The sequence below is a fragment of the Takifugu rubripes genome, chromosome 19 (assembly GCF_901000725.2).
Source record: "Takifugu rubripes chromosome 19, fTakRub1.2, whole genome shotgun sequence".
Taxonomy (NCBI): domain Eukaryota; kingdom Metazoa; phylum Chordata; class Actinopteri; order Tetraodontiformes; family Tetraodontidae; genus Takifugu; species Takifugu rubripes.
Window position 1 is genome coordinate 18,355,844 of NC_042303.1, and position 135,357 is coordinate 18,491,200.

At 50.5% G+C, this 135,357-nt stretch overlaps 12 protein-coding genes, 2 long non-coding RNA genes and 6 other non-coding genes across 34 annotated transcripts in view; 11 read left to right on the forward strand and 9 right to left on the reverse strand.

Moving 5' to 3' along the window:
- Nucleotides 1-5,984: 5,984 nt before the first annotated feature.
- Nucleotides 5,985-13,347, reverse strand: cldn19 (claudin 19). Of its 2 annotated transcripts, none has more exons than XM_011617073.2 (5): nt 12,719-13,347; nt 9,720-9,884; nt 9,366-9,450; nt 9,046-9,189; nt 5,985-6,787 (listed from the first exon to the last, which is right to left on the reverse strand). In XM_011617073.2, the coding sequence occupies exons 1-5, from the start codon at nt 12,939-12,941 to the stop codon at nt 6,739-6,741; spliced, it is 666 nt and encodes a 221-aa protein (XP_011615375.1). In that variant the 5' UTR covers nt 12,942-13,347; the 3' UTR covers nt 5,985-6,738. The 2 variants fall into 2 exon arrangements, with proteins under 2 accessions (XP_011615375.1, XP_029682990.1); XM_029827130.1 differs by having other exon boundaries at nt 5,985-7,225; nt 12,719-13,346.
- Nucleotides 13,348-20,932: 7,585 nt separating this feature from the next.
- On the reverse strand, nt 20,933-25,985 carry p3h1 (prolyl 3-hydroxylase 1). The gene is made up of 15 exons (XM_003976165.3): nt 25,438-25,985; nt 24,647-24,799; nt 24,251-24,440; nt 24,037-24,162; nt 23,822-23,961; nt 23,600-23,689; nt 23,449-23,501; nt 23,221-23,348; nt 23,008-23,138; nt 22,819-22,914; nt 22,593-22,743; nt 22,271-22,388; nt 22,107-22,182; nt 21,876-22,016; nt 20,933-21,723 (listed from the first exon to the last, which is right to left on the reverse strand). Exons 1-15 carry the CDS (start codon nt 25,894-25,896, stop codon nt 21,301-21,303), a joined length of 2,475 nt encoding a protein of 824 aa, XP_003976214.2. The 5' UTR covers nt 25,897-25,985; the 3' UTR covers nt 20,933-21,300.
- An 860-nt stretch (nt 25,986-26,845) lies between these two features.
- On the forward strand, nt 26,846-28,719 carry c19h1orf50 (chromosome 19 C1orf50 homolog). The gene is made up of 5 exons (XM_003976166.3): nt 26,846-27,017; nt 27,427-27,542; nt 27,616-27,702; nt 27,905-28,036; nt 28,300-28,719. Exons 1-5 carry the CDS (start codon nt 26,969-26,971, stop codon nt 28,483-28,485), a joined length of 570 nt encoding a protein of 189 aa, XP_003976215.2. The 5' UTR covers nt 26,846-26,968; the 3' UTR covers nt 28,486-28,719.
- An 87-nt stretch (nt 28,720-28,806) lies between these two features.
- Nucleotides 28,807-32,231, reverse strand: ap5b1 (adaptor related protein complex 5 subunit beta 1). Its single transcript, XM_003976167.3, has 3 exons — nt 31,869-32,231; nt 30,930-31,724; nt 28,807-30,847 (listed from the first exon to the last, which is right to left on the reverse strand). Exons 1-3 carry the CDS (start codon nt 32,004-32,006, stop codon nt 28,940-28,942), a joined length of 2,841 nt encoding a protein of 946 aa, XP_003976216.2. The 5' UTR covers nt 32,007-32,231; the 3' UTR covers nt 28,807-28,939.
- A 155-nt stretch (nt 32,232-32,386) lies between these two features.
- Nucleotides 32,387-35,581, forward strand: nuf2 (UF2 component of NDC80 kinetochore complex). Its single transcript, XM_003976162.3, has 13 exons — nt 32,387-32,617; nt 33,072-33,146; nt 33,271-33,347; nt 33,422-33,483; nt 33,573-33,670; nt 33,795-33,868; nt 34,000-34,093; nt 34,173-34,235; nt 34,319-34,456; nt 34,544-34,684; nt 34,757-34,932; nt 35,011-35,146; nt 35,221-35,581. The coding sequence occupies exons 1-13, from the start codon at nt 32,495-32,497 to the stop codon at nt 35,326-35,328; spliced, it is 1,365 nt and encodes a 454-aa protein (XP_003976211.2). The 5' UTR covers nt 32,387-32,494; the 3' UTR covers nt 35,329-35,581.
- Nucleotides 35,582-35,760: 179 nt separating this feature from the next.
- Nucleotides 35,761-41,765, reverse strand: cfap57 (cilia and flagella associated protein 57). Of its 2 annotated transcripts, none has more exons than XM_029827472.1 (21): nt 41,541-41,765; nt 40,893-41,206; nt 40,557-40,816; nt 40,299-40,473; nt 40,056-40,208; nt 39,787-39,926; nt 39,465-39,630; nt 39,200-39,313; nt 38,917-39,129; nt 38,672-38,845; nt 38,419-38,580; nt 38,068-38,223; nt 37,878-37,971; nt 37,616-37,806; nt 37,352-37,525; nt 37,027-37,185; nt 36,792-36,935; nt 36,601-36,708; nt 36,352-36,486; nt 36,111-36,254; nt 35,761-36,033 (listed from the first exon to the last, which is right to left on the reverse strand). In XM_029827472.1, the coding sequence occupies exons 1-21, from the start codon at nt 41,698-41,700 to the stop codon at nt 35,899-35,901; spliced, it is 3,471 nt and encodes a 1,156-aa protein (XP_029683332.1). In that variant the 5' UTR covers nt 41,701-41,765; the 3' UTR covers nt 35,761-35,898. The 2 variants fall into 2 exon arrangements, with proteins under 2 accessions (XP_029683332.1, XP_011615376.2); XM_011617074.2 differs by having other exon boundaries at nt 36,592-36,708; nt 41,541-41,764.
- On the forward strand, nt 40,756-41,508 carry LOC115247023 (uncharacterized). The gene is made up of 3 exons (XR_003886112.1): nt 40,756-40,840; nt 40,963-41,050; nt 41,151-41,508. It is a non-coding gene; the product is annotated as an uncharacterized lncRNA (long non-coding RNA).
- A 1,297-nt stretch (nt 41,766-43,062) lies between the features above and the next one.
- Nucleotides 43,063-44,703, forward strand: LOC115246873 (golgin subfamily A member 6-like protein 6). Of its 2 annotated transcripts, none has more exons than XM_029826754.1 (6): nt 43,063-43,163; nt 43,410-43,529; nt 43,752-43,814; nt 43,909-44,052; nt 44,246-44,299; nt 44,391-44,703. In XM_029826754.1, exons 1-6 carry the CDS (start codon nt 43,113-43,115, stop codon nt 44,556-44,558), a joined length of 600 nt encoding a protein of 199 aa, XP_029682614.1. In that variant the 5' UTR covers nt 43,063-43,112; the 3' UTR covers nt 44,559-44,703. The 2 variants fall into 2 exon arrangements, with proteins under 2 accessions (XP_029682614.1, XP_029682615.1); XM_029826755.1 differs by having other exon boundaries at nt 43,410-43,511.
- A 394-nt stretch (nt 44,704-45,097) lies between these two features.
- LOC115246981 (serine/threonine-protein kinase OSR1-like) lies at nt 45,098-47,308 on the reverse strand. Its single transcript, XM_029827183.1, is given in 4 exon segments — nt 45,098-46,024; nt 46,026-46,829; nt 46,921-46,974; nt 47,169-47,308. Coding segments are annotated over 4 exon segments (1,806 nt in total). The 5' UTR covers nt 47,238-47,308; the 3' UTR covers nt 45,098-45,145.
- Nucleotides 47,309-47,472: 164 nt separating this feature from the next.
- Nucleotides 47,473-48,398, reverse strand: LOC115246982 (uncharacterized). Its single transcript, XR_003886083.1, has 3 exons — nt 48,284-48,398; nt 47,966-48,048; nt 47,473-47,718 (listed from the first exon to the last, which is right to left on the reverse strand). It is a non-coding gene; the product is annotated as an uncharacterized lncRNA (long non-coding RNA).
- Nucleotides 48,399-48,889: 491 nt separating this feature from the next.
- On the reverse strand, nt 48,890-57,571 carry efcc1 (EF-hand and coiled-coil domain containing 1). Of its 2 annotated transcripts, XM_029827181.1 has the most exons (8): nt 56,110-57,571; nt 55,074-55,462; nt 51,876-52,024; nt 51,540-51,675; nt 51,277-51,433; nt 50,387-50,545; nt 49,919-49,988; nt 48,890-49,808 (listed from the first exon to the last, which is right to left on the reverse strand). In XM_029827181.1, exons 1-8 carry the CDS (start codon nt 56,779-56,781, stop codon nt 49,675-49,677), a joined length of 1,866 nt encoding a protein of 621 aa, XP_029683041.1. In that variant the 5' UTR covers nt 56,782-57,571; the 3' UTR covers nt 48,890-49,674. The 2 variants fall into 2 exon arrangements, with proteins under 2 accessions (XP_029683041.1, XP_029683042.1); XM_029827182.1 differs by lacking the exons at nt 48,890-49,808; nt 49,919-49,988; nt 50,387-50,545 and adding an exon at nt 50,597-51,133.
- On the forward strand, nt 55,717-55,788 carry trnae-cuc (transfer RNA glutamic acid (anticodon CUC)). Its single transcript has one exon. It is a non-coding gene; the product is annotated as a tRNA-Glu (tRNA).
- On the forward strand, nt 57,323-57,394 carry trnae-cuc (transfer RNA glutamic acid (anticodon CUC)). The gene has a single exon. It is a non-coding gene; the product is annotated as a tRNA-Glu (tRNA).
- Nucleotides 57,572-57,816: 245 nt separating the features above from the next.
- On the forward strand, nt 57,817-57,888 carry trnae-cuc (transfer RNA glutamic acid (anticodon CUC)). The gene has a single exon. It is a non-coding gene; the product is annotated as a tRNA-Glu (tRNA).
- Nucleotides 57,889-58,787: 899 nt separating this feature from the next.
- trnae-cuc (transfer RNA glutamic acid (anticodon CUC)) lies at nt 58,788-58,859 on the forward strand. Its single transcript has one exon. It is a non-coding gene; the product is annotated as a tRNA-Glu (tRNA).
- Nucleotides 58,860-59,975: 1,116 nt separating this feature from the next.
- Nucleotides 59,976-60,047, forward strand: trnae-cuc (transfer RNA glutamic acid (anticodon CUC)). The gene has a single exon. It is a non-coding gene; the product is annotated as a tRNA-Glu (tRNA).
- Nucleotides 60,048-60,788: 741 nt separating this feature from the next.
- On the forward strand, nt 60,789-60,860 carry trnae-cuc (transfer RNA glutamic acid (anticodon CUC)). Its single transcript has one exon. It is a non-coding gene; the product is annotated as a tRNA-Glu (tRNA).
- Nucleotides 60,861-61,404: 544 nt separating this feature from the next.
- cfap92 (cilia and flagella associated protein 92 (putative)) lies at nt 61,405-65,847 on the forward strand. Of its 2 annotated transcripts, XM_029827518.1 has the most exons (14): nt 61,405-61,549; nt 61,628-61,812; nt 61,912-62,131; nt 62,228-62,311; nt 62,485-62,580; nt 62,651-62,823; nt 62,902-63,704; nt 63,775-63,969; nt 64,057-64,303; nt 64,378-64,542; nt 64,618-64,809; nt 64,888-65,038; nt 65,386-65,588; nt 65,827-65,847. In XM_029827518.1, the coding sequence occupies exons 1-14, from the start codon at nt 61,519-61,521 to the stop codon at nt 65,830-65,832; spliced, it is 2,751 nt and encodes a 916-aa protein (XP_029683378.1). In that variant the 5' UTR covers nt 61,405-61,518; the 3' UTR covers nt 65,833-65,847. The 2 variants fall into 2 exon arrangements, with proteins under 2 accessions (XP_029683378.1, XP_029683379.1); XM_029827519.1 differs by lacking the exons at nt 65,386-65,588; nt 65,827-65,847 and adding an exon at nt 65,208-65,287 and having other exon boundaries at nt 61,406-61,549.
- A 1,847-nt stretch (nt 65,848-67,694) lies between these two features.
- On the reverse strand, nt 67,695-73,453 carry acad9 (acyl-CoA dehydrogenase family, member 9). The gene is made up of 18 exons (XM_029826102.1): nt 73,182-73,453; nt 72,889-72,982; nt 72,710-72,811; nt 72,061-72,167; nt 71,788-71,888; nt 71,245-71,323; nt 70,988-71,159; nt 70,837-70,910; nt 70,692-70,767; nt 70,543-70,613; nt 70,346-70,465; nt 70,141-70,269; nt 69,974-70,053; nt 69,680-69,806; nt 69,520-69,597; nt 68,847-68,975; nt 68,085-68,157; nt 67,695-67,910 (listed from the first exon to the last, which is right to left on the reverse strand). Exons 1-18 carry the CDS (start codon nt 73,359-73,361, stop codon nt 67,810-67,812), a joined length of 1,893 nt encoding a protein of 630 aa, XP_029681962.1. The 5' UTR covers nt 73,362-73,453; the 3' UTR covers nt 67,695-67,809.
- A 3,384-nt stretch (nt 73,454-76,837) lies between these two features.
- iqsec1b (IQ motif and Sec7 domain ArfGEF 1b) overlaps nt 76,838-135,357 on the reverse strand; it is a 71,127-nt gene continuing 12,607 nt past the window's right edge. Inside the window, exons 2-16 of one of the 10 annotated variants that reach the window (XM_029826092.1) lie at nt 133,237-133,266; nt 128,932-129,039; nt 85,869-86,148; nt 83,676-84,937; nt 83,383-83,544; nt 82,818-82,940; nt 81,917-82,083; nt 81,657-81,796; nt 81,419-81,448; nt 81,209-81,334; nt 81,037-81,136; nt 80,792-80,953; nt 80,529-80,705; nt 79,983-80,032; nt 76,838-79,107 (exon numbers count right to left, since the gene is read on the reverse strand). In XM_029826092.1, the coding sequence (XP_029681952.1) occupies nt 78,592-79,107; nt 79,983-80,032; nt 80,529-80,705; nt 80,792-80,953; nt 81,037-81,136; nt 81,209-81,334; nt 81,419-81,448; nt 81,657-81,796; nt 81,917-82,083; nt 82,818-82,940; nt 83,383-83,544; nt 83,676-84,937; nt 85,869-86,148; nt 128,932-129,039; nt 133,237-133,266 (3,433 nt within the window). In that variant the 3' untranslated portion in view covers nt 76,838-78,591. The other 9 variants (XM_029826093.1, XM_029826094.1, XM_029826095.1 and 6 more) reach the window with 9 other exon arrangements.

Sequence of the window (135,357 nt, forward strand, 5' to 3'; positions counted from 1 at the left end):
GTCCTGGAATGTGTCATGAAAGAGGCTGTGACATCTGGACCCACCAGATTTGGCCTCACGGAGACGCTGTTGATCAGGTTTAATTCACAGCTCCTCTGTCTCACCGGCCGTGAGGCCCAAAGCTGCTGTTTTGAAGAGCGTCCAGAAGGTTGGTGGTTTCATGCCCCTTCCTCCCTTTATCCGTCTTCCACAATGAGAGGATTCCTAGTGAGGAAGGTGGATGCTGGTGGTCTTTCTGCTGTCTTCTCTCCACAGACACTGTCCCTCAGGGTCCGGAGCACAACACCCACCAAAGTTACAGACGATATTAGAAACATCATCTCCTGGTTGTCAGCAGATAACCTGATAACAGTCACTCAGCATCCTGTGTTGTTGTGCTGATTGAAGGTTATCAGATGCTTTAAAAGCCTGACAAAGTGTCCTGGGAAAGAGAGAAATCCGGAATGGTTTTAACAACAGACGGGCAGTGGGAGGAGAGCAAAGGAGGCATCGAAAGTGGTGCAGTGGAGGGAACACAACGATGAAGGGATGATGAGATATCCCAAACCGTGGAGGGAAATCGTCTTTAGAGAGACGTGCAGCATGATGACATCTGTAACCACCATCTTGTCTGTGTCCCAGCAGGGGGCCAAGTTCAGCCGCTTCCCTCAATAAACGGTTTAATCTGCAGAAAAAGAGGTGAAACGGTGGATCTTTCCATCACGGGCCGCACAGCCGACGCCACGCACCAACCACACCTTCAACCTCCGCTCCGCCCGCCTCCACGCCATCTGCTGTCTCGCCCGCCCGCCGGCGGGGGTCAGGACCGGGTCACCGGAGTCATCAGCACTTTAGCACGGCTGCAACAGCCCTCATCACACTCAGGTAACTGGAGACAGCTAATCACCACATCAGAGGACGTCTGTCAGCCGCAGCGAGGACACGCTTGTGTGGAGATGACACAGCCATTCCTCCCGTGCTTTTTCCCAGCAGCCACTGGGACTGAAGGCCTCACCCAGCCTCCTCTGAGCACTCATTTTACATTCTGGTGTGTTAGCATGGCTGTTGTATGAAACATGAACACATCAAAGCTCCTCTCTCCCGTGTGTGTGTGTGTGTGTGTGTGTGTGTGTGTGTGTGTGTGTACATGCTGCCCCCAGGGCTCAGACCTGATCAAAGAGGAGTCTGTCAGTGTGCAGGTACACAAATGAACAGCCGGCACACACACAACTGAGTGTGTGTGTGTGTGGGGGGGGGGGGGGGGGGGGCAGGTTGGGGGTCGAGCTGCAACCATCAGACAGCATCTTTGTGTCTTATAGCAGGGTTATCTGGAGGTCAGGTAACCTTCTGCTTCACACTGACCTCAGCATGAAAGAGCAAGTGAAGAGCAAAGAGGACGTCCAACTCTGAGGACCTGCTGTTGTTTGGAGAACATTGAAGGTTCTTGATGCACTGGCCTCCAGGGGAACGAGTTTCTCTAAGCCGCCTTTTACCGAAAGCTGTAACTTTCCAGCTCCTCACCCACATGATCCATGTGGTCCTCAGGACCGCTTCTCTCTATGTGGCCTAGATTCCACAGAAGGTTACAGTAGATCCACATTGGGTGTGTCACCACGTCTGCTTAGTGTGGTAACCTGACAAAACAGCAGTGATGATGGCTTATAGCGCGCACACACACACACACACACACGCACGCACGCACACACACACACACACACACACAGCTGCAGGACGCGCAGCTGCACAGATTTACTGGTCACACTTTGAACTGCATCTGTATCTGTAACTTTGGGTTTAACTCCGTTAAACTGCTGCATGTTTTGATGCTGCAGCTGGCGGTAATCGTGTGTGTGTGTGTGTGTGTGTGTGTGTGTGTGTGTGTGTGTGTGTGTGTGTGTGTGTGTGTGTGTGTGTGTGTGTGTGCCACTAACACAATCATGATGTGGGACAGCAGAGCTCATGTCTCAGAATCTGGCAGCAAACGCTGGACTCATTGTGTTTCATACGAGGACAACTCAGTCCGAGGCCGCAGCTGGAGGCCAATTTAGATAATTATTTCCAAATCCTCGGGCTGTTTCAGATTGTGCTGATTCTAGTCAAGCGTGATGTAGCAGGAGCAGCCTGTAGCCGTCAGGAAGGTCGGAGGATCTCAGGAATGTCCCTGGGTTAGTGCGATAAAAGACGATCTGACGCTGCTCGTGAGGGTGCTGAAGGTGGCAGGAAGAGCCTGAGTAAGAGCGGCCACGTTTGAAGACCTGAGAGGCGCTGGTGAATGTTTATAATGCTGTAATAACTGGGAACTACAACTGGAGTTAAATAATAATAATACCAATGACGACAACAACAATTATAGTACTACTACTACTACTAATAATAATAATAATAACAATAATAATAATAAAGAGGAGTCATAATGGTGTGTTTAAGTGTAACGATGTGTTTAAGGGTAACGGTGTGTTTTAGGGTAACGGTGTGTTTAAGGGTAACGGTGTGTTTAAGTGTAACGTGTGTTTGAGGGTAACGGTGTGTTTAAGGGTAACGGTGTGTTTTAGGGTAACGGTGTGTTTAAGTGTAACGGTGTATTTAAGTGTAACGGTGTATTTAAGTGTAACGGTGTGTTTAAGTGTAACGATGTGTTTAAGGGTAACGGTGTGTTTAAGTGTAACGGTGTGTTTAAGGGTAACGGTGTATTTAAGTGTAACGGTGTGTTTAAGGGTAACGGTGTATTTAAGTGTAACGGTGTGTTTAAGGGTAACGGTGTATTTAAGTGTAACGGTGTGTTTAAGGGTAACGATGTGTTTAAGGGTAACGGTGTGTTTTAGGGTAACGGTGTGTTTAAGTGTAACGGTGTATTTAAGTGTAACGGTGTGTTTAAGGGTAACGGTGTGTTTAAGGGTAACGGTGTGTTTAAGTGTAACGGTGTGTTTAAGGGTAACGGTGTATTTAAGTGTAACGGTGTGTTTAAGGGTAACGGTGTATTTAAGTGTAACGGTGTGTTTAAGGGTAACGATGTGTTTAAGGGTAACGGTGTGTTTTAGGGTAACGGTGTGTTTAAGTGTAACGGTGTATTTAAGTGTAACGGTGTGTTTAAGTGTAACGATGTGTTTAAGGGTAACGGTGTGTTTTAAGGTAACGGTCTGTTTAAGTGTAACGGTGTGTTTGAGGGTAACAGTGTGTTTAAGTGTAACGGTGTGTTTAAGGGTAACAGTGTATTTAAGTGTAACGGTGTGTTTAAGGGTAACGGTGTATTTGAGGGTAACAGTGTGTTTAAGTGTAACGGTGTGTTTAAGGGTAACAGTGTATTTAAGTGTAACGGTGTGTTTAAGGGTAACGGTGTATTTAAGTGTAACGGTGTGTTTAAGGTTAACGGTGTGTTTAAGTGTAACGGTGTGTTTAAGTGTAACGGTGTGTTTAAGGGTAACGATGTGTTTGAGGGTAACGGTGTGTTTAAGGGTAACGGTGTGTTTGAGGGTAACGGTGTGTTTAAGGGTAACAGTGTGTTTGAGGGTAACGGTGTGTTTGAGGGTAACGGTGTGTTTAAGGGTAACGGTGTGTTTGAGGGTAACGGTGTGTTTGGTAGCGTGAACATTTCATCCCAGCGGGAAGGTCATTGGTTTGTTTCTCATTTAGCTTTTCTGTGTCTCTAAAATTCTTTAATTTTAAAATCCCACCAATTTTTTAACAAATAGTTTCATTGTTTAATTTCATGTCTTGATTTTTGTGTTCTGATCCACTCAAGATTCTGAAGTATTTACAGGATTAAAAAGGCTTGATAGAGACTTGGAGCGGGAAGAACGACGACAGGCTGATGAATGTTTCCAGTTTCACCTCTGAGGGTTGAAGACGACGTGTAGAATCTCCCAGAATCTCTGGATCCAGACTGGATCCAGAGACTGGATTGGATTCTGATCAAGGGGGAATCGATTCTTCTGACCTTGTTCATATCAAAGGGTGTGACGGACGCCTGAGGTTCAGCCTCAGACTCCCACCGTCTCAGGAGGGTGCGGACATCCTGATCCTGATCCCGATCCCGATCCCGATCCTGATCCTGATCCTGATCCTGATCCTGATCCTGATCCATCGATGACGGAGGATCAGTCAGTGATTCTGAGACTTTAGGCCATATTGGTCAGAGACAGATCAGAGATCTGGCGGCGATCATCCACGTGGACAGAACTCACACACACACACACACACACACACGCACGCACGCACGCACGCACACACACACACACACACACACACACACACACATCTGCTGGTCTCAACTCCATTGCTAATGACAAATCAAATCCTCCCTTTTATTAAAGCACATTTATCCAAAAGACCTGAACTAATCTTTGCAAAGTCTAAATGATTTTTTTTAAAACTTTTAATCATTGTGAAACCTATTATTAGTTCGTTTGCAGAGAGGTTGCTGCATTCGGTTCATCACAAGAAGTAATTATCGATAAGAGCTTTTTTACTGCTGAGAAAGTGTAAATGTCCCAGATAAACTCAGACCAACACCGCCCCCTACAGGCCGCGCGCTGCAGCGCCCCAGCACTCACTCCGATATCAAAACAAAAAAAACTCCAAATTAATCAGTTTCATCACGACTAAAGTTTGTGTGTGTGTATGTGTGTGTGTGTGTGTGTGTGTGTGTGTGTGTGTGTGTGTGTGTGTGTGTGTGTGTGTGTGTGTGTGTGTGAATGGTATATTTGGTATATTTTACAAAACCGAAACTACTACTACTACTACTACTACTACTAATAATAATAATAATAATAATAATAATAATAATAATAATAATAACGATGATGATGATGATGATGATGATGATGATAATAATAATAATAAGGGGGACAGAGGACGCTACGGTTTTATGAGGGTGAAGACAGCTCCGATGTCCTGGGGCTGCTGCTGTTATTCACACGTGCGCGAGCACGCGCACACAGAGTCACCACCAGGCTGCACTCCTGCACCGTTTATCCACGATGACTCCATGTTGTGTAGCTGCAGCACCAGCTGCGGTCGTCCATGTGTAGCAGGGCAGCGATGTGCACGTACATGTGAGGAACCTTCAGCGAACAGAACTTTTTATGGGTGTTTCAAACTGGGATGATGTCTGCTGAGTCGCTCGTGCTCGTATCGGGAAAATCTTTGTCTGATCAGACACGAGCTCGTTTCCCCGAGCTTGACGGGGAAAGGCAGGAGGCGGAGGTTCGGTTGAGCCTGTCGGACTCAGATATGATGTTGTGTGAATCGATACTGTTGTGAGATGTTCTGTGCACGCCGTAGGAGCCGGCGTGGGAACCCGCAGCAGTCGGCGGTGCACGTTACCACGGGCATTGTGGAGATCCATAAATGTCAAGTGTGCGTGAGATCTCACACTCGCTCCCACCACCAGGCTCTCCAGTTTGTCTTATTTTACCCAGTTTCTTCAGAAACACACTGACACCATCACACACCAGTTTAGATCTGAAACCCTTACTGGTTGATGTGGTGAAGCAGTGTGTTGCCCCCTGAAACTGGGCCGTGTTGGCTGGTGGCAGGAAGCAAAGGTTGGGCAGCAGCACCAGCGGGGTCGGGTCCACCCACGGACCCACTGCCCCCCCACAGGGACCGAAACCACCTGGAGCTTCTTACTGGTGTGACCTTGGCAGAATAAAGGTCTTCCTGCTACACAGTTCTCTTCTCCTTGTGTATGAGCAGAGGTTGGAACTGATCATGATTAGGGTCAAAGGTCAGAGGTCAGGTGGTGCTGTACAGGTGACTGAAGCCTCTGCCTTTGGTTCTGTTTTCCCCAGGACGGATCTGCAGCCTCGGTTCTGACCTCAGTCACACTCGAAGCTTTGAGAGTCCACCTTGAGAGAGTTGGAGGCTACTGGAGCAGAAGTGGAATTCCACGCCTGCAATTACGGAGCAACAGGGTGCACGAGAACTATTTGAGCTGGGAGGGAGAATCAGGTGGGGGCAAAAAGAGCGAACAAACAGCTTATGAAAGAGTTCCAGCGGGAGCCACATTAATGTCTCTGTTTGCTTTATTCTAAAAGAAACAGTCACGGCTACACTGAATGAGATGATACACAACAGGGAGGAGGTAAATATTAGAGTGAGAAGGTAAATAAAAGCAGGCGGTAACACTCAGGTAACAGGCGCTCAATAATACAGGCGACAAACACAGGGCAGGATGGAAGGACTCAGGGCAATAACAGTGCTCTGGCTCTGATTTACACCATCAGACGTGGGGTTGGAGCTCTGTCTCACACAACATTTGTCTTTTTTTATTGTTTCAGAAGTGGAACTGCACACAGACGCTTCACATTCATGTTCAAAAATCCAAAAATCAAACGAAAAAAACCGACATGCGGAGCAGTTGGCCGAGGAGCAGCAGCCGCGCGTCCCTCAGGTGTGAGCAGGAGTCCAGAAACATGCGGAAACGTGTTACACAGGCACTGGTGAGATTTTATAGATGTAGTACAAAAAAATAGAGGTGGTATTTCCACACAGGCACTTTAACATGTTATAGAAAACATACCCTGAAAGACTGTCTCTCCCAATGGTGACAAAAACAGACGAGACGGGGACATGAGCTCTGCCAAATGGTTCTTAAATCTTCCCCAGACACCTTCTCGTGTTTCCAGAAGGGCTCTTAATTATCAAACGAGGCTGCTTATTCTCTCTTTAATGGTGACTGTCTGTTCTGAATCTCTCGGTGAGAGCCGTTAGCCTGTCGGCAGAAATTAAACCAAGGGAACGCCAGCAGACTCTCCCCAACTACAAGTACTGCTCCCTTTTCTCTGGTGGGGTACTTTTAACATTTGGTCTGCAATTCAAAAGGGAAAGAAAGAGATGTTTCAGTTACACAGCAAATTAAATAAAGCGAAAAGACGCACGTGAACAAAAGCCAAACGGATTTGTTATAAACGAACTCCAGAAATCTGAGACGCTTTCATCTCATTGTTAAACTTCAATAGAATTAGAAACACAGTCTTTTGAAGGGTCAACAGACCACCGGAACTATTATGGACTGATCACGGATAGTTTGGAGATATTCGGCTTTAAAGGAAAGAAACAGGAGACGTTTGAGGGTCTCAGGTCTCGTTAACGCCGCTAACGTGCAGATGTAGCGATGGAGGGATAATAAAGGAGTCCAAATTTAAAAGGGGGGAAAGGACAGAAGGCAGTTGAACAGGCGGACAGTCGTCGGTAAAAAGGCAGGGCTGATCAGTCAGGGAAACTAGTTTCACTCAACAAGTCTGCCCTGAATTAAAGGAGAGAAGAAAAGAGTCAGAGAACACGATTAGACGACAGGAGGGGGAAAAGAGACACATAAGGCGCATTCTCATAACAGCCAGGGAGACAATGGGATGAGAGATGATGAAGACGACGCCAAGAAGAGTGTAAAATCAGCCGGAGAGATGGATGAGGGATGGCATTCACCGGGATTAGCAGGATTAGCGTTAGCGTTGCGCTTGTCTCAATGATGCTGATGGATTTTACGTTTGCCATCCTAACATTTTAATTTGACAGCACTGAAGGTCATCATGAGGAAAAAAAATCTAGATGAATGTCAGAAACAATGTTTTAAATGAAGCATCATCTCGACCAGATCAGAGAAGAATAATGAAACAGAGTTTTGAGCCACGCTAGCTTTTATCTGCTGCTCTCAGTAGCTGCGTTACGCTAAACCGACCTTTAGCTTCCGCTTTAACAGCCCATTAAATAGGCTGTCTAAAGGTGTCGAACCCTGACCGCTGTTTATTCCTGTTCAAGGCACAGCGGCTTCATCTAAAGGCCAAAGGAAGGTTTCCCGAGACCTTCACACCCATAATCTGGGAGTAACAGCACACAAACGCCGACACAGCAGAGACGACTGTAAGATGGGAGGCTGGAGAATTACTGTTAGCTGATACACAGGTGACGCACAGCCAGGGATCATAAATCAGAGCTCGTTAGTAGATGAAGCAGTGGGATGTGTGAGGAGGAGGAGGAGGAGGAAGAGGAGACCTGCATATCTGATTGTTGCTTTTGGAACATTTGACTCCCCCAACAAAACAAGGAAGGCACTTTTTTAACTCTTCTCCTCCGTTTCTGTTCTGTTTCAGTTCAGATTGTGTCACATGTGTTGAGATCTGAGATGGTTTAGCAACCCTGTAGTCATGCGTTAGAAACCATCACGTGAAGGCTTCGGCGTTGTTATCGGAGCCCTACGTCTCCCCCAGCAGCAGGAGAGCTGCACCAGTGGAGTGAAAATACACGAGAAAATAGGAAGCAAACTGTAAGTGCAGCCCCAACAGGAAGCATAGGACATGCTGATAATAGTTTACTGTCCATCCTCTCTGGGATCTGTGGGGACACAGCCTGTAGTTTGGGCACCAGACAGATTGTTTGGGCTGATCTCTGAGTGTGGCTGTGATTGCTGGGGCTCTATCTCAGCCCAAAGCTGCCCCTGCCACAGCTCTGCTATCACAGACATCATTTTAGCCCCAGCGGATCCATCTGTGCAGGCAGCAGGAGCAGCTTCGGTGCTGCGGGCCGGTGCCGCGCAGCTAACACGCTGCGTTAGGAAGCCCGCTTTCCTTTAGTGGGCGTCAACAATCGTTCTCTATCAATCTCAAATGTACTGATTTGGTTTGTGTGTTTATTGCATCCAGAAACATTAAATCATTCTGATATATGTCACACAAAACCAGGCTGACGTGGGAGCAAAACTGGATTTCTTGGTGAAGCTATGAGAGGTCAGACAGCGGAGGTGTCCACACACGATGGCAGAACGGACCCTCGTGGTCAGCAGCGCCACTCATCACCTCCTAAATCCACCGGCTTTTTTAGGGGCTTTTTGGTTTCAATTACATAAACGACCTGGAAACTGGCCACATCAGTGCTGGAGCCTGCGCAGCAGCATCGATGCTCCCTATCCTCCACCCACAGGTCAGGTGACTACATCTGAGCACTCACAGTCTTCAGCTTCATTCTAGCAGGTTCAATTTGGAAATCAAACTATGGGATGGTGTTGCCAAACGTGTCCGATGCTCTCTGTTTGAGTGGCTGCCTGAAAGGGGGGGTGGGGTTTAGACGTACTCCCTGGATGTGGAAGGCTGTGATTGACGGTAGTATTGCTGCCCTCGTATGTCTTTGGAGCAGGAGCAGCACAGCAGGGAGCCGCCCAGAACCGTCAGGCTGGCCGCCGCCCAGCCCACAAACAGGGCGGAGCCAAATTCATACCTGCACACGCAGAGAGAGTTTGTTCATTGTCAGATCATAAAACCTCCAAGCATGTGACTGAAGCTGGTGCTGTTTGGCTGAATTGGTCCCAAACCCATGAAACAAGCGTCTCATTGATTTAAGCTGCTGAGAAGGTGGGAAATTAAAGCTGGACATGTAGTAACACCTGTACTTACCTGGCGTTGGGGGGGGTGTTGGGGTTGAAGAACTGATAGGACACCTGTGTGGCGTACCAAGACACAGACACCAGCGTGCACAGGCCTGTGGGAGGAAAAGAGGGGCAAAGAAGCTGAAGCAAGCTAAAAACAATGGGGGAGGGGGTCATTTTTTAACCCACAGAATTGTGGTTGATATCTTAGTTTAGTGGTTGCTCCCAAAATGACCACTTCCTGTTTACAGGCGGGAGCTGTAATTGGCCCCTTTAAGCCTGGTGAATTTAGCCAGAAAAAAAAAAAGCTGCAGCGTGAAAGGTTCTAGTGAGGTGACGGTCGTTGGTGCACGGAAGCGAAGCCCGTGTGCTGAAGCCCCACCTGCGAGCAGGAAGAGCGCCCCCCCAGACACGGCGATGCGGCCCTTGGTGGCCGGGTTGTTGTCGCCGACCTTAGTGCACTTCATCCCCACGACGCTGACGATGATGCCGATAAATCCAAGCAGCACCGACACCACCATGAGGGCGCGACATGTCTGGATGTGGACTGGAAACAGGAGAAGATGGCGGTGGGGGGGGGGCAGACAGGACAGACGGGTCAGAGAGGGAACGCTCCAGGCAACAACTCCTGCTGACTGTGATGTTTTCCTGTCGCGGGACCTGGAACACCGACCAGATTCCGAATAACGTGAGATCATGACTATTGATGTGTTGCTGTTGACATGTTCTCCATCCCATAGTTGCATCCGTTCTCATCCCTGTGGAGCCACTCACAGCTCTGGCGTCACCATCCAAACTCCCAGAAATGTTCCCAAAGCTCCTTTTTCTCAGCTCAAAGACCTTGAAAAGGTCTGCAGCTCTAATCTCGCTCATGCTGCTGCACTTTCCTCTCCTCATATTAATGTTCTTCCCACACAGGCTTCAGCACACACATAACTTAGTGGGAGGAACATATTTACACATATTTACACATATTTACACATATTTACACTCGCACGTATGTGCAAACACACACAATATCTGCACACAGGCAAAAGGCTGTAGGTGGAACAGATGAAGCACACAAGTGTGTCTTCCTCCGGCTGTAGGAGGGCCTCCGTTACGGGCTCCAAACACTGGGATTAGTGTGACTTTGTCACAAAGCAAGATTGTTTTCCCGGGGCTGTCGCCACGGCGATCAGACGCGACAAACACAGCCGCTCGCGAGCGCCGACGCAGGATGGTTACGCGGCCGTCGGCCACACGTTTACCGTCTCATTCAGTGGTTGAAGCCCAACAGCTGCAGTCAACGAAGATCTGATCTGATCTGATCTGATCTGATCTGATCTGATCTGATCTGATCTGATCTGATAAGAGGAGTATTTGAACGTCCCTGGATTCATGTGCTGTTGCAACATAAATCCTGCAGGTGGTCCAACTGTGTGGACCAAAAGATGTTCCCAGAACTTTCCCTCCTATCTCGACCCAGTTGGTTCTGAATCAGGATAGAATACAAAGAAGGTGACATCAGAAGAGGGAGGGAGTGACGCCAGGGCTGGGGGTCACACCACTGCACCGTCAGTGAGGCAACATCTCTGAAGTTCTGAGAGGAGGAGGCAAACTTTGAAGAGTGATTTATGGCTCCGGACCATCAAAGCCTCCAACAAAGACCAGAGGGATTTCTGAGAAGACCCAAATGACTCTGACCAGGTTCATTCAGTCACAACCCAGAAGGGCACTCGGGGCCACTGGGACGAGAGCCAGAGTGAGTGTGTGTGTGTGTGCGTGTGTGTGTGTGTGTGTGTGTGTGTGTGTGTGTGTTGGGGGGGGCTGGAGACCATCTATCTCACCCATTCACTCCTCTCCCTCCACGACCACGGTTGGCTGTGCCAGCCACAAGTTTTCACTGACTCTGTGTGTGTGTGTGCGTGTGTGTGTGTGTGTGTGTGTGTGTGTGTGTGTGTGTGTGTGTGGACGCTGTAAGGTCTCTTTGTGAGGTCACTGATGACTCTGTCACACGTAACATCTGTCAGCACCCTCAAAGACAGTCTGGATACCACAGAGATCATAAATCTTTGCCGTTATGAGGTTATTACACGTGTTATTACGCACGGCTGGTTTTCCTTTGTGGTTTTCACTGGTGTAATTGCGTATCTTCTGCCTGGGGCTGTGTGTGTTTCCCAGAGGAGAGCTGCCCACCTCCGCCCTGCCGTCTCCCGGCTGTGAATAATCCTGCTCATCACCTGCAGGAGCTCGGAACGCTTCCTCCCACCACCGGAACGCTGCACAGTCTGGTGGACAATTACACCTCCGCCTCCTGCTGCTCCTGGGAGACGCTCCTGGCGGAGGCAGCGTCGAGCGTGGCGTGACTTTTCTGAGCGCAGACACATGACTGACTCCTGTTCTCCTCGTTTCATGGGTTCGGGGGGGTTCTGAGTGCACCTGCTATCGATCGGGAAGGTTCGCTCCCATCAGGACGGATCCTCTCCTCCAAAAGGCTCTTTGGATCGTGTGCGCCTTCAGTACTGACTGGGCGCATTAATGGAACACTATGCGCGTGTGGGGAAGACAGAGTGCATTCTGGGAATATCTGGAGAGTGTGGCTCAACACTGGCCTTTTCTTCTCCTCACAGCCACTATTCATCAGCAGGACAATACGCTGCTCTTATTGTGGCCACTGACCAAATCAGATGGAAGATAAAGGCAGCACGGAGCAAAACGTTCTGGTCCCACCCAAACACCAGCGCGGTTGGGCATCGTTGAGGGCAGGTTTGCTTCAGCGGGACACAACAACAGTCTCACAGTTATTAGGCCGACCCCCCATCTGGAAACTCTGATAAGACGACTTAAGCAGACAGCGGACGAGGGATTCGTATAATCTGTCTGCCATTAATTATCAGCCTCCAGATCCTTCCTACAGATTGGAGATGGCAGGAGTTGGATTCTTAGATCATTTATGTGTGATTTACACATTCCTGACCCCTGACCCCCCCCCCCCCCCCCCCACACACACACACACACACACACTCCTCACGTTCCTCTATCATACGTTGTATGTGGCGTCGTATCTCCATTAAAATCAACTTTATCACTCATTTAAGTCACTTATATCCTCTGAAGCTCTGGGGGGGTTCTGTCCCATCAGGTTCTGCTGCTCACGGGTCCTAATAATTGCTGGCAGTGATTCACACGTTTCCAGAACTCTTTGACACGTGATTTACATATTTCACGTTAACCTCAGCTCTATTTTCAGAACACTCACAATAGCAAATATCATCACATTTGCTATTTAAGATGTTTTTTTCTTTTAAGAAATCAACTGTTAAACTTTCCGCGTAGTTAGAGTAAGCAAAAAAAAATGGAGACGGGCTCCAAGTGGAAGTGTTGGGAGGCTGTACTCACTGTCCAGCGAGAGCATGGAATCAAAGATCTTGCACTGCACCTGCCCGGTGCTCTGAGAGGCGCAGCTCATCCACAGCCCCTCGTACAGACCCACGGCCGTGATGATGGCGTCCCCCGCGTACGACGACTGCTTCCACTGGGGCAGGGCGGTGGTGGAGATGATGCCGATCCAGCCGCCAAGTGCCAAGAAGTAACCCAAGAGCTGGAGACCTGAGTTGGCCATCCTGGTCTAATCGAGTCCCTTCTTTACTCTTCCAACAGCTTGTGTTCAGGTAACTCTGACCCTCCGCAGGTCTCTGGATACTCTTTTCTTACTCTTGTTTCACTATCTGGACCCTCTGAGCATCTCCTTCTGCCTCCCTGATTTATCTATCATCTGCGGGACTCTACCCCTGGACGCTGACACTTTCCTTTGTCTCTTCTTCTTCTCTTCCTTCTTTGTCTCTCCGGCTCCTCTGTGGGGTTTGGAGACTTTCTGGTTTTCACCGGTTCAGCTCATCAAGCATCTCTGCTTGGCTCCTTCCACATCACGCTCTCTGCTGCTCACTTTCTTTCTCCCCGCTACAATCTGTCCATCTGTTCAAGGCTAAAGTGGCTCCATGAAGGGCAGCAGAAAAAAGAAAAAAACAAAAACCTGCACACAAAACAGCCCTTAACAGGCTGAGCAGAGAGGGATGGGATAGAGTGCTGAGCTGTGATTGGACCCGTCCCTGTTGGTGGAACGCCCAGCGGAGCCGAAGAGAGATGGGCCGCTTGGAAAAATACTCACTGTTGCAACAAAGCAGCAGTGGGAAAAGGGATAATTTCATTCATGAAAAATAGCGCAGCGATCCTCTGAGCAGATGCCCTCCGCTCTCGGCTTGATGGATGTTGAGCTTCCTTCTGTTGGTGACACTTTAAAAGTTTGCCGGCCCTGCTGGAGCTGTGGAGGTGGCGGTGGCGAAGCCACAAACACGTAAATCAGCATCTAAACAATGCCCGGAGTGAAAAGGACGTGTCACCTCCAGGCAGGCCCTCTCGAAGTTATGAGCAAGCTTCCCCGTCACCATGGCAACCCCGGCTACTGAAGGGAGGGAAAGAGGGTGACCTGGCGAGAGTTCGCCCAACTGTACGCCCTTACGAGCCGTAAATGCAGACGCACTCCAGGCTTTTGTCCGTGTGTGGAGTGCGGAAATCAGTTTTCCCACAGTTGCACATCCAGCCGGCCTCATTAAAGCACCGTCAGCTAAATAAATCAATAATCCCATTAAAGCGTGCACACTCACACACACGATTGGCTGTTTTCTCACATCTGTAAGAGAAATGTCTCACCCCCCCCACACACACACACACACACACACACACTCCTACTTTGGTACAATTGTCTTTTCCGTCTCCTCTTTACTTCACCTCCAGACTGGAACTGCTTGACTCTTCCAACCACCAGAACATGTGAACAAGCATGTGACCTCACTCAGCTCATATCAAGCATGAACGTCCTGCTGAGGGAAGAACCGACCATACATGGCTGCGGATCAAACCGATCCTGCTTTTACCGTCTTCTGAGCCGAGCCACACATGTGACGGCGAGATACGTGTTCACATTTTTCACGTTTCTGGTGTTTAATGAGGGGTTTCACATGTGTGTTGAGCTGCGGGCAGAGGTCAGCTGAGCAGGAGGGGCAGAGACGAAGGAAGAGATGGTAAACAAGTGGTTAGTTCCAGTGAGGAGTCGGGCGGAGGCTTCCATCAGGTCTGTCTGGGTTTGAATCACAACAACAAACTCCCACCGGGGGGAAAATGGCAGCAGGTTTCAGAGAAAGTGTCATCATTCGAGCCGTAAAGGAGGGAGGAGACGCAGCCGTCTCAGCCGTCTGTGGTCACCTTTCAGGTCTCTTTATGCTTAAAGACGTCATGTATCCAAAGAGAGAGGGAAAGTTTCCTGGGCTGAACGTGCAGCGTGTTGATTGGGCTGGTGAGTGTTGGTGCAGGGTGATTAGAGAGGCTCAGAGGAACTGGGAGGTGGGCTTTGTTTCTTCCTGTCGGCCCTCGTGTTCAGCAGCTGGAGCTTCAGATTGAACTGGCACTTTAAACCTTTCAGCAAACGTCTCAGATAATGTTGTTATTCCCTTTATTATCGTTATTATTTATCAGCTGATGCCAAATCTGATGGCTGGAGAACGAAATACCAGGATCCGTTTCCTGTCACATTAAGGATCAACCTGACAGGAAGTGAAGCGTCTCTCAGCTCGTCTCTTGGACCAGACTCATCCCTCTCTTCTTCCAGCTCTTATCTGTGATGAGACTTTCCCCCAACAGGAAACTAACAAATGTGCTGTGGACACTCTCATACCCACGTGCAGGCAATTAAGAAACAGGGGCTGATGAGATTAGCTGCTGTTGTCAAGGTAACCGTGAGAAACATGTGGACATGTAAACAGTAGTGGACAATTATGTAACCGGCAGGTTTTGGCAGAGACTTCTGTCCCAACAGCAGAGACACGTATGGACGTAAACACGCAGGAGTCACTCTCACATGTGAAGGTTGATGAACGTCAACTCTGGAGCTCCTCCTGAGCAGCTCCTCCTGAGCAGCTCCTCCTGAGCAGCTCCTCCTGAGCAGCTCCTCCTGAGCAGCTCCTCCTGAGCAGCTCTAGAGCTCCTCCTGAGCAGCTCCTCCTGAGCAGCTCCTCCTGGGCAGCTCCTCCTGAGCAGCTCTAGAGCTCCTCCTGAGCGGCTCCTCCTGAGCAGCTCCTCCTGAGCAGCTCCTCCTGGGCAGCTCCTCCTGAGCAGCTCCTCCTGAGCAGCTCCTCCTGAGCAGCTCTACAGCTCCTCCTGAGCAGCTCCTCCTGAGCAGCTCCTCCTGGGCAGCTCCTCCTGGGCAGCTCCTCCTGGGCAGCTCCTCCTGAGCAGCTCCTCCTGAGCAGCTCCTCCTGAGCAGCTCCTCCTGAGCAGCTCTACAGCTCCTCCTGAGCAGCTCCTCCTGGGCAGCTCCTCCTGGGCAGCTCCTCCTGGGCAGCTCTAGAGCTCTCAGCTCTGCTCTCCATGGGGCTGAACATGGCCTTTGTCCTAAAGTGGACAGCAGCAACAGATGCTGTGGACCTGTGGAATCTGCATGGTGGCTGTGGAGGAGCAAGAACGCAGAACGTCTGCTGAGCCTGTCGTGTGCTGGTTTAATGCTCTGGTTTCTCCACTGGAACCATGGACGGGACTTTCCAGGAAGCCCCCAGCATCTAATCCAGCCATCCAAGTTCTCAGAATTCCTTTTTCATCCGCTGTTGCCTAAACTCGGCGTGCTCGACCTGGTTATTGTAACGTGTTTCAGTTCACTTGTTCGTTTCATTCTGATGGTGGTCGGCATCACACATGACCACCAGAGGGTCACCCTCCCTCACCCCCCCCCCCCCACCCCCTCCTTCATCGAGGGTCCCGTCCATGCATCAGTGCGCGCCGCCGCTCAGCCTACACCCTCTTTGCATCTTCCCTCCCCACCTCTTCTTTCTCCCCCTCCCGAGATTTTCCAGACCCCTGTTGCACTAAGCTGAGCTTAAGAGTCAGCTGAGCTGATCAAAGACCGTAGCGATGTGGTGGCTAACGAGAGACGAGAGTTCCCAACGACACAGGACCTCCCAGAGTTCCCACTGCCACAGACCTACTGTTGCTGGAACTGATGGCAGGAGCCGAGCTGCTTGAACCTTCAGCCATGAGGAGCTGCGTGCTGGGTGTTGGCGGGACGCTGCCTGATCTCCCCAGGAAGCCTTGTTCACCTGCGTGATCTCCTGTGCACGTGGAGCCTTGCAGCCATGTTCAGCTATGAACAGCTCTGTTCCCAACTCTTCTCCTCCCACTCCCCCCACCGCTCCCTCCCACATCTCCATCTACAATTCTCCCTGTCACATCGACCACATTTGCCCTAATTAGCCCCCGTGCCCCCCTCCTCTTATTTCCCACCACTTCTTTTGTCCTTCATGACCTTTTCCAGTGTTGTTTTTTTTCCTTCACATCATATTTGCAGTGACCTGCTGCTGGAGGAAGTCAGTAGAAATACGACATTATGGATCAAACTCCGGATTTATGTATTGGTTTAGTTATATTATGGCAGCTTCAAGTATTGATCAGCGCTTATTAATCAGTTGTTTAATGAGTGATGAAGAATGATTCTGGCTTCTCGGTCCGACCAGGCTGGCAGTGAAGAGGCAGCATGATTAAACATTAACTGTCTGAAAGTCCCTGTTGCACCATGGGGGGGGGGGGCACTGCAGGTCAAAAAGAAAGCAAAGTCTCTGGAATTTTGTTTTTTGTCCCCGTTCTATTCATCTTTTTACCCTTCTGGGAGAAAAAGAGTAAAAAACAGTGTTGAGTGGGGGGCGACTATTTTACGGTTGCATGTATCTGGAGCCGGAAGGAACCTTTAACTTAAGGTTCTAAAAGGTGGGTACTTTTAACACACACACACACACACACACACACACACACACACACACACACACACACACACACACACACACACACACAAAGTCTCTTACTGTAGAGTGGGGCCTCTGAGCAGCATCAAGAGCTCCTCTGACCCTGGAGTAGACCCACCTGGGGTCACACTGCAGCAACGTTTCATAGCTTGAGCACAAATGTGGGATTTGAATCAACATTCTGGGTTTTAAAGCTGATTTCACGGGTACCAAATGATCAAATTTATGATTTTCCACAGGTTAATGATAAATGAAAATCTCTCTCGTTTCCATGCTGAGATGTGATCCCGAAAGGATCCGGCAGGATGGAGCAGCGGCCTAAATCCCTATCAGCTGAAGGTTTTGGTTCAAAGCAGCTGGTGTGTTTGAGTCTTTACCAGCATTAAATGTCTCCGAGACGTCAGAGTCGCCTTCTTCATGCAGACGATCTGGAAACGTTAATGTTCGTGTTGCCACTGCAGCCGTCCAGGATCATCACGGAGCAGCCTCGGCCGGGGGGGTCGGGGGGGGGTTAACAGATGAGGGCCACTGCAGAGAGATTTGAAAGGGAATGTGGGACTTAATCCACCTTATACGAGTCTCCGACCGGTGAAAGAAAGCAGAAGAAAAGAGGAGCATTCCTCTGCGCCCTCAGCGCAGCAGAGCTGCCGGCACCATTCTCCTGCCATCTGGCCTTAACCAAACACAGCGGGGCCGACCCACTCCAGCCCCTCCACCACTCAACCCCGGCCGTCCGGGTCCAGTTTGCAGCAGTGGGACGAGTGGAAGTTTCATTTTTGAGGTTTCATTTTAAAGAGGTTATTACTCTGCTACTGTAAAATCCCACAGGCAGCTTTGGTGGACGCCCCTCACCTGGTTGTGCTCCCAGAATGAGTGCTCAGGTGCTTCCTCCTCTCGGCTCTCCTTCCTTCTCATACAACCCACCTTCTCCATGAAACATACAAACTTGCCAGAACTGATAACCTCTTCAGAAGGCTGCTTTGTATGAAGAAGAATGTGTAAAATGGCTCCAGCCCTGTTTGGACTGAGCCCAGGGTCCAGCAGACCTTTCTCACACCCTTTGGCCCTTTTCTGTTGGCCTTCATTCCAGGAATTTGTCGCTGTCTCGTGAAGATCTCCCCGCCTCCGGCTCCTTCACCTCCTCCTTCACCGTCTCCCCACTGATTTATGTGTCTCTCTGACTCGTTTCCGTTTCATTGACACCAACTTTATGTCCCCACTTGTCTCTCTGAGCGACAGTTATTGAAGCATCATCGAGTCCGTCTTCGTCCCAGCAAGCAGAGGAACCAGCTGTAATGGGACCAAACGGCCTTCAGGAATCAATGATGTTCCTCTCGGGGGTTTATGGGTCACGGCTGGCTGAGGATCGAGAAGGTTTATCATGAAGGCGTATAGACCTCGGGACAGCACCTAGATGCACACACACGCACACACACACACACTCAAATCCAAACTTGTGTGAGAACGTGGAGCACGAGGAATTCCTGAGGTTTCATCTTTTTTACGAGGCACAATGAAAATGGCATTGACCTGTTGGTGCTGGGGTCTGTTCATCTGAAAGGTTCTTCAGAAGCAAACGGACTCGTTCCTTATCATGAACGTGACTTTAAGCAGACGCTTTAGCTGAGGGGGAAGCAGAGCCTCCACCAGCTTTACGAGGTTATAAATAATAACCCACAGCTTTAGATCCAAGTCTTTGGTTTAAAATAAAGAGCTCGTCATTCACTGAAGGGTTGTGACCGCGTAAAGACTCCAGACCTTGAGGGTTTACCCTCATCCCAGCCAGGACCCCTCTTCAGGGGTCTCCGCTGCCCTCTCAGCTGTGGTCCCAGGCCCAGACCGGCACAACTGTGATCCCAGTTCGATGGAAGAATAAGGAGGCAGTTCATGCTGGAGCTGAAGTCACTGGTCAGGCATCCGTCCCAACAATGTGGCCTCTGTGCCGTTAACACAAGGTTGGTTTTAGACCAGCGTCCTCCAGCAGCCGAGGACGGACAGATATGGGATCTCGTCTTGTGATGTACTCTTCATCAAATTTGGACTTTTCTGGACCCCCCCACCCACAGGTGTGAGTCCTCAGTCCTGCACCGGTGCTACACAGGTGTCCCACAGCGCTGAACAAGGCTTCATCCAGATCAGCCAAACCACTGAGCTCAGTGGAAAAGTTTCCTCCGGAGCAGCCGAGAGGTCGCCTCAGACCTCAGCAGCCTCCAACCAAAATCCCTCTCACGCTTAATCTGAGGGCTCTGTCCTGCTGCGTGTGACCCCAGCCCGCCACCGCTGTCTCCATGGTGCTGCTGCGTCCCCATGGAAACGCGGACCGAGCCCGGGCCGCAAACATGGGCTGCAGGAACTTCCCCCAGGAACCACTGAGCTTCAGCTCTGGCCTCAGACTCACATTAGACGTTGAGGACTTCATCATGTGCTAAAACTCTGGATTAGAGCTGAAGGTCCAGTGTGAATTTGATTAATTTAGGAATGAATATTAACATCTGTGTCAACAAACAGACTTCACACCTGTGAAAATCCCACATTTAAGGATAAAACTAACCTCCACTTGCTGTCTACACCAACATCTCCTGACAAAGGGGTTTATTTGATCCAGCCGCAACAATCAGGGACCCACCACAGCACCAGGACCAGGCTACAGCAGTAAAACCCCAAAACGTCTCAGGCCACTCGGCAAACATCAGCTGACAGCAGCACCTCCAGCTTCAGTCATTTAATTCAAAAAATGTCATTTATGAAAGACAAAAGCTGAAACTTGCCATTGTAGCTAAACGTGGTGCCTGTGATGAGGGAACAGTCAGAGACTGCTGTACCAACCACAGACGTGGCCTGTTCTCTACTGTACACCCCCCAGAGACACAAATACACTGAACACAAAGTAGCCTGTGTGTCAACACCAGCACACAAAGACAGCACTGACACACACACACGCACACACACACATTCAGTGCTGTAGGTGGTTGACAGTTGGCTTCTCAAGCATCCCCGTGAGCTTTATGAAATGAGAAGAAGTTATTCGGATAGTTCTGACATCTTCGCGCTGACAGAGTCCGGTTGTCTTGTTGCCGTGTGACTTTCATGTGTGCGCGGGTGTGTAGTTGTGCTACGCACGTGCGCTGCAGCTACAGCAGACTGCTGTGTTTGAATAGACATGCAGGAATTTTTCACTAAATATCCGAGTCAAACAGGAGGAACCATGTTCCACATGTGGGTCAGCAGCGACTGTCTCTGCTGGCACGCGTGAACGCCGCTCGTGCACGATCAACGTTGAAACTCCCATCAGGTTATTACACTGGTTATAATGTCGGTGCGACATTTAACTGACTCTCCCACTGGTCTGAATTCCCAGATTATAACAGCTCCGCAGAGCAGGAACAGGCTGATCCCTCAAATCAACGTTCAAATCCAAGCTGGTATTTTAAACGTGAGCTTTCCCAAAAACAAATTATTTTTTTAACAGATAACTCACTGTTGTGTTTTTGGAACAAATGCACTTATTAGTGTCAGCACTAATTAATAGTAATTTTGGTGAGTTATATAAAATGAAAAAGTGCTGATAAAAGGCCAGAATGAGCTGGGAAAATGCTGAATGTCAAACTCTGTTTTTACATTTACATTGCATTATGATTCCAAATGGACCCGGCTTTGTATTTTAAACTAAATATTTGTATTTGATGTATTGAAATTTATGTGCGTGGGGAAGAAAATGCTCAAATGGCGCCACCTACCGTCAGAATGGCAGTACTGCACAATCACTCCCGATATTTCAAAACGTCCTTTTAATTTCTATCATTTCAGCGTTGACACAGGTTTTTCTGAAAAGCTGCTGACAGCAGATGATTCAGGAAGCAATGCTTTGTGCATGCTCTGACCTTTACTGCAGGACTTCACAAATATAATTCCAAAATATATAAATCCGCATTTCCCACCTATTTAAGATCATTGAGGCTCACAAGTTTCAGTCATGTCAACAGCAGTCCTTTGGTATCGCCCACTTAAGTCTGACTTAAATACACTACTAAAATCAGATTTTAAAGCTTACTATAAACTTAAGACTCATTTTTCATTCAACCACCCACAGAGAAACAGTGGAAAAACACAGCACGCCCAGTCGTGAGGGCCGTCACATCAGAGCTCCTCTTTGCCGTCCTGAGAGCCTGAAACTGTTCCACTTCCTGCTTTGCTACTCTTGGTGGCAACTTTAACTGTCTTTTTAGCAGCTGACTTTGAGTCTTTTTTGTCTGTCTTCTTGGTTTTTGTCTTGGCCTTTGCTGAAGCTTGGCCCTTGGATTTTGCTTTGGGAGCAGCTTTGGCTGTTGATTTCTCTCCTGCTTTGACCTTTGACGACTTGTCTTCCTGGACAGCTGCTGCTGCTGCATCTGGTTGCTTTTCCTCTGGTTTTTCTTCTTGTTTCTCCTCTGTTCTCGCTTGTCCAGCGGACTCTGATGTTGCAGAGTGAGTCTCTGAGGTCTCAGCCACTTCATTTTTAATGAACTCCTGATTGACAGGAGCAGAAAACATCTTCAGCATCTCCTGAGCTTGGATCCTCTCCTGCAGAATAAAAGAGGATGCAGATTCTCATCAGCTCGTTCTTGGACGGGTAGAAGCAGAGACGTCCAGAATAGGAGAGCAGCTTGACGTAACCAAAGCATGAAGGCAGCGCTGGAGCTCCCAGCCGTGGGAGTAGTGCTGATCATTCCTACCTTTTCCTCGTGTGCAGGATCCAGAGTGAACCAGAGCGCCACGGCGCACCTCTGACCTTTGGTCACAGCTCTGACGCCGTGGGGGTTTTCCTTCCCTGCTCCAAACCCAACCATGCGGCCACACTGAGGACGGATCTCGGCCTACAGGCGTGTAAACAAAGTGACCCCCCCCACGTTTAGCACTGGGTTCACTTCACGCTCACGCTTGGATTAAATGAGGCGAAACTTTACCGTCACTGTTTTTGCATCCAGCTTGGTGAAGATGAAGTCGCCTCCTTCAAAGTCATCGTTTAGATAAAGGATGGCACTGCAGGGACACGGGGGGGGGGGGGGGGGGGACGTGAGGATGGAACATGGCTGTATGAAGATGTACGGACTCTTCAGCCCGTGCTCACCTGTAGTCCCTGTGCGTGTACGCCGGAGGCTCTTTTATACACTCGTTCATCTCCGACACCAACAGACAGTTGTCTGCATGGACGGGGTGACTCAGGTCTGTACGAGCTTCCTGTTTCTCTGAACCGAGGACAGCAGACATCGACCATTCATGAAAAACACCGTGGAAAGGTGGGAATTGGGTTTGAAAAGGAAGGACAGCAAGAGGGTGTCGGGTTGCCGTGTCCATGCACGTGCACGTGTGTGTGTGTGTGTGTGTGTGTGTGTGTGTGTGTTCAGGCAGCGGACGGAGCTACGAGTGCTGTGTGACGTCTTGGCTCGTACCGTCGATGGCGGAGCGACACACCAGGTGGGAGTAGGAGAAGTAGAGCGGAGTCTTCAGCTGGAAGTACAACTCCAGGATCCTTCTCGCCTTCTCGCTGACGTCGAAAAACGCACGAGCGCTTTTCAACGGAACTTTTCCCTCTTGCCCGAGCTGCAAAAGGTCAAAAGGGCATGACAAGAGTGGAGCTGTACGAAAAGCCGTGGAGTGAAGATGTCAGGCGCAGACCTTCAAGGCCTTGAGGACCGTCACTCCCTGGAACATCTCACCAGGAGAGTGAGGAGAGGGCGTCCCTCTGTAGCCGTCCCCTTTCAGAGCAGCTGCCTGAACATAGCGAGAACATCGTCATAGAAGAGCAGCTGAGCCGATACAGCAGAAGAACCCAAGTGAAGCTCCGATTGCTGTATTATTACTCACGTTGGAGAGGCGCTGAAGCTCCCTGCACTCGTCCTCAGAGATCACCTTGTCCAGCAGCACGCGCTGGGAGCCGTTCAGCTGCTTGTCCGTCATGCTCACCCTGATATCGTCCTCCTGCACCTGAGGGACACCTGCAGGACCAGCACCAGGACCCCTCCATGAAAGGATCCTCTGTGGTCCGTTTGCTCAGAGATCAGCGGGGGTTGAACGTACCTGGCTGCGGCGCCACCATCTTGGCCACGTCTGAGGAATCCTTCTTCTTTTCTTCCACCAGAGTTTCAATCTCCTTCATCAGGTTTCCGATTTCCTCCGTGATCCTTGCTGCCGTCTCTCTGTCGGCTCTGAGACGCACAGAGAAAACGAACCGTTTCACCCTCACGTCTGCGTTCATGCACACACACACACACACACACACACACGTGAGCTGCTGTCTCGTCTTACTTCTGCTTGTCTCTCAGTTTCTTTGGCATGATTTCCTCTGGTGTCCACTTGTCCTGAACACAAGGTCAGAGGTCAAACAACCAGCGTGAAAACACTCCAGCATGACGACGCTCCATAAAGTAAGAAGAATAGCAGCGATTTATCAACACACCGGATCCACAAACGTAATCCCAAAAGCTTCATATCCAAAGTAGAGCAGCTCTTTTTCCAGCATCGACTGCTGGATGTAGCGTTTCACCACCTGAAAGATCAGTTCAGTCTTGATTTCATCTAAAAGCATCGAACATCTCGCTCAACCCATCGACCACATCCCAACACCGCCCCCTTGTGGTGCAGATGAGGTTCGACCCGAGTTGAAATGACCCCACTTTACCTGTCGAGGCGATATGGTTTGAGCCTTGTCTTCCCCCAGCATCACAGAATAATAAGCCAGGTTGTCCTTCATCACTTCGTCATCAGGATAGAAGAGCAGGAAGGTCTTCGCACACTCGATGGCCTGTTCCAGGTTCTCACCTGGTCCCAGAAATACAGAAGGCGTGTGATTTTCTCCAGCAGGGGGTCCAAACACTGAAGTTGCATCAGTCTTACTGTTGTAATAGGAGAACTGCAGGTAGTTAAAGTGAGAGGGGAGGAAGTCGTCGAAGGGCTGGTCGGTGTTGGTGGCCAGCTCCAGCGCACAGCGCTGCTTACAGCTCAGCACCTGCATGTAGTGATCTGACACACAGAGGATCCCGAGTGATCACCACCAACAGGTTCACCTTGTTCACGTCTGCACACCCCCCCCAGAGACGCCCTGTCTTACCGGTGATGGTCTGGAACAGGTCGGCGCTGTACTCCATGTAGTTGTAGCCGTCGTAGTTGTAGGCGCCCTCGCAGAGCACTCGGCACTCCTGGTTGGAGGTGAAGAACTCCCTCACGGCCACCTCGAAGTGTTCGGCCGCCTGCTCGAAGGAGTCGTTGCTGTAGAACCTCTTCCCGAGCAGGAACTCGGCCTGTGGACAAGAGCGGGCAGGCGTCAGCAGAGGGGCGGAGGTGAGGTTGGAGGACAGTCGCGGCGCTTCTGTCGCTGCAGGTTCTAGACTAGAAAATCAACTTAAACTCTCATTTAGGTTTTTATGTGATGATTCAGCTGCAACCCTGAGATGGGTCCACGTAGGTTCCTCCGTGTTCCACCTAAACCACAGCGTATCCTAATCACCATGTGCTCTCTGGCCTCCAAATCCTTGAAGTGCCCTTCCTCAACTCCTGCCATCATCTTGTAGTAGTCCAGGTTCTGCCTCATCTCCACGTGATCCGGGTTGGCCTGGAAGAAGGTGTGGGCGGCGGCCACCGCTTTGTCCAGCTTGTTGATCTACAAACCATTTAAAATACAGAGAGATGATCAGCTGTAGCTGCGTTCACCAGCGCTGGGGGAGAAAAGTCCTGATTAAGTCTGGAAGGAAGGAGGACGCCAGTCTCAAGGTGGCTCAGCAGAGGGGAATGAACCTGCAGCTCCTGGCTCATTCGTGCTGCTGTGATCTCTTTAGATCACCACGGAGCTACACGGAGCTTTTTCTGGGGTGCTGAAGAAGCTCTGGGATGAAATCCCACGTAAATCCAAACATAAAGCAGTAAAGTTTATTGTAAATGTTCATCAGACTCCAAACTGTAGAGCCGTGTTCCTCCCTCACGGTGGCTTTAGAGAGCCCTGGAATTATTCTAAACCTTTTCATAGTGGGACCAAACAACGGCTGCAACGATCCTTTTTCTGGGCAGAATTCTCGCGTGGAGTGAATTCGGGCCTTTAAGAGACGCTGACTCCACCTTGAGACGTGGCATCGCTGTCTGGATTTGGGGGTTGGGGCTTCAGTCCCCGGCATGAGTGACATTACAAATCCAAAGTGCGGGGATCTTTCTGCTTTAGTCCGGTTCGGTCTGAGGGTTCGCGGAACTCTGGACTACCTTACATTTGTGGGGGTTTTGCAGTAATTCTGGCCTCCAGACATTTACCTTAAAATAGGCAACTTGTAAATAATTATAGGGGGTCCTCTTGCGAAATTCGAGCTCCACATCCTCGGTAACTTCATGCAGAGTCGGCGAACCCAGTTTTTCAGATTCGCAGGTTTTTACACAGTCGGCCCGTCTGAGGATTTTCTGGAAGAAGCCCAGATCCGCGAGAGATCCGCTCCCAGGGACCGGGTCTCCGGTTCCGGCCAGCTGATCGCCGAACGCGGTCTGGTTGGCGCAGCCCAGGCGGCACTGAGTCTTCACCTTCCGGACCGTGGCTTTATTCCGGAGCGCTTTCTCCATGTTGAGGATGACCGACAACCAGTCCCCTTTATAATAAGCCTCCACGGCCGAGTCAAACAGGAAGTCATAGGGTTCCAACACAAAGTGGGAACTCAGGTCGGAGAAGCACGGAGGGAAAATGAAGCAGAAGCAAAATATAAGCGGGTTACGGAGCTCCATGATGATGGAATATGCGGCTCTGCACAAGAGTCTCCACCAGCGAGGAAGGCTGAAAGTTTTTCCCTTCTGGGGGTGGAGTTTGGAGAGTAAAGCCTCCAGGAACCACCGCAAAGGGCCCTGGTGCCCGCCCACCCTTTAGAAATAAATGATGTGATTCTCTTATGAATATTATTAAATACAAACATTATAAACAGCTCTCCCTAAACCTGCGGTGCTGCTCTGATGGACTCAGCCATGCTGTGATCCTTTGCTGCTCTGCACTGATGTCAAGCTGCTCCCACAGGTCTAAACTAAACTAGTTTAAACTAAACTAGTGTGCTGCACACCAGTTAGGTCAGGGTCAAAGGTCTTCTCACTCACACTGATGCTTCCAAGCAGGTTCCATTTTTAGTCCTGTTTGCATCTCCAGCTTCTTGGCGACTCCCAGTTGTGAAGCCTAACTAACCTAACTAACCCAACACCTTGGATTACAAAATTCAACTCACTTCAATTCAAGACAAGTCTCTACCTCCTGGATTACTGACCACATTCATCATGTCTACCACCTGAACTATATATAAACATATACACACATATCTGCTATTTATTCCTTACTTTCAGAATTATTTTTAATAATTTAAACGAGGTGCTTATATAGGTGAAGAAACTTACAACGACACTACCCTAATTACTATCCATAATTAGTGTAATAATGTATTGTAACTAATGTATGTTATGACACCCCCCCCCCCCCCCGCGCGCGCTGTGCCGCACTGAAGGGGTTAATGGGCGCCTGTAAACAAATCCAATTGAAAAGGGAAACGTTTTCTAATCTATTATGATTGTTGATTTTTCTTGTATGAGGGGTAATAGTAATATTTTTTTAAAGTATAATAAAGCATTTAACGAAGCTTTTAATGCGAGTACAAATTATTTATACAGGCATAAGAAGGACTCCTATTACTACCGGGTGGACATGTAGGACCCCGGTAGAAGCTCTTTAGTTGAGTTTTATCGCGTTACAAAAGTCGCAGGTGGCGACAGAGACGTTAGTTCTAAAAGTTGCTCATTCTAGAAAAATAAACACACCAAGATGGACAGAACAGTCTCTCTACCCAATCAGCCCGATAAAACTACAACAGGTAATAGCACGTCACTCTTTTACACTCGTCTTGGGCATTTATGTAGGGATTTGTGTTCGTTTTTATACAGTCTGACTGAGTCATTTGTTGCAGGTTTCAGATCATTTGGTCTGAAATTTCACGATGTCAGTAATTTCAGGTTAAATCGATGGTTACGTCGTTGAACACTCAAAAGATATCGTGCTAAATTCGGCATATCTCAGTTATTGTATAAGCTGTTGTGAGTGCCTGGATCATTTCATTGACTTGTCCTATATGAATTGTTTGTTTACAGCAGTAATTATTGATGACAACAGTCAAATATAAGTAATCTTCCTAGCAGCCCTGACATTTTTACAACCTGCATAAGAACATATGCAACGTTTGATGAAACGTGACATAAGCGGTGACATAACTGTGTGGTTCGTAGTGACGCTGGTTGAGAGCAGCAGCGCCCCCGGGGGGCTGGAACTGGTCAGTGCCTACCAGACCAACCGGGCGGGCGACCCTCTGGACCTGGTAGCCCTGGCATCACAAGTGCAGAAGGTGTGGCCCCCGATACACGCTTGGGCTGTCACTGAGCCGGGCGGCTTAAAATAAGGAGCTTTTCTTCTTTTAGGGAGATGATTTCATCAAAGCCAATGCGTGCAATAAGCTGACAGTCATTGCTGACCAGATCAGATATTTACAAGAACAGGCCAGAAAGGTAAGAGCTAACCTGTCATTCTTGCATACAAAGGAGGTCTGTTCTGTCACCACCTCAGTTTGAGACCTTTTCTAAATGTCCTGCCAGTTTCTTTGTGGTTGCCGTAGCGATTAATAAGCTGATAAACGGAGCTCCTGGAACAGTCATGTTTATTTGTATTCTAAGATGACATCTAATAAATAAATGTCATCTTGTTTTGCAGGTTTTACAAGATGCTAAAAGAGATGCTGATCTCCACCACGCTGCCTGTAATATAGTGAAAAAGGCAGGCAACATTTACTACCTGTACCAGAGGCCATCGGGGCAGAAATACTTCTCCATTATCTCACCGAAGGTCAGTGTTGGTAGCAAAAGCTTGTGTGCATTTGGTGTCCAAAGGTCATTTAAGCTGGCTGAGAGTGTGATGGTCCTAGAAAGAAGCAGTTTAGGTTGGAACTGACCGGTTTTTACTGATAGTGGCAGCTAAAGGGACGGATTTTAAGACTTCTGCTTGATAGACGTGTTGAACTTGGAAATGATCTCAAATAATGTTTTTATTTCAGTTCTGTGGATCATTTCTTTGTATTTTAATATCTTTATTTCCTGTCCTTTTTTAAGGAATGGGGTCCAAGCTGCCCTCACCCTTTTATTAATGCTTTTAAACTTCAACACGACATGTCCTGGACTCCTTTGGAGCAGGTGGAGAAACGGGACGCCGAGCTGGCCATCATGGACAAACTGGTCAGTCAGCAGGCCTCCTTGCCTCCTGTTACCGGACCCAACTTTAACGGCCTCTCTGATTAGAGAGGTTGAGTTAAGGACTCATTTATTTATGTCCATCTGGATGAATATAAAGTGGAGCTGAAGCATAAATGGATTATTTCAGTCACCAATACCTGCTCATCTGTCATGTTTTTCTTCATTGCTGCTAGAAGTCACATTTGGTGCCTTTTTAATCCGTTTGCTTCAGAGTCTTCTGTGAAACCTCCTACTTTAGGGATTTGAATATTAAACTCTCAATTGTGGCGGGAAAAAAAACCGGGAAATATCTTTATTACATTTATGGGCTGTGATTTTCCTTGTCTTTGTAAATGTTTGATTTTGAAAAAGCTTTGATGAAGGCACTTTTAATTTTAAAGAAGAACACTTTATTTTAACCAACTGGCGTCAGTCTTAATGCGATGTCAGTACCGGTGCTGTCGTGGAGGTTCTGAAAAAATAAAACTCAAACTGAGAAAGTGGCCGTGAGATCGCTCCGTCAGCTGAAAGCGTCTCCCTGCGAGGACGTGACCGTCAGCAGGTAAGAATTAACGTGGGGCAGAAGGCGCCAATCATCTGTGGCGATGCTGAAGAGCACGGCATCTTCCTCAGACCTGACCTTCAGCAGCACGTGAGCCTGTGGTGGCAGGAAGAGGAGCACCTTGAGCTCCTCTCCAGGACACGGATCGGACACGAGGAAGGGGAGGAAGTGTTTGTTGGCCAGGGCGAGCAGAGCTGCCTCCTGCAGCTGGCAGCAGAACAGGCTCGTGGCACAGTCTGAGGGGTTCTGCTGGGAGCTGACGTCCTCCCACAGGCTGTCAAACAAGCTCAGCTTCCTGCCTCGTCCCCAGGATGATGGTGCAGGCAGGGGCCGGAAAATCCGGTGGAAAGCCACGGGGACATCTGGGAGGAGAGTGAACCAAGAGAGCCCATCCTGGGTAGTGAAGATGGCGCTGACACGCAGGGTGGTGGGTTGGGGCTGTCTGGGCTTCAGCTTCAGCTTCACCTCAGGCAACAAACGCTCTCGGATCAAACAGGGGACAGTAACGTCACTCAGCTCTTCATAGTTGCTGTCAGTGAGTCTGAAGTGAAGGCAGATGGTGAAGAGCTGGTCAAAGCCAGAGTCGCCTGCTTCAGCGTGCATTAACTGGTAGTTCAGAGTAATCTGTGAGGCAAAGCTACAGTCGGTGAACTGAGCTCTGTAGGCCGCTAACACGGCGTCGGCCTCCCCCGGACAATCCTCCATTATACTGGTGTTGGGGCTGGCTGGGGCGTCCTCTGCTGCCTCAGAAGGGACTTCCACCAGCCTTATTATTGCTCTCTCTGTCTGGTGAATTGTTAGCATGTTTGTGAGCCCCTCACCTTCAGCCATGATGCAGGACAGCAGCCTCTTCTTGACCTGCTGCCCCCCCTTAGTGAAACCACGCGCCAATATTCCAGACAGCTTTTCCCGAGATAATGTTGTCAGGAGCGTGTAGTAGAGGCGGGCGTGGTCCTGGATGTCCGTCTCCCCGTAGCGGCAGGCGAGCTGCTGCAGGACGTCAGCCAGAGGGATGAGCAGCGAGTCCAGACTGGGGTGAACCATGAGGCGCCGGCAGACACCCAGCAGGTTGTTGCCAAGCCGCCAATCTCTGCTCGGGGAGGATGGCGAGATGAACTTTGAGAGACATGCGAGCGTGCTGTCCTGCAGGATCTGTCCCTCCTCTGCTATGCGCGCCAGCACCTTGAGGTGCCAGCTGAGGTCTTTTAGAGGGATCTGGTGTGACGAGGCCTCGGCGATGACTCCTTGGAGGTCTTTCAGCAGTCGCGCTGCCCAGTCAGAATCTGGGAGCTTGTCCTGGGTCTGGTCAGTCAGGTTGATAAAGTGTGGAGCCAGACAGCAGTGATGGAGGTAGAGGTTGCACAGCTTCTCCACCAGGCTCTTGGTGTACCGTTCTACGTGCCAGAAGTGGACGAGAAAGAGGAAGGTGGCTCTGAAGAAAGTGACAATTATCTCTCGGCTGCCACCATTTTCCACGATATCCAGCAGCGTGCAGAGGTGTTCATAGAGGTAGGCGATTCCCTTCCCATCCTCTCCCTCTCCCTCCTCAATGCAGACCAAAGAGAGCAGTTTGAATCGGGTCAGCATGGTGGCGCTGTCATTCAACACCGTGGGCGCTAGGGCCGAGGCGAGCTGCGGCGTTAGCAGCACGGGCAGCGTCTCGTCGCCATCGCTGCTGCTGCTGATTGGCCGGTTCTCGGGAAAGTGCAGGATACAGTCCGTGTAGAAGAGCTTCTCGGCGGTGCTCAGCAGCGGGTGCTGGGAGAGCATGACCAGACGTTTCAGGATGAAAGCTTCATCCTCCGCGCTAAACAGGCTGTCGGTGAAGGCCCACTTCATCAGCAGAGCGGAGTGAAGGAGACAAACCTGGAGGGAAGTAAATGTACCAAAGACGTTTAGCAATTTATCGCATTTGACAGGAAAAAAACAAATATGTTGTAATACAAACCTCACTTGTGCCCAGGAGCCGCAACAGCTGCGCTCTGAATACAGCTGGAGGAACAGCCGGCACCATGGAGACCACCTCTGTCAGCCTATGTAACAGTGCAGCCTGGCACAAAGGAGTGAGGAGATAGGACTCTTCTAGAAAGGTGGACAGGACTGAACGCAGCTCTTTAAAATCAGCTCCGGTCTGAAGGGTTGGAACCCTACCCATGGGACCCAAGATAAGAGAGAAGAGTGCGGTGGCGTCCTTACTTTTAGCAGGGACGGGGTCCTGCTCCGCCTCCCATGCGACTGATGTATTTCCCCCTAGGAGAGCCTTAAGGTGCTCGGCACCAGCGTTCGTTTCCCGGGTGAGTTGATATACAGCATTTCTTAGCACTAGAGTATAAAGTATTGTGTAGGACTGGTGGAGACACGAGGGCTCCCGCTGTCGGAGTCCGCTCAAGAGCTCCAAGCGCTGGGAGAGGAGCCCTGGGCCGCAGGCCTCCAGTTCCCGCAGACAGTCGCAAGCTGTGAACCGTAAAGCACGAGCAGCACTCTCGGCGTGGAGGTCACTGGTGTCCTGGGCGATCTCAAGAAGCAGCTCCAGGAAGTCCAGAGATGCACGGGAGTCGCTGCTTGTGCAGAAGGTGCAGACCAGAACAGAAGTGAGGGCCAGTAGAAGGTGACACCGGAACTGGACAGCTTTGGGGGGACACTGTGCAAATATAGACATGAGCTCCATGGCCGTCTCCTCTCCAACAGAGTCTGATGGACACAGCAGAGCCGAGTGCTCACATAGCGGGGCCACCAGGAGGACCTAGGAGGGAGGAAAAGGCATCCGTTTGGAAAACTCCTTTAATAGGATATTGTAAATCTTGCTTTATGTTTTAAAGCGTATTGATGTGCCAATAGTAAATCTAAACGCATAGGTTTCTGTTCCCACCCTGATATTAAAGCCTACCTTATCATTATAAGAGAGTCTGTCATCTCGGAGCTCTCGGAGCAGATCTGCGAGGAAAGCTTCAGCTGTGTTCCCAGAGAGGAACTGGGACGGGCTGCGGGAGAAAGCACAGATCCTCTCTGGCCAGTTCAACGCCATACCTCCAAAGGTAGAAAATTATGAGCTAGGTACCGTCACTGCAGACAAAACACCTTTAAATGACCCAGACACCCGCCAACAAAAACAGCAATAGAAGCACGACGGATTTCCGTGTTGTGTCACGTGCTAATATTTCGCTGACACTGCACCTTGTGTTTGACTTTTTTGTTTTCCTGTTAAAATTCACTTGATTCACCATTTGTTGGTAGAAATGTGTCGATGACTTTTTTTTTAAGAGGACAAACTAAAATTCAGTATCATTTCGTGATGACAGGTAAACATCAAGCGTCTCCCAGTTTGAACGCCAGGGGGCGAAAGTGGTCACTGTTAACTACTAAATTCAAAGAAGAAGAAATAGACCAATCGGATGTGCCGTGTGAAAACCAAACCGGAAGGGGCGTTGAAGCGCCAATTTTGTATTGTGGACAAAACTGAATTAGCTTTTCTTTGCTTTGCTAACTTCTGGCTTTAGCTCTTCAGTTTCTACAATGACTGAAAACACCTTCCCAGTCTACAGTGTCGATGTGATAGTCAACTTTTATCGAACAGAAATTCTGACTAGTCAAGAAGCGAAACACCTCAGTAAGAGCGATCTGACTCCTGTTCCAAAGGTAAAGCTCCTTTACTACATTATGACGTTCCTTTCAATCCGTTGTCATAAAGTAGCAGAACTTCCACATTATGATCTGTAAAAGCTGTTTTTATTCTGACTTAGAGTCTGGATTAAATTTCCCTTTAAGGCGATTTCGATTAAATATCTTAAAGCTTTATTGTGTTTTGATTCTAGTCTTTACCGAAAAGAGACAGAAATGAGTTTTCTAATATGTCACTTTTATCTTTAATCAGACAGTATATGGGTTGTGGTATGTATTAGATCGTCATTATTATCATTAGTCATACGCTAAAATGATAGGAATTAGGAAGGACGCTGATATAACAGTGACAGCACCTTTTTTAGTAATCACGTGAATTTAGCTGCAGCCTTTAATGGCCAACTACCATTAAATGAAATTAATGTTTGCTGCCCCCCCTTTGCTAATTAAATGTTTCTCTTCTCTTTTGCAGCCAGAGGCAGTTCAAACCCTGTACATGAGAGTGTTGCACCTCCTGTACCGGTTCCGACCCGAGTGTCACTCCATGGTCAGTACTGGTGGACCTCGTCCATACAAATTCAGTTTCCACTTGTCTGTCTTCCGTTCATATGGGCTTTGAAGCATCAAGAGAGCGACAATATTCATGTTTAAGTTTGGATTCTGCTGCCCAGGTTCCACTGTTGGAGAACATTCAGTATCCACAGTATCATGAGGGTGCGACCGCCATCACCAGCGTCTACATCCGCATGTGAGTCCTCTTTATCTTAAGTGGGGAGAAAAAAAGGATTATTTGGTGTTTTATACATTGTGCTCTTTCTTCAGGTTGCAGTTTCTGCCCATGTGTCTGGTGTATGATTTTTCACTCAATGACCTTCTAGCGCCAAGTAAGAAATGAAACTTTAACCAAACTTGAACTTTGTTTTCAACTCACTGTTGGGTGATGGTTGTTGCTCTTCTGGCTCCACATTTCCAGAGAAACAGAGGACTCTGACTATCCTGAGTGCCATCATGAACTTCTTTCACTTCAGGAAGCAGAGGATGGAGCTGATGTTAGAGAAGCAGGCCAAATATGTATGTTTTAAAGGGGGGTGAAAGCATCACTATTGCAGACATCACTTTCTCTTATACGCTGTCCCAGCCCTGGTCGTGGTGAGTGCAGACAAGTATGAAACTGCCACCTTCTCTCTGTTGTTAGAGGGCAGACATGGACCGGCTGCAGGCTTACACCAAAAGCAATTTAGACATGGAGAAGAAGATTGAGATAATGATGTAAGTCTCCGATGGTATATACGGACCATTTGATTGATTTTATTATCACGGACAAGTTCAACGCTGCCTTGTTTCCGTGTAATTGTGGTAGCCAGCCTCTGATGTCAGCCTGATGCCTCTCTCTTGTTCAGGGTGATTCCTCCAGAGCAGCAGGCCGAGGCCGATGAGCTGGCAGCAGCGCTGGCGGAGCTGCAGACCGCCACCATGCACGAATGCCAGGAAGTGGTACGTTAGAGGGGAGGGGATGTTTGAAACCTTGGATTTACGGGAGCTCTCGGGTGAAAAAGAATCTGTCTCCTCACAGAATGCTAGGAATGACAGCATCGCAGAGCGGAAAACCATCATTGCAGAGAAGACCCAAAAGCTGGTATGTAAGAGGTGTTGGGCCTGAAACTGGGGGAGATGTCTGGCAGAAGCATCCACAGCACTGATGACACTTGATTGACACAGGCTCAGGTGAAGGTGGACGTCAGCAACCTGAAGGAGGACATCGGCAGATTTAAGTCCCAGATTGTGGAGTCTCCAGAAGAGCTGAAGAGTCAGATGGAGAAGATGAGGGAGAATGTCAAGAATATCAAGATCTCAATTGTACGTGTAAAGACTGATGGAGCATTTCTCCAGAAAAGGTTACAGATCCAGAAATGACAGGTTTTTTTGTATCCTCCCTGATTACAGGAAGACTCCGATGAGCGCGTGGTGGAGCTGCAGAACATGGTCCAGAGCGTGACCCACACCGAGGCTGAGATCCAGCAGATGTACAACCTGCTGCAGGATCTAGAGAGCAGCATGAACGGCACCAAGCACAGACAGGAGGAGGTGTGGTCAGAGTCTGCTGATGGTCACCTGTCAGGCAGGAAACACACGACTGATCTTCTGCTGCATGTTTAGCAACTGGAGCTGACGGCACAGTATGAGAAGAAGCAGAAGGAGCTGAAGAACCTTTGTGTGGAGGAAGGCCAGCTAAGGCGAGCTCTGGCCATGAGGCTGGACAAAGAGTCCAAGCAGAACATCCGCAGGCAGAAGAAGAAAGACATGAAGGAGCAGCACGTCCAAGACGTGTTGGGGTATTTATTCTTTTCCTTCCTGATCTTTCACCGCCAGAAACATCGAGGTGTGTTTTCAAAGCCAGACTTGGTCTCCAGGCAGTGTAACCAGATCCATCAGAAGCGTGAGGAGATGGCCGAGAGGATCCAGGAGATCACCGGGGAGACGCAGCAGCTGAAGGCCAAGATCCAGAGTCTGAGAGACGTCTGCAGCAAGGAGACGGAGCGAGCGCAGGTAGGACTGCTGCACGTGCACGTGCACGTGCCCGTGCCCGCCCAGCACGGTAACACTGCTGTCCGTCTGCACAGGCTCTCTACGACACTCTGTCCACCTCCATGGACGAGCTGCACAGGAGAATCCAGGCGCACGTCGTCGACCTGAAACGTGACGTCACCAAGATGTCAGAACATTTTTAGGTGTTATTCCATCCCCGTGTGTTGTTGCTCTTATTTCACCCTTCTGTCTTTTTTTCCTGTGCTACTTTTTTAGAACACGTGTTTATCATTTATGATGTTGCATATTTGTCAGTGTAGCTCAAAGGTTTCGGAATGAGCAAACGTAGACTCGTTCGACCACGTTCAGCCGCGTCAACTTCGTAGTTCAGCTGTGTACAAACGCACATTACGACTTTGTGGACTGATTTCAAATAAATAAAACTTTCATAAAACAGCTGGTGATTTATGAATTATTCCTGCTGTCATGTTTATCGTGGACGTTCCTGAGAACAAAATAATTTAGGCCTAAATTCTGAATCGCATGTGAACTCTAGTGCAATCGTGTTTGGGACGGTTTCTTCCTACATCAAAGCATCATCAGCACATTAAAGGAAAGTGAGGAAGTCATCAATGTTACTTACACACCCCCGCCACAGGGGGCGCCTTTGTCACGCAGGAAACATTTATTACATGATAAGTTTTCTCTTACATTTTAAGTGTTTACATAAATGAATTTGCTTTCATCTCTTAAGGCTTCATATTTAGGTTTTTTCAGTGAACGTCTGCTGATTTAGGACGTCGTTTGTTGCTCTTCTTCGTGGTCCCCGGTGGAGGTTTGAGCGAAGTCCTCAGTGAGAGCAGCTCCTTCCTCAGCTCATTGATCTCAGTGATCAGCGTCACGTTCTCCTGCAGAGACGATGATGAATCGACAGACACTTGAACCAGAACGGGCTGCACAGAGGAACCCCCCCCCCCCAGCTCACCTTCATGAGCTTCACGTAAACCTTGTCGTGCTCCTCAGCAGATTTTGCCAGCTTCATCTTCAGGCTGCTCACTGTTTTCTCCAGGTGTTCCCGGTGGCGACAGAGGATCTGCTTGACGTCTTCATCCATGCTGCTTTTCTCCACCTTTCAAACAACACACACCACATTATTGCTTTGATCGTGAGGAGGGTGGAAACAAACACTGACACAATAACCTGAAGCCTGACTAGCTCATCCTCACCCTGCCGGCCTGAGGCACACGGCGGCTGAAGATCGTCTGCACGCTCTCCTTCAGCTTCTTGGGCTCCTGGATGAAGCTGACGCAGGTATGAAGGTCTGACTGGAGCCGCTGAAGATGTGTTTCTAAATCTTTCACCTGTCCACAGGAAAGATTCCATCATCAAGCGTCTGATGGAGACGAGCCAACGATGACGTCAGCCGTGAGACATTGTTCAACCACCCCTGGGGTGCATGTGCTCACTTTCTGCACCTCCTTCCGTATCTCCTCCTCTTTCGCTCTCAGTTTGAGCCTCAGGTCAGACGCACTGAGCTGCAGCTGAGTGTTGATCTTGTCAACTTGCACCAGTTCCTCCTCCAGCTGTGAAAGAGCAGAAACACGACAGCCGTGTGGAGCGCTGCTCTCTGCTGAGGGAAGACTCAGGCTGTTAGAGGTGCACGCACCTGCTGGATGTGCTCTTTTTTCTTTCTGACGTCTTCCTGTTGAGGCTCAATCTGTTTCCTCAAGTCTTCTAATTGACAGTCGAGAACAAACCTCAACTTCTCCAGGTCCTGGTTCTTCTTCTTCAGGTTGGAGATGGTGTTATCCTGGGTGTGGAGAGAAGCTGCTTTCATATTTCTCATAACCTACTAACACATGGCATCAGCAGAAGGAGGAGGAAGCTCTGGTCTCCAGCACCTTGTCCTGGTTGGTCTTTTCGTGTCCGGAGATCTGTCTCCTCAGATCCTCGATGTCACTCTTGAGGGAGCGGACCAGCCCCAGCAGGCTCTGCCGCTCCTGCTTCAGGTTGTTGACGTCGCTGCGTCTGTCGTCCAACTGTCTCTGCAGACTGTACAGCTGTTGTCACACAGACGACCCACACAAGACGAGACAGAGGACGTCACCTCACAGGACCAAGGACAGAAGACGCAGCCCCACATAGACGTTTCCATCAACGTTTCACGTAACAGTTCACCACGTAAATTCATCTCATACGTAGAAGATCTAACAATTCTTAGCTCACATTTTGGGTAATGACACCAACTTCTCCTTTCAGGTTCTTGTTGGTCTCTTTCTCAGCGTGCAGTTTGTTCTCAAACTCGGTTCCGATCATGTGGATCTTTCGTTGCTCCTCCTGCTCCACTGCCTTGACGATCTGCTTGAACCAGCGGCTGTGCCGGTGGGATTCCTCCTGACACTGAACACAATTAGAGATCACAGAAACCACGTCACAAATGGATCCAGCTCAAGGATTTAAGTGAAAACCTTCACGTCCCTCTTGATCTACCTCCGTCAGCTGCTGAGATTTCTCCTCGAGTTGGGCCTCATAGACTTGTTTTAGCTCTTCTAGTGACTGGAGCCTTCCTGCCTCTGCAGCTTTAAGCTGGTTCCCATAATCCTCCTCCATTCTTTGGTATTTCTGCTGTAGATCCTGGTACCTCGTGTGCTCTACAACGAGCTTCTGGCTGTAGGACACCTCTGAGGATGGTTGATAATGGACTACATTGATTGATTGATTCAGGTTGCACAGTCACAGATCCTCTTCTTACCTAGGTCCTTCAACTCCTTGGAGTGCTTCACAGCAACTTCTGCAGAACTCTGCTGGTGCTCCCGTTCCCGTTTCTCCATCTGTGTTGTCGTGGTCTACAGGTTCAGAGAGTATCTTTGTTTATCTGGGGTAAGTGATAAGATAATGGTGAAGATGATGTTCCTCGTCTGTTTGGTAGGTGAGCGGCAGACCTGCTTCAGTGTTTCCATTGTTTCTGTTTGTTGCGTTAACTTGTCTGAAAGCTCCCTTATCTTCTCGTTGTAGCTCATGACCTTCAGACGGAGCTGGTACTCGTGCTCCATGTGCAGCTCCTCCAGGCGCAGCTTCATTTCCATCATGTTCTGGTTCTGCATCACAGATCAAATTTGAGTTGGACTGACCCCTTCTAACACAAAGTGCTGTGTCACCACTGTCTGTTTCCACGGTTTTAGATCCACAACAAATCAAACTTTCTCCTTAAATCTACTTTTTTAGATGTACCAAAGCCTCCTTAAGGCAAAGCACAGATAAAATCATCACCAATGGTGGCTACCCGTACGCACCGTCTCCTCTAGATCTGCTTTGGTCACGAGGATCTCTTCAGCGTGGACAATCTGCCTGGTCACCTTCAGTCCTCGGCCGTCCTTATCAAGCAGCTTCCACATCAATAAACAACCATCTTCAGACACCGTCAGCAGGAACTGCTCGTCAAACGTGACCATCATCTGAGGCCACACAATGTGATGATTTCCTTTTCTTATTATTAAAATAAAAGCTAATTCAATGAAAAGTCCTTTAGTGCTCTTTTAGATGAACCTTGGTAAGAGGGCCCCCGTGAGCCTGGTACGTTATCCATTCCTTCTGGATGGGAAGAGGGTATTTAATGGCGCTGATGGTTCCGTTGGCGTTCCCGGTGAAGACGACCCTCCCAGAGTGAGACACTGCTACAGAGGTGAATGTTCCCTCATCAGCAGAGACCTCTCTCAAGACCTGTGGAGGCAAACTCCGAGACCTTTAGAGATCCTGTATACTGATGTAGTCCCTGTGTTTCTGTCCCTCACCTGACAGTCCTGGATTTCCTTCAGAGTCCTGTCTGTTCCCACAGCCAGAATGGTCTTAAGGTCTGAAGAGAAGACAACATCCGTGTAGCTGCAGGACTTCAGCACACACTCCGACACACGTTTGCCCGTGTGTGTGTTCCACTCATAAACTGCACCGTCCAACCCACAGGACACCAGCCGGCCGTCGTCCGGGCTCCACTCGACACCGCGCACCTGCAGAAAGGGAGGCTGCACCCAACATTTGGGCTGAACACGCTGAAGAACACTCTGGAGCCTAACTTACCTTCCCACTGTGGCCCTTCAGGTTGAGAACGTTCTCAAAAGATGTGAAGGAGTAGATGTGGATGATGTTTCCATCGACGGCTGCAAACATGTGGCCCCCATTGCTGAAAGCACACTGGCGTGTAGAGAGAAGAACCTGCTGGGTCACGTGATCCAACCCCTGTTGCGCTGCTTGTCACGGCTCATGTTTCGGGTCACAGTATGAAGGTTGCATATTTGTGTCTGCTGAGGACACGTGCACACGCGCACGCGCGGGCGCAGCTCACCTGTCTGCAGCCGCGCACCGTGAACTCCTTGAAGATGCGAATGTCGTTGACGAGGATGTTCATCAGCCTGAGTTTGTCTGAAAAGCCCACGAGGACGAAGAGCGCAGTGGGGTGCAGAGCCACGCTGTGGGCCTCCTCCTGGAACTCCTTGCACAGGTCCACGGTTCTAATGAAGATTCAAAGAGATCTGAGCTACAACTATTAGGCTTTTCCGAAGCATTTGCATCCAGTTTCCTGTTTCATTGCCCAGGATTCATTTCCTGTCGTGCACAGATGAACTGGCCTCACTCTTGTGTCTGACCCAGGTGTGACTTCCTCTTACTTTGTTTCATAGTTCCAGATGCGAACGCAGCGGTCCAGAGAGCTGGTGGCTACGATGGGCTTTCGGATACAGATGGACAAACCAGTGATGGCCTTAGAGTGGAAGGACTGGGACAGAAGGTCAAAATATGCTGATTCCTCCTGAGGGGCGAAAAGATCAAATGCAGCTTCTTTTATCTTTAGCTTTCCTTTATAAAACAGTTGCAATTATGTGGCATGTGATCACCACAACCGTGAGCACATGTGCACGAGCTCAGGTGAGAGTTGTACCTGCTTTACATCCACAGCAGAGAGGCTGATGCTGTACAACTGCCCCCGGTCTGTGCTGACGGCCAGAGTCTCCTCAGATGGACTCATGCACATGGTCTCAATGTCCTGACTGTCAGATGGGCCCAGTTCCTTGCTGGAAGGGTCTGAAGGGATCTGACCCCCCAAAAGAAATGCCTGCATTACTTCTCCATATTTAGTAGCACTATTTAACATAAAGCCTGTTCAAAGTCCTGGTTTCTTTACCCATATCTCTCTGCTCCTGGTGAAACTGTCATCTTCATTCTTTACAAAGAGGCAAACTCTGCCTGATCCCAAAGAGCAGACCAAGCCTCTGGAGTAGGACAGCACGGATGTGACGCGACGTGCGAGGGGGTTTTCACCGGCATCGCTGGCTTTGATTCTCTTCATCTCCGCCTGCCTGTGACGCACTCACACTTTTAGTGATTAAAGACACCTGGAACAGTTCATTTGAAGATCCGTGGAGATGTAGCTCATGCTGACCTGCCAGCCCGCCCCGGGTGGGCAGGAGCGCTCATGACCATCTCTCTCCGCAGCTCTCCACTCTCAAACACCAGCAGCCGTCCCGTGTCCGTGCCTGCGACCACGCGCTCTGGGGCCATCCAGCAGTGACTCAGGAAGTTGATGGATTCCACCTTGGAGGCGCTGCTCTGTTTCAGGAATCCCTCCGTGTAGCGGAACAGCTTGAAGACGCCAGTTCCGCTCACGCAGAGCTGCGTGTTGTTGAAAGGGTTGAAGCTCACCTGCCAGAAGGCCAGAAGATGAAAGTGTGCGTCCACCAAGCACCCCAGCTGTGATGGTAGACCATGCATGGCTTACCTGGTTCACAGGGTTATTGGAGCTGCTTGTTTTAACTGTTGCCAATACTTTGTGTTTTTCCCATAACCAGAAGATCAGCGTCCACTCTGGAGGACCTGTTTGGCCGATCAGATACTTGGAATCCGGGGAAAAGGCCATGCAGACAAACTCCTGGGCAGGTAGGTCTCCTGCAGTCAGAACTTTTCTTTTTCTTCCCTGTTCATGGTGCAGATCCAACACAGTGATGGTGGATCTCTCTCCACGCTCCGACACCGCCAGGTACCGCCGGTTGGCACTGAGGGCCAGAGCACACATGCCCTGGCTTTTCTCGGAACCTGCAGAAACACTACAAATGATCTGACCTGTGTGTTCAAGTATCCTGTGAACCTCCACAAAGGCCTTCAAACAAAACCCCAGTGTCTTTTATTTCAAGAAAAGCAGTTGCTTCCAATTTTGGCCCTTAAGGTGAATGAGAACCAATGAAGATCTGCAGCTGGGACGTTGTTCCGAAGTGTGAAACTATAATTAGATGAATGTATAATGAACTGCTCCACATGGGTTTGAAATGAAGAATGTCTATAGTGACAAAACAATAAATCCTCCAAAAAAAACGTCATTAATTTGCCCTTATATATGGGAAGGTGGTGAAACGTGAACTTTTCGGCCTACCTGGCAGGAACCTCTGGCTGGCCTGGATGGTGTTGTGGCACACGCAGTTGTTTCCGGAGGGGAAAACAAGCGTTTGTTCATCGCAGAAGCCCAGATTGTTCCTCACACCGGCCCTCAGGCCAAAGATAAAATGCGGCTGCGCCACTACATTCGCCATCATCAGCAGAACTCTTTTGTTTTGCAAGTTCTCCACACACTCAAGCGTTACTCCGGCGACTCGGTCGCTAAGCAACCCACACGAGAATCACGCGAGAAACAAAAGATCTCGCGATATCTTGCTTCCGGTAAGGTCCGAGTTTTCCGCTCTTCTCCATCCTTAATTACTTAATAATCGATCTTTTGCATACATATTTTCATAATGCACAGTTTTACAACAGCTCTACTTTTTTAGTGTCGTATCCTCAGTAATTACAACAACAGTTACCATCTTAGGTCTGAAGCTCGAGTAACGTTTTAAAAAAAGAAAAAATACTAAGTAAAAGTATTTTTAAAGTCTAAATATGAAGATGTCAGTATGAGCGAGCAAAAAAAAGTTCAGTTTTATTGAATATGGCATCTGGATGGTCAGACAGGCTCATTATCACCGATCGGAACTGAAAAACTGCTGGAATTTCTGATTTCCCCAAGTTCTGTGCGACGCCGTCAGCGTCTGACGCACAAACACAAGCTCGTCAACACCTGTTTTGTTTGTTTGTTTGTTTAAAACACAAACAAGAACAACACACTCTTCCGCCAGCTGCGCTGCACCAAATAACACCGTAAAATAACGATCCTCACATGCAACACAGGCCCGTCCAGCCCAAAAGCATCTAAACAAGCCAATTCCGCCGTATCAGGCTGCTGTTTCTGCTGCACAGCTTCACAAATTTGACCTATTCTGATGTACACAATAAAATAAATTGGTTTGCTGTTTTCTTTAGTGCGTTGCAGTGTCCAGCGTGCAGACGCAGGTGGTTGAAAACAACAATATATTTGTTTTGGGAGTTAATCCTGTATAAATTCATATTCCACATTTGCATAGAAAAAGCTGTAGTGTTAGTCTAGTTGGTTTTATTTCAAAGATCACATGCAAACTGTGAAGACCTTCAGTGTTAGGATTAGTAGGCTAGAAAAGAGTATCGAATACAGCAGAAATAAGGCCTACTGGGTAGAGATATGATCGTACCATAGCATCAGTCTTTGAGCGACTTACTTGATCCTAAACACCAGAGAGGGCTTTGAAGTCTCCTCAGAGTTTCAAAAAAAAACAAAGGTTAGGGTTTGAAGCCTGTCATCAAAGACAAAGGAGTTAATATTTAACTATGCATTTACAAGTTATTTACATATTCAGACGTTAGGGGATAGAGTTAAATACAGGTACTTCTATTGTATTGATAAACTCATTGGTTATCAGGTAAGTCACAGATGAAAAACTTTCTGATTACGTTATTGGTATTATTACCAACAGAAGCTGTCCAACCAACCACACAAATAAGCAGAAGTGACCCAGGATCTTGAGTTTATGGTTGTTTTATGGTTGTTTTTGCAGAAATTGAGACGACAGCAGGACGACTCCTCAGGACGCTCCAAGAGATGGACCGGCCTCCACAGGAAGCTGTGGAAACGCCCGTAGTAGAGGGCCTGGTAGCTGCGTTCCACCCTCATTCTCATGGCAAACTATGGCCCTGAACAGTGATCTATACATTATCTCATGGTCCAGGCCCACTTTAGGGTGTCCTGGTTCAGAGGCCTGGGACATCTACATGCCCTATCCTTTAGAACAGTTTCAGACTTTTATCATATTCACGAGCGTCATCTACACATAAATCATTCTAGAAACACACTACAAGAAAGTCTGCTAGAAAATAAACCTTTTTCTACCTTTACCAGCTGCAGAACAACAGGGAGCTCCAGGACCAAAAGAGCCCAGTGGAGAAGCTGATGGAGAAGCTGGATGAAAATCAAAAAATCATTCAAGATGTGCAGCAGCAGGTTAACGATGATCTAGAGGTGCACATCAGCACACCTGTTTAGGGCCTGGCAGGATGTCCTCTTTGATATGAACTTAGACTCTTGGCATTGTCCAAAACTGACAATTACATTGCAAAGAATGAATTCACATTAAAAGTGACATTTGGATTATTCTGAAAGTCCAAATAGTCTTTCATTAGATTTGCTACATCAAACCTGAACCATTTTACAAGTTCCTACTTTTTCTCTGGCATTTTTCAGGTGCTACTGGAACTGCAAGAGGAGACAGAATTCTTTAATGGGACCTATTCTCCATTAACGCAGGTTAACATGGTCCCTTGATGTCTAAATTAAATGTTGGTACCATGCAAATGAGGCTGCTGGATCCTGATTTGATGGTTTTTACCTCCCTGTTTAGAGTGAGCAGACGAGTGAGCAGTCTTCTGAAGACATCTACATCAAGACAGATGAGACATTGGAAGAAGAAAATGAGATGCTGTGGAAGGAGCTAGAAGATCTGCTGAGAGAAAGGAAACAATTCGGGCTGTTTCTGAAGCAGCAGGTTAAAACATCTGCCTGTTAAACATCTGGAGAACTGAGATTCATTCCAGACTTTGATATCTACGAGGGGCTGTGAGGGCCATGGTTCAGAAATGCTTCCTGGGTTTTAAACACTGCTTAAACTTTCTACACCCACCATGAGAATTTAGTCATTTTGGGGGGAAATGTTGATTTATTCTGTTTCTTTTTTACAGGTTGCTCTTTGGGAGACAAGACTGAGCTTACTTCAGTCTTGTGATGAAGTCGAGGTGCGTAATTATTCTGTTCTTTAATTAATAAGAGAAAAATCAAGTAGTTCCTTCCAGAAATGAGCCTGACTCTCTTCTTCTCATCCACCAGCTGAGAAAGAATCTGGAGCTCTTTGTGGCCATGGACAAGAGTGAGTTCACTGAAGTGATGAAGCACCAATGCAAACAGCACACAATGGAAGAAGAAGAAGAAGATGAACTGACAGAAGAAGAAGATACAAAAGATCAACTCACAGAAGAAAAAGAAGGCTCAGATTAAGATTGATTAAGATGCTCAGTGGAAAGGGCACAAAACCAATAACAGGCTACAACATGTCAAATAAAATGTCATGTTTTGTTCTGTGACTTTAGTCGATGGAACATGTAAAGATGTTCAACAGAAATACATTTTAGGTTGAATTTTATTTATGAACACAGTATGAGCTCCTGCACAGATAATGGAGAAAATTCAAAGCACTGCTGAGCTCAGGTGCTAGAGCTGTAAAGGGCGTTTACATGCCCGTCTCCATCAGAATTCATCATTTATACAACCGGACTTCCTGTCTACAGTCTGAGTAGCCTGATTACAGGAGGCTCTATATTCTATACATTCAACATAGAGCCATGTAGAACATACGTTCAATAGACAAACGGTAATATATGGACACACTCTATGGTAGAGACGATGTCCTTGCTGTTTTTTAGTTGCAGCACTTTGTTTCTTGCTGTCTATAATTGATCCATGAATATAAAAACTAGAAAAGCAAAAAAAAGCCAAACAGACGTAGACGTCGGCAAATAAACCAAACAGAAGGCAGCATGATGAGTCAGAACAATGCGATCAACAAGGTTTTGGCTTGATAACTCTTATGGTAGACATGGTCCAAGGCAGAAGAGCTTAGCAGAACCCATCAGCTTGACATTGTCTGCTTTTTCTGATCCAGAATACAGTTTGAACGTCAGCTTTGTGTTTGCTTGAGGCGCCTCGACCATCTTCTGTATATTTGCAGCAACTATTACTCGATCTCTGCCCTCCACCAGGCCTGCAGACACCAGCTCCTGGGCCAGGCTCGCTGCTGTGTCTGTCCCTGGCAAGAACCTGAAGCGAACATCATTGAGCTCCTTTGAATTTCTGATCCTCAGCACCAAGCTGATGGGGGCTTTGGAATATCCTGGCACCACTGAAGCCTGTGATGTTCCCTGGGAAGGGCCTTGCGTGGTGGCTGACGCCGGCTCCAGTGAAGCCTCGTCTGCAGCCTGAGGAACCTCTGGCTGTCGTGCAGCCACCAGCTGGAGCTGACTGCAGAGAAGATCTGGAGTCAGGAAAACCTCGGAATTCTGCGATCCCACCTTCTCCCTCGGAGCCTCATCACTGTCTTCATCCAGCCAATAATCACTCCATTCCCACTGGACAGCCTCGGGTTCATGCAGCTGACAGCTGGGCCCTGGTTCTTGACATACCGGCTTTGATCTCTCTGGTATCGTGGGTCCTCTAGGAAGCAACGTCTCGTGTAAATATTCACGAGTCTTTGCTTTCTGGAAGAAATTATGCTTCAACAACTCTGAAGATGTTGGTCTCTTCGCCGGGTCCTTCTGTAGACACAGTGCGATCATCTTCCGGAAGGATTTGCTGTATTTCTTCACCATCTTCTCATCTGTGATCCCAGTCTCCAAGACCGGGGGATCATTGTGCAGCATCAGCATCAAGACCTTCATCGCTGGGTATTTGTGATAGGGTGCCGTCCCCTGTAGCCAGCTCAATGGCTGTGATCCCAAAACTCCAAATATCAGCTTTGAAGTCATATCCCTTCCCCTTCTCCATGACCTCTGGGGCCATCCAGCATGGTGTTCCTACCAATGTTGTGCAGACTTTTTTCTGATTGATGAAAGCACTGACGCCAAAGTCTGCAATCTGCACTGAGCCGTCCTCTCCAAGCAGGACGTTTCCAGCCTTGATGTCCCTGTGAATCTGCCCATTCTTGTGGAGGTACTCAAGGCCTTCAAGCACACCTTTCAACACAGTAGCGATGGTGGCCTCGTCCAGGACGCCGGACTTGTGTTCCCCTCGAGAGATGATGCTTTTGATGATGTCCAGCATGGAGCCGCCACTCAGCAGCTTCATGACCAGCCACACCTCATGCTGGACCACAAAGGAAGTGTGGTAGGTCACAATGCTGGGATGGTGGCACTGGCTCATGGCCTGGACCTCTTTCAGAGTTTCATGAATACTTGTTTGGCTTTTCTCTAGATTGGTGCGTTTGATGGCCACCTTCTCCTGGCGTGGTATACAACGGGCGACCTGAACCACCACCGTTGCCCCGCTCCAAATGACCTCGAGTAGCTCATAATCATCCCTGTTGGTGGACCAAGGCTGGGAGCTCTTGTCCTCTGGGCCTTCTTTTTCTTCTGTGAGTTGATCTGTTATATTTTCTTCTTCTGTCAGTTCATCTTCTTCTTCTTCTTCCATTGTGTGCTGTTTGCATTGGTGCTTCATCACTTCAGTGAACTCACTCTTGTCCATGGCAACAAAGAGCTCCAGATTCTTTCTCAGCTGGTGGATGAGAAGAAGAGAGTCAGGCTCATTTCTGGAAGGAACTACTTGATTTTTGTCTTATTAATTAAAGAACAGAATGATTACGCACCTCAACTTCATCACAAGACTGAAGTAAGCTCAGTCTTGTCTCCCAAAGAGCAACCTGTAAAAAAGAAACAGAATAAATCAACATTTTCCCCCCAAAATGACTAAATTCTCATGGTGGGTGTAGAAAGTTTAAGCAGTGTTTAAAAACCAAGAAGCATTTCTGAACCATGGCCCTCACAGCCCCTCGTAGATATCAAAGTCTGGAATGAATCTCAGTTCTCCAGATGTTTAACAGGCAGATGTTTTAACCTGCTGCTTCAGAAACAGCCCAAATTGTTTCCTTTCTCTCAGCAGATCTTCTAGCTCCTTCCACAGCATCTCATTTTGCTCTTCCAATGTCTCATCTGTCTTGATGTTGATGTCTTCAGAAGACTGCTCACTCGTCTGCTCACTCTAAACAGGGAGGTAAAAACCATCAAATCATGAACCAGCAGCCTCATTTCTGTTGTATTATGTTGAAGTTACTTATAGATCCACACTTGTAACTTGTAAAATGGTTCAGGTTTGATGTTGCAAATCTAATGAAAGACTATTTGGACTTTCAGAATAATCCAAATGTCACTTTTAATGTGAATTCATTCTTTGCAATGTAATTGTCAGTTTTGGACAATGCCAAGAGTCTAAGTTCATATCAAAGAGGACATCCTGCCAGGCCCTAAACAGGTGTGCTGATGTGCACCTCTAGATCATCGTTAACCTGCTGCTGTACATCTTGAATGATTTTTTGATTTTCATCCAGCTTCTCCATCAGCTTCTCCACTGGGCTCTTTTGGTCCTGGAGCTCCATGTTGTTCTTCAGCTGGTAGAAGATAGAAAAAGGTTTATTTTCTAGCAGACTTTCTTGTAGTGTGTTTCTAGAATGATTTATGTGTAGATGACGCTCGTGAATATGATAAAAGTCTGAAACTGTTCTAAAGGATATGGCATGTAGATGTCCCAGGCCTCTGAACCAGGACACCCTAAAGTGGGCCTGGACCATGAGATAATGTATAGATCACTGTTCAGGGCCAGAAGTTGCCATGAGAATGAGGGTGGAACGCAGCTACCAGGCCCTTTGTTACAGCTTCCTGTGGAGGCCGGTCCATCTCTCGGAGCGTCCTGAGGAGTCGTCCTGCTGTCGTCTCAGTTTCTGCAAAAACAACCATAAAGCAACCATAAACTCAGTACATTACATACATACAGGATATTAAGATCTGATTAGTCTGGTTTGTTTGGTTATTAGGAAAAGAAAAAGAACTCGGATAGTGCAGAGGTCATTCCTGCACATTTTGATAATATACATAGTATATCAAAGCTCGTCTTTAGAAAGTCTTTAAAAGACTTTTAAAGTCTTTTAAAGCCTTTTAAAGCCCATAATACTGTACTTCAACTTGGTTCTGCCTTTGATGTCTTAATCTGCATGTACTGAAAACCTGAAATGAATATTTCTTCCCACACTAAATACAGGTTTGCATAAGAATGGTGGCAGGTTTCCTTTGCTGAGCCTGACAATGTGTCAGCAACATCTGTTATTACCTGATTACTGAGAGTTGGCAGTGCTCAAATTTAGCTTTAGGTTTTTGATGTCAGACATTAAAGCAGGGCCTTTCATTTTTAATCTCGGTTTGTTTTATGTTTGAGACGAGGCTCGGCTTCCTTTATTACCTCTGAGGCCTTGATAGTAATGCTCCTATCTTGTTCTTCCATTGTGCTGTAACAGCCAGGGAGCATCGCCAGTTTATGCCAAGTGGCGCCTCTTGTGTTACTGCTTGGTACTGCAGCTATCACTCTTGCATCTTTCTCTTTGATTTCCTTCCATTCCATGCTAGCCTGCCTGTCCTTCCCTCCCGCCCTTTTCATCCTGGTGCCAGCAGAGCCTCACACAGCCTCAGTCCTGGTGAACCACTGTGCACCACATCACTCAAGCACCGTATTCAGCAGTGAGGGGGAGGATGGAATTTACATTCATCAGAATGATCCAGCGTTACGTTGTTTTCAACTTATCTTTTTTATTTTGGAGCCTTTTCTTTGGCCATGAAATCTTTATACATTATGGATGAAAGAGAGTAAAACAGACACTGTTTACATATGAAAAAAATTGCAAAAGTACAAAAAAAATACACATTTTTTACAGATTCACCGGAGAACAACAGAGTCTTTTATTCACTGGTGGGGGAGCGTTTAAGATGTAGATGCTGCCTGATCTTTGTCCAGTAAATAATCATATTTATTGAGTCCCAGCGACCAGAGTGATGTTTCGGATGTCCGTTAGTTATGACTGGTGTCAAAAGAAGCTCCACATGACAGACCAGGAGATTGTTAAAGGGTTTGGAAATAAAATCCTGAAAGTTGGTATTTACAACTAACTGGAAGTTTGGAGTAGTGATGGAACATAGTTGGCTGGATGGAAACGGTCCTTGTGTTTCCATCACATTTCACATCATCATTACTGAACCACTGATCCTCATGGAGGTCACAGAGCCACTTTCCTTTAAGCTGCTTGGACCCTGGCTTATCATAAAAAGACCAGTGGAAATCAATTATATCCTGCAGGTTTAGGTTTTAGCTTATTCAGCATTTTCACATTCAAACAAAAGAAACATTAAATGAACAAGGTTTAAGTGCAATTACAGGTCTCAAAAACACAGATGTCTCTATATTAAGGCTGCTGGTTAATATTGCTCTATGTTAATGTCAGAGCTACATCACTATACACTTCCACAAGCTTGTGTTCAAATCTGCTGCTGCCTGCCTGGTCCAGCAGGGGGAGCCCTCATCAGCAGGAAATGAAAAGGGTGTTGAGAGACTGCTGACTTGGTGGTCGGTCCAAAGGTCCCCCAGCAGACAGAATCTCACAGGCGGCCAGTTCATGATAGAGAGCATTGAGCACCTCCAGGATGTGGGCTTTTCCTGTGCAACAACAGGACAGATGTGAGCACCAAAGGAAGCCAGACACACACGCTCTGAGCTGGGAGACAGTAAGAGCCTCAGCTTTTACTCTTTATTTGAGATCAACAGACCGTGATGAGGGTCACTGCACGACTCCAAAGTGCTGAGCAACATTTTCCCGAGAGACCTCCGTGAGACATTCTGTCATGTGGAAAAGACATTTTTAATCCTAACATTTGTGAAGGGTTCCTGTTAATGCATCAGCTCCTGGGGCTAATTTCCACCTCTCTGGCGTCACTATTCTCCAAAGTGAAAACAATGGAGAGACAGTGGTGCTCAAAGCTGACTCCAGAGATTCTGGGACGGGTGTCCTCAAACAATGTGAAGGAACATTTTTCATTAGCGTGTCTTTTTCATGTGTGGCCAGAGGAAGTCATTGTGAGGGTGGATTACTCTCAAATGACAACCAGGCGGAAGATTCCCTTTGAAACTCAGCAGACTTTGATTTGACGGGACAGTTGTTACTACGACGTTTTGAGCGGCGCTGCAGCTAAACCTGTTTCTGAATGAAGCGGGATTTGCTTCAGCTTGCTGCTCACCAGGTCTCTGAGCTGCTGCAGGAGCTGCAGGATGTCCACCAGCTTCTCCTCCACCAGCGACAGGCGAACTCGCTCCGTCTCCAACATCTGCAGCTCCAGCTGCAGCAGCTCCGTCTTCTCTGCTTTCTGCTGCAGCTCCTGAACCAGAGAGTCCTTCATCTGCAAGACACAGCAGATTCCTCATATTTTCATGGATCTTTAGAAGGATCCCTCACTCAGCCTGGGAAATTCGATGGGTATTAGAAAACACGTCACTCATTCATTACTCCCAACATGAATGAGTAGTGTGTTGATGTTTATTAAAACATCCTTTATATGAGTGGTTTAAATCAAAATAGGAGCCGTTACAGTTCTGCCAGAGGGTTGAAGTGGCTTCTCAGCCCACGTGTTGGCGTCCCTGCCAACACTGAAGGAAATCTCTGCTGTGGAGCTTCATGTGATGGTGAAATGAAGGCCAAAGGTCACATCCTGCACATCCACAAAGCCTCACTGTCACGACGCTGTTTGGTTTGTCTTCTCCAGCGCAGAGATGTTCTGGAAACATTACGTCACCCACCCCCTTCTGCTTGTTTTCCCGTGTTGTAAAAATACAGCTTGACTCCAACAAGAGAGCTTTAATTCATGTTGCTGGCGTGGGGATTAGGGCGGAGTGTTCCTGTGGTCGGGCCCGGCGAGACGCAGCTGCAAACACACACAGGGAGGTTCTGCTGCTCGTGGTGCTGGTGTGGTCGGCTGCATGCGGTTTACCTTCGGAAGACCTCCACTTTCACAACAACTTCAACAAACAGCTCACAGCCACAAAACGAACATAATGTAAAGAAAAGGTTGTCCAGAGAAAACAGCTTCCAGGAGCCCACCCTGGAGCGATGGAGGCCAGGCAGCATTCATACCTGCTCCACGTCGAGTTCCTCTTGGCTCTCCCTCAGCTCCAGCTCCTTCTGTAGCCTGGTCACCCTCTCCAGGAGCTCCACCACAGCGCTGCAGCTCTCCTCACTCCTCAAGCTCCCAAAGTTAGACATCAGCTTTTTGAAAGCCTTGTTGTCGCACCTGAGCCACAAGCAGAGGTCACACGTTGACACACACCTGCACCGCTTTGCCAGGAGCTGGCGAGGACGTGGAGGTGGAGGTGGAGGTGGAGGTGGAGGTGCTGTACCGTTCTCCGCAGCAGGACAGCCTGCTCAGGATCCTCTTGACCTCAGTGATCTGCCTCTGCTGCTCTCCGGTCCACTTTTCCTCCTCTTCATCAGAGGCTGCCTGGCCCTCCACTGACCGAAGAAGCTGCTCCTCCACTAGACGCCACAGAAAGCCCTCATTGTTACTCTGACCTCGATTGTGTGCTCGTCCTTCACCTTCATCGCAGAATGAACCTCAGTGGATGTTAGAAGGGTTGAATACTTCACATCACGGTGCAACACTAATGCTAGGTTAGCTTTCCTGCTTAATTAAGCTGGTTATTTTTCACATGTTCACCAGGAGGATCAGGTCTTACTGGTATCTGGTGTGGCCACAGCTCGGCCCGTGGGGGAGCAGCGGCCATGTTGCGACTCTGACCAACACCCCTGGCTTTGCCTGCAGCCAGCGTTCAACTGCCCCTCGACCCTGCTGCTGCCTGGGAGGGGCACTTTGGGCACCTCCGACCTGAAACAGCACAGTAACACACAGATGGAGCAAAAACTGCGGACAAGTATCGAGCCACGTCTACAGGCGCCATAATGATTTTATAGAGGCCTGTGATGGTGCAGAGCGACCCTGGGTGGGGTAATTGAAGCCAGACTTTCTATCTGAAAGGCATTTTTACAGTAAAGTGGCTCGATGACACAACGCTGCTGTTTCCCTGCAGAAAAAAAACACATTTGTGAAAGTTGGAAAGATTTCTAATAGGTGTCCAACATCTGTTTTGTCTTTAATCATCAGTACATGAAAATACGAGCTTTCTTCCATTTCAGTATCTTGTTCAAGGATTATTGAATCCACACAATCAGTTGCTTCAGGGAAGAAAAGGGAGATGTTGTTTGAGCCGTTCAATTGCTATATAATAGCTTGGATTTTCGAGCTCTCTCCTGCTGTTTGCTCTTTTGTGTTGAGGAAATCCGATAGGGGGCCTTTGTAAATCACAGCCTAAGTGTTTCCAGATGATAACGTCTGGCTGGGGAAAAGGGCAAAATCTCAAAAAATGCTTTTAACAGCCCGATTCTGAAAAAAGAGAACAAAAACAAAGTTGCTCGTGCGTGTTTCCTGTCGACATGAGCAGGTTACGTTTCCCTGCATCTGTGCAACGCTCCGGTCCCTCCGCAGAAACAACTGGCTTCACCCACAGTCAATAATTGCAGCGCGATTTCAGGCAATCAATCAGAGAGTAATGTTTACGTTAGTGGGGGCCACACTGCAGGAAAAAGTGAGTTCACAGGGGCCAGCAGCTGCAGTCGGGCCAACATGGAGCTGCAGCATGAATGTGAACACACATGCAGCTTTGCTGGTTGCTGTGGTGATGCTCAGACTCTGGAATGAACCGGCGGAGGGCTTTCTTCAGCGTGACTAATGGCATTTTAATTGTAAGTCGTTGGGGGGAACGCCGCGGCTAGTGCCCAGTGAATACTGTAGCCGGGCCACGGCTACTGGGTCAGACCTTTGAGGAGCAATAAAGTTTAACTGTGCTTGTGTCGGGACTGAGGGCACTTTGCTACATCGCCTAGCAGAAAATAGCGCTGGGGCAGTGTATTTAAAGAAGGCTTATGTAGCCTCTGGAAGGCTAATTTTGCTGTGGGCCCGGGGGCTCTCACTAGAGTAAAACTACACATGAAGAGCTCAGCTGTGTCAGAGCGTTTCTAATTATAGGAACCTCCACCTTAACCAAAAAAATCTTGCAATTCTTTCGGCCTGTCAGAGCTGGTTGGAGCTGGAGCAGGACCCCTAGAGTCCTCCAAGCGCTACTTCCAGTGTGTCGCTGAAGCAAGAGAAGGTTCATCAGGCCTCTTTTCTTCGAAGGCGTAAAAAATGTGAGTTGGAAGTTGTGTTTACATAGCTAACAAATGAAATCAAGGCCTCTCGAGGTAACTGGTGCAAGACTTTTATGACACAAAACTTCTCGACACCTCTGCTAGTGGGAGGCACAACGTTGGGCTCGTAGACCTAAAAAGAAGAGGAAGCAGTCCAAAATGCCTGGGTGGCATGAGTTATGATGCCTGGTATTTCTGCTGAGGCAAGCATCCCTTCCAGCCAGAGAGAGGCAGCGCGGCACGTTTAAGAGCTGCTCAACCGGGAGGCTGCACACTATCACACTTCCTGGAGCATGTCCCCCCACATTAGTGAGAGGGGGACATGCTTGGGGCACCACCTGCTCCTCACACTCCGCCTTGGCGGATAAATAGTTTGCTAGACCCTCCTCTCCCCACAACCACCATCCAGCCGGTGAAAAGGCTGGAGGCTTACAGCTCCCCTGGGGCTCCCTGGCTGCCCCCAGAGGTCCCGGCTTTTGGGACGCGCACAGCAAAGGTCTGCAGGCTTGTCCACAGAAAGAAAAGTGAGATTTGAGCTTTCAGTCTTGACTAAACAATGCCTCCTTAGGTGCCCTCAAAAACAAGAGTGACATTATTGCGCAATCCACATTGCTACACGGCCCTGTGGGACCCAGCAGCCTCGTGCTAATCTTATTACTGATCGCAGCAGTTTAGAGGTAAGCCACAGGATAAAGTTATGGTGGACGCAGCCTTTAACACGGGGCGGCCTCTCTGAGCCCTCCGCACCTAAACGTGCACCCGGACACTCGCACACTGAGCACTGAAAGTGGACCGGCTGGTTTCTAAAGTTGGACAATGTAAAGAGCCTCAACTGCCAGCGGTCCCTCTGTCACTACCCCTGGGTACCGAGGGGCTCTCTGGGATTATTCATGGTTGCTAAGAACCCCGGGACGGGGGTGCTTGTGTGGTATTGTTCGTCTGGGTGCAGAGTGGAAGAGCTCAGGCTGATTGATGAACAGCCGAGGGTCTCCATGAACAGAGCTTTCCTTGACAAGTCGAAGCCTTTGTGGAGTTGAATTATTTGAAATTAGAAAATCAATGGAGGGGCAGCAAAAGGACTTTGGAACGCAGCCCGTCTGGGTTCGAGAGGAGACAGATATTGTGTTTAAATGTGCTGTTTAGAAGCATCTAAAGGCAGATCATAGTAATGCCTTCAATCATAGGTCTGGGTGTGTTCAGCCTCAGGTTAATAATAACATCACTGACGGATGATGTTATGACCTTTCACAGACATCTGGTACCTTAGAAGTCCAGACATGCCGACAGTAATTATATGGTTGGAATAGAAAGAACAGACAGAGAGAAACTCTGAACCAAAGGGTTGTACTGTTTGGAGCAGCACAATTACAACCCAAATGAGGTGTTCCCCTCAGGAGCCACACACGATGCCGCTTTAATAAGCTACAACAATAGTAAACCACATCCAGTCTTCGGATTTTCCGGACAGGACGCAGATAAACACAGTCATCTTCGCTCTATTGGATGATGTTTCATCACGTTCCCCCCTGACCCTGGAAACATGATGGCAGCCCCATGCCCTTTTTTGATCTGGTCCAGCGTTCCGGGCTGTGGAACCCAGAGGTTGGTTCTTTCACCTGCCGACCTGCCACACTGGGCTGGACCGGGTCACCTCACAGGTACTGGACTCAGTAAAGATGCAGCCCTCTTACCTGCCATAGCGCAGCTCTGATTCCAGCTGGAGGATGTGTCTCTGCAGCGCTGGCACCTGCCCGGCCTTGGCCTCCAGCTCCTTCACCTTCTTCATGCTGCTGAGGATGGCCTGCCTGGCCTCCTCCACCTTCCTCCTCATGTCCACCTGCTCCCTCTTCAGCGTCTGGTTACACTCCTCCAAGGCAGCCACAGCCTCGTTAGACCGCCACAGTTCCTGCTCCAGCCTCTTGTTATGGAGCAGGGCTTCTTCTGCCTGTCGCTCCCTGGAGCTCCGCAGCAACTCCACCTCTTTGAGAAAGTTTTGCAGGCTCTTCAGGTTGCTCTGGTTGCTGCTCGCACTCGTCTGAGCCTCTGCTCTGTGGTTGGAGTGGCTTTTCAAAAGTCCAACCTAAGAAATGTGAACGTGGGAAAAAACAAACAAACAAACCGCTTTTAAAATGTCTTTCCTGTATTTTAAATCAACCAATAAGTTGTTTCTATATTCTGTATTGATTAATCGTTCCCTAATCTCCACCGAGGTGACAAAGGTTCTATTCCCTGCTTCACTGCTGGTTTGAGGACGTATCCTGATCAAAGACACCCGTTGATCCTGTATTTGAACTTTTACTGGACATGTGTGGTCATGGTGACCACACAAACCCGTCCCTGGTGGTCTAGTGGTCAGGATTCGACGCTCTCACCGTCGCGGCCCGGGTTTGATTCCCGGTCAGGGAAGCAGTTTTACTTCTGTAGTTTGAACTGTGTCTGCCTACCCGCCCCTGGTGGTCCTGTTATAGCCAATAATAGCCAATAATGTTAAACAGAACATTCAATAAGTTTGTAACTCCGTCTTCGCTTGTGGAACACTAACTATTGATGATATTACAGCGGGATGTGTCAGAGGGCTGCAGCAGCTGACTGGAGCTGTGTGTTCAAGGCTCCTGGAGAGGAAAAGGATCTGCAACTCCCCAACACTCAGTTAGAACTGATCTAGCGGATCCTCTAGATGGTGGTGGTTCACGGACCGAGTCCGAGTCCGATCTTCAGGTCTCTCACCTGCAGAGCCAGACAGCGGGCGTCGCTGCTCTGGAGCGCGGCTCGCATATCCTCTATCAGTTCCCTCAGACTTGCGTTTTCATCCTCCAGTTTCGAGATTCGATCCTCTGCCTCCTCCAGCGCCACGATCTCCTCGTAACACTCCTTGGAGCAGGAGCCGACCCTGCAGCCGGTGGCGTGTCGTCCCACCGCGGAGGCGCAGGAGCTCGCCCCTGCGCACAGCGGCTTTTCACGCCGCCTCAGGGGGCTCCTCAAGCGGATCTGAGTCTCTATGTGCTCGCTGTCCCTCTGGACCAGCAGCCGCCCGTTCTCATATTGACAGCCCGCCTTGCTGCTGAAGTACCCACACAGCTTAGCGTGGAAATGCCTGAAGGTGAGCTCGTCAGGTAAATGGTCGAACCCCCCCGGAGACTCGGCGTCATCCGCGTCTTTGTTCAGTCCCAGAACTTCACACAAAGCGCTAAAATCCTCAACGGGAATTTTCCCTCCACCCTGATAGTCCATATGATGGAAAATCTCCTGCAGATATTGGTCCAGCCCGGTCGCCAGAACTATAATTTCGTTCTCCACCCCCCGGTCCAGTCCGTAATGGTAGGCTAAAGTACTGACTATCCATTGAGTCCTGCGCGCTGGTCTTCTGTATGGATCAAAAAAGTCGACAGCATCCATCATGGTTACTGCGCAACATCATAGTTCCTCAGAGAGCTCTGGTCCCGTGTCCATCCTCTGTGCAGAACCTCTGTGCAGAACCTCTGAGGAACCTCTGAGGCCTGACGGACGAAGGCGTGTGTTAAAACAGCGGATTTGAATCTAGCACAGCCCCCCAACCAGGGGAGTCGGTTACAGGCGCAGAACGCGCCCATACAAACGGTGCCGTCAGTTGTAATTGAGACCAGGTGTGTAAACTCTTTTTTTTTTTCAACCATAAGATTTTTGTTTTTACATCGTGAATATTCGGCTGTTGTGGAGCACGTGACCCTGGGTCGGCGCACCAAAGCCACCGTTCTGCGTTACTTGTTACTTTGTTCCGATTAGTCTCCTTCTGCAGCCGGCTGATGCGCGTGCTCGTTGTATCGCTCCAGGTTTAAAACGAGCAAAATTAACCTGTGAATGAAATAAACCAAAATAATTGTTTTTGATCCAAGGGAAGTGATTTAGCCACTAAAACTACCTGTTACGGTCCTTTTCTGTCCGTAGTTTCCGAGCTTTGAAGTCCCTGGTGGTCTAGTGGTCAGGATTCGGCGCTCTCACCGCCGCGGCCCGGGTTCGATTCCCGGTCAGGGAACTCGTTTTATGTTGTCGAATCCCTCTGAGGCAACAATAATATATGAAATTGTGTTAAAGCTGTTTGTGGCTCGACAGGTACGATCTATTATATAAAAAACAGATGTTTAAAAAAAGAAAAAGAAAAAAGAACTGTAATGTATAAGTGACACTGACGATATAGATCAGGCCTGGCCAACCCGCGGCTCTTTGCCTGGTTTCATGCGGCTCTAACGTTCATATCGAAGTTTGGGATTGTGTTTTTTTAATGTGCGTATTCGCTTCGCTTGAGTTCAATACGGTACTTTCGCCAAAAGCGCATGCGCGTTAGATGAAAATACCGGTTGGCCACCCCGGATATAGATGATGTGTGTGTATATATATATATATATATATAGATGTGCGTACTGGATACACACGCGCACACACGAGTACACGCACATCTCCCTGGTGGTCTAGTGGTCAGGATTCGGCGCTCTCACCGCCGCGGCCCGGGTTCGATTCCCGGTCAGGGAACGCGTTTTATGTTGTCGAATCCCTTTGAGGCAACAATAATATATCCAGTAAAACAAAGATTTCCTCTCACAGCTTTTCTCTGCCTGTAGTTACGTTCTTCTCAATAAATGGACACGATCACAAGTTGTGTTCTTCCATTTCTTATCGCACAGACCTACTTAAATGTCATTTATCTCAGCTTTTCAATCAGGAAATGATTTGTCTGGAAGGAAGGAAGGAAGGAAGGAAGGAAGGAAGGAAGGAAGGAAGGAAATATAGGTTAGCTGAACCTGTACTGAACCGATAGCTCAAAGCAATTTTGGGAAAAGAGAATTGATTTTGAGTATCACGACAACACAGAATAGTTTGTTGAAAGAGGTCGGTTAAGTTCTAAAGTTTGACGGTTGTCGGACAGCAAATTAAAATTTCCAGACTGCACCGAAAGGCCACACCCTACGTCATTCACCACAGCGGTTGCTATGGTGACGCAGAGACGCAAATCACAGGTAAGACGACTCCGCTCTTCAAACTCTTCTCTGGATTGAAATGGTGTTAAAGCGGTTTGTGGCTCGACAGATTCGATCTATTATATAAAAAACAGATGTTTAAAAAAAAAGAAAAGAAAAAAGAACTGCAACGTCTAAGTGACATTGACGATATAGATCAGGCCTGGCCAACCCGCGGCTCTTTGCCTGATTTCATGCGGCTCTAACGTTCATATCGAAGTTTGGGATTGTGTTTTTTTAATGTGCGTATTCGCTTCGCTTGAGTTCAATACGGTACTTTCGCCAAAAGCGCATGCGCGTTAGATGAAAATACCGGTTGGCCACCCCGGATATAGATGATGTGTGTGTATATATATATATATATATAGATGTGCGTACTGGATACACACGCGCACACACGAGTACACGCACATCTCCCTGGTGGTCTAGTGGTCAGGATTCGGCGCTCTCACCGCCGCGGCCCGGGTTCGATTCCCGGTCAGGGAACGCGTTTTATGTTGTCGAATCCCTTTGAGGCAACAATAATATATCCAGTAAAACAAAGATTTCCTCTCACAGCTTTTCTCTGCCTGTAGTTACGTTCTTCTCAATAAATGGACACGATCACAAGTTGTGTTCTTCCATTTCTTATCGCACAGACCTACTTAAATGTCATTTATCTCAGCTTTTCAATCAGGAAATGATTTGTCTGGAAGGAAGGAAGGAAGGAAGGAAGGAAGGAAGGAAGGAAGGAAGGAAATATAGGTTAGCTGAACCTGTACTGAACCGATAGCTCAAAGCAATTTTGGGAAAAGAGAATTGATTTTGAGTATCACGACAACACAGAATAGTTTGTTGAAAGAGGTCGGTTAAGTTCTAAAGTTTGACGGTTGTCGGACAGCAAATTAAAATTTCCAGACTGCACCGAAAGGCCACACCCTACGTCATTCACCACAGCGGTTGCTATGGTGACGCAGAGACGCAAATCACAGGTAAGACGACTCCGCTCTTCAAACTCTTCTCTGGATTGAAATGGTGTTAAAGCGGTTTGTGGCTCGACAGATTCGATCTATTATATAAAAAACAGATGTTTAAAAAAAAAGAAAAGAAAAAAGAACTGCAACGTCTAAGTGACATTGACGATATAGATCAGGCCTGGCCAACCCGCGGCTCTTTGCCTGATTTCATGCGGCTCTAACGTTCATATCGAAGTTTGGGATTGTGTTTTTTTAATGTGCGTATTCGCTTCGCTTGAGTTCAATACGGTACTTTCGCCAAAAGCGCATGCGCGTTACATGAAAATACCGGTTGGCCACCCCGGATATAGATGATGTGTGTGTATATATATATGTGCGTACAGGACACACACACACACACACACACACACACACACACACACACACACACACACACACACACACACACACACACACACACACACACACACACACACACACACACACACACACACACACACACACACACCACACACACACACACACACACACACACACACACACACACACACACACACACACACACACACACACACACACACACACACACACACACACACACACACACACACACACACACACACACACACACGAGCGTATGCACATCTCCCTGGTGGTCTAGTGGTCAGGATTCGGCGCTCTCACCGCCGCGGCCCGGGTTCGATTCCCGGTCAGGGAACTTGTTTTATGTTGTCGAATCCCTTTGAGGCAACGATAATATATCCAGTAAAACAAAGATTTCCTCTCACAGCTCTTCTCTGCCTGTAGTTACGTTCATCTCAATAAAGGGAAAAGATCAAAAGTTGTGTTCTTCCATTTCTTATCGCACAGCCCGACGTACTTAAATGTCATTTATCTCTAAAGGGATCAATAAAGTACCCTGATTTTTCAATCAGGAAATGATTTGTCTGGAAGGAAGGAAGGAAGGAAGGAAGGAAGGAAGGAAGGAAGGAAATATGGGTTAGCTGAACCTGTACTGAACCGATAGCTCAAAGCAATTTTGGGAAAAGAGAATTGATTTTGAGTATCACGACAACACAGAATAGTTTGTTGAAAGAGGTCGTTTTGTTAATCACGTTAGTCTCGCGGTAAAGTTTGACGGTTGTCGGACAGCAAATTAAAATTTCCAGACTGCACCGAAAGGCCACACCCTACGTCATTCACCACAGCGGTTGCTATGGTAACGCAGAGAAGCAAATCACAGGTAAGACGACTCCGCTCTTCAAACTCTTCTCTGGATTGAAATTGTGTTAAAGCGGTTTGTGGCTCGACAGATTCGATCTATTATATAAAGAACAGATGAATTTAAAAAAAAAAAAAAGAACTGTAATGTGTAAGTGACATTGACAATATAGATGGTGTGTGTATCTTCGCATACAGGATACACACGGAGACACACGCGTACATGCACACGCACATCTCCCTGGTGGTCTAGTGGTCAGGATTCGGCGCTCTCACCGCCGCGGCCCGGGTTCGATTCCCGGTCAGGGAACGCGTTTTACTGACCTTAGGTCCGTGTCTAAAAAAGGATCATGAGAACATTAATTAATAACCCAATATTTACCTTCCCTTAAATCAATGAAGCCCTTGATATTCTAAACATCAAAGCCAAAGGGCTTTGAGTATAAAGCAACCAACTGTTATATAACCTTGAGTTACTACTGCTTATATAGTGCACATAGCAACAATAGTGCACGTCACAAGTCACAATATGTGTGAAAATGAGCTGCTTGCCGGAGGTCTGCGCTCTCTGTGTACTCTCCTTTATTTAAAGCTGTTATCTCTGTATCCTCCTACACTAGTCCGTGGAGGACTGCAGTGGACACATATTTCAAAATAAAACCTTTTTTTCCCCCCTTTTTTCAGTATTCTAATTACCTTGTGTGTGTGTGGGGGGGGGGGGGGGGGGGGGGGGTATTTTTCCCCCCAGTAGTCAGGAGGCTCTAGGCTACCATTAGGTTTAGTACAAATGCTAATCTTAATTTACCGTTTTTTTTCCAGGTCCAATGAGCAAAACGTCAGAAACAAATCTTTGTGACTCAGATAAAGGCCTGGAACGAGACTCTGAGGCCGACCTGTTGGCCTCAGATCATGGCCCAGTTCCTACACACACAGAGGACGGCTCCTATTTTGTCACATGGACATTTCAAATGGCCATGGCTGTCCCAAGAAGCAGTTCTGGTACCAGTAGAAGGGAATTTTAAAGAGAGTGAGATCGTCTATTCAGTTTCTGATTTATTTGTTGTCTTCTGTTTTCAGGAAAAGATGCTGAATTCCCCAAAGCCCCAGAAAAACCCACCAAAAAAGTTCCAACCTCTGTTTGTGTGAAAGCTGAAAGCTGCTATCATGTTGAAGTGAAGCTACCAGCTGATGCGGAGACGGCCGGCGTGGACCTGATCGCGTTCGGCGCCGTTGCGAAAATCCTCAAAGACGACAAGTTCGAGGTGACTGTGATGCTTGTGGCCTCATCGCGGTGCAAAAAAAAAACGACAAAAAAGCAGCTTTCCACGACCTTCACGCATAAATCTGATGTGTAAAAACAGATTCTAAGGACGTGGCAGGAAGGAGATCGGACGTGGTTGGTTTGGAGCCAGGATTTCAGGCTCAGAGTCGACAGGGACAGAGTGATCCGTTTTAGTCAGGCTAAGATCAGGCTCCAGATATGGAACAGCAAAGACCAGCTGTCTGGCCTGGCCCGCCTCGAGAGGCTGAAAACCCTGAGGCTGCCACAGGGGCCGTGTGAAGATGCAGCAGACCTGTGTGGTGAGTTCCAGTCAGGTCCAGTTATGCCAGTGGTTTGTCACCATGACGACAGACGCACCGCGTCTGTGCTCTTAGTAATGGTCATGTGATTCTAAGGTGGCGTCAGGACTCTGGTTCAGAACTTGAGAACCACGTGTATGAGAAAGCCTGAGAAATTCACCCTGGTGGCATCTGAAGCAGGTAAATCTGACACCTGATCCCATGAACTGAAGTCCTAATGTCTGAAGTGACTGAAACTAGCCAGTTATTCTATCAGAACCACCAGAAGTCTCAGGCTCCTGGTCCCGGAACAGGTGTTCGGGGCTCCAACTTGAGCTTCTGTTTATGCACACATCTTTGTTGTCACATGACAGGAGTTGGCCACGCCCCCCCTGAAGCTTTCGACCTGAAGGAGGTGATGAAGAGCGGCGCTGTGTCAGCTGAAATCAACCCTGTGTGTCTGCTGGCAGGGAAGTGACCTTTGACTCACACGGCCGTCTGACCGCGTCAGCTCTGTGACCAGCTCCTTCTGACCCACAGGTGAGACCTCACTGACCCAGTCCTTCAGCCTTTACTCCAGCGGTGTGTTTGAGGTCATGTGCGACATTTCTCTGGACCGGCCGTTAATATCTGACCAACTGAAGGCTGAACTCAACCCACTGGCCATCACCATTCTGTCCGCTAAATCACTGCCCCCGTCACATGACCTGCAGGTATAACCTCAACGCATGGAGTCCTTACACAGGTGACATACATGATCCTCCCTGACCTATTATTTGTCTCTTTCCCAGGACACGTGTGCACCTGTGTATTGCCAGTACAAGTTCCTTAACTCCAACGTGCACCGCACAAACTATCATAAACACGCCACCAATATTCACTTTGAGGACACAAATGTGGTCCTGACTGGCCTGATGAACAAGGACGAGCTCAGAGAGTTCCTGTCCGGTCCCCCTCTGGAGATAGAGGTTCACGATCGGGACAGAAAAGGTCCAGAACCAGCTGGAGCGTTTGGACCTGACGGCGGTCATTTAAAGCCCAAACCGACAGGAACCAGCTCCTTTGGGGTTGCACACCTGAGTCTCTGTGAGCTGCTGAACAGTCAGAGGAGAATGGAGGTGCATCTGCCCATCAGATGTTGCCCCCCACCTCAGCGTAGACCCGCCCATAGAGGCGTGCCGGGGGCAGCATCCCCGTGGGACGTCCCACGAGGAGATTATGTGGGCGCGAACGCTGGACTCAAGGTGAAGATTGAGATAACGTGGCCCTTCACCGGGGACACAGGCTGTTTGGAGTCCGGTGGTGCGTTTGGACGCATCATCTACCTCCTCCATCACAACCACCTGCCAGTGATGAGCAAACTCAGGTCGCAGATCCTCGGGATTAACGCGGCGGCCCTTCAGCTGGGCTCCGTCCCGCCGGAACACGCAGAGGAAGTCCTGTTCAATTACGGAATCAATTTCAGACACACGAAGACCGACAATCTGGATTTTGTTTCGGGGTTCCATGTGATGGACAACCGGAGGCACATCTTCGTTCTTGAGGGGCTGAAAGACAAAGCAGTGAGGAGACTGTGGGAGTCCGTTCCGATGACGTAAGACCAGAAACCACCGAAACAGCTGAGAGTCCGATAAAAACGCTCAAACCCGTGTGACACGTTGCAGGGTGAACGCCAGAGAGGAGGAGCAGATGAGAATCTTCTACAACTCCAACCTCAGCTTCAACAGGCGCATTTATGGCGCGCTGGATGTGGCTCTGAGCCCGATCCACCTGTCACAGCCGCTGGAGGACTTCATGAAGCAGCCGCTCCTCTACACCAGAGGACTGATCCCCCACGCCTGCTTCCAGTCCTTCACAAGGTTCCCCAAATGTCTCACAGCCAGGTTTTAGTTGTAGGATCAATCCCAAATCCTCCAAATGACGTCACCTGCTCGTTTCCTGCTTAGGTTGAGTCAGCTTTGTCAAGCAGAGCAACTGAAAGAGGTGGTGCAGAGAAACCTCTTTCCTTCAGACCGGATGATCGTCAGCCTGAGGAAGATGTTTCACACTGAGCGGCGTGAGGAAAAGGTCCACGTGGACAGTGAGGACGATGTCCCTCAACCGTCCGGCAGGGAAAGAAAACGCCCTCCGCTGGACACTCGTAACAGAGAGTACACCACCAAGAAGGTCACGCCGTACAAGAACCTAATTCAGGTTTGGAGTTCAGAATGATTTTTGAAGGACTCGGACTTGTTAGAGCTGCTTTTATTTGAGGATCCTTTTTGCAGGAGAACATCAGAAAGGTTGGAGAGCCAAGCGAGCGGTCAGAGACGACAAAGGCAGCGGTTCTGAGGACGGACCCGTCCGACTGCAGGCGAGACTTCATCTACAGCGTCCAGACATTCAGCTCCAAAGAACAAGCCAAGGAGCTGCTTCGCCAGCACATGGCTCAGGTCTGGTGGACGCGCACTGAATGGTGCCGTTTTTGTGAGTTGTGATGGACTTCGTGGCGTTCCCTCTGCTCTCAGACGCCAGGGCGGAGGTTCACCTACAGTCAGCACTATCACAGTGCAACCGTGGAGCCGGAGGTCCGGGCGCCCAGAGGTCGCTGCCAGTCGGCTCCCGCGAGTGTCCGCGAGTGGTCGATGAGTACGAGAGGCGACGCGTCCAGGAGGCACCCTAAACAACCTGACGAGGGCCGTGTGGAGGAGCTGAGGGAGGTGCCTCCACTCTTCCTCCCTCTGGATCGCTCAGTGATCCGTCGTAATCTGAAAGTGTTTCTGTTTGTTGCCACTCAGCCTTGGACGGAGAACATTCTTCACGCAAACCTGCTGAAGCCCACACTTTCCCGGGATATCTGGCCCTGGGATCAGCACCATCTGGACTTTCAGCTCTACCGGAAACCTCCTCCATTCTTCAGTCAACCTGTTGTTGCTCCTCACCTGTCTGGTAGGTTGGGCTGGGCCACCTGTAGAGGCTAAAAATGAGGATCCTCCTCAACACATCAGGCTCAGTTAGCATATTCAGCCAAGCTTCCCTCTTCTGTAGCTATAATTTAACAATCCTATCCTCCCTCTCTCTCTCTCTCTCTATGTCTCTCTCTCCTGTTCTCTAATAGTCAGGATGTCAAGAACGACTCCTAAACCAGTGTAAAAATACAAAGATGAAGTACTGTAGTGCTGCTGTCAATATTTAGGCGTTAAAGTCTCTCAGTTTGAGCCAGACACATTTTTGGATTCACTCTGAGAGCAACTATTTTGGTTATGAATTCTACATCCTGGATTTTCACTGTGCAGGAGAGGTTCTGCAGCAGGAGCGGCTGAAGGCAGCCAAAGCTCAGAACCCTCGCTGGCTTCAGAAACTCCCCCCCGACAGCAGCTGCAAGCCTCCAGGCAACGCATCCGTCCCACACTTGGGTGGAAACTCAGACCAAAATCAAGATATTCTCAAGGACGAGCACAAGAAGGATTCAGTGAGGAAAGCAGGCCCGATGCTGAAGGTAGAGTCAGTGGTTTAGAGGATCTGGGGCAGAGCTGCTATGATGAGGACCACCAGAGATGTGTAGAAACAGCCGAGGGTGGGGGAGAACGAGCGTTAAGGCTGTGTGGGCTGCAGACTAAATTCAACAGATTCAAACCAGATGCCCGCAGCATAAATGACATCATAAATGACAATATTGGAGCAATAGAAGTGAAGCCACAGCAGTAGAGTTATAAACCCAAGCTCCAACTTTACAGCTGTAACTCGAGGAACGTCTGTCTGCACAGCTCTTCGTGGGTTCAACGCTGACGCCGGATAAGTGATAAAATGATCACAGTTACTCTAAAGTCCAGTTTTGGGGTGGTGGGGTGTTGGGGGGGGGGGGTTCAGCTCAGCGTTAAGGGGAAAAATCCCTTAGTCAGACTCCTCCCAAGGTTCTTTGCCCAACTGCTGAGTTATCCAAATATTTCTGCCCAGTCGACAACTGAAGCCTTTACAATGTGGCACAAAGAGGCCCAGAGGTGGTAGAGATGCAGAGTTCCACCGTGAGAGGGAAGCTAATGCACAACTGGGTCCATACGGTGGGAGGAGCTTATTCCAGCAGCGAGCCTGGGGCCCGACACGTGCACAGGGCTGCTGGGGATTACTCAAAGGACTCACTGTTGACGTGAAACTCTGTGTCTGAAGAAAGCAACATGTCCATCATGCCTTTCCTGGGGCCAAACCCAAACGCTCCGCTTCGCCCTCGCTTGATGGGACCTTTTTCATAACAACTTGCAGGTCGAGATTTTTTTTCCATGGTCCCATTCGCAGATGGATGTAATAAATGGCAGAATGCGAGTCAGAATTCGCCCCGTCTGTTGCGGCCTTCGCCCCGTCTGTTGCCCCCTTCGCCCCGTCTGTTGCGGCCTTCGCCCGTCTGTTGCCCCCTTCGCCCCGTCTGTTGCCCCCTTCGCCCGTCTGTTGCCCCCTTCGCCCCGTCTGTTGCCCCCTTCGCCCCGTCTGTTGCGGCCTTCGCCCGTCTGTTGCGGCCTTCGCCCGTCTGTTGCGGCCTTCGCCCATCTGTTGCCCCCTTCGCCCGTCTGTTGCGGCCTTCGCCGTCTGTTGCGGCCCGCCCGTCTGTTGCGGCCCTCGCCCGTCTGTTGCGGCCCTCGCCCGTCTGTTGCGGCCCTCGCCCCGTCTGTTGCCCCCTTCGCCCCGTCTGTTGCGGCCCTCGCCCCGTCTGCTGCGGCCTTCGCCCCGTCTGTTGCGGCCCTCGCCCCGTCTGTTGCGGCCTTCGCCCCGTCTGTTGCGGCCCTCGCCCCGTCTGTTGCGGCCCTCGCCCCGTCTGTTGCCCCCTTCGCCCCGTCTGTTGCGGCCCTCGCCCCGTCTGTTGCGGCCCTCGCCCCGTCTGTTGCGGCCCTCGCCCCGTCTGTTGCGGCCCTCGCCCCGTCTGTTGCGGCCCTCGCCCCGTCTGTTGCCCCCTTCGCCCCGTCTGTTGCGGCCCTCGCCCCGTCTGTTGCGGCCTTCGCCCCGTCTGTTGCATCCTCCGCCCGTCTGTTGCAGCCTTCGCCCCGTCTGTTGCCCCCTTCGCCCCGTCTGTTGCGGCCCTCGCCCCGTCTGTTGCGGCCTTCGCCCCGTCTGTTGCGGCCCTCGCCCCGTCTGTTGCGGCCTTCGCCCCGTCTGCTGCGGCCTTCGCCCCGTCTGTTGCGGCCCTCGCCCCGTCTGTTGCGGCCCTCGCCCCGTCTGTTGCCCCCTTCGCCCCGTCTGTTGCGGCCTTGGCCCCGTCTGTTGCCCCCTTCGCCCCGTCTGTTGCGGCCTTCGCCCCGTCTGTTGCCCCCTTCGCCCCGTCTGTTGCGGCCTTGGCCAGGTCTGTTGCGGCCTCAGCCTCACACACACGGCTAAACGGAGCAGGTCCAGCTGCACCTCAGGTTGGTTTCACAGTGAAAACGTACTCAGGTATCAGAGAAACGAGGAGGAATTTGCACTAATGAGGCGGATCCGATTGGTTTTTCAGTGGATCCATTGAGCAGCGCCGCCCGACAGACGGGGGAGGGTCTGGACCCACCGCTGACACACACCACAGAAACACACATCAAGGTGTTCAGGGGACAGCTGGAGCATCAGCTTTAACAAGACACTAGAAAGCAACTAGAATCTCTGGTTTATTATTCAAGAGTGCAACAGAAGCAGCAAAAGTCCAAACACAGTGGAAAGAGGGGCGGTCGTGGCTGAATGGCGCCGCCGCTGCCTGGGACAGCTCAGAATGTCCTCTCCAGGGGGTGGGAGCAGATGTACGCCCGTTTCTCCAACACCTCCTTGGCGATCTTCTTGATGTTGGCGTCGTTGTTCTCTGGGGCGTCTGGTGAGAATCCAGATGAGCGTTAGCAAACAAGCCTCTGGGGGGGTTTGTGTGTGTTGGGGGCGTGGCCACGCCGGTTTCTATGGGAAATTCTGCTCCACATGCAAGTGTTTTGTTCCTGAAATGCAGTTGAGGTGGGGGCTGTTCTCAATCACCAGTTTGTGCTGTACTTACGCTTCTGCAACTGAGTCAACCAGAAGTTGTTCTTAAAGAAGGCCTCGCTGCAGAACGTGTTGGTGAGCAGCACCTACACGAAGAAGCAGGACAAGTTTAGAGGCCTGAAGAGTGGTTCACCGCTCCGGAGAAGGTTCTGTTATGGCTGTAGGGCAATAAAAATGGAGAACGGTCCTAAATCACATGCACACCATTTGGCCCCTGGTCTGTTTGATGGTTCCAAACAACAGCAAACGTCAGGCTTCACTTGCTTTTCTGCTCCAAATGAACCTTTTCAACATGTGAATACATTAAAATCCCCAGAGCATTTAAATACGACCTACAACACTGGAACCAGGAGCCAAACAAAGAACTGCCTGTACAACCTAATGAAAGTGAAAACCTGCCACATTTACAGCTTCTTCTCCCGTTAAAAAGCCACAACTGGTCGGATTAAACATCACTGCAGCACAAACAAGCATGTTTTATTACACGCAACCGCTGCTTTATTTAGCTGTCACACACACGGCGTCGTCAGGCGACAGCGTGTGTGTTTGACGACAGCGTGTGCGTTGGATCCTCAGTCTTCACCTGCACAGCAGAGGGACAAATGCAGATGTTTGGGTCTGTGAACGCGCCCTCGTTAGCTGAAGCCCTTTTAATGGCTGCCTGAAATAATGCTGATGTGGTAACAGATCCAGATCAGATGGATGGAAAACTGCTTGGATCAAACCGCTGCGGCTTTGGGCAGCAGAATGTTCCATTAATGCGGATTTGTCGAACCTCATGGTCATGATTCCTGAGACCGATGCTAATGGAACGGCTGGTTCTGGAGAGGACCGCTGTCATGGCGTAGAGATGGATCATCACATCTGCAACCTTCTTCAGTACGAGCTGCTCCTCCACTATAGTCTGGAAGCATCAGGAAACAGAACTTACTGCTGGGATCTAAAGCGGGACACACACACTCACGCCAGATTTAGCTGAATCTGTTCCTGTCGGGATTCCAACACCCAGGAACATCAGGAATATCAGGAATATCAGGCACATCTGCACCGACACGCTGCCTCAGAGATGAAACGGGTTCATTTGTGCAGAGATTTTCCCAACTACTCCTCCAGATTACTCCCATCCAGGAGGATGACGCAGCAGTTTCAGCATTAATGGGTCAAACTCTGATGAATGTGTTCCAGCTCTTCTCAGGATTCAGGAAACGGGGATTTGGAAAGCTATTCCTGACGGGTAGTTTTGGTTTCTTTGGAAAATTGAGATGACAGCAGCACAAAGGAAACATGGAGCGCCTCGGAATCCGTGACTGGAAAATGTGAGCGCTTCATCACCACGGACACAACGTCCACCCTGCAGCTTCAGGAAGGGTTGATTTCAAAGGAAATGGAATTCCTCAAGCAGCAAACTCCCACTGAGGTTCTTTTCCAGAACGTAAAACAATCATTACCTTTCCATATCTGTACAGCAGGCCCTCCACGGTGGATCCAAAATATTGGACATTCTCCTCCAGCTTCTTTGCACTTTCCTGTAAAGAGAGAAGAACCAGAGCTTCTAACGAGCACTAAAGATCTCCCAAGCTTACAGACGGTGTCTCCGAAGGGTCTCACAGTCAGACTGGGATGCACCACTCCGTCTTTCCCAGTCAGGCCGAGGTCCACTGAGGAACGCAGTGAGGTTTTGATCTTCTTGCCCACCATGCCCAGAGCCAGACCGATGTTTCCTCTCTTCAGCTCCCTGCAGGCGACAGGAGGACTGAGGTTAGAGGCGGATTAGACTCCGGCAAAGATCTTCTAATGCTGGGTTCTTTAGCTGTGTAGCTATAGCAAACGGTTCTACGCCACCCTAAACGGAACCAGCCTGCCTTTACGTGAAGGTGTGCACATGTTTAAGGAGCGATATACTTTATTCTCCCCGTTAGGACTTTTCCAGCGTGCTGCATTCCGGTGAGAGCGATATACATCCTCAGGATCTCATTGGTGCCCTAAAAGGAGCCAAGAGGAGAATAACAAACTCTGGCTTTCACCAGTGGTCACAGCTTTGTTGGCCGCCTCCATAAGAAGGGTCTCACCTCAAAGATGGGCAGGATGCGGCAGTCTCTGAGGTAGCGCTCATACGGGTAGTTCTTGGTGTATCCCAAGCCTCCGAGGACCTGAAGAGCCTCGCTGACACAAATCCAGCCTCCCTCGGAGCTGAACACCTGGAGAGCAAAGAGTCAGACTCCCGCTTCCGTTCTGGGACTCTGCAGCCCGGGAGTGGGGACGGCACGTCCTCACCTTCACCATGGCAGCCTCCAGGGAACAGTCCGGGATTCCTGGTCTGTCCATCATCCCCGCCGTCAGGTAGGCCATGCTCTCCATCACAAAGGCATTGAGAGCCATCCCAGCGAACTTCTCCTGCAGCAGCACACCCACAGACAGGTTGGAGGGTTGGGAGGAGACGCTAAAGGAAAACGGGCTGGACGGCGCCCTACCTGGATCATACCGAACTCAGACAGGCTTTTGGTGAACTGCTTCCTGGTGGCAGCGTATTCAGAGGACAACTCTACAGAACACACGGTGGAAATGGGTCAAACGGAAGCCTGACCATGGTATAGAGCTCCTCTGTGTTTGATCATTGTACCGATCAGTTTCTTGATCATTCCAGACGCACTGCTGCCCATACTGAACCTGCCGGAGTTCAGGATGTTCATGGCAATCTGTCCAACATAAAGAACAACGCCTGTAAAAACACCTCACATAGGAGACACAACCTATTTAAAGCGTACCTTGAAACCACCTCCTACTTCTCCAATTACATTCTCCACAGGGACTGGGACGTTATCAAAGGACACCTCACAGGCTGAAGAGAGAACAGACAAATTCCTCAGTGAGAAGAGAGCCGAGAGGTCAGAGGGCAGCTGAACTACGGCTCCGTACTGTTGGAGCCCCGGATGCCCAGTTTGTCCTCGGCCTTCCCGCTGGTGATGCCTCCAAAAGCCCTCTCCACGATAAAGGCAGTGATCTTCTCTTTCTTCACGCCGTCTACAACCACCTCGGTCTTGGCAAACACTGTCATGACATCTGCCAGGCCTCCATTTGAGATCCAGATCTGAGCACAGAGCAAAAGAGGGGAGGACTGCTGAGGAGCTACGGCGTCAAAGATCCGCCGATCACACGGAAGGTTTGGCTCCCACCTTGGAGCCATTGAGCAGGTAATGTTTCCCATCTTCTGACAGGGTAGCGCGGGTCGTCATGGAGGCGACGTCGCTCCCACTGAAACGATTTATTAAGCTCAAAAGAGGCAAAGCCAACGATCTCCAGACCAGGTTTCAGTCCCCTCCTGATTTACTGCTTAAATGTTTACAACTGCAGCCGAGAATTGAGTGGGAGCGCAGAGATGATTCTTATCAAGTGGAGCCTCCAGGTTTCTCACCACCGGTTACCGTTAACCAGCCGTGAGAAGAGGTGAAAGCAAACGTCAGGAGAAAATAGATTTGGATGGAAACTGAGTTATTTATAGACGCCACCTGGTGGTCAAAGATAATAAGAATTATAATAATTAGAATCTCTCATTTGGTGGCAAAATTTGATGTAAAGATTGAAAAAATTGATTTTTTTCCTGATTTAAATATAGTAAATACACGTTTTGCTAGCGGTTCACATGTTGGGTTCTTCATGCAGGACACGACAACATGAAGCTGAAACCCTCCTTGATCACCACGAATGGAGCTTTTTACCTTCCGGGTTCCGTCAGGCAGAAAGCTGCAACATGTTCTCCTGACGCCAACTTGGGGAGATACTTCTGTTTCTGGGCCTCATTTCCTGCGATCAGGATCCCCTGAAGCATCAAACGGGCGTTAGCGGGTCACACACATGCCTTCTTCTACGTGTGTGTGTGTGAGGATGTGCACTATCATCACCCCAACCTGGTTGATTTCAGACACACATAAATAATGAGGCTCTTTTCTCCCGCCCAACGAGACGAGGAGCTTTTGACTCCGGACGCTTACCTTCAGTCCAATAGCCTGATGAGCAGCCAGGGTCACAGCAATGGAGCCGTCTAAAGAGATTATCTCTGCCAGACGAGCATACATGGTGTTGGACAACCCGAGGCCCCCTGATAGAAAGAAGAAAGACTTGTAATCGGTGGTACCAGTCAGAGAAGCACGGTACCGTGTGCACCAGTGCCATGGAAGTGGAAGTTAGGATGAACCAGCGGTTGGCTAAACTCTAAATCTGCACTTGAGACCTGACAACATCCAGATTAGGTCCAACATCATCCTGTTTTCATAGCTGTGGCCTATTGTGTTGCACGCCATCAGGGCTCGCTGCCTCACGTTTGTATGTTTCTCTTCAGGTGACACCTGATAAAACAGCCTGGAGGCTCCTCTAAGGGTAACCTGGCCAATCCTTAGAAGACTCGCTACTGTGGAAAACTAGCTGCCTTTGTTTGCTGTTTGGCTAATCATGCAAACACTGATGTAACATCGTTACAGAAGGGTTGTGCACAGGAAAATAAGGACCAGGTCGTTTACACACACCAGGAGATGATTTTAATGAACCTATTTGCTGCCCCTCGCTGGTCACCCAAGAGAGACTTGTGACTTCCTTGTGAAAATAAAAAGCTAACAGGGACAAAGTGGTTCCACAGTCCATTACCATATTCCTCCGGAACCATGATTCCAAAGAGGCCAAGCTCCTTCAGACCTTTCATGGTCTCAGGAGGAATCTTGCCTTCTTGGTCAATTTTGGCCGAATCCACTAGAGATCATAAAGAAGAAAGGCTTATTATTAAACGTGATTTAACATGAATCAAAGAGTGAGTGCCTCTCTTTCACCTTCTTCACTGAAGAATCTTTCCACGGGTGCAACGAGCTGCTTGATCTCCTCCAGCTCCTCGTTTCCAATTTGTGGGTAAGGAAAGACTTCATCCTGAAGGGGAAACATGCAATCTTCTGGTCAACCCTCATTATTGTGTCGTTTCACAGTATAAATTCGAAATAGTGACCTTAATCGACAAAAGAAAGAGAGCATTTATCGGGGATAGATGAACAACAAATGCAGAAATATCACTAGAACATTTCACCTCCAATGACTTTGCCAAGAATTGCTCCATAAGTCATTAAATTACCTTGTTCAGCTGACCGAGGAACAAATCTTTAGCATATGCGAGATTTCTGGAGTGAGTTTTAAAAGTCCTCCGATGATGCAGCGGCGTCGTACATTTTCCAGCATTCCTCAAATTACAAACGAGTGGATCCCCGAATTTAGCAAATTTAGACAAGACGGATAATCTGCATATATTCATCATTTCTCCTGCATTTAGTTGTTGTTGCCTCTTCAAAATGCATCCAATCCTGGACACAGCGGCCGGTTACCTTTCCCCCGATTATGTCGCATAATGATGACGCAGCAACGGGCGACAGAACATTTTCGGACACCTTCGTTAAACAACGGATTTGTCGCAACTCGCTTTTGTTGCACGTCATATTGACAAAACAGTTGAATAAATGGTAAAATATCAATCACAACGAAAATATTTAAGTCTGAAATTGAAAGAATTGCGTCGGCTGTGATCCTATTTCCTTAGGTATCACGCTAAAAACCACCTATTGTGATATTTCCGATAGCCATGAATACAACATAGAAACACAGTTGTATTATAAAGACGCCACTGGATGGCGGTATACACCAACAACTGGTGAGTGAGTGAGTGAGTGAGTGAGTGAGTGAGTGAGTGAGTGAGTGAGTGAGTGAGTGAGTGAGTGAGTGAGTGAGTGAGTGAGTGAGTGAGTGACTACAGGAAACAGCTGATGGCAAAATGCGCAAAGGCCTTTTTTTTTTTAATCAAAACTGTGACACGTCTATAATAAAGTTTGAACTGTGTGGATCCAGAGGTCAAAGGTCCATGAATAAACTCAACCACTCCAAGAGAACTTGTTTGACTTCCAGATGGTAAAAACCACAGCAGGAGCGACTCACGTTTCCATTATATCGCTTTATTTTGCGTAGTCAACATGGTCACAGTACAGGTTTAACACCATTGTGGTTTCGTCTACGTAGAAACAAAAATGCATAAAATAAGACACCCTAACCCCCCCCCCCCCCCCCCAGCGGTGAGTGAGAGGACGGGGGCCTCAGAATTAAGTCAGAAGCAGCGTTACCTGTGCAACAGGTGAGTGAGAGTCTCGAGATTCTATGATCGTTCAACACGTCAGAGGCAGAAAAAGCAGCCGATGATGATGGAAATAATAATAATAATCCTGGTAATAACCATAGTGATAGTAATAACAATGGTAATAATGGTAGTAATAATAATAACCAGGATAATAGCAATAATAATAGCAATAATAATAGCAATAATAATATTACTAATGATAATAATAATAACGATGACAGAATAATAATAATAATAATAATAATAATAATAATAATAATAATATATACATATGTCTTCTGCAGAGCTTCTCTCTCCACATGATCAAGCTACATTCTAATTTTCCACATGGGTTTATTATTATTATTATTTACACTGAACGTGCGGCTCTACCTGCACGTGTGTGTCCGGCCTGGAGATTTTACAGATGCCAGAGAGAAGAAAAACCAAACAGCTTTGAATGGAAAAAACAAAGAAAACAGCCCAGAAGTCGTCTCAATGTAAACAAGCATCCGTCAGACGGACCACATGGAGGTCCGAAGTTCTGGTGGAGGTTTGGTGGAGAAGCAGAGCAGGATGGAGATAGAAGGTCAGCATGGAAGCACAGACACACACGGCACATCTGGAGGACTGGAACCAACAACCCAGGCTCTGGAACATGGAAGTGGTTAAACTGGAGCGAGCTCAGATGAGGAGGATGAGGATGATGATGATGATGATGGTGGTGGTGGTGGTGATGGTGGTGGTGATGATGGTGGTGGTGGTGATGGTGGTGGTGGTGATGATGATGGTGGTGATGATGGTGGTGATGATGGTGGTGGTGGTGGTGATGATGATGGTGGTGATGATGGTGGTGGTGGTGGTGATGATGGTGGTGATGATGGTGGTGATGATGGTGATGATGGTGATGATGGTGGTGGTGGTGGTGATGATGGTGGTGATGATGGTGGTGATGATGGTGATGATGGTGATGGTGGTGGTGATGATGGTGGTGGTGGTGGTGATGATGGTGGTGATGATGGTGGTGATGATGGTGATGGTGGTGATGATGGTGATGGTGGTGGTGATGATGGTGGTGGTGGTGGTGATGATGGTGATGGTGGTGATGGTGATGATGATGGTGGTGATGATGGTGATGATGGTGATGATGGTGGTGATGATGGTGATGGTGGTGGTGATGATGGTGGTGGTGGTGGTGATGATGGTGGTGATGGTGATGATGATGGTGGTGATGATGGTGGTGGTGGTGATGGTGGTGGTGATGATGATGGTGATGGTGGTGGTGATGATGATGATGATGGTGGTGATGATGATGGTGGTGATGATGGTGGTGGTGGTGATGGTGGTGGTGGTGATGATGGTGATGGTGGTGGTGATGATAGTGGTGGTGGTGATGGTGGTGGTGGTGATGATGGTGATGATGATGGTGGTGGTGATGATGGTGGTGGTGATGGTGGTGATGGTGGTGATGATGATGGTGGTGATGATGGTGGTGATGATGGTGATGATGATGGTGGTGGTGATGGTGGTGGTGATGGTGATGATGGTGATGGTGATGATGGTGGTGGTGGTGGTGGTGATGATGGTGGTGGTGGTGATGATGGTGATGGTGGTGGTAATGATGGTGGTGGTGATGGTGGTGGTAATGATGGTGGTGGTGGTGGTGGTGGTGATGATGGTGGTGGTAATGATGGTGGTGATGGTGGTGGTGATGATGGTGGTGATGATGGTGGTGATGATGGTGATGGTGGTGGTAATGATGGTGGTGGTGATGGTGGTGGTGATGATGATGGTGTCACAGATGATGAAGCACGACGCTGTCTCATAAGGCACCCTTGAGCAAGGGGTTTGAACTACCTCAGTAAATGACTCATCTAAACTTTCTAAATTTCTTTAGCGATCAGTCAGTGGCTAAAAGTTCTGCTGTTAAATTCATTTAATGGATTAAAGGTCCAAATCAGAGAGAAAACTCAGCTAAATCTCCTGGAGGAGCAGCGACGTGCACGAGACCCAAAACGTGTCCTTGGAAACGAGAGGAGAACATTCTAGCAGTTACTAAGGTGGAGAGCTTTTATTGAATCCGCCTCCAGATGTTTTCTACAGGAGAATAGAACCTCAGAAGTTTAGAGTATAGAAGTATTTAAAGTACTGACCTAGAGCACCACAGTAGCCTGGGAGCCTTGAACACTAGGACGCGACACAACAGTCGTACAGGAAGAGCTCGTATTTTCTGTCTAATTTGCGCTCAATCGGCTGCATTTCCACAAACGGGACAGTTCAGAACCGGGTGGATTTGAGCTGCTACAGATGTGAAACTGAGCTAAAATCCTGTCGAATGCAGCTTTGAAGCCGTCGTGGGTCCGAACATCCTTCGTTATTGTGCTGCTTTTGTATTCATGTAGAACGGACGCGCCCCCCACCCCCCCCCCCCCCCCCCCACTGGTGCTGGTGCACATTCACGCATCTACGAGGATCTGGGACGGAGCCAAATTGATATTTCAGCTGCAACCTTTGCTCAGGGGAAGCGCAGCTTCAAATTCTGCAGCTAATCTGCAACAATAAACTTCTGGAACGGAAACACGCGTCCAATTCCTGCAATCTGTATTCTCACCACAAGATGCTGCCAAATCTTACACACTGAAGCTTTAATGACAAATAGAGCAACAATTTTAACAAATACAGAGGATACAAACTGAACTGGCGGCTAGTTAGCTAGGTAGCGTCCTGCTAATTAGCATTAGCCTAATGGCGTTGTTGCACAGAGGTGACAGCTTGATGAATGATCATAATGAACACATGAAATGACCTGAACCAAAGCTGTTCTGTTTGAGGAAATGCAGATCCCGTCGCCATGACAACATCAGGCGTCAGCGACTGTTGCACACTTTGGATCAACACTACAGTGTGTGGGTAGAGTAAAGAGCGGTTAGCTCCAGTAGATTGAAACTATTCTACCATTCATGTTGACAAATTTAGACTGTAACACTGATATAGTTTGGGAATATGCAAGTTAGAAAATAACCTTTTAATACATTGTTTCATGCAATTACAGTTCTTTTCTTTGACAACCGTGTTTGTGTGCAAGTTGCCGTCCCTCAAATCCACGTGGACTCACAATACACAGAAACACTGAGGGAGAAATGAAGAGGGACAAGACACACACACACACACACGCGCACACACACACACACACACACACACACACAGCTAACACAACTGTCACAATGGAAAAACCACCAGATTGCAAATGCATATAGTAAAAAAGTAAATCCATATTGCACATCCGCTTAAAAAAATCCACCTCGTAGTCTTAAAGCAGATATCGACTGACCTCTGAAACTGATATTAACTAAGAAGGACGAGTGCTTGTCTGTCATCGTCAACAGAAAAATATGCCCACACCCGCCGCCGTGGACGCCGCACACAGGACGACCGTGTGGTGCAGCCACACATCCCATAATATGTCAAACGCGTGGTTGATATAAGTGATAATTAGGGACTTTTGCACAGTGATGTCCGTGTGTGGCTGCTGGAGAGACGCACAGTGGACCCGGAGGGGGACAGGGGACGCTCAGCCAGCTGAGAGGTTCCAGGCCCGGAACGGTCCCGCCAGGAACAGTCCCCCCGGCACGTGTTCAACAGACAGAACCTCCACTGGACCTTACAAACTAGAGACGGCAGCCGAGCAGCCGGTACCGAAGGTGGGACATTCAGACGTTCCCCGGTTCCCTGCGGAGGTTCCGTATTCCAGAGGAGAGCGTCCGCGGGCTGCTGCCCGTGGCCTCCAGCAGGGGGCGCCTCCTCGAAGGCAACCAGGAGGTTCCATCTTCTTCGGATTGCTCCGGTAAAACACCGAGCATCCGAAACGCCGTCAATACTTCTAACGATTGGAATAGTAATTAGAGTGTAATAACAGTTGATATTATTTTATAAACACTATGCACAAAGTACACAAAGGATTTTGTGACTAAGTCAGTAACTGCTTGCGTTATTGGCACGTTTGTCACTGCTAACAGAGGGATCACGGAGAGCTGCGAGCTACTTCTACAGTCCACACCTGTACAACCACCGAGTGTCCCACAGTGTCCCGGATCCTCCTCCTGCGGACACAAACGTTCTAACGTTCTACACGTTCTACACGTTCTAAAATAAAAGCATGTTTCATCCCGTCGCCTTGACCCGCTGAGGAGGAACAGTCGTCGTGGTCGTTGTGCACCGAGCAGGCAAAAGGTGACGGAACCGGCGAAGAAAAGTGTTGATGACGAGAAGGAGCCGTCCACCGTGGACAGAAGGGGGACGGATCAAGCTGAAGGAGGCCCAGGATCCGTCTCCCGTGAGCCGGAGCCACCGTCCGGGAGCGACGTGAGTCCAGTTCCGGAGGCGCTCAGACCACCGTGCTGATGCCGCTGTGCTTGGATTTGGTGCTGCTGCTGGTCTGAGAGGGCGCTGGTGGCGGCCCGTGGTGGTGGGAGGGGTGGGAGGGGTGGCCCCCGTGGCCGTGGGCGGCGTGAGGTGGGTACGGCTGCTGCTGGCCTTGAGGTGGGGGAGGGTGATACTGGTGAGGGGGGTGCTGCAAGTGGGCCGGCGGGTGATAGTGGTGGTGGTGGTGGTACGGTGGGGGGTTCTGGGTCATGTGGCAGAACTGGGCGTGGTGAACGGGCGCCGGCGTGTCTGTCTCCCCTCGGGCGGTGTGGTGCAGGTTGGCAGGGTGGGGGGTGTGGGAGATCAGGGTGGGGTGCAGGGTCTGAGGGGTGGGGCTGGGGGACTTCAGCCGCCTGGTTCCGAACAGAGACCCGAGCAGCGAGGACGAGCTGGGCAGGGATTGGCCGCTGTGGCGGGACGGGCAGTCCCGGCTGGAGGGGGGCCTCCGCCTCATGTGGGGGCTGCTAATGATGGAGCCCTGCAGGAGAGAAGACAGTCGGATCAAAGGCACACGGCAGCGGGACGCGCACGCACACACACACACACACACACACACACACACACACAGTGTGTGCACGTGAGCAGCCACAGCCGATCTTACAAGATTGCCTGTGTAGCCTTGTGGAAATCTTCCATTTCCTGTTCCAACTGACTGCTTTTGTGTGTGTGTGTCCCTGCTGACGTCCTGTAGTCGGTGGACACAGTGTGGACGGCTCAGTGTGCACGGCTCAGTGTGCACGGCTCAGTGTGCACGGCTCAGTGTGCACGGCTCAGTGTGCACGGCTCAGTGTGCACGGCTCATCAGGCCGCGACATCGGCCGCTCCCTCACACTGCTGAGGCTCACGTCACTCATGGAGATATGTGCCCAAGTTTGGCATCTGTGTGTGTGTGTGTGTGTGTGTGTGTGTGCGTGCACGGGACTCGTAACAGAGGGTCAAATCAAAAGGGGGCCGTGGGGGGCGGAGCCATGCAAAACATGCAACTATTGACGGTTCGTGTTAAACGGTTAAACCAGTTTCTTGCAGCCGGTTTGAAGCGATGATGAAGCGACAAAAGAATCGAGTCGAACAACTCAGGAACGAATCAGCCAAACGTGCAACAGCGACGCGGCGGCAGCGGGGACGCCAGGTGGGCGGAGCCGCGCGCAACGACCGCCTGCGTCGCGGCGCGAGAACCTGCAGGAAGCGTCTGAGGTCGGAGGCCGGAGGGCGAAAGGTCACAACCATGCTGACGTCGTGCACGTGCATCAGCCGGCGGGAACGCGCCCCCGGCAACACGACACAACCGGAGAGAAACGGGAGATGAAAGGAGATGAAAGCGCCGCGGCGCCGCGGCGGCGGCTGCCTACTTACTTCCATATTGCTGTCTAGTGATCCTGCACTGCTGCGTCTTCCACGCTTGCCTGCCCAGAACATGTAACACCACAGATTAGAGATGCCCAGAACAAGGGAGAGGAACAGGGGGGGGGCACATTCCTACTGTCTAACTGCGTCTGAGGCAGAGGAGGCACACGAAGACCACATGGAAAGAGGAAGAAGCGAGTCGGCGCTACACGGCCTCTGGGATTCCAGGAATTCTGGCCGCACTATTCTGGGCCCGGACACATCTAAGCCTGAGCAGCACCTCCAGCCCAGGAGCCACAAACACCTCCTGGTGACTGGGAGCAGGAGCTTCATTCTTGGAGTGTGTGTCCGTTTGTGACCCTCTACACTCACAACCTAACGCTGGTCCCCCCCAGCGACACCACCGGGTCACGTCCTGGTCCCAGGTACCAGCTTTACCCCTGATGCTGTTGCCACAGGCAGCTAAACCTGCACAGGAACGTGACCCTCAGCCGTGTCTCCAGGCGACTGGACCTCCAGCCAGCATGCAGCTCCGCTCCTTCTACTGTGTCCTACCTGCTTCAGACAGGTCCCGCAGGGAGCTGCTCAGGGCGCTCCTCTTCAAGCCTTCGCCGATGGCGTAGCTGTCGTCCAGGCTCGCCCGGCTCAGGTTGCCATTCCCCGTTTCCTTCTTCAAGCCTGAACTCTGGGACATGCTGGGCCTCACCAGCCCCTTCTGCTTCTCCAGCTCAGCTGTGGAGGACATGGACCAACACCCTGAGTGAGTGAAACCTGCTGATCCCCTTCGTCCCCGGGACAACCCTGACGTCCGCACTCACACTCTATCCTGTACTTCTCCATTTCTTGGACTTCCGCGATAGATTCACGCAAATCGTCGGTGAACTTTTTGCGGTCCTGAGGATTGGGGGCGTTGAAGTTGATGAGCACCTTCGTGTCGGCTCCAGGGATGGCTGAGGTCAGACGGATTCCGTTGGGATAATCTAAAACCAGACAGCAGAGCTCACTGGGGATGTTGGCGGACAGACGATAACGATAATTATTCACCTCATCGGCACAAACTTACACTGATTCTCAAAGAGCAACACTTGCATGCCGTAAAGCGAGAAGGACTGCCGGAAGCTGTACGTCACAGAGTTCTTCTTCTTTTGGAAAATCTTTGTAACCTACAAACAAAAGGCAGAAGTTTAGGCTGCTGGAGCAGATCTCCGAGGATCCAGGACAAACGTCTGCTGTACCACTAGCAGGTCGTTGAAGAGAAAGATCTCCCTCTGGTGGAGGCCCAACTTCTGGGGTTTGTTGGGGTCAGGAACCTCAAAGAGTCTGCAGTAACAGACCAGCCTCCTGTGGGGTAACGACAGCACCTGCACACACAACACCAGAAGGTCCGCTTGGGCCACACTGCAAACATTCATGTGGCTCGACAGGAAGCGAGGAGTAATACTTACACAGCCCAGCCCGTGATGTAAGGAGCCGATCTATGAGACGGACACACACACACACACACACACACACACACACAGGTTATTTTATGGATTAATTATGGATTAAAGCTCCAGCTTCTGCTCATTTTGTGACACAAAGTGGGTTTAAACTGAGGAAATTGATGGTTGATGGTATTGGTTCTGACCCGCTGGTGCTGAGATGTTCCTCATCAACATCCGCAGCACAGCGACTCAAACTTACGGGCTTTTTTCCAACGATGAGTTTCTCCACCTTCTGAACCTGGGACACGTGGTCTTCGTTAGTCTTGAGCTCCCGTTTGCGGATCCGCTCGTAAATGCCTACGAGCATCTCTCGGGGGATGTCCTCCCCATCATCCACTCCTGGGAGAGGGCGAGAGGAAAAGAGAGGGGAGGATTCAGGCGCCATGGTGAGGAGCCTCCCAGTTAGCTTCTGGAAGGCGCCACCACACGTGTTTGTGACTCACGCGTCCGATCACGTACCTCGGAGGTTCTTCACAAAGTCCTCCAGCTTCATCTTCCTCTCAGGCTTTACGTTGGGACTGTACATGTCGGTGTTGAGGAGGATGATGGCGAAGGCCAGGATGAAGATGGTGTCAGGGTTCCGGAACTGCCGCACCACCCCGGGGTTGCAGATGCAGTAGCGTTGGCTGTAGAGGCAACGTCAGACAGGATCACACCAACATGAACACAAGCATCCTGGGAGTGTTCTCTTTGGACGCAGAACCTCAGCTCTCATATCAGTTTCCAGCTGGACGGCTCGACTGGCGGCCGCTGCGCAGTTGCTTAGATACAATGACCACACAGACGGGCGTGATGGCTGCCCGCGGATACCCGGGGCACGACAAACATCCGCAACTTTAACGAGAACGTGGCACTTGAGATTGCATGCAAATTTCACCCAGCACTGTTTCCTAGCAACAACAAGGTGGACAAGCTCCAGCAGCATCAGGGCGGCTTTTCTGAGCTTCCCAAAGGTTTTGGTATCAAAAGTGTCCTATCTGACCATCTGAGCAGGTTCACTCCCGCTCCTGCTCCTCTACTCCCCCCTCTAGTGTTTGATGTTTGGCAGGAACATTAGCAGCAGAGCTGCTATTGATCGTTCCACTATCTGATCTGCAGATGTGTGCCGCTCGCCCAGGCCGCAGCACTGAAACCTGCCAATAGAGCCTTCAGCCCCGAGGCTGGTCATTAGCTTCAGATTCACCATAAAGTGACTTCACCATCATATCTGTGGTGTCTGCAGGCCAGCTCCAATAATCAGCCGTGCTATCGCTGCCATGGCGATGAGATGGGCCTGAAATGTCAGAGGTCGCGACTGGCTGACGGAACAGGGAAGCTGTGGGGCAGATAGTGTGGGGCAAACAGCAGATTCTGCTCCGACCTGTAGGCCTCGATCAGCCGCTCCACCTTCTGCGCCTCCCCCTGAACGCGGATGTGAGCCTGGAATTTCCTGAGCGCCTCATCCAGCTCCATGGCCGTGAAGTCCATTTCATCCACCACGCAGCTGAAGAGGAATAAAATGAAAGTTTCATTCCTTCACATTTAAAACATCTGAACAATGTTTAGGAACCAGATCCTTCTGCTCAGGGTGTCAGCAGGCTGATCTTATCTGAGGGACGGATTGTGACGCAGGACTCTGTCCAAGTTTACGCTGCTTTGATGAGCATTTTACAAAACAGAGGCCTCCTCTTAAAGACGATGATGAATCTGCGTTTATCTGAGCATCACAGCTGATCCCCCAGTGGATTCCACTCTGTTTATTTCCTGGATGTAACTCATTACGCAGCCCCGGAATCTCAGCATAGACTCGAATACGTGCAGATTACTGACGCTCAGCTCATTCTGCAACCGAATGATGGTTTATGCTCGTTAGGCAGATACAATTAAAGACGTAGAAACATCCAAAGCGAAAGCAGGCTGTGAGATTCCTGCTGCGGGGAACTCACTCAAGGACGTCCCGATTAAACTGCTTCTGTCTGTTTCCCAGGAACTCGCCAATCATCTGCCTGCTCAGGCCTTTCCTCTGGAGCAGGAAGTGAGCCACGCCCACAGGAGTGTCTGGAACAAAGCTTCGCTCTATCAGATACTGGATGCCTTTCTCTGGTTTTCTGGGGAGGGAGAGAGAGAATCAGAGATTACCCCCCTACTCCGAGCGTGAGCCACACGAGGGACAGGATTGAGGCAGGAAGGGAGGCGGCAGCGTTGGGAGGAGGTGTCCGACGCGTGGCGTGACACCTACTTGTTGAAGAGGTTTAGGCCGATGCGGTAATGGCGCTTGCGTATGATGTCGTTGCTGAAGGCGGGCGAGTCCCAGCTGTTGCGCGTCTCTTTGTGGTACGTCTGCTTGCTGAGCGTCTGCTCCCTCAGGCTGTCTCTGGACGAGGACTCGGAGCTGCAGTTGATGGTGTCGTTGGAGTTGGAAGTGCTGTTGATGCTGTCGTTGTCCCCGTCGGAGAAGTCCGACTCCGACTTGCTCTGGCGGTTGGCGGTGCCGTTGATGGCGAGGTGAGCCTCCAGCTGGCGCGGCCGATGGAGGGAGGCGTCGTCGTCCCTGGGGGGCCCTCGGGGCGGGAGGCTGTGGCTGACGTGTTTGGGGCTGCTCTGCTGGTTGACCAGGCTCCGCTCGTAAGCGCTCTGCCTCTTCAACGAGCTGCGATCGGAGCGGTCGCTCAGCTCCACGGAGCTGTCGCTGGGAGGCTCGATGGTGAGCAAAGGGAGGTGGTCCACGCGCAGACGCTGCTCCTGACACTCCAAAGACGGAGTGCTGCGGCAGCTGGTGTCCGTGTCCCCCTTCTCCTCCTTGTGAGCCAGGGACCAGTAGTCCTGGGAAGCGCTGAGCGAACGCTGGCGCAGGTCCGACTCGGTGCTGGAGTGCTGGTCCACGGACTGAGACAGAGGCAGAGGTGGTGACAGTTCTTCTTCGTCGATGTAAAGGGTGACGTCGCTGTAGGACGCCGTCATCTCGTCCAGCTTTCGATGGTCCGCGACGCTGTGGGAGGGCTTGACCGGGCAGCACACCTCTCTGTCCAGGTCCTGGTGGAGCCTCCTGGGCTCCGTCGGGCCGTCGTCGCCGTGGAGACTGCGACAGTTCAGAGCGTCGTCGATGGACTCGGCCAGAGATTTGACCTGCCTGGAGAAGGCGTCCTCCAGCTCGGTGATGGCGTCGCTGAAGTCGCTCTGTGTCGCAGGAGCCTTGGCCTGTAGGCACATCTCCCCCCCAGGCTCCGTCTGCACCCGCGGTCCCAGTTTGGTTCTGTCGTCCGTCAGCGACACTTGCTTTCCCTCGAAGTAAGAGCTGTGGACTTTTTCAGGTCCTTCGAAGGAAAACTGCATTCTCATATTGGACAAGACGATTCTTCTGGACATACGGTTCTCAGACATAGAACTTCTGAGACGCTCAAAGTTCTTGTTCATCTGGTACTGACGGAAGGCTGTCTGGATGGTGCGGGCTGCGTGCCGGGTTATGAAACGCCCACCATATTTACGCTCTAGCATCTCCACCTGCAGGAAGAGAAGGAAGAGAGTCAGAACTGAGCCTGGAGGAGACCTGTCCACTCCATCCACTGATGGACACACTCATCACTGACCCACTGAGTTCTCCTCAGTATTAAATGGTTGTACTTTGTGGTTTTTAATGGTCTGCTGTTCTCCAGAATATTCATTGTAAAAGAGCAGACGCCATCTTGCACGGGGACCCTTTTCCAATCTTCTCCATCCCAGAAGAAGCTCGGAGACACCATTCCGAACAAACCAGAAGTTGTGTTTTCCCACCAGACTCCCTCCTGGGTGACAGCTGGGACCCGCCGAGTCTCGTGGCCTCAAGGGCTCTCGGCGAGGACAGATGGCTGCTGGTGCGCAGCGAGCACGGAAGCATGAAAGTGTGAAATCCACATCAGACAACAGCGGGAAAAGGAAAGCAAAAAGGAAAATTTCTCCTCCGACCTCCAGGATCACTTTTCTGTCCGACTGATCTGCTGTCAGGTCTGAAGAGTGTGGAGCCACAAGACTGCTGAGGATTCACTTTTGACGGATCTCTTTTTGACCCAGAAACGGAAACGTTTCATCGAAGCGTGAGCACAAAAAGCAGGAAATGTTGTATTTGGTGACCGAAAGGCTTTTAGAAAAGAGAAGTTACGGAGGAAATGAGAAAAAAGAGGCTCCAAATCTCCCTCTCGTACTTGAACTAATGTCTGATGTAGAAAGCTTTGTAGGGAAGTGCCTGTACCTATCTGAGATCTGAGGGAAACGAATAAAGAGATGAAAGATTTGCACACCTTGAGGAACTCTACAGGCTAGAGTAGAGACACCACAACCAGCTAAAATCAGACCTTTAATCTTTAATCTCTCTGTGTGAGAGACCAGAGTCAGAGCCAAAGCCTCCCCAGGTCTCTTTACAAAGATGTTCAACAGGGTTGTTATTATCCAGACCCACCTGCTTGTCCTGTAGGTCCGATGAGAGCTCGTAGCTCTCCGACAGGGAGCGGGAACGCTTGATGGCCTCTTCCTCTGCCTGTTTACGGAGGATGGACTGGGAGTGCTGGAGCTTCGGGCGCCGAGGCCGCTGGTGACCAGGCAGGAAAAGGTGTCCGTAAAGTTGGCTGTCGAAGTGGTCGGGCCCCAGGCCTCCGCTGTGGGTCACTGGGACACAACTGTAGCCAGCGCTGGGGTCCACAGAGGCGCCCACCTCACTGCCGGGGGCATCTCCTTCCACACTGAAACACACACGCAGCGCCGGCTTAGGTTGGATGAGTCATTTTCCTGAGGACATGCACTGTGCACGGCTGTGTGCTTGAGCAAGAGTCATGTGACAGGAAAAGTGAACTTTGCTTCTGCTGTCGGGGTATAAATAGGAGTGAGAGAATTTATAGCAATAGTGTTGGTGTGATCAGCAGCTCCGTCACAGCTCTGACCTGCTCCTCTACAACGCTCACATGACCACAGCCACACCCAAAACTCTGCAGGGTCCCAGGGCGGCAGGCAGACAGACAGGCAGGCAGGCAGACAGGCAGACAGGCAGGGAGACAGACAGGCAGGCAGGGAGACAGGCAGGCAGACAGACAGGCAGACAGACAGACAGGCAGGCAGGCAGGCAGGCAGACAGACAGACAGACAGGCAGGCAGGCAGGCAGGCAGGCAGACAGACAGACAGACAGGCAGACAGGCAGGCAGGCAGGCAGACAGGCAGGCAGGGAGACAGACAGACAGACAGGCAGGTAGACAGGCAGGCAGACAGACAGACAGACAGGCAGGCAGGCAGGCAGACAGACAGGCAGGCAGGCAGGCAGGCAGACAGGTAGACAGACAGGTAGACAGACAGACAGGCAGACAGGCAGGGAGACAGACAGGGAGACAGACAGGCAGGCAGACAGACAGACAGACAGGCAGACAGACAGACAGACAGATCCTTCTCCATTAGCCATGACAGCAGCAACAGCTGAATGTGATTCCTGCCCACAGCTTTGATCCCTCTGCAGATTTAATCATTCCTTTCATCAACATCACATCAGTCCGTCTCATCACATGTGCCCGACCTTCCGACGAGACCAAAACCGAACCAGCATCCGTCAGCTCTGAAAATGGGAATCTTCAGGAATGTTCCGAGCGAGCAGCGCGACTCTTAAGCAGCCGGTCGGAGTAACGAACATGCTCACCGGCCGTCTGAGTCCAGCTCCAGCTCCAGATCAGAGGAGCAGCCTAAACACCACATCCTGCCCCTACAGGTCCCTCAACATCCTGGTCCCTGTCCCACCGCCCCCAGAGGAGCGAGCAGCTCTACATCCCAGTTACCAGCGTGTCTGTCTGACCCTTCTCCGGCTCTCCTTCCTTCACGGCCCAACCAGGAGGGGCAGTCACAGGAAGAGGGGGGAAATTCCTCCCAAGGAAATTGGGTCGCGCAGCAGCAGGAGCAACTGTGCCCCACAGATGAGGGGAGGGCAAAAACAGGAAGGGGCAATAAGTACGATGTAAAAATGGACGCGAGCCTGAGCTCAACTTAGTAGCGGAAGAACGTGGGAGGCAGGGATGAGGCTGAGGGAACCGCCTGGGTCACTGCCCTGCTGCAGCTGTGGAGGGGTCAGCTTCTACCAGCACAACTGGGAGGAGCTTCACCTGGATTAGATTAGATCTTTAAACACAGCAAGATGGGCCAGGGTCTTTACAAATGCCCTTTAAGAGGCACAACTCAAGTCTGGCCATAAAAATAGGACACAGCTGCCGTCCACCTCGTCAGGAGAGACTTTCTGGTCCAGCCCATCACTTCGCCGTTTCCTCCGAGGTCCTTCATAGTCCCGAGGACCCGTCTCTTCCGTGTAATGACATCATTACGCCGTCAACCGAAGAGAAGCGGAACTGAAACAGCCGAGTCACCACGAGCAGCTTTGCTCTGATGTGATCAACCCTCAATGGAAGCGAGGTTCTTAAAGTGTCCTCACAGCTTCTGCAGGTTGGTAGATGTTTGCTGCTTCATGAAACAACCCACTCGATGTGTACAATCATCCTAATTGTGGGTAGTTAGTAAGAATAAGGAAGAGGTGGCTGGAAGTGTCAGAAATGTGAGCAGCTACAATGCAAAATTAAAACAATTATCACTAAAATCAACTAAGAAGTGCTCATTTTTTGCTTTTGAATTACAAAGCTGAGGACATCATTTTAGAGCTCACTCTTCTTGGACTTGAAGTGTAGGGGCACTTATCGGCCACTAGGGGTCGCGCAATGCTGGTGAACGTTGAAAAATACTTGTGGAAAAGGTGTCAGTTCACTTGACTGGATAGTCCATGACAGGCATAGAAAAAAGATTCCATATGGATTAGCGTGGTAGCTTTGTTAGGGTTGACATGCTACATCTGGATGCTCATTGGCCTTCAGATTAGACACAACCAAAATGTTATAACACAGTACTAAGATGAGGTCACTAATGTTCACTTTCATTCATTGCTCTTCACTCTGATTGCTCCACATGGAGGTTCCAGAACACAACAGGCCTCTTCCAAGGCCGGGGACAAACCCACCACTCAGAACCCGTAGAGACACCGAAGTGAAACAACACAAACTACCAACCTTCAACTAATCTGGAGAAGTTAACTAAACATCAGCTGCAGCTTCTGCAGTTGGTTGGACAGGATGGGACAGCTCCAGTCCAGGTCCAGTCCAGCTCTAGTCCAGGTCTAGTCCAGCTCCAGTCCAGCTCTAGTCCAGCTCTAGTCCAGCTCCAGTCCAGCTCCAGTCCAGCTGTAGTCCAGCTCTAGTCCAGCTCTAGTCCAGCTCCAGTCCAGGTCCAGTCCAGCTCTAGTCCAGCTCCAGTCCAGCTAAGTCCAGCTCCAGTCCAGCTCCAGTCCAGGTCCAGTCCAGCTCTAGTCCAGCTCCAGTCCAGCTCTAGTCCAGCTCCAGTCCAGCTCTAGTCCAGGTCCAGTTCAGCTCCAGTCCAGCTCCAGTTCAGCTCTAGTCCAGGTCCAGTTCAGCTCCAGTCCAGCTCTAGTCCAGGTCCAGTCCAGCTCTAGTCCAGCTCCAGTCCAGCTCTAGTCCAGGTCTAGTCCAGCTCCAGTCCAGCTCTAGTCCAGCTCTAGTCCAGCTCCAGTCCAGCTCTAGTCCAGCTCTAGTCCAGCTCCAGTCCAGCTCCAGTCCAGCTCTAGTCCAGCTCCAGTCCAGCTCCAGTCCAGCTCCAGTCCAGCTCCAGTCCAGCTCTATCCACTATGCACTAGTCCAGGTCCAGTCCAGCTGTAGTTGAGGTCGAGTCCAGGTCCAGTCCAGCTCCAGTCCAGCTGTAGTCCAGCTCCAGTTCAGCTCCAGTCCAGGTCCAGTCCAGCTCCATTCCAGCTGTAGTCCAGCTCCAGTCCAGGTCCAGTCCAGCTCCAGTCCAGCTCTAGTCCAGCTCCAGTCCAGGTCCAGTCCAGCTCCAGTCCAGGTCCAGTCCACCCCAGCTGAAGCCAGAACTGCTCCTCCTCCATGGCTCTACCACGCTGCCTATAGGCCCCCTGGGCTGGAGATGAGGCCCCTCCCACTGTGGTGATCCATTTCACATATTGAATGGAACAGGTTTCACCCAGCGGAGCCAAAAATAGCATCATTGACAGAGGCGTTATTTTCTGCTCTGCTTGCTAAGTAAATTGAGTGAGCGGGACAGTTGGAGACAAACACGTCTGCGGCTGCAGCATCACTGATTAATAAAACATGGAGATTGATAACGGAGAGCACCGCGGAACCAGGGACAGGGATTTTCAATGGGCAGCTACCTGATTTAATCACACTCTGAGTTAAGGTAAATTTAAGGCCACACACATGATTTAAAATCTGCAAAAATGGGAGATTCCCGAACAAAAGATTCTAATTTAATAGCTGGACTGCTAGCTGTTGCTGCTATATGTGGAACAGAGGGGTCATGGCGGCTCCTTTTGTGCTAGGTTGTGGTATTAATTACATCTCATTGTCAGATTTGACAGCCCAATTCACCCTCATCAGGAAGCAAATCTAACGGCACAGATGCCCCCAGAACAGCTGTAATGCAGCTGTGGATCCTCTTGATGCTACAGTGACCCGAGCGGGCGCCAGCGGCTCGCTAACACTGTTGGATAACCGTGCAGAAAAGGTTCAGATGGTACAGCAAAGATGGTCTCCAGCTGCACGCAGGCCTGGAAGAGAGCGCGCGTGGCCCAACCAAGGGCCCCAGTTCCAGCCCCAGGCCCAGGCCCAGGCCCAGGCCCCGGCCCAGGTCCCCGGCCCAGGTCCCCGGCCCAGGTCCCCGGCCCAGGCCTGGCGGGCCGGTGGTAAAGCTGTTTGGCTCTACTTCAACCCTGTAATCCCACAGCTCAGAACACACCCACGTGTGGCCTTCAGAGGGGGGAGGAGGAGGGGGGGGGGGGGGGGGGGGGGTGAGGGGGAGGCTCTGCTCAGCCTCCAACACACAAACACTCAGGGACAGATTAACGTGCCGTGACGCACGTGTCCGTCTCTCCTGGTCACTTCTGAATCCACACGGTGATTAATGACAGACCGAGGCGGAGACCAGGTCTGCAGAGTCAGCCTGGAGGCTGCGACCTGCCTGACTGGCTGCTCCTGAGCGCTGTGGTGGCCTCATCCTCCCGCTGAAACTCTTCCTCTGGCCCGTCCCCGAGGCTCTGCTGCCAACACCGTTAAACCACAGATGTAGGGTGAGACGTAAATATTGAGCAATGAGGCTGAGGTTGCTTTAATGGATAGTTTGGCTCATTGTATCGGCAGGGGGAGAAATACGAGCAGTCAGAACGCCAGGCAGTAAACAAGGAGCTATTACTGTAACATCAGTCAAAATGAGCTACGGGCTGGTCCTCATAAAACTAGTAAAGACAAAATTCACCATGTTCCAAATCTAGATGTGCTTATTTGGGGAATACATTTTTCATTTTGCTGGATTTTTACTTGGAAAAGCAGAAAATAAAGCAAGAAATAACACCAACCCTTGGAATCAGTCTTGCTCGCGACCCTGTGTGTTTTTTAATATTCCTGCGGAAAAGCTGGGAGCTTTTAGAATCTAATCTTCAGCATTTGGAAATGTTTGCGCAGACAGCGGGACTATCACATTATCTGATGATTCACCTCGGGGTGCATTTTAAAGACGCCCCGCACGCATGCGGAACAAGACGCAACATTCCTCGCGCCGCTCCCTCAAGCATCTGGATTTTTCGCAGCCTGTGAAAGGAGCTGAAAGTCAGAGGAAAAAGCCGGCACCATTATGAGCAGTCGAGGCATGACTGGCTCTCAGGGGCCGAGCAGCAGCTCCTGACATGTTTGGTTTGCTCTGCAAAGACGGAGGAGCCGTGCAGCAACGTGCACCCCGGGGCGATGGTGGACGAGCGGCCGATCATTAGTATTCATAAACCTTTTTCTATTCCAGCAGGAGCAGCAGAGCCGAGCGTGCTCAGACTGTCCCTGAGAACCACTGGACTCTGACAACGTGGGGATGAGGAAACAGATGCGGAGGCAGCTCCAGCGTCGGCATGGCTGGAGATAAGACGGCATTAAAGGAGGCCAACTGGAAGCAGCAGCAGGAAAGGACCACGTTAGCGCCCACGTTAGCGCCCACGTTAGCGCAGCACGCTAGGGGTTTTCGAGCTTCTCGTCACTAGTTCATGTGTGAGATGAGAACATTCCCAGCACATCCATTGGTCCGTCTGTAACAGACTGTTCAATCACATCTTGATTAATTGTATCTTCACACACGTGAAGCTCAGAAGAGCTTCCTTCCTGCCTGTCCTCCTCCTCTGCTCCCCTCTGTGGGAAGCGTTGCTCAGCCCTGGCAGTGATGGATCCACCCTCGCGTCTCCTGTCTGTGCTGGACCTGAGCAGGACCTCAGGGTGGGAGCACGCACCTTTGCAAGGACACATTATCCAAGTGCTGCAGGGAGGAGGGAGCAGGTCTACACTACATCACCCTCTATGAGGCACAGGGGACAGACAGAATATGGAGTAACCAGCATAAACCTCCTGGGGACGGTTCAAAATTAGATCTGAAATCAACGCTAGCATGAAGGCTAACTCTGAAGTCTGCTAAAAGACGGCGGCGAGGACTCAATCCTACCTTCACATCACAAGTTAAGACGACGCGGGCCCACCGGCACACGTCCGAGCCTGATCAGAGACATGTCCAAACAGCAGAAGCTGCCACTGATGGGCTCCCGGAGGAGCGGCGATAACGTCCTGTCACAGACTCCCTGCTGAGCTTGTGGCCACTCGCTGTCTCTGGATGCCGACCAGCCACAGGCAGCGTTCTACCGCCGTCCTGCGCGTCCCCCCGCCGTCCTCGGAGGAGTTCACCTCTACCAAGGAGAGCCGAGAGGCTGGAATGTGCGACGCTTCTCCGCGGCTGCCGCTCGTGGAAGGGAGTGGCTGCCTGGTGTGACACAGCTGATCACACGTGCTGATTGGGGATTCTTTTTGGCTTCCACATGGCACCTTCCCCAAACTGAAACTGGATTTTTCCCCCTGTAATTATCTGTTCTAGCATCAGATCACTTCCAACAACAAATTCTTCTTCATGTGCTGGAAAACTACGAGCTGGAGTCGTCTTGCTGTCACCACTGACACCATTTAAGGAACGTGCACGTAGACACGCCCGCTGAGCTCGGCACTACCCAGACCTGTGTGTTCCTGTAAGGACCAGGTGGGAGGGTCATTTACAGCGTGAACACGCTGAGCAGAATCCTAAAGACAACAATCACACTGGAACCACAGAGGAACCTCACTGTGGTTTCTCTAAGAACTTAAACGCATTCCATCTAAAGTCGTTTTCTGTTCCATTGACAAATAGGAAGTTGAGAAAAGTTGAATCCTGAAACAGCTGAGACTGAATAAAAAGACAGAGCAGGCTGGAATGTTGTGCGTCGTTGAGAGGAAATAGTTGAAGGGGCTTGAACCTTTCAAAGCTGGTGGAACCCACGTTTCTGAGGGTCTCTCAGCTCAACACAACTGAGCAGAGATGCCATTATATTACTGCACTACATTTGTCCTGAGAGGTCTGCAGCGTTCCCGTTAGCCCGTTAGCCCGTTAGCCTGTTAGCTCCACCTGCCACACACGTGAGTCAACGTTATAAATAAAACAATAAGCATGTTGACGCCATGTAGGCAACACCCCGAGGAACCTGCAGCCAGAGATCTTTCAGCCTTTAAACACAGAACATTAGCAACCAGATGCCTCCCTGGAACGTCCTCCTCAGATGTGACCTCTGCTGACCTTGTGAAGCAGCAACTTCTTCACCAGAATCCTTTTCAATACAGAACCACTTCGTCAACCCTTCAGAATAGCGATCGAGCAGACGCGAGCAGGGCTGCAGCGGTCCAGCGCGACGTCCCAGAGACGAGGCAATGAACCCAAGACAGGAGGTCAAAGATCTCAGCGACCTTTTATTCATGAGGAACGACGTCGACACTCAACAGACGGTAGAAAAGGAAGGTTGTGGAGGGATGATCAGGCTGTCGGCATGGAAACCATAATTACTACAGTCACGTTGTCTGTGGACACCCCCAGGTTACTGCTGAAGGCAACGACACCGTCTCCATGGAAGAAGCTGCCAACAGGATGAAATAAAGGCATGACATTTATCACACAACTCCAGACTGGTCTTCATCTTCAGAAGCTTCAGGAGAAGAACAGAGAGAAGAACGAATCAAAGAAAAGTTCCCATCAGCCCCTCTGGTCCTCAGATACACCTTTGTCCCCAACCGCATCTTCCGTTTTCATGGAAAAGGATCATTTTCCGAGAGTCTCCACTCTTTTCCTCTGGTAAGCACACACGGAAAAGCCTGTGGCCAAGCCTCAAATGGCAGGAAGCATCTGGCTGCACATTCAGACCTTCACCACAAGTGGAAAACATGCAGAGTTTGATTCTAATAACACGCAGGCTTCGTCTTTAAGACTTCCTTTGCATTTTCCTCATTCTATGGAAGCCAAAGGTTGATGGATGGTGGAACACACTCTGCATCTTCTCCACTTCTAAAGCTCCATTTCACTCATTCCCAAGTGGAAAAGTGAGTTTTATTTGGCACTGAGAATCAAGGAGAAACGACCTGAGCGGCTCATTTCTCAGGGAGCAAAAATGAGCCAGCGGGTCTCCTGACAACGACGTTGTGACGCAGTCAGCACCGGCACAATAATCCCCTGCGGATCTTCTCTGCACCATCACAACCTGTTGACACCCATCAGCGTCCTCACGCTCTCCTCACGCTGCCTCAGGCTGGCAGGAGAACCTCATGAACATCAGTGAGGCTCATGAATCCAGGAGGATGAGAAGAACTTTGTCTGTTCTGACTGGAAAACGTGTCCGTCTGAGGCCCAGCGTGTGGAACTGCGGCTGGTTCTGATGTTCACGACGTTACGACTGTGAGAAAACAGCCGGTAACGCTGCTCCCGGGCTGACCACTAATCCAGGAGCTGAAATCGGAACATTTGCCGGTTGAATGGGGCACGAAGGCCTCCGGCAGCTGCTGGCTGAGCCACAGGAACACGAGCCTGTTTCTGAGCTGAAGGTCAAGCAGTGAGGAGTCGATGTCCTCTCAGTGTCCTCCTGTGTTCCTGGCTGTGGTGGGATGAGCTGCTGGCCGGCCAACTGGGCCTTTTACACCGGACCAAATGTTTTCCCTCGGCCGATCCGGAGCACGGGTGACCGACCCGACCCTCCCATCACGCTCCTGCACAACACTGACTGGACAGGAAACATAAAGACCCAAGAGGAACCCAGAGATCCAGAGATGATGAGTCCGGCTCGTAGGTCTAAAAGGCTACGGACCCCCAAAACAGCAGCTAACCTCAGCAGCCCACTTTAGTTCGTACCCACGCAGGATTTGATGGTTGTGGAATTATCAGATACCATCAGCTTAATGCTGCAGCAGCGAGCCAACCGGGAAAGATTTGGCCTTGGAGATGGAATTCTACTCACCAAGAACATAGAGCCACACATAATCCTGAGCCATGGGCCACAGCCCCAAACTCATTATCGATGCACTCCAGCAAACTCATTAAAGTGTATTAAGATATTGGTGATGAAGGGAAGTGTTACGCAGCAGGGGGCGACTGTTAGTGACCCTCCGCCTCATCGGCAGTAATGAGAACCTGCTGCAGGAGGAGACGTCCCGGGGCTCAGCACGCGGCAGCCCGGCGTGGCCGACAGCGCCGGGCCCGTTCCGGAGATCAGGAGCAGTTCATCAAATACAGGCGGCTCAGCAAAACAGCAACAATGATGCAGCAAAGTGAGTCAGCGCAGCGGCACCGCTCCCAGCCTGCAGAGCGGCGCGAGGACGGAGGACGGGGGACGGTCCAGCCGCTGCCTGGGAACCTGAAGTGCCCCCCCCTGTCCAGCACCCCCCAGACATGGAAGCACAGCAGAGCCACACACACACACACACACACACACACACAGACGCAGCAGCAGCAGCAGCAGCAGCAGCAGCAGCAGCAGCAGCACGACACCAGCGTGGATGTCAAATGAAGAGCAGAGATCAGTGTGAGCAGCAGGCCTACCAGCAGACAGAGACCCAGAGCAGCTCCAGACACGGGCGCCATGAGCAGCAGGAGGAAGAGGAGGAGGAAGGAGAGGAGGAGGAGGAGGAGGAGGAGGAGGGGGAGGAGGAGAAGCAGGGAGCATCCTGATAAATTCACCTCCAACGGCAGAGACGCGGGCCCTCTCCACCCATCTGCCTCCTGTGCTCCCAGCCTTCTGCTCCCCCTCCTGTCACTCTCCTCATGGCCCCGCCCTCCCGACGCTCCCCCTCCCCCCCCCCCCCCCCCCCCCCCCCCCCCCCCTCTGAGCCCAGTTGTGACCGGTCTGATTAGGCCGTCCTGTAAGCCCTCGCTTCTGCTGCCAATGTTGCAAGATTTGTTTTTGCTGCGAGAGAAAGCCCCCCCCCCCCCCCCACCCTCCCCCCATCATTAGGACTTTAATGATGCAGAAGACTGTAACACAAGTGTGTTTTCCCTCGTGTGAGAAACATCCCAGTGAATAATAAAACAGCCTCTTTGGATGGAGAACGTGACACAAGTCCGGACTCGGAGCACAAGAGTCAGAGCAACAATTCCCAGGTTGCTAAATCTGGAATCTTCAGCTAGCTGGCTAATGATGCTAAAACAGCATTCCACACCTCCTACAGCACAAGATAGTGGAACCTTCCAAGGACACACGGCGGCGTTTGTAGAGGATCAGACTTACTGTTGCGCCTGTAACCTGCAGCTGGCACGGAGCGGCATTAATGTCCTCAGCCGTCCACTCTGTCCACCTGGGAGGAAGTCTGCCAGGGGCCGTGCCCCCTTCTAACCTCGGCACTCACGGCCGCTCGCCACCGCGACCCGAGTGGCAACAGTCGGAGGCGTCGGTGTCAACAAACAAAGAGGGCGAGAGTGAGACAAGGCGCAGAGCTGCACGCCAGCGGGCCGATAGGATTACTGCTAATGGGATTTCACCCTAATGGCTGCTGCTGCTAACAGGTGGCGTCCCAGTTTAGCTCAAGTTCAGCTTTGGCTCTAAAAACATTTTTAAAGCGAACCTGCTGCCATAAATACACCCACCGTCCCCTCGGCTGAGCTGAGCAGCACCGCCGGACTCACTCTCACTCCTTCACCCCCAAACGCCACCCTGCCTTCACCAGGACTTCCTGTTGTGAACAATCCTGCCTGCTGATTGGTCACGCCTCAGTGGGGCCAGATTAAACACGCCACTGAATGCTAAAAGCTAAAAGGAATGCGACGCTCATCTGCACACCGCAGCTGTTTCCAGCTTCCACTGCAGTTGCCTTTTACAACAGAAAGCATCAGTTATGGGCAGAACTCCCATAATGCAATTCATCTTCTCTCAAAGCACCATCAGTCTGTTTCTAGTGAATAAAACATTAAAGTGGAAAGAGACTTTCTTTTTTTTTTTTTCAATAAAAACCTTTTGATTGCAGTGGTGTTTTAATGCTTTTATGTTAAACCTGGATTTTTAGGCCTATTTGCATGAGAATATGGATGAGAATTCTATAAATAGTGATTGGGAAGAGTGGGAAGAAGGGCAGAAAAACAAGGTGGAGGAGCAGACGGGCAGAAAGACAACAATATCTGGAGGCACGTCATAACATAATGATGCTAATGAGGATAAAGCAGCTTGTTACCTGTTCTCAATAAGCCCCTGAAAAGCAGGACAGCTTGTGACTTCACGAGGATCAGCAGCAGTTTCGCACGCTGCGCAGCTCCGTGTGGAGCACAGATGGACTCGCACAGCAAACGCCAGAGGAAAAACACCCCCCCTCAATGTGGCCGAGTCCCTCTTATGTCCACGAAGATGCTGCTTTTAAGAACCAGATCAGCACTTTTGGCAAACCGTGCGGTTTTAAAATTAAAGCCCCGAGTCAGCTACAAACATTTGGATTTGTGTTTGAGTGATACCATGTAAAAAGGTGACGTAAGCTAGTTTGGAATTAGGCCTCACACTAGGCAGGCAGCTCCTCTCAGGCTGATGCTTTGTGCACGTACGTTCGCATCCCGGCAACATCAATGCCGAACTCTTCTTTTGTCTTCAAGGACTAATGTCCCACATGAATTCCCTCTCAAATAAAAAACTCAAATAATACGACACATAATATGTCCTGCTCAGATTAAACTAAAAAGATAATTTTAGAATTGTGCTTTTATTCCTGCCCAAAAGCCATTTGTCCAACATATTTTTATACTTGAGGTGAGAAAACCATGTTTTAAATGCGTGTAGCTTGATGTTCTCAGCTTGGCCAGTAGAGGGCATCGTGACTTCAGGATTTGAGCCTCTGGGGCTCAGGAACATGAGCAGAACTTGGACTTCCAGATCCGGGGAAATGATCAATATTGAGTGAGAGAGCAGCAGATATTTGCCACGCTAGATCCTCTCATCTCTCAATAAGAACACCTGAAAAGCTCCAGTTCTCACGCGATGTCGTCCTCAGGGTGGGACAGCTGGGCTGATGTTGTCCTCGGGCCAGAGCAGCAAACCATCAATGAGGTGAACACGCTCGAATTCAAATGAGGTTGGAAGACAAACTTTTTAACTATTGTCTCCTGTAATTGTGCAGCCTCTCTTTCTTCTGCCACCAATTAGAGCCTGGCATGCTGAGTGAGGGAGGGGAGAGGCCGGGCATCTCCATCAGCCTGCTAACCACTCAGGGGAGCTCATTAGAGCAGCGAGCAGCCCACAGCCTTGGTGTCGTCTTGGCACCACTTCTGACACAACATCAGCACCATCGCCTTCAACACCATGAAGGGAAAGAGCCTTCGTGAGGAGCGTGGAAGCTTTCAAGTGCTTCTCCTGACAGTCAGACTCAGGTGTCCACACGTGGAGTTTCATCTTCTCCTCCGGAACATCGTGAAAACCTTTTTTATTTCTCCAGCATCCTGAACCATCTGACTCACACAAGCCTTTTCATCCAGAAGATAAAGCTCCCGTTTCGGCGTCGCGGGTTATTGGCTCAGCGTGTTCTCGGATCGGTCTCAGCAGCAGGAGCAGGAGACGACCCGGAACCGTGAAACCGCCCCCCCGCCCTCGCCACCCGACCCGAGGCCTCCCACGAAGGACAAGTTTTCCGAGCAGACCTTTTTCTGGGGGAGGTTTGGTTTTGACAGTGGCTGTCAGACACGACTTCACTCTACATTTGTCTTCAGCTTCTTATTTTTATGAAAGCTTATCAAGCGAACACTGCAGACGTCGTGTAGACAGCTGAAGGCAGGAGATAAGCTCAGACGCTCGCTCTTAAAGCCAGGAGCTCCCATGCTGTCCCAGACTTTAGTGGAGCTGCAGATCTTTGCTCACTTGCTGCTCCGTTCAGTCACATTTATGATAAATCTGTCAGGTGAAACCTGGAGACGCAAACCCATCAGCAGCCTAGTCAAATCAATAAAAACGCTCTTCAGTGGGAACACGGCTTCTGAGAGCTCATCTCTTCTGAGCATCTCTGGCCGCGGTGACATGATCGACGTGATCAGATGAAAGCTGCCGGCAAAAAGGAGCAAAACCATCGTGTTTGTTGTTCGGGGAAAACGAGCCGTGGGCTTCAGAAGAAAGATGATGATGGGCATTATGGCCATTACGTCCATAAAGGATAATCCAGAATAAAGTGGCGCTGAGGCTGGGCGGGCTGCAGGGGAGCCACCCTCTCATCCACGTCTGAGTACGTCTGCCTCCGCAGAAACAGGAGGCAACAGAAGCTAAGAAACCTTTTCACTGGCACCTTTGGATCCAGATGTGGGTTCTGGGTCCTGACTGGAGTCCAACACTCCCGTAGAATCACGCTTTTGTTGCTTCCTTCAGCCGATTAACAGATGAAAAAGCTCCATTTTCAACCGCATCACATCAATACGGAACAGTTCCTCTGTTTGTTATTATCCACGTATAACATCGTAATTACAGCTTGCATCTGTGAACCGTTGTAGTAGCGGAGCCACGCCCACACAGGCCACTCAGGCATTAAAAGGCTTTTCATTAGAGGCAGCAGGGGAGGATAAATCAGTAAGTGGGGACCACTGAGAGCACAGCCCATAATTACCACTGGTCCGCCAGCTGCCTCCCCGTCACACCAGCATCTCAGGCGTAAAGCAGCCGTTCAATGACCCAACTCAGAGCCACGACACCTTTCACGCTGTTTACAGACGCGCTGGAGTCCCGTTGGGGGGGAGGGGGGAGCATTTCCATGTTTGTGTTAACCTGGATGGGATTTTAAAGCTGTCAGAATATCCGTAGTTTGTTGTTGGGCGACTCAAAGCAGCGTCTCCTTCTGTGACAGTCATGGTGCTGCTCGCCAACCTCCAGACGACTCCTCGGCATTAATTATGACGTTCATAATAAAAGCAAGTGTTTAACGGAGAGGAATTGCAAATGAGCAGGAATTGATTAGGTCTTCTCTCATACTAATTGATTGGAGACTTGAGCCACGGATAACAAAGGCAGGAGGGGAGGAAGAGATGCTGGCGACGGGCTGAAGAGCGTCCATCAAACGGCAGGATGGGAAATTAAAAACAGATGGAACATCTGTTCATAAATAACGAACTATGAACACCGTGGTAAACACCTCAGACGTAATATCCATTTGGCTTCACCTTATTGTGCCCTCTAACAACTAAAGTCCGAAGGAAACACAGGCAGGGAACTGTTCCCAGAACGCTCGGCCAAAGGCTGAGGCCAATTCCCAGCAGGTGCTTCAGAAACCAGAAGCCTCCCATGGATTATCTGCAAGCCAGTAATTATTTAGGACACGGCCGGCCTCACATTCCTGCTCAAACATGGAACATTTAGCAGATACATTAGAAATCAGAGTCTAGCTGCTGACATTCTTAATGTAAGGAGGTGTTGGGCGCCCTCTGATGGTGGGGGGAGACATAACGCGGCATGAGCTGGGACCCCAGGTGGCGACTGCCCACCGTTCAGGCAGTATCGACCCAATCAGAGGTCACGGTGACGCCAGAGGAGGGGTCAATGCTAACAGCTGAGGGCCAGAGCAGCAGCTGCCAACAGCAGAATCAGCTTCTTGTTCTAATATCTATTAATCCTCATGTCAATTTCAGTCCATTACTGATCCAGTCAAGCACCAGATGATGGAAGCAAAACATTCATGCTGCACATTAACCCTGGACAAACAGCAGTGGTAAAAAAAACGACACGAATAAACATGAGGAATTGAGACGCCACGGTGCACAAATCAGTGTGACCGATGGAGTCAAAAACCGAGCAACATGAAACGAGAGCAGACCCAGAACGAGCCGCTCTTCTGAACCGCCTGGTGGCCGGTCCTGCTGCGACCGCACAGACACAGCCGGGGTAAATTAGCACGTACGCGACACATCTGCCATCCCGAGTCAGGATCAAAGGGATTCCGTCCGTATGTAACAGCAAGCGTGTGAAATTGCCGAGGAAAGTGCGACCGAAGTCAGGTTGTAATCAATTCAACACAGACGCCCAAACCACCGATACGAAGCCACGAGGGGACGCAGCCAACAGATTTAGCAGCAGTCAGAAAGCAGCCAATGAGAGGCGAGCTCACCCTGCTGCGGCTCCTCCGGGAGACGCGCTGCCACAGCCGATCCGCGGCGTTCGCTGGCCACACTGGGAACTGTGGGGCCGCGGATCCGGAGACACATGGGCTGTTTACTCTCTGACATCCGGAGGCCGATGACACGAGATGGGGAGGGAATCTCACCCAGGTCACCTGGTGGCTTTAATTCTGCTCCCGGACTTAAATAAATAATACCCTCTGCCCCTTCGGCCGGCAGCTGAAACACCCAGATCAGGTTCCCTGGCCTCTACTGTTTCAATGGCAAATCTTTTTAAAGGGCCTGCAGGCAGAGTGGGACCTTTAAAAATTACAGTCTGCTAACATTTGAAGGGGAGCAGCTTCTGCTGTAAAGCCGAGCTCTTTAAACACAATTTATTGGAATACAGCTTGAGAAAAGCAGCTCAAAGCCATAGCAGATAAAGTTCTCTCTCCCTGTCTCACTCTCTCTCTCTCACACACACACACACACACAGGAAACAGGGTCCCAGAGAGTGAGACCTGCGTGTAAGGAGACTGGTGAACGTATGAATCCCGTCTCCTCCCGCTCACACAGTGGCTGCTATCAAAGGCAGATTATGACAATTCCAACAAAAACACCATGAAAGGCCTGGGGGAGCAACAGAGACCAGTAGCCTCGTTCCCGGCTGCTATGTGGCTAATGCTTTCTGTCTGTTCCTGTTTCTGTAGAAGCATTTAAAGGAAAAGCTGCAGACGCTTCGGCGTTGGCTTCTCCCGTCAGCGAGACAGCGGTGACACTCTTAACTGATCAAAGCGCCACAGTGAGCCCGGAGGAAAGAGCCGAGCTGCAGCTATGTTGTACGCTTCAAGCTAGCCGGCTATCACGATAACAAACACCAGCCAGTCTCACAGCACAAGCCTGAGTTTTCTCCTGGCAAACTGCACATCGTCATCAGGAATCCAACGCTAGCCACCTGCAGGAGGCTGGCGAGGAAAATCTAATAACAGTAAAACGCCCCCAGGCGGCTGGCGGCTTTTTCAGGTGTGACTGACGGGTCGATTGTTGCTTTTTGAGGCGTTTCACACTCAATAGCTGCGTAACACGCAAAGAGTTTGTTGTTACGCTCCAAACTCAGCTCAGTATCGAGTCCTGAAAAGATTCTTTTAGGATGTTGAGTTCTGAGGAAATTGGATCGATGTGACCTTTGACCTCCAAACAGAAACCAGCTCATCCTCAAGTCCGTGTCGATGGACAAAGTACCCACGAAGACTTTAAGGACTTTCAAGAGTTCATCCCTGATTGCACATTTACGCAGCGCTGGAGGAGACAACAGGAAGTGACATTGCCTTCGGCGGAGGCTCTCGCTGCTGTGGGGGCGTGACGGTCACGTGGCGGCGGCGTCCAGGAGGGCGAGCGAGCGCGCGCTGCAGCGGACTGGAGTCAGTAATTGAATAGAATGGCTGTGAGCTGTGGCTGGCTGGCCCACACAGCCTGGAATTATAGAGCAGAGACGTTCACGGATGTGATTGGCTGCTGCTGACTCTGCTGCTCTGGCCACTAATTTTAGCCCGGCTGTGGTCAAATCTCCGCGTGCGGCCATTAACGCTTTAACCCGTCCCCTACCTGTCCTCCCCACAGCCCGTTTCAGCCGCTTCTCCGTAACATAGCGTGTGATTAACGTGACACGGCGGAAGCGCCGGTTCAATTAGTCCGCTGATGAAAACACGACTTCCTCACAAAGCCGCACACGTTCGTGGCGCCTTCCGCTTCCAGACGTCCCACTTTCAGACCAAACGCGTCGACTCCGACGAAGAATTTCGTGTGTAGCTGCAGCCTGATGGCGCGTGCGCGCGCCCACACGTGCACACGCGCGCGCACGGCAGTGGAACAGGGGCCACTCACCTTATCGTCCGCACTGAAATGCAGAACTTCCACATTAGATTCCACATGCCCTCCTCATGGCCGGGCTGGAGGCTCCACACACGGATCCTTCACCTCCGGTTCTGAGAGACCCGAACGAGCTGAGAGAAGAGAGGACGAGCAGCAGTCCTCCTCCCAACATCCACCCCGGCCGCTCCTCCCCTCCCTTTGACCCCAACACATCTACTAGTGTTTTGTGGCTCTGTGGGATAGATGACTAATTCCCCCTCCTGGCGGTCGGGTTACCACTGTCGCTGCGCCCGATTCCCCATTTTTCCTTTCACTCAGACGTAAAAGTAGACCCAACACGCTGGGAGCAACACAGCAGAGCCTGGTCCGGCATGACCAAGTAAGGCCAGCTGGCTCCCACCAGACCCGGGGAGCAGAATCCCTGCTAGCTTTGGTGCGCAGCCTTCGCGCACGCTCACATTCCAGCAGCTGCGCCTTCCTCAGCCGCCCGTTCCTGCCGCCGTTCCTGCTCAGTCACTTCTGCTGTCTGTGCTGCTGTTTGCTCTCAGTGTGACGCTTCCCTTCCTTCCCTGCATCCGTGGCTGGGGCTGGGAGATGGAGCAGAGAGGTTTAGGAGTGCATTAGGACGTGAGTCGCCGCCGCCGCTGTGTGAGACGCACACTCTGATGTGTGAGGAGACGAGGAGCTGTGTGGAAAAGCCCCTTTACGGCCTGCTGCACAGACTGTTTACTAGCAGCTAGCGCTCCTCAGCTGCACCTTAGCATCTGGATTAATATGACGGAGGGGACGTGTGGCTGTAGCACAGCAGATAAGAGGATAACACGGCTCCAGCAGATGGAGATTTAACAGCAGTTTGCTGGAGTAAAGTTCAGGCTTCATCAAATTTCTAAAACTCTTGGACATCAAAAGAGCCGAGCATGACGCCCGGTCTGAGTCCCAGGAACCTGAGAAGGTGACCTTCCTCTGGTTCTTACAGTTCTCGGGCCTCCAGCTGAATGTTGGAGTTAAACAGAACATTTCACATTAATCTTTTATGACATCACAAATAGTCTGAAAGCCGATGCTGCTGGATGTGGAGACTTGAGGCTATAAATGTACAGTGAAGGACGCGCACGTCTGTTTAAGGGCTTGTAACAGCAACGAGAACCAGGAAAATGGATCTTCGAGGCCGTTCTGGCGGCTCCTCCATTCCATCTGAATGTTTCCACAATTATTTGATGTTGTGCACACGCCCTCCACACGCGTGTGTCCTGCACCGAGCACCTCGTCCGTGAAGCTGTAATAAATGAAACCGCATCGACGGAGAACCAGACGAGGAGACTTTCCCTCTGAAGGACTTGCTGACACGGCGTAATGCAAGTGGGTCCGGCGAGCATGTGACCAGTCGGCCTTTGTTATTTTAGATGTTTAAGAATAGAGGGGTATTTCTGCTCCCCGTTGGCCTCTGCGTCCTTCCGCACCGCAGCTGTTGGACATGTCTCTCCCCGTCTTCCCTCATCTGCCCGCCTGTCTCCCTCCAGTCACCTTCACAGGCTGTTGGCAGCGTGCATGTGACCGGGCCATAAAAAGGCCCGCGAGTGCTTCCCATTGGTGTTTGGTGACGTACGTTTGACGGGCCCATCGGGGTCCGTGCGCTGATCATGATCCCGAGATCCAGAGCAGATATTCGTGGTGACGAGGAGCCGGTCGGCAGAGGGATCTCCAGGGTGGACCTCCTCTTCCCTCTGCGTCCCACCATGTGAGGCTTCCTGCCACAGTTGTGAGCTTTCGCTCTGGCAGCCTCTTCACACTTTGATGTTTCTATTTCACAGCGTTGAAACCACCGAGCGGGTGGCTGATCTTCGCTGTGAACAGTCTGCTGGCGGAGGGATACTCTCCACAGACAAACATATGTAGGCCCGCAACCCGTCTGGTCTCTCACCGCATGGAACTGGCGCCCGACTAAAGGCATCCAAAGCCCCTCTTTAACCCGCCGTTCTGGCTAATTTCTCTGGCGCAGCATCACTTTTGTCTGTATTTTCAGCGCAAACAAAAGTCCCGATGAGGTCAAAGATGAAAAGACGGAGACGTGTTACGTCCTTAGGGTCCTGTTAGCTGCTTCTGATTCCCTGGAACATGCAAGTCGGGAATATTTCTGTTTTTAGGACGCTGTTCCTTGTTGATACTGGTTATACTGGTCCGCACGGAGGCCTGACAAGACGGCCACTGCACCCGTCAGAGACATTGTGCAGAATTCTTCAGAAATTCTTCAGAAATCTAGAAGAAATGACAACCAAATCCTGATTTCTGGATCCCTTTTGAGTACCTAATCCAGACAGTGTGATAAATAAAATAAGGGCCTGTCAGGCCAGAAATCCAGAATATTGTCACTTTTAGACCCATCAGGCAGGACCATCAGGAGGCCGTTCTGAGGTCCTGGGTGACCACTCGCATCCATTCATGATTAGGAAGAGTCAAGGGGGGGGGGGGTGCTCCAGGTCAGCTCTGCCGGTGGGAAAATGGATGAGAGGGAATCATGAGGAACAATGGGATCACTGGGCATGAGTGATGAAGGGTGGGATGGTGGACGGCTGGAGGAGACGCATGTGAGGACGACTGCTGAGAGTTTGGTGCTGTTCACTGAGCCGAGATGCTGCCGTGAGATATCCGGCTAGATTTAAGGAATGATGCACATTCTAGTGGAACCATCCACCTCTGGGAAGGTCGACGGGGGTGGGAGTCAAGACGAATAGAATTTCCAGCAGGCAGCAGAGCCTGGAACGGTTCTCCTCGCTCTGGCTCCAGTTTGTTCTACAGGTTAGGGAGCAGCTGCTAACGTAGCACGACGAGTGAAGGAGGCGAGAGTGAGGAAGGTCTGCACGGCTCAATCACCCACCCGGGGGGGTCTCTTCCAGGAGCAGAGCATCAGTGGAAACTATGGTCTGGCATCATGTCAAAATAGGCTGCATTGATTTTAGATGGTGACTCAGGACAGAAGGATCAAATCACCAAAAACTGGACCGGACCAGAGGAGTCTGGACCGGACCGGAGGAGTCTGGACCGGACCGGTGGAGTCTGGACTGGACCAGTGGAGTCCGGACAAGACCGGAGGAAGGTGGACCGGACCGGCGGGCCCAAGGACACATTAATATTGCCATGTGGGGAGTGATGGCTTTAAGACGGGTTTCGCTGATCCTGCAGCCTAATGAAGTGGATCTCCAGCATCCAATCACTGTCTGCTGTTCAAAATGGAAAACACAGGAGCATTAAGCCAAACCGCGGGGGGATGTTTCTGTTTCCTCCCCCAGAGACACGGTGGTGTGGAGCAGAGGGGGGGGGCTCATGAATAAATATGAGCTGGAACAGAGAGAGGATTCATGCTTGGAGAAGCTCACTCAAACCTTACAGTTTATTCCCGTTCAACTGGGATGGCTGCAAAGAGAAGTTTGCATTTTAATACCTGAACAAAAACAGAACTCAAAACGCTCCAGTTTGTTCCTCTGGGACCAGTTTTGATCCCTAATTTAAAACCTGCACCCTTCAGCTCAGCATCAAACCCTGTTGTGATGATGTTGGGGATCGTTTCCATCACCTGTGACCATAACAGACGCCAGTATTCTGAATATGAAGCTCAATAGAAAGCAGCACGACTGCTCCCGTCCTGTCCACTAAAAGACACTTGACACAACTCAGTTTTATAAGATCGTGACCCGGTACCGACCTGAGTGGCGCTTCCAAAGAACAGACCGGAGCGGCGAGCAGACGTGATGCAAACACGGTATTTATGAGCGGCCCCGCGTGCACAATGGACGGGGGACTGGAGAATGTCAGGGCCGGAGCACAACAATAAACCTGCCTTTCAGGCCACTTAACCCCTCTGATACGGGGACACGTGTCCACGTTTCAGCGTCTCCACACAAACGATTAACACGCGCAGGGACGGGGACACGTCTCGCACCGCGGGCTGACATTTATGAAGCGCAGAGGTGATCCGACACGGCGGAACACTTAAGCCAGGACCTGTTTTGTGCTGGGGGAGAGCGGCGACTCACCTCCTGTAGAACGCCTGCAGACAGAGGAACTGCCAGTAATCCAAACAGAAGGCTTTGAACTTCAGCATCCTGCCACAAACGCCTCGATTCAGACTCAAACTGTCCATGAGATCCACAGAAGGACAAAAAACCGCTTCAACGGATTTAAAGGACCAGAACGAGGATCCGGGCTGTGCGGCCGCACCACTGACACCCCTAATGAGGAGCCCCTTCTCAGCATCTGCCGGTGCCTCTGGGCCAGGTGGAGGAGCCAGACCTGCATCCTTCTGCTCCTTTTGTTGATCCTGGAGTCCCTGAACATGTAGGTATAACACCACCCCCCCCACCCCGACAGAGATGCCCCCCACAGGAGGCCGGAGCTTCCCCAGGAGGTGGTGGCTTGAAGGTTCCTTCCAATACAGAAGGTCTCAGCAAACACACGTTTCCAGTCAGTCAATAAAAGAGGAGGTCCTTGTCTCCATCTTCATCGGGGCTCATCAGAGCTGAGTTACAGCTGCTCCCATTGTGGACGGAGCCGCGCTCGCCGTGTCCGACGCTGCTGCGTCTCCCCGGGCAAACAAAGCACACAAAGGCCCCCCCGGTGGCCCCCGTCAATTAAGATTTATCAGATGCTGCGCGGCTCCTGCCGCCTGGCCGCTCAGGCAGGAGCTATCAGTGGCAGCACATGGTGCACGTGGAGGTGAAGCCAGCACCCATGAGGGCCAAACACGCACAATGGCCGGGCGGGTTGCCACGACAACCCCAAACAGGACAATAAAGGACAGCGATGAATCCTTGATAAGCCTCTTTCTGGTTGAGGAGACACGACTCTGATGCCAGAGTAGGCGTCGCCTGCTTTGATGTCCATTATTTCTATACATATTCCTCACTTTTACGACATTATTTATCTATTTTTTACAACTTCCCTTTTCGTTCAGACAGTAAGATAAATAATAATAATAATAAAGCGGCTTCAAAGCCAGTCAAACCTCCATCAGGAGGGGGCAGAAAAGTGCAGCTGCCCCACTGAATTAATGATGATATGGAAGTGCAGATCATCAATAGTTCATGGAGCAAACGATCGGCACAGCAGCATGAACGGTGACGCTCCGCCCGTCGTCCGAGGCTCCTCACGCAGCCTGGACGTGACGCCAGTGCGGCTTCGGCGCTCCGCTCTCGTGGAGCCTCAGCTCTCGTGGAGCCTCAGCTCTCGTGGAGCCTCAGCTCTCGTGGAGCCTCGTGGAGCCTCGGCTCTCGTGGAGCCTCCGCTCTCGTGGAGCCCGGCGAGCGCTTTGATGTGAGAACAGACAGCATTTTGTAAAAGGCTGCGAGTTCTGAGAAGAGCCGAGGAACGCTGGCGCTCGCTGCGCAACCATGCTGCAACGCGATGCGTCTCTTACGGCTCGTGGAGCTCCTCTGCTGAGGGTCGGCCCCAAAAAATGGCGTTAATGAGAAGCTCCTCGTCGATTTACACCCACAACGGCGGGAAATCCGAGAACGGACGCACAAACTACAGCAGGGACAGAAATTCAACATTTCAGAATCACAACATGATTTAAACCCCCCTGATTGTAGCAGAGGACAAAAGAGCCCGAGCAGCCTGGCGGGCGGCTCTGGGCTGGTGGTCAAATCACCCCCCCCCCCCCCCCCCCCCAACACACACACACACACACGTCCTGCTGGGTCCGATTATTGTTTCTGTTCTGATTACAATAATCACAGAGTTTAAGGACTCATGCTGATTGTAATTAGCTGCTCCACACTCATCTTCCACATCCAGACATGCTAATGTTTCTGCCCAAAGCTTGTGGCGTTTTAAATTCCAGACCAGTGATTTGGCCTAAATGAGCCCCCCCCACACACACACACACACACACACACACACACACACACACACAGTGGTGACTACTGTAAACACGTAAGTCCACCTTCAGGTTTATCTGAGCCACATGCTCAAGCTGACCTTGATGTCAGCTCGTTCTGACCCGATCTCCGGCTCCTCCCTTGACCATCTCGGGGGAGCAGCTTGTGAACTGGGCCACATGTGTCGTGTCCCCCATTAAGAGCCGGTAAATGTCTTCTCCTTTGTCTCAGTGACAGTCTGGGGAGGGCTGGGTCCCTGAGCGGACGGTGGCCCCCGAGTCTCAATCAGAGTGAGAGCACATCCAGACCGGATCAGAACTTTAATGCAAGCAAACACAGTAAATGACCACTAATTACGTCCTCATCAAGGGTCCAATCAGCTGAAGCTAACCACGCCGACCAGGATGCACCTGATGCTCCGACACCTTCTACAAACCATTTAGCTGCAGCCTGTAAATCCGGAGCGGCTTCAATGACTTCGGCGTCGGTTCCCCCTCGACCGCTGAAAGCCGGCGCCGAGCGCTATGGCAACCGCGAGAGAAGCTCCCATCTGGAGGGGGGGGGCAGTAATGGGCATAATCTTGAGTCGGTGTGCACGTTACGAGGGTGCACAACTGGACTTCCCGATGCCAGAAGAAACGGGTCCTGGGAAGGATCCTGGGAAGGATTCGGAATTCTCAGGGGAGGGGAACCGACGCCACCGGATCTCAGTCAAACCTTTGAACCTCATTTTAACGGGGCTTGATTGATTTGTCGCCGCGGCGATCCAAAAACAAAGTTTACTAGACACCGCTAAACACCGTGAGACCCACGGGCGCCATTATCCGAGCCAGCGCTCGATTCTGAGCCGCTCCCGTCAGATTTCATTACAGCTGTGACTCTGCTGCATCATCCAGGGCCTCCTGTCAGACTCAGGGTGCCCCCCCCCCATCTCAACCCCCCCTCTGCTAATATCCCAGTAAGAAAAAGACCTGCAGAGATGACAGTGAGTGATAAATGGCCCAGGTCGGTCCAATCATCACCTCTAACGTGGAGCTCGGGAACCAATAAAAATGACCTGCAGCCTCCTGGCCAGGCCCTAACAGCCCCCTGGAGCCCGTTGTTGCCCGGGGAGGGGGCAGCATGTGTGATTGTACCTATTGTGAGCTAGCACAGGAGCCAGCTGAGGTCTGAGCAAGAGTGATGGGGGTAAAGAGGAGGAGCTGATCTGCCCCCTGGCTTCCACCCGGCCTGATGATTAATGTGATGCCTTACAGAACAGCTCTCTCCAACACCACTCTGACGACCTCCACCTCCACCCAAGGGTCCAACATCTGATGTGGGATGATGCCGCTGTGATTTAGATTCCACGGATTTGATCCACCTCTTGTCTTTATCATCTCCTCTCGCTCCCAGTCAGGAGGGCAGGAAGAAGCCTGGCAGGGTGCTCCCTCTAGTGGACTCCTGCCATGCAGCCCAGGAGAGGGCCCGGTCCAGCCCGGTCCAGCCCGGTCCAGCCCGCTCCAGTCCGCTCCAGTCCGCTCCAGCCCGCTCCAGTCCGCTCCAGTCCGCTCCAGCCCGCTCCTGCCCGCTCCAGTCCGCTCCAGTCCGCTCCAGCCCGCTCCTGCCCGCTCCAGCCCGCTCCAGCCCGCTCCAGCCCGCTCCAGGTCCGGAGAGGAGATTCCAAAGGAAGGACTCCTCGGCTGTGATTATCAGGCTCAAGCTCAAATGTTGGCAGAAGCAGCAGAATCACGGCGACGTCCTGCCAACATTCATCACTTCAGGCATCAGCCTTTTGAAACTGAAGTATCCGTCAGGTTAAAGTCTCAGGGAACAATATATTTAAATGATACATTTATGACAGAAAGGAGGCAGAAGCGTCGCGGCTGAAAGGAGCTGAAAGGTGAAGTGAAATGTCAGCGGAGTCACACTGCTCCTCTCATCTGGGCCGGGGCCAGCAGGGATCAGCCCCCCCCCCCACGCCTGGATATGACTGATCCCTTTATAACGTTGATCCTTTCATTAGATCGGAACCGCCTGAAAACCTCATTCACACGAGCGGTTTTTAAAGAATATCTTTAAATATTATAAAGAAAGCATCTGTACGAATGTGTAAACGCTGGTATCACAACATAAAAACCACAATATTATGAAAATAAATATCATATAATATCATAAATGAATGAGAACAACTCCTCCTCCTCCTCTCCCTCCTGCTCTCCCTCCTCCTCCTCTCCCTCCTCCTCCTCCTCTCCCTCCTCCTCCTCCTCTCCCTCCTCCTCCTCTACCTCCTCCTCCTCTCCCTCCTCCTCTCCCTCCTCCTCCTCTACCTCCTCCTCCTCCTCTCCCTCCTCCTCCTTCTCTCCCTCCTCCTCCTCTCCCTCCTCCTCCTTCTCTCCCTCCTCCTTCTCTCCCTCCTCCTTCTCTCCCTCCTCCTCCTCTCCTTCCTTCTCTCCCTCCTCCTTCTCTCCCCTCCTCCTCCTCCTCTCCCTCCTCCTCCTCCTCTCCCTCCTCCTCCTCTCCCTCCTCCTCCTCTCCCTCCTCCTCCTCCTCCTCCTCTCCCTCCTCCTCCTCTACCTCCTCCTCCTCCTCTCCCTCCTCCTCCTCTCCCTTCTCCTTCTCTCCCTCCTCCTCCTCTCCCTCCTCCTCCTCTACCTCCTCCTCCTCCTCTCCCTCCTCCTCCTCTCCCTTCTCCTCCTCTCCCTCCTCCTCCTCTCTCCCTCCTCCTCTCCCTCCTCCTTCTCTCCCTCCTCCTTCTCTCCCTCCTCCTCCTCCTCTCCCTCCTCCTCCTCCTCCTCCTCCTTTGGACACATTTTCCACATCGACGGCCGGTCGGATGTGGAAAGGTCACAGTCGTGACCTCACGGACGAGGCCGACCTTCCCGGCAGGAAGTGGGCGGAGCATCAAGGTGATGCATGAACGTGAGCAGCAGCTGCAGGTCCGTTTCCTCTGGTCGGGATCCTGCTGCTCTGCCATCGTCAACGTCTCCGTGATGCTGCTGTGCTCCTCACGGAGGCAGGAAGACGCACGAACCTTCAGCCATGCAGATTCACAGGCAGCCACGCTTCCTTTGATCTCTCACAAACTGCAGCTTTTACAGTTCCATCATTTTAGGACCAGCAGCTTCAGGATGGGGGGGGGGGGGGGGGGGCTGAATCAAAGCCTGATCTATTTATGGATCCTCCGTAAACAATGTCAACATTTTAAATGAGTTTAGTTTTAATTAGCTGGAAGGTTTGCTTTCATGTAGCAAGTGACAATTTCCAGCCGTAATTGGCGTTAGCCTGTAAGCGGCGCGGCGGCGCCCCCATGCAGAGCTCATGCATCACTTTAGTGTCGGAGCATCAACAACAGCGGCGCTGTGCTGCATACTAAACACACGCAGCAGCAGCAGCAGCAGCAGTAACAGTAGTAGTAGCAGCAGCAGCAGAGCAGAAGCAGCAGCAGCAGCAGCAGAGCAGCAGCAGCAGTAGCAGCAGAGCAGCAGCAGCAGTAGTAGCAGCAGAGCAGCAGCAGAGCAGCAGAGCAGCAGCAGCAGAGCAGCAGCAGAGCAGCAGCAGAGCAGCAGCAGCAGCAGCAGTAGCAGCAGCAGCAGCAGCAGAGCAGCAGAGCAGCAACAGCAGAGCAGCAGCAGCAGCAGCAACAGCAGAGCAGCAGAGCAGCAACAGCAGAGCAGCAGCAGAGCAGCAACAGCAGAGCAGCAGAGCAGCAGAGCAGCAACAGCAGAGCAGCAGCAGAGCAGCAACAGCAGAGCAGCAGCAGCAGCAGCAACAGCAGAGCAGCAGCAGCAGCAGCAGCAGCAGCAGTAGTAGCAGCAGCAGCAGAGCAGCAGCAGCAGCAGCAGCAGCAGTAGTAGCAGCAGCAGCAGAGCAGCAGCAGCAGTAGTAGCAGAGCAGCAGCAGCAGCAGCAGCAGCAGCAGCAGCAGCAGCAGCAGCAGCAGAGCAGCAGCACGGTGAACATCCCACGTATGTTTTAGGTCAGATTAAAACCAGTGGGATCATAATTTCCTCATCTGCCAGAGAGGCTGTTTACATCAGCTCTGAGTGAGGGAGCGTTAATCATTAATCATTAATCATTAATCATTAATCATTAACGAGAGAGGCTTTGGATAAATGTTTCAGCAGCCATTCATGATGAATCTCTGGACACATTTACCTTTTTAATAACGACACATGCGCTCTCACACATGCGCTGAGGAAATGTGCTGACAAAAAAGTTTCCACTGTCACTGTGCCTTTATTGAGCATATATGGGCACGTGCACGCGCCACACAGCCATGCGTGCACGTGGTTCCTGTTTGAGGAGTCCAGATTCAGACACTATAACTGGACCATTACGATAAGAGATGATCAAAGGAGAGAGAATCAAGATCTGAATCAAGGATAAAGTGTTTGGATGATCGGGCCGTCATCATCACCATCATCATCATCACCATCACCATCATCACCATCATCATCATCACCACCATCACCACCATCATCATCACCATCATCACCATCACCACCATCACCATCACCATCATCACCATCATCATCATCACCATCATCACCATCACCACCATCATCATCACCATCATCACCATCACCACCATCATCATCACCATCATCACCATCATCATCATCACCATCATCACCATCATCATCACCATCATCATCACCATCATCATCATCACCACCATCATCATCATCACCATCATCACCATCACCACCATCATCATCACCATCATCACCATCACCACCATCATCATCACCATCATCATCATCACCATCATCACCATCACCACCATCACCACCACCATCATCACCATCATCACCATCATCATCATCACCATCATCACCATCATCATCATCACCATCACCATCATCACCATCATCATCATCACCATCACCATCATCATCACCATCATCATCATCATCACCATCACCATCATCATCACCATCATCATCATCATCACCACCATCATCATCACCATCATCACCACCATCATCATCATCATCACCACCATCATCATCATCACCACCATCATCATCACCATCATCACCATCATCATCATCATCATGATCACCACCACCATCATCATCATCACCATCATCATCATCATCATCATCATCATCATCATCATCCTCCTTTAGTTCATAGGCAACTATTTTGGGAAAATTCTCAAGAAGCCAGAAGCTGCAGTTTTCCCAGGAGTCCCAGTGAAGGTTGGAACTGTGGAAGCCAAGTGCTTCCTAATCTGAGGTTCTGATGCTACATTTCCTGAAAGGGAACGAAGTCAGAACTCTTGATATTATCAGAGATCATCGTCCCTGGAGCTCTGCAGACGGATTCAGGCAGAATGAATGTTTGGGATCGTGCGGCGGACGCACGGAAGCACATCATAAATCCGCTCATGAACGCGGGAATCACTCCTGAACGTGCACATTCCTCGTTAATAGCGATCACCCCCGTATAAATTAGCATAGCTTGTTAGAGGGGAATGATTAATCTCTTGTGTTTCAGCAGAATTCCTCGGCTGTTTTACTGCCAATTAGGCTGTTTCCCTCCTGTAAAGCAGTCACACATTATTGGAATCCGTGTTCGGAAGGAAGCAGTGACGTCGCCACTAAATAAGAGGTTTAATTAGCACAGGGGACGACAAAGTGGTCAAAGTGAGCGTGAGGAGAAAACACTCACGTTCAACAACGCCAACTTTCTCAGAAGGTGACGGATAAAAACCAACCTTCTTCAGAGCCCTCGGCTAAAAATAGGGCTGTGACATCACCACTGCTATGCAAAACAGTGCTGACCTTCTCTGCAGTCGCACACACACACACACACACACACACACACACACACACACACACACACATACACACACACACACACCGATGTGGTGGTATTCAGGGTCAGGGCAGCACCCTCCCACCTGCATATATCAGCAGGTGTAGATTTCCCGGCGCCGCCCAGCAACCGTCCGTCGGCTCACTAGTTTATCCGTACTAGTTTATCCGTACTAGCTTATCCGTACTAGTTTATCCGTACTAGCTTATCCGTACTAGTTTATCCGTACTAGCTTATCCGTACTAGCTTATCCGTACTAGTTTATCCGTACTAGCTTATCCGTACTAGCTTATCCGTACTAGTTTATCCGTACTAGCTTATCCGTACTAGTTTATCCGTACTAGTTTATCCGTACTAGTTTATCCGTACTAGCTTATCCGTACTAGCTTATCCGTACTAGTTTATCCGTACTAGTTTATCCGTACTAGTTTATCCGTATTAGTTTATCCGTACTAGCTTATCCGTACTAGTTTATCCGTACTAGCTTATCCGTACTAGCTTATCCGTACTATTTTATCCGTATTAGTTTATCCGTACTAGCTTATCCATACTAGTTTATCCGTATTAGTTTATCCGTACTAGCTTATCCGTACTAGTTTATCCGTACTAGTTTATCCGTATTAGTTTATCCATACTAGCTTATCCGTACTAGTTTACCGTACTAGCTTATCCGTACTAGTTTATCCGTATTAGTTTATCCGTACTAGCTTATCCGTACTAGTTTATCCGTACTAGTTTATCCGTATTAGTTTATCCGTACTAGTTTATCCGTATTAGTTTATCCGTACTAGCTTATCCATACTAGTTTATCCGTATTAGTTTATCCGTACTAGCTTATCCGTACTAGTTTATCCGTATTAGTTTATCCATACTAGTTTATCCGTACTAGCTTATCCGTACTAGTTTACCGTACTAGCTTATCCGTACTAGTTTATCCGTATTAGTTTATCCGTACTAGCTTATCCGTACTAGTTTATCCGTACTAGTTTATCCGTATTAGTTTATCCGTACTAGTTTATCCGTATTAGTTTATCCGTACTAGCTTATCCGTACTAGTTTATCCGTACTAGTTTATCCGTATTAGTTTATCCATACTAGTTTATCCGTACTAGCTTATCCGTACTAGTTTATCCGTACTAGTTTATCCGAACGCTTCGTATCCATCAGAGACCGACGGGAGGAGAAACGGGAGCGTTTGAAATGGGTTTGAGGGATTTAAAGATGTGCGTGTGTGGCGGTGGCGAGCGGGCGGAGGCTCGGAGACCGACTGTACGTACCGTGCAACAGAAGACGCCGTACAGCGCCGGGGAGGGGGGATTGGTCTGATGGTCTCTATGGAAACCGCAGGCTGTGAGGGCAAGTCCGTAGAGGAAACAGCAGGGCAGTAAATCCTTCCCATCCTGAGCTGATGATTCTCCTGCAGCTGAAGGACACCAGTGCAGACGTCAGGGCCTCTGGGCCGCCATGACCCACGGGCCGGTTCCACCTCAGGGACCGGAGATTAAATGTTGGATCAGCATCGGAATGCTGGATGCTGCTGTGTAAATCTTTATCGCACGTTCGCGGCAGTGACGGAGGAATGTTGTTCCAGCTGAATCAGTCTGGATGAAGCTGAGAGGAGCATCAAGCGGAGGCCAGGCCTTTAGCGGTTGTCATGACAATATGGAGGGGTGAGAGATCCTCCGCCGCTCCTCTCAGGAGACGGAATGACATTCACTCCTGCTCTACGCGGAAAGTGCAGAGATCATCAGCATGTCTGCAGTTCAGAGGCTCCCACCGTGACCGTCTGGATGGTGAACAGGGTGTGTCGAAGGTTCCTGTCTGCAGCCAGCCGGGAATTCCTGACTGTTGTGTGTGATCCCAAGCAGGAAAACAGTCAGTAAAGAAGGTTGACAAACGCTCGGATTGAGGAGATACTGCAGAAAAACCAGCCTGATCCAAAAAGTCTGCAGTTTGATCTTGGAAAGCTAGCTCCAGGATCTTTATCCTGGGAGAAGCATCATCAGCGCACACATCCGGGGGGGAGCGCCGTCCCTGTTCCTGCGTCTCTGGCAGAGCAATTTCCTCGCTGTCGCTAATCCTCAGGCAGGAGCGGCGTAATGGTCCGTGATGTAACTGGCTTATAGGGGAGAGATGAGATGCTGATGAGGACTGCCGGACAGATCTGTGGGTTAATGTGAGTCGGGAACGCTTCCGGGCACCTGCTAGAGTAAACACGGAACGGGCGAGTACAGTACGATCTTCCGCCACGTTCGGCTGCGTCGGCATCATCTCGCAAAGGTTATTGCTCTCAGCGTTTGGTGAGTTCTGACATTTGTTCAGTCCTCTCAGACTGGGAGGACCCGCATGCTGCAGCTTAGAAAGGTTCCTACTTCCTGGAAAAGGTTCCTGCTTCCTGGAAAAGGTTCCTGCTTCCTGGTAAAGGTTCCTGCTTCCTGGAAAAGGTTCCTGCTTCCTGGTAAAGATTCCTGCTTCCTGGTAAAGATTCCTGCTTCCTGGAAAAGGTTCCTGCCTACTGGAAAAGGAAGCAGACCACCTCTGATCACATCTGATCACCCTCTGACCACCTCTGATCACATCTGATCACCCTCTGACCACCTCTGATCACCTCTGATCACCCTCTGATCACCCTCTGACCACCTCTGATCACCCTCTGATCACCTCTGATCACCCTCTGATCACCTCTGATCACCCTCTGACCACCTCTGATCACCCTCTGATCACCTCTGATCACCCTCTGATCACCCTCTGACCACCTCTGATCACCCTCTGACCACCTCTGATCACCCTCTGATCACCTCTGATCACCTATGATCACCCTCTGACCACCTCTGATCACCCTCTGATCACCCTCTGACCACCTCTGATCACCTATGATCACCCTCTGACCACCTCTGATCACCCTCTGATCACCCCTGATCACCCTCTGATCACCTATGATCACCCTCTGACCACCTCTGATCACCCTCTGACCACCCCTGATCACCTATGATCACATTTGTCCAATGCTGCTTCAGTTCTCGTCTCATTTCCACTACAAACACTTTATTTATACCTCAGAAACCCAAAAGACTGTAAATGAATCAACAAATGTCTCTTTCTCTGGGGGCCAAGTCCTCGGGCTGGTCCTGCTCCTCCACGCCGGGTTTAGACCTGAGGGTTCGGGTCCCTGATGTTGAGTCCCAAACTGTGAACCCCCCAGGAGGAACCACTGTATCTGACTGTTATAGATCGTGTCCCAGACACACGGGCGTCCAGGTCCTCTCACAAACCTAAACCATCTTATAGGTGCTGTGCAGCATGAATGACCTGAGCTCTTCTGCCAGTGCCCCCCCCCCCCCCCCCACCCTCACCCCCACCCCCCACCCCCACCTCACTATCAGCACATCCTATTAATGTCATGTAATATCCAGACAATAATGTAATCGTGATTAAAACCAGACTCGTGGAAATGGCCATTAGCATCACACTTAATTATCTCCTGTTTCACTGTGCAGGAAGTGTGACAGGAAGTGTGACAGGAAGTGTGACAGGAAGTGTAACAGGAAGTGTAACAGGAAGTGTAACAGGAAGTGTGACAGGAAGTCGCTGCAGCCGAGTGAAAGAGTGGAGCAATAACCCGGATCTCCATCAGAGTCTCCAGGACGTGGAGACCCAGGACCGTTTCAGGTGGAGACGAAAGAGGCTTTATTGAGCTCTGGTTGGGAGGACGCAGCTACAGCAGGACACAGCTACAGCAGGACACAGCTTCAGCAGGACACAGCTACAGCAGGACGCAGGACACAGCTTCAGCAGGACGCAGCTACAGCAGGACACAGCTTCAGCAGGACACAGCTACAGCAGGACACAGCTTCAGCAGGACGCAGCTACAGCAGGACACAGCTACAGCAGGACGCAGCTACAGCAGGACACAGCTACAGCAGGACGCAGGACACAGCTACAGCAGGACGCAGCTACAGCAGGACACAGCTTCAGAAGGACACAGCCACAGCAGGACGCAGCTACAGCAGGACGCAGCTACAGCAGGACACAGCCACAGCAGGACGCAGCTACAGCAGGACACAGCTACAGCAGGACGCAGGACACAGCTTCAGCAGGACGCAGCTACAGCAGGACACAGCTTCAGCAGGACACAGCTACAGCAGGACACAGCTTCAGCAGGACGCAGCTACAGCAGGACACAGCTACAGCAGGACGCAGCTACAGCAGGACGCAGCTACAGCAGGACACAGCTTCAGCAGGACACAGCTACAGCAGGACGCAGCTACAGCAGGACACAGCTTCAGCAGGACACAGCTACAGCAGGACACAGCTTCAGCAGGACACAGCCACAGCAGGACGCAGCTACAGCAGGACGCAGCTACAGCAGGACGCAGCTTCAGCAGGACACAGCAACAGCAGGACACAGCTTCAGCAGGACGCAGCTTCAGAAGGACACAGCTACAGCAGGACGCAGCTACAGCAGGACGCAGCTACAGCAGGACGCAGCTTCAGCAGGACACAGCTACAGCAGGACGCAGCAACAGCAGGATGCAGCTACAGCAGGACGCAGCAACAGCAGGACGCAGCTACAGCAGGATGCCGCTACAGCAGGACGCAGCAACAGCAGGATGCAGCTTCAGCAGGACGCAGCTTCAGAAGGACACAGCTGGAAAATGCAGCATTTGGGCCTCTTTTTACGTTCAGTCCCAGCTGCAGCGAGACCTCGATGGGAAGCGTCCAAGTTTGGGCTCTGGGACAGGAACCTCATCCCAAATATTAACATCTGACAGATGGAAGAGCTGCACCTTTGTGAGGGGGGAAGAGTCCTGAAGCGGTGGGGGGGGGGGGGACTTCTGGCCAGAGGAATTAACCTCAGAGGAACTGGTAACGAGACAGCCAATCAGAGGGTGAGGAGACACTGGGGCCACGATGGCTGGGGGACAGGCAACGAGGTGGAGAGCCGCTCTGGGAGGACGGCGTGGGCCACCCTTGTCAGCACTAATCCGGTGTAATGCCGTTTCCCTGAGGAATAAGGCGGATGAACCCGGGCTGCAGGACTCCCGTCACGGCTGTCGCGGACGCTCCGGCGTGAGTCTCGCTCAGCTGCTCCAGATGTGGGGGTGCACATAACGACCAGTGTTTGGAGATAACAGCCAGCCGTGACACCCATGCCGAACAGCTCCAGGTGATTACCAGGGCTACCTGCCCTCCCAGGTGGTGCGCTAGCTTTAGCGTTAGCTTAAACACACGTCAGCTCAGCACTTTAGCATCTTGTGGTGCCAGAGGAGGCTGCGTAGAGACGCTCCCCGAGGGCGTTTAGCCATTAAAGCAGATTTAATTTGTGATCCGATGACGACAGAACGTTCGGTGTGTCTTTGGACAGGAAGCGCTTCCGAACATCTAATGTGTGTTTTCCTCCGTGTGGAGGAAGCTGCTCAAACAAAACGAGGTCGCGCTGAATGCAAAACACCTCAGCCGGCGCCGATCAAAACAAGAGTTCTGCAACTAGGCTAATGAATGCAGAGCCCGGGAACCCGCTTTACTACACGGTTCACGGCGGCGCTGAAGTGGACCCAACATAAAATCTTTGTGGGCTCTTCCTCCGTGTCCAAACACATCGATTTCTCCGCACAGACTCATTAATTTTAGTAACATTCTTCTTCTTCCAGAGAATAATCAGCGCTGCGTCTCACATCCGCCACAAAAGTGCTGATGAAAGGAAACGCCGCCTCCAACCAACGTGTCCTCGTTTGTGCGTGAGGAGGAGAATCCCGTTTTTGTGTCCATTATCTCCCGGCTGAAGTGGTGGAAGCTTCCGACCGGAAGCGTTTCTGGCTTCCAGGTTCCACATACGAGACGCTCGGCGAATTCAGACGAGCCTCCGGATGAAACCGGAGCCAGGAACCCTGATTTGTGGTCTCATCGGGCAGGTTTCCAGAGCAAAGGTGGGCTGGCTGAACAGAAGCAAGCAGATCCCCGGATTCTGCCGCACGGGCTCATTATGGGGTTCTGGAAATGGGAAGTATTACGTAATACAGAACTGGGCCACCCGGGATCACCGCAGGAACGCCGGCTGCATCCACGCTCATAATACGTCTTCAACCGCTGAATATGTTCTCCTAACTTAACCAGAAGTTCCTTTTTACTCACGTTCTGGGTTTGTGGGCGTGCGGGCGGAGCAGGCGGTCGGAGGAACGCTGGTTTGGAAATCCGATATTTGGTGGAAGCTGCGAACGGATCAACTTTGTGTCCGTGCTGTGCAAATGACTCGCAGCACTAAAGGAATCAATCTCTACACGGCTGCATTCAAAGCGAAGACGTGGAGGAAATGAGAGCCCTCAGGTGGTGAAAAGACGATGATGGCGGATAAACGTGCGGCTCGGAGCTGCAGCGGCGCTCCGAGATCCCCCGGAGATCCCTCTGAATCTGTTATCCTGAATCCATTTTGGGTGGTTCGGACTCATTTGAGTAAACTTCACCCAGGATGACGAAATTAGGAATCCATTCTTCCTCTTTAGCTTCTCTCTCGGCCTCCATCCATTCATTCATTCATTCATTCATTCTCCCCTTAGTCTCTCACCACAGGAACCTTTACCAGGAGCCAGGAACCATCAGCCAATCTAAACAGTGACTAAATGCGGTTTGGATCACATGATCCCATCTTGCGTAATTCCCACCGACTTCCTGTGACTAAGAGCCAACCTGGAAAGATTAAATTGTGCCAGTGCCTGGAACTGAAGTGATCCGGTACTTTTGGAGGAAAAGCAGCTTTTCCCGGTGCCGCCCGCGGTCTGGATCCCCGGGATCTGCTGCTGATCTGCTGCAGCGGAGCAACAAGCTGACGTCCTGAGCCATTAATCCATAAATACTAAATCGTGTCGCTGGGATTCATGACATAACGAAGGTTACCGGGGCGCCGCTGGGACGCTCACGAAGATCACAACTGGAACTAAAACATGCAGATGTGTCCGATCTGGGGGGGAGGATCACTCACGGGGATCTCACGTGACCACGGGTCCCGGCTGTGGTGGCGCCCTGCTTGTGGCGCTCCTGCGGAGCAGCTGGATTCTCTGGGGGGGCTGGAGGAACGTGTGCAGGATCCATTTCACTCAGCTATGAAACTGATATTTCAGAACTAATTTTCTGCACCGCAGCCTGTCGTGTGCTCACGAGGTCACTGGCAGCAGGCTGCTGTTTATTGCCTTTTTATCTGTCTGTGTTACGTTATTTCACTTGATTTTATTCATAATGGAGATTTCCAGCATTCAAACGACGGCGCCGTCATGGCGGAGGCTCTCGGACCGTCTCCGAAAGGCAGAGAGTCCATTAATATGGGAAGAGAGCGGAGATTTAGCTCCTCTCCGCAGTCACTCCGTGTTCCCTCGCACAGCTGCTCCGAGCGTCCACACACTGTTGCAGCGCGTGAGGTGGAAACGAGGCTCCAGTGTGAGATTCACACAATAAAAGACTAATTAGTGACGAGTGACGAGGTCACAGTCAGACCACGATCAGCTGATAAGAGTGGTGATGTCACACAAGTGCAGGTTCACCAGCAGCACGGCCTCGTACTGCAGGACAGCACCGACAGAAAGTGTGTGTGTGTGTGTGTCTGTGTGCGTGTGTGTGCGTGTACGTGTGCGCGCGTGTGTGTGTGCGTGCGTGTGTGTGTGTGTGTCAGTCATGCAGCTCACCGCAGGGTTGAACTCACTGTTTCACCACAGTCGGTGACGCTGAGCTGCAGCTAATAAAATGGAATGATCAGATTTTTCCAGGTTTTCAGACATTCCAAGAGATGGAAATGATCATTAAATGCGGCCACAAGCATCTCGACACGTTTGGAGGTGGAAGCTTTCGCCTCTCAGTCGTCGGGGGACATGCTGAACGACAGCAAAGAGGAGATTTTGCATTTAATCGTTCAACTAAAGGCTAAATGAGTTCACGGAGGAGAGGCTGGCTCACATCTCAGGCTCGTTCCCACAAATATGCAGGAATCTACTGAGGAAGTCGTTGCTTTTATTAACCTGGAGCAGAGGAGCGGTCGGCACATTCGATCTGGAGCGTGAGGACGCGTAAAGACGTCTCGCCTTCATTGAGAGGACAAACTCAACGTTAATACTCAATGATACATGATGTTGACCCGAGACGTCGCGCTAACGACGCTAATAACAGCACAACGACCTCGTTTTGGTCCAACATCCACCGCTCAAGCGGCTGATTTGAGCCAGAGATGAATCTGGAAAACATGGAAGCTGGCGGTTGTGGGAGGTAACGCAGGATTTTCCTTCCCTGCCGTGATAATGAAGGACGGATCAAAGCAAAAGTGGGAGGAGGACAGATCAAAGCAAAAGTGGGAGGAGGACAGATCAAAGCAAAAGTGGGAGGATCCCAACGTTCTGCAGTGATGGTGACGTTAGCCGCAACGCTACCAGAACCTCACCGGGCTCTTCTACACACCTCTGCTGGTCCTGCTGCCCCCAGAGGGCTGATGTTGCCAAAGAACAGGGTTATTGACGTGCACGCCGACGTGCGCATGTTGACATTGAGGCCTTTATGAATCCACCAGAGCATCAGTCAAACCCAGTGAATGAAAAACCACTTCTGGGAGGCCTGCGGACCACCAGCACATCAGCTGTGCACGCTGGCACTCACTAATTGGCAACAGATCATGTGACTGATGCCCCGCCCCCTTTGACCTGAACCGAACCTCCAGTATGGTGACAGACCCACGGATCAATTAGCTTCAGCACATACAATCAATCTGAGGACAAAGCAAGAGATGGAGAGGCTTTAGCGCTGGCACGTTAGCATCTGCGCCTGTGTGCATGTGATGGTGCATGTGATGGTGCATGTGAAGGTGCATGTGATGGTGCATGTGATGGTGCATGTGATGGTGCACGCTCAGCGAGGTGCCCTTCCCCTCCGGGATCATCGGAGCATCAATCACGGCAGGGAACCGCCCATTCGCTGCTTCCTGTGGGCACAACAAGGCCCCTCCAACACTGGTCCCACGTGAGCCCGGCGGCGTTCGCGCGCGCGCGGCGGCGTGCACGTTCACAAACACAAACCAGCACGTTCAACGCTGGTCACCAGGAATTTCACATCCAAGCAAACTTCTCCTTCTGGATGTTTCTTGCACGCGTGCACGTGTCGGTGCGCGGTCGGTCCGGTGCCAGGTGGTTTCCCGCCTCCTCGGTGCCGGTCGGGCCGCACGGTTCCGACTGCCTCCCAGCCACCCGCCAGCTGCCGCTAATGGACCCTCATTAGCGACCGCGGAGGAGGCGCGTGTTTGCACACTCGGCCGCTCCGTGTGAGGGTGTTTGGTCACGTGTTCCTCACCTTGCGCCTTAAATCCATCCGCCCTGTTCCGCCCCTCCCCCATCCGGAAGTTACGCACCGCCCCGAGGAAGAGCGCTGCTGTTGCGCAACAGGCGGGTGAGCGCCGGCCCGCACTAATCACTTTCCTTTGTGACGACAGATTGAGGCGTTTCGCGGCTGCAGACGAGAGGTCGGAATTAGCCGCGTGTTTCCGCTTCCTGCTGCGAAACGGAACGTTCCATTATTCCACGAACGGCAGAGGGAAGGGGGAAGGAACGCCGAACTTCTCCAACGCCGTTAAACTAACAAAATAATAAATAAAACAGGGAGAGGTGGGACTCGCTGAAAAGGTCGAAATTCCCGCCTCTACTTCCATTCAGTGCGCTGTGATGTGTTAAATTGCTCCCGTGTCAGAAAATACCCCCCTCCCTGGTCATTAGGGGCGGCTCTCCACGGGCCCAGGTGCCCCCGGTCCAGCCGGCGTGGGGGTGGCGGTGCTGCTCTGCTCCCCCCTCCCATAAACAGGCTCCTACTAATGACCTCCGACAGTCGTACCCCGGCGCCGCTATCAGCAGGAGGTCGCCCCAGACAGCACCGGGGGGGCTTTTGGAGGTGGCCAAGCGGCACGGCGAGCAGCATTAGCGGCGCCATTAACCCCGGGTCGCCTGATGAGCTCATCTACATCCATTTGACTTGGTGCTCCGGTTCCTCGGGTTCCTCAAGGGCAGCGCCGGAGCGTCCACCTCCACCTGCCGCAGACAGATGTGGCCAGAGGAAGAGTTTTCCTTTCCTCACATCAAATATTCATCCGGTCGGCGCCGCCATTTAACGGATAAAAGCTGGCGGATGAAACATGTAACCATTGTTTTACACAACGCTAATTAACTTAATTCTGGACATTCCAGACGCTCCCACACCTGAAGGTTCCGTTTTAAATGAACGGAGTTCGTCTCCTTTAGATGGAATTAAATGTATGTCGGAGTCTTTCAACGCTTCGCGATAACGTTACCATGGCAACTGGAGTATGCACCATACAGTGTGTGTTGGTCCGACAACACGGCGCAGCAGAAAACCTTGAAAATCTTGAAAATGAGCCAAAAAACTAGAGAAGAAAAGAAAACTAAAGCGGCTAAATCAGCTAAATATCTGAAATAAATGTATCTTTTTATATGAACCAGTTTGAACCAGTATGGACCATCACAAACCAGTATGAACCAGTTTGAACCAGTATGGACCAGTATGGACCAGATACAGTCAGAAGCAAAATATGTTTTACTATTAAAGATAAAATGTAATAAACAAGCATAATAAACGGATGTTTGCACCTGAGGAACATCTACGGACGCAGGAGAACCACTGACCACTTGTTCTACCCAGCAGGTCCGATTCTCCCAGATTCTCCCGATTCTCCCAGAACTGGGATCTGGGAGAATCCCAGTTTAGCTTTAGCTCCTTTGATCATCAGTCATTAAAACACATCAGCTGCTGAGCCCTAAACTACAGATCCTTCAGTTAACGAACAGGTAACAAACAGTTAACGACAGGTTAACGAGCAGTTAACAAGCAGTTAACGAGCAGTTAACAAGCAGTTAACGAACAGTTAACAAGCAGTTAACGAACAGTTACCGAGCAGTTAACGGGCAGTTAACAAACAGCGACCAGTTAACAAGCAGTTAACAAATAGTTAACGAGCAGTTAACGAGCAGTTAGCGAGCGCTCTTCTGTTGGCTGTTCAAGGTCCAAGATCCAGATCCAGGTTGAGTGGTTCCGGCCCGTCTCAGCCCAGCCCAGGTGGCAGCACCAGAACATCAGCGCCGAGGCTGCCGGCCTTGTCTGTTCTGGATAAACTCACCGCTAACTCACCGCTAACTCACCACTAACTCGCCGTTAGCACGGCGTGCACATGGATATAAGTAGGTTTACGACTATGTAATAAAGCAGCGACATGAACAACAGGCTGCTCGACTCGTTTCCTTTCTGTTTCCTTTCATTTGTCCTAATTTATGCTCTTCAACACCAAGACAGAAGGAAGGAAGGAAGGAAGGAAGGAAGGAAGGAAGGAAGGAAGGAAGGAAGGAAGGAAGGAAGGAACGCGCCTCATTAACAGACTGAAGCCTAAAAGGTGTTGACAGCTGTGTCCACAGGCTCCATCAGGGGGGAGGACAGGACGGTCCAGTTTGTCTGTGTGTGTCCTCTCCCCCACCTCTCTTTCCCCCCTCTCCCTCCCTCTCCCCACCCCTCTCTCTCCATCCCTCCCCCTTCTCCCTCCCTCACCCCTCTCTCTCCCTCCCTCTCCCCACCCCTCTCTCTCCATCCCTCTCCCCCCTCTCTCTCCACCCCCCCCCTCTCTCCCTCCCTCTCCTCCCTCTCCCTCCCTCTCCCCACCCCTCTCTCTCCCTCCCCACCCCTCTCTCTCTCCATCCCTCTCCCTCTCTCTCCCCCCCTCTCTCCCTCTTCTTCCATCATTGGTAAACTCACAAATCCAAAAGTTCCCGTCAGTCTGTCCTGTCTTTTTGCTGACTGGACTATTCCTCGGGGACCATGTGGATTATCTCTGTTCCTCCTGTCTGATGAGTTCTTCCTGCCAACTCACACACACTCCTGTATCCTTCCACAGCCAACTCACACACACTCCTGTATCCTTCCACAGCCAACTCACACACACTCCTGTATCCTTCCACAGCCAACTCACACACACTCCTGTATCCTTCCACAGCCAACTCACACACACTCCTGTATCCTTCCACAGACAACTCACACACACTCCTGTATCCTTTCACAGCCAACTCACACACACTCCTGTATCCTTTCACAGCCAACTCACACACACTCCTGTATCCTTTCACAGCCAACTCACACACACTCCTGTATCCTTTCACAGCCAACTCACACACACTCCTGTATCCTTTCACAGCCAACTCACACACACTCCTGTATCCTTTCACAGCCAGCAGAAAGTTAATTAAGGGCCGTCTGGTGGCGGCGTGCCCGTGATGTCCTCGCCGCTGCTACAACCTTATTACCCAGACTTTAACACTGATGAATTAGTGCTCTTTTCCTGCTTTCCACACTCACCCTGGGTGATCTATTGATCGATCAATGCCAGGACAGGTCGAGCACACGCTCCTTTGCAAAGGTAAATATACCATTTTTGGAAATAACTCAATAAAATTCTGCACCAAACACGAGCAGCGCTGGTGAAATGAGAACGGCAGCTGACATTTTGGAGCACGTGGAAGGTGAATAAGTCGTGATTCTCGTGGTCAAATCCGAATAAGACACGTTTCCGACGGCCTAAACCAGCAGCTTCATTCCGAGTGGGACGAGCTGCTGGGAAAATGTGTTGCTGATCCAGAGGTTGGACACAAGAAGGCAAATTTGCAGACTCGGGCGATTAAAAGTGACGCGTCTCTCTCATTTCTGCCCTCTTTGTGTTTGAAGTTTGCACATGGATCTATAAATATTCCCCCAGCTCTGATGATCGACATTGTGGGTATTTATAAATCTCATCATTCAGCTGAATGTGAAGAATGCCGCGTCACAAACCCCCGCAGATGCACGCCACCATCGGCAGCTCTTCCAGCTCAAGCATGTCGAAAATTGAATGTGACTTTAATTATGAGCTAAACAATAGCGGCCTCCACGACAGGAAGGCGGCTGTGGCTCCATAATCAGGAGGTGGAGGAGACAACATTCAGATTCGGTGGCAGGAAATGATGTTTCTAAGTCTGGGTGACGAGTGTTGATGCAGCAGAGCTCACAAACACACACGCTTAAGGACACACACCATCACCATCACCAGGATTCGTGAGTTGACCAGCTCTCAACAGGACTAACGCTCGTGTTAAGCCCGTTCATGTGGTCCAGCTCAGCTGATCCAAGGATGAGAAGGTGATGAGACCGAAGCTCTGATCCATCACTTAACTCCCTGAGTCACAGTCACCCTTCACACAAGCAGGATGCAGCTAATTAGACGTCATTTGTGCAAATCTTGGGAATAAATAAGTCTAAATGAAACGCGTGAAAGCCGGAACACTTTCAGCTTTTACATGTCTCAGGAATTACAAAGATTTGGATGACTCAACATCTAATTTGGAGAACATATTGACAAGAGTGAGGACGGTCCCATTTAATGCCAATTTAATGCCCCTTAAGCTGCATCCATCAAAGCTTTAAGCTGTGATTTCATGTGACGTGACAAAGCAAATGAGCAGCTTTAGTTTTATGGCCAGAAGCGTAACCGTTTCATTAAGTGTAATTTTTGACATTCTAATCAACCCTGTTTCCAGCAATTTTCATAGAAAGACTGACAGTATCACCATCGCCATGGCAACACAGGCACCCTGCTAACAGAAGCAACAAAATACATTTAAAAAAAAATAAAACTGGCTAAAGCAAGTTTGCTGGTTCCTAATTGCTATTAAAGCTCTCCATGATGTCACAGTTTACTGCTGCAGATCCATCAGATCAGGAGCAGCAGCAAGATCCCTAAAAGAGGAAAAGCTGGAAAAGCCGGAAAAGCTGGAAAAGAAGCTGCCTAAAATGACACCTGTGAGCAGCAGCAGCAGCAATCTGGACATCGTTCTGCACATCTGCCTGTGAGCTCCAGCCCTGCTGCCGCTGCCCCCCCCCCCCCCCGGGGACAGACGGACGCGCCGTGCACGCGTCCCGGGGACAGCGCTCCGCCAACACGCTCCCGCCCCAGGGCGGCACCTCGGCGCTCCGACGCAGCGTTTGAAGCCTCCGTCCCCTCGCTCAACCATTTCAAGGTTTTCTTCTCCTCATTTGCTGAGGAGCTCTCGGGGCATCGCTGCACAGCTGTAACCAACTCCAAGGAAAAGCCTCCACCGGGAACGTGCACGGCCAACGACGCACGTGCTGCTTTGTCTAGCAGGTATTTCTGTATGATGCAAAGGTCACATGTCTTTGCCTGTGGTCACAATGGTGCCCGTCGGGATTCAGAGGCCGACGGCCAGTGGGAATCGTAAAAGGAAGGAAGGCAACATTTTTATGAGCAAAATAAAAGGAGTAAGAATAACGAGCAGCAGCGTGAGCAGAGAAACGTTTCAGGACGACAAATGTTGACCCTCGCCATGAAAATGGAAGGAAAGGGTTCAAAGAGAGGTGTGGAAGAAAGGCTGACTTGAATAAAATGGTTGGATTTACCCAAAAGATGCAGATTTCCAAGTGCGACAGGGGTAAATTCTTCTGCTCTGAGAGGGCAGAAGGTTGAAGGGAATCTCGGAGACTTCCACGGGCAGCGAGGCGTGTCGCCTGCAACAGAAAAAAAGAGAGGAAATGCATCATAACGCACCGTTCAAGTAAACCAAATTCATTTATTCCATTCAAAATCAGACAGATGTGGAATCTGGAACCAGACAGGAGAGATGGATGCAGCCACGACTGTGCGCGTCATCACGAGGGGCTGAACCAGCCCCGCGTGGAGCGGAGGTGCCAGACTAAAGCTAACGGGACATGACAACAGTCTGGTGAGGAGATACGAGAAGGAAAACATGACGATTACTTCCTGCCTCACGCACGCTGCAGCGGAAAGGTGAAGACATGGATAGTTTAACAGCAGTAGTGCACCAACACCGGGGGAGGTGTTCCAGCGCCCCCCCAGCAGGCCGTTCCCAGAGGAGCGGAGCCATGTTTGGCCTCCCATCACCGCTCAGGGAGGGCTGACAGGATCCAGGTGGCCTCTCTGCTGTCAACAATCATTCCTGATGACAGTCACGTCACGACCTCCAGCAAACTGCTGAGCCCACGCTTTGGCCTTTCCTCGCTGAATAAATAATAAAAGGCTAAATTATTATTTCCTCCCGTTATCTCGGGCTGCAGATCCCTGAAATATGAAGGGATTTTAAAAAGTCTGTTGACACAACACGCTTGAATCCTTACATCCGAGGGTCTGTGACCCCCCCCCCCCCCCCCGCTCACACTGGCAGCGTCACCGCGGTGACCTCATAGAAATGAGCTTTAAATAGATTAAAGAAGAACATGGGCCACACAGGCGCAATCACAATGGTGGACAGAGAGACGGACGTGACCCTAGAGGTCGTGACCCTAAAGGTCGGCATGCTTGAAGGCTGGGAAGGATGAAAGACATCAAAAATACATGAAATACTAGAGGGGAAGATTGTTGTTTGTGTGCTGTTGCCTTGAAAGGTCCCGACCAGGAACAGCATTAAACAGCAGCAGTCCAGACGTCCTCAGAGCCCTGAACCGCCCCCCCCCTCACCCCCCCCCTCGAACCCCCATCCAGGATTCTAGCTGACTCCTCTTCACTTTAAAGGTAACTGCTGCATAATTCTTACACAGCTCATCAGAGTCGCAGCTCATCACATTAACAAGGTCCATTTGAAGACACCTGACAGGATCCAATCCCGTTGAATCGTGCACGCCGGGCCCAGAGCGTGCACGGCCGTGTTTTGGACCGAGCCGAGTGCTTTCCATCACTTTAGTGGAAACAACGAAGGGAAAAAGCTCATTTCCATCAGTTAATATTTGATTTGCCGCCATGACGACCGTGACAGACGAGAGAATCATAAAAATGTAAATCCTTAAACTACCTGCGTTGTGAATGTGAGCGAGCAAAATGAACCCTGGGTGTGTGAGCAGGACGAATAAATGTGCCCCGAGGACAGGCGGGCGAGGCTCCCGTGTGACCCGGAGCAGCCAGTAATAATCTCTGGTGCGCTGAGGTTAAGTGCTGGAGGACTTCCTGCTGCAGAAGCTGCTGCTATCTGCAGCCTGCAGCGTCTCGCTGCACCATCGGGGGGGGGGTGCTGGGGCAGGGTCAAGGACTAATTGAGCTTAATAGCAGTGCTGAGACTGGAAGTAGCGGAGCTGTCAGAGCCGTCTGAGCGCAGAGCAAATTTACTGTAAATAAATCTTTTCCTTCCTGATCAGGACGTGAGGAACTATCGAGCCCAGGCTGCCCGGGCTAACCCTAACCCTAACCCTAACCCTAACCCTGGGGGGCAGACCTGGGGGGCAGAAATACTCCGTAACGTAGCCGCACAGTAAATGGCGGTGGTTTAAAACTCTAAATGTCATGTTGTGAGTGTTTCTAAGCTAATTTTTTACTGAAAGTTCAAGTCTGTCACATGATTAAAGAGAAGAATTGATGTGTGGTTGGTGAGCAAAGGGTGGAGTCAGTGACCTTCCGGGGGGAGGGGGGAGGGGGGGTTCCAGAGGTGGTGGTGCTGGTGCACCGGTCAATACTGCACACTCCCTCCCTTAATCAGCACGGCCCACCAAGGTCAGCTCATCTGGAAACAGCTCCTCTCACACCGGCTCAGCCCGGAATCCAGACGAGGAGGAGGTGAACACAAGCGAAGAGTGCGACTGCGTCCCGCCACAACACCCACCAGGGAGGGCGGGGGGGCGCTTTGTCTGTGGCAGGAAGCTGCGCTCCATCAGTTATGAAACAGCGTGTTACCGAGCTTTAACCGGTTTTACTCTATTTGATGAGAACATCCAAATCTTGTACTTGTTGCCGCGGCAGCGTCGCGTCCCCGACTGTAATCAGGTTACCTCACGGCCTCAGCCACCAAAGAGAAGAGGAAAAGAATGGGATCATTCCGGATCTCTCCGGAACTTTGACTCTGGATCCGTAGATATTAAAGACGTGCACGCACTGATAAAGCTGCTGCAGTCTAAATATCACAAGATTAGTCCATTGTTTTCCTGACTTTAAAGGACGAGTGATGTGATATGAGCCCGCGTTAGCTAACATGCTGAACAGGATCCACATCATGGTGGCTGCTCGAGCCCCCCGGTTCTGGTGTCGGCCTCCCCGACACCTTCGCAGCCTCACTGCTCTTCATCGGATCCTCAGAGCAGCTTCTGTCCATCAGTAATTCAGCAGGTCGCCAGGTCCAAACCTTCCCAGTCACAGTGGAACCTCACTCAGGAGCGTAATTACAACAGCAGCAATGATGCAAATACATGTAATTCATGCATGGAAGCACTTTAAGGGGGCTCATTTCTATCCTATTATCTTACACCAAATTAAAGGCCGCTGTGTCCGGTAGTCGGAGGCTGGAGGAAGGAACCAGCCCCGGATGAAACACAGCGATGTCACGGTTACAGAGCTCATCTCCAGCTCAATCATGGGCTGAAAACACCAAGAGAAAGCCCAGAGAAAAGTCAGCAGCACATTATCTGCTCTAATGTAGCATGTGGAGCCCTTTATTCATGGCTGCAACATCCCGCTAAGGGCTGATTCAATTACTGTTGTGTGACAGCAAAGCAAAGATTCTTGATAAGAACCGGTCCCCAAACACCAACAGTTCCTAGAGGACACGGCTACATCATGGCTTTGTTTAAAGGCTGAGCACGCGTGGAGGTGTCGACGAGCACCCGCGCACGGCCGGGAGCAAAGGAAAGCATAAGCACATTACAACGACGGTGATAAACTGTTTGTTTCTGTGAGGAACGTCGCAGCAACGGGCCGCTGTAGCCTGCAGCCCCGCGAGGAGACGAAGGTTTTAGCAACGGCGCCAAAAATCCTGCAGATCTCCAGTAAAAACAGATTCAAACGAGAAACTGAGCAGGTTCTTGTACGAGAGTCCAACAGCAGAAGCTGAAGCCTCCTCAGAAACCAGCAGATTGGGTCGGTTAGTACCCGTTAGCGCGGTCAGGTTGATCAGGGTGACGCTCCCGGCAGAACGACATCAGGCTGCTTTCTCTCACGATCCGCTCAGATTCCCCGTATTCAGCTGGATTCCACTAAAACCGCCGTATTGCGTCATTTGCAGACGCACCTAATTACCTGCTCTTGTTGCAAACCCTCTTAACGAGCTCGGGTGTCATTATGTTCAGCGTTTCTCTCTGGAAAACATCATGTGCCAGCTCTACCCAAAAGGATTGTTGCCATGGCAGCCAGGTGGCTCTAAAAGGTCCAAACACACACGCGAGCGGTTCAGTTTGAACCAGCTGCTAATTTCTGCCGAGCCTGACGGGTCTGCTGAGAAGGTCTGAGATGCTCTCAGAGATGCTCTCAGAGATGCTCTCAGAGATGCTCTCAGAGATGCTCTCACTGGTCTCCAGCATCGTTCAGGGTGACGTGCACCAGCTTGCACGTCAACGTGCATTAACGGGACTGGCGTGTCTGCAGGCTCCCGGCTGCAAGCGTCCTGTCCAGCTGATAAAACCGGAATCATGAACCCCTCCTCCCACATCTGACTGGAGTGTGGGGACACCGTGCAGGACCGCTGGAACTGCCTTTAAATACAGCAGTCACTTTAACCCCCCCGTCAGGTCATGTGACCTGCTGGTCTCTTTCAGTCCTACATCGGGAGTCAATGTTGACTGAAGATGTGATCAGACATTGCTGACGGGTTCCTGAAGAACTCTGGATGGAGTGAAGATGAAGGACGGAGGGCGAAGCACATATGAGCTCTGAGTACATGAATAGACATGAGAACGTGTGGAGCATGTATGCAGAGGCAGGGCAGCACGTACCTGACGCCTCTGGACCCTTCGCTCTCCGATCTGTAGAGGACAGAGATGCTCATTAGTTGATGGGAACCACAGAGCTAACGGGAATATTTGTCCATGGAAACAGCATCAACAGCAGGAAAGAACATCTGGAGCCGCGACCGACTCGGACGCATCAGAAGGAAGTTCGCTGGAAAGTGAAAGTGCCAATTAAAGGAGGGAAACTGTCTTTGCTTTTCCAGCCCAGCAAGTCGGAGCCAGTTAAAGCTCAGCCGTTGGAGCAGCGGAACGTTAACAGGCTCTCGGGGAAACACACGTTCCCCATTAACTTAAGACGTTAACCTATAGCCAACGTAAACGCCGGGACCGTCAGGCTCCTCGCCATCACGCTGCTGAAAGCTGCTTTCTGTCCATGTCACCAGCTTTAGACATCGTTACTCCAGCAGCTCCCTGAAGCCCAGGCAGATATTGTGTCTTCCAGAGCACATCCAGCTACAGTAAAGAGGCTCTTCTCACCCTCCAGCGGCACTAAAGTGTCAACCGTTCGGCTCAATATTGCTCCTGTGCGAGCAAACGATCAGTGAATTTCACTTCAGAGGAAGTTGAAACAAGAGGAGACGCTTCAACACGCCTGTTTATCCAGATAAATCTTCTCCTAATGGGCTAAAATGCAGCCGGATCGTGGAAAGATGAGACAATCAAGGGCTGCACAGTGGATCATTCCCAGAGATTTCAAATGACAAACAGAGAAAATACTGTACAATGAGGGAAGTGCTCGTGTGTGTGTGTGTGTGTGTGTGTGTGTGTGTGGGCGCCCAGAGGAAATCATAAGCTGTCAGTGAGGGAGCCAGAAAATGAATGACTGATTTTCTGTTGTGAATAAAATCAATGAGAAGCAGCGACAGAACGAAGCTGCGGACGGAGAACTGTGGTCGTTTCAGACTCACACACACACACACACACACACACACACACACACACGCACACACGCACACACACACACACGCACACAGCTGCAGAGCTTAAGATCATCAGTCCGATTAAGTTAACGATGTTATCTGTGAATGTGAGACGCGGGAGCTGGGCCCAGGATCCCGTTAGCATCAACGCTGACTCAGACAGCAGCAGCTCCTCAGTAACTGGTGAGTGGGTGAAGAAAATGCTGCATAACGTCGTTATCACAAGAGCGGAGCCGTCTAATTATTACCATGATTAGAGTGAAGCTCGTTATCATCGGCGCTTCAAAATTGGCCTCCGCTAGCACAGAAACACAACGTTAGTGGACATAAAGCACCAGGAAGCAGTTTAATTGGTGCTTCGGATCTAACTTTGGATAAAAGTGTGACCTCACTCCTGTAATGTTCTTCAGGTGACGCGACGGAGCGGGAAACACCTGCGGCAACAGCAGGAACCTTCCTGCCGTCTGCTCCGTCCTCACCAACGGATCCACATCCCATCATCCTTTGTGTTGAGACGGAGCAAAGGACGAGAGGAGGAAGTGGGAAAAGGATCGCATGGAAGCGCCGGATGTGACACCGAGTGGAAGCATCAGGCAGTAAACAGGACATCACGTAGACCCCCGATGGGCCCGGACAGCCTGGCCTGGGCTCCTCAGCAGGTCTGAGCCTCTCACATCTCACCCTTCAGATCTGGTCTTTCAAGAGTCACGAACCCAAATATCTGCTTTTGTTCTATGTCTGAAAAGAGGAATCTAAAAGATGCAGATTCAGAGTTATCAAAATATTTCATAGGAAATGTAATGTGATTCCTAATAACGACATTATTCCCTTCAGGATCATCCGTACTATCGGCACAATCTTGCATCTGCATCTCACCTGCTGGATGTTTAATTTCACAGCTCAGGTGAGCTTGGATGTTTAAAGGCTCCCTGAGACAGAGCTGCAGAGCCAACAGAGGGTGAAAGCTGAAGCTAAATAATCTCCCATAAACAGCTGCAGGAAACCTGCCTCGCACTTGTTCGGCGCCGCGGCGTGGTTCCGTCCGTGAGGGAGCCGCGTCACACACCGGAGGGTTCCTGGGAGCCCTGCTGCACATGGGGGGGGGGGGGGGGCTGGACGCTATAATGAACTGGCAGGGGGCTGGAGCCGAGCCAATTAAACGATATGAGCTCCGCAATAAGTGGTT

Bases quoted from the DNA above. Each gene is read 5' to 3' on its own strand.
- nuf2 (XM_003976162.3), top strand. From the start codon at position 32,495: ATGACTGAAAACACCTTCCCAGTCTACAGTGTCGATGTGATAGTCAAC. The intron at 34,236-34,318 runs GTATGTAAGAGG...TGATTGACACAG, and splicing joins CAGAGAAGACCCAAAAGCTG to GCTCAGGTGAAGGTGGACGT. The intron at 34,933-35,010 runs GTATTTATTCTT...CTTGGTCTCCAG, and splicing joins CACGTCCAAGACGTGTTGGG to GCAGTGTAACCAGATCCATC.
- cfap57 (XM_011617074.2), bottom strand. From the start codon at position 41,700: ATGATGGCGAATGTAGTGGCGCAGCCGCATTTTATCTTTGGCCTGAGG. The intron at 39,927-40,055 runs GTACAACTCTCA...TTCGCCCCTCAG, and splicing joins CTGCTGTGGATGTAAAGCAG to GAGGAATCAGCATATTTTGA. The intron at 39,631-39,786 runs GTAAGAGGAAGT...AATCTTCATTAG, and splicing joins ATCTGGAACTATGAAACAAA to AACCGTGGACCTGTGCAAGG.
- p3h1 (XM_003976165.3), bottom strand. From the start codon at position 25,896: ATGGAGCTCCGTAACCCGCTTATATTTTGCTTCTGCTTCATTTTCCCT. The intron at 23,962-24,036 runs GTAAGACTGATG...TTCTGGGACCAG, and splicing joins GCAGTTCTCCTATTACAACA to GTGAGAACCTGGAACAGGCC. The intron at 22,915-23,007 runs GTGAGTAATAAT...CGCTATGTTCAG, and splicing joins AGCTTCAGCGCCTCTCCAAC to GCAGCTGCTCTGAAAGGGGA.
- acad9 (XM_029826102.1), bottom strand. From the start codon at position 73,361: ATGATGAATATATGCAGATTATCCGTCTTGTCTAAATTTGCTAAATTC. The intron at 72,983-73,181 runs GTAATTTAATGA...TTTCCCCTTCAG, and splicing joins TCCTCGGTCAGCTGAACAAG to GATGAAGTCTTTCCTTACCC. The intron at 69,807-69,973 runs GTATATCGCTCC...TGTCGCCTGCAG, and splicing joins GTCCTAACGGGGAGAATAAA to GGAGCTGAAGAGAGGAAACA.
- efcc1 (XM_029827181.1), bottom strand. From the start codon at position 56,781: ATGATGGATGCTGTCGACTTTTTTGATCCATACAGAAGACCAGCGCGC. The intron at 51,676-51,875 runs GTAAGACCTGAT...TGTGGCGTCTAG, and splicing joins TGTGGCCACACCAGATACCA to TGGAGGAGCAGCTTCTTCGG. The intron at 49,809-49,918 runs GTCTGTTGATCT...GTTGTTGCACAG, and splicing joins GTGCAGTGACCCTCATCACG to GAAAAGCCCACATCCTGGAG.
- cldn19 (XM_011617073.2), bottom strand. From the start codon at position 12,941: ATGGCCAACTCAGGTCTCCAGCTCTTGGGTTACTTCTTGGCACTTGGC. The intron at 9,885-12,718 runs GTGAGTACAGCC...TCCTGTTTCCAG, and splicing joins TTCCATGCTCTCGCTGGACA to TCCACATCCAGACATGTCGC. The intron at 9,190-9,365 runs GTAAGTACAGGT...CTGCGTGTGCAG, and splicing joins AACACCCCCCCCAACGCCAG to GTATGAATTTGGCTCCGCCC.
- cfap92 (XM_029827518.1), top strand. From the start codon at position 61,519: ATGGCCATGGCTGTCCCAAGAAGCAGTTCTG. The intron at 63,970-64,056 runs GTTCCCCAAATG...TTTCCTGCTTAG, and splicing joins TGCTTCCAGTCCTTCACAAG to GTTGAGTCAGCTTTGTCAAG. The intron at 64,304-64,377 runs GTTTGGAGTTCA...TCCTTTTTGCAG, and splicing joins CGTACAAGAACCTAATTCAG to GAGAACATCAGAAAGGTTGG.
- ap5b1 (XM_003976167.3), bottom strand. From the start codon at position 32,006: ATGGCGTTGAACTGGCCAGAGAGGATCTGTGCTTTCTCCCGCAGCCCG. The intron at 31,725-31,868 runs GTAGGCTTTAAT...CCTCCCTCCTAG, and splicing joins GACTCTCTTATAATGATAAG to GTCCTCCTGGTGGCCCCGCT. The intron at 30,848-30,929 runs GTTTGTATTACA...ACTTCCCTCCAG, and splicing joins GGCTCCTGGGCACAAGTGAG to GTTTGTCTCCTTCACTCCGC.
- c19h1orf50 (XM_003976166.3), top strand. From the start codon at position 26,969: ATGGACAGAACAGTCTCTCTACCCAATCAGCCCGATAAAACTACAACA. The intron at 27,543-27,615 runs GTGTGGCCCCCG...TTCTTCTTTTAG, and splicing joins TGGCATCACAAGTGCAGAAG to GGAGATGATTTCATCAAAGC. The intron at 27,703-27,904 runs GTAAGAGCTAAC...CTTGTTTTGCAG, and splicing joins TACAAGAACAGGCCAGAAAG to GTTTTACAAGATGCTAAAAG.
- LOC115246873 (XM_029826754.1), top strand. From the start codon at position 43,113: ATGGACCGGCCTCCACAGGAAGCTGTGGAAACGCCCGTAGTAGAGGGC. The intron at 43,164-43,409 runs GTAGCTGCGTTC...TACCTTTACCAG, and splicing joins CGCCCGTAGTAGAGGGCCTG to CTGCAGAACAACAGGGAGCT. The intron at 43,815-43,908 runs GTTAACATGGTC...CTCCCTGTTTAG, and splicing joins CCTATTCTCCATTAACGCAG to AGTGAGCAGACGAGTGAGCA.